Raw genomic sequence first — 144,179 nt, 5'->3', positions numbered from 1 at the left:
GGAGTACCTGCGGGCCATCTTTCACCTTAGTTATAGAAGGTTCCAAGAGGAGTACCGCAAGCAATACCCTCACCCAGAAGAGAAGGCCCAAGTGGAGTACCAAGTGGCCATCTTCACCTAGAAGGGTAGAAGGTTCCAAGTGAGCACGCAAGTGGTCATCTTCACCTTAGTTATAGAAGGTTCCAAGTGGAGTACCGCAAGTACATTCACCTTAGTTATAGAAGGTTCCAAGTGGAGTACCGCAAGGCCATCTTCACCTTAGTTATAGAAGGTTCCAAGAGGAAAACGGCGGTCATCTTCACCTAGTTATAGAAGGTTCCAAGAGGAGTACCGCAAGGGCCATCTTCACCTTAGTTATAGAAGGTTCCAAGAGGAGTACCGCAAGGGCCATTCTCACCTGAAGAGAAGGTTCCAAGAGGAGTACCAGTGGCCATCTTCACCAGAAGTTATAGAAGGCTGCTCCAAGAGGAGTACCAGGCCATTCACCTTAGTTATAGTTGCCCAGCAGGAGTACCGCGCGGCCATTCAATTTTAGTTATAGAATGTTCCAAGAGGAGCAATTCTAAGGGCCATCTTCACCTTAGTTATAGAAGGTTCCAAGAGGAGTACCGCAAGTGGCCATCTTCACCTTAGTTATAGAAGGTCCCAAGTGAGTACCGCAAGTGGGCCATCTTCTTTACCCAGTTATAGAAGGTTCCATGAGTACCGCAAGTGGCCATCTTCACCTTATTATAGAAGGCTGTTCCAAGAGGAGGCAGGCCATCTTCACCTTAGTTATAGAAGGTTCCAAGAGGAGGCCGCAAGTGGCCATCTTCACCTTAGTTATAGAAGGTTCCAAGAGGAGTACCGCAGTGGCCATCTTCACCTTAGTTATAAAGGTCTCCAAGAGGAGTACCGCAAGTGGCTATCTTCACCTTGAAGTTATAGAAGGTTCCAAGTGGAGTACTGCAAGAGGCCATCTTCACCTTAGAAGTTATAAAAGGTTCCAAGAGGAGGTACTGCAAGTGGCCATCTTCACCTTAATGGCAGAAGGTTCCATGAGGTGTACTGCAAGTGGCCATCTTTCACCTTAGTTATAGAAGGTTCTAAGTAGAGCACCGCAAGTGGCCATTCACCTTTAGTTATAGAAGGTTCCAAGTGGAGTACTGCAAGTGGCCATCTTCACCTTAGTTATAGAAGGTTCCAAGAGGAGTACCGCAAGCATTATCTTCACCTGAAGGCAGAAGGTTCAAGTGGAGCACTGCAAGTACATTTTCACCTAGTTATAGAAGGTTCAAGTGAGGACTGCAGGCTGGCCTTCACCTTAGTTAGGAAGGCTCTAAGTGGAGTACCAGTGGCCATCTTCACCTTAGTTATAGAAGCACCTAAGTGGAGTACCGCAAAATATCTTCACCTTAGTTATAGAAGGTTCCAAGAGGAGTACCGCAAGTGGCCACTCACCTTAGTTATAGAAGGTTCCAAGTGAGTACCGCAAGGGCTATCTTCACCTTTTAGTTATAGAAGGTTCCAAGTGGAGTACCGCAAGTGCCATCTTCAATTTTAGTTATAGAAGGTTCCAAGAGGAGTACTGTAAGGGCCATCTTCACTCTTAGTTATAGGCTGTCTCCAAGAGGAGTACCAAGTGGCCATCTTCACCTTAGTTATAGAAGGTTCCAAGAGGGCACTGCAAGTGGCCATCTTCAATTTTAGTTATAGAAGGTCCTGGGAGGAGTACCGCAAGTGGCCATCTTCAATTTTAGTTATAGGAAGGCTCAAAGAGGAGTACCGCAAGTGGCCATCTCTACCTTAGTTATAGAAGGTTCCAAGAGGAGTACCTCGCAAGTGGCCATCTTCACCTTAGTTATAGAAGGTTCCAAGAGGAGTACCGCAAGTGGCCATCTTCACCTTTAGTTATAGAAGGTTCCAAGAGGAGTACCGCAAGTGGCCATCTTCACCTTAGTTATAGAAGGTTCCAAGAGGAAAATGCAAGGGCTATCTTCACCTAGTTATAGAAGGCCCAAGAGGAGTACCGCAAGTGGCCATCTTCACCTTAGCAGAAGGTTCCAAGTGAGTACTGCAAGTGGCCACCTTCACCTTAGTTATAGAAGGCTGTTCCAAGTGGAAAATGCAAGTGGCCATCTTCAATTTTGTTATAGAAGGTTCCGGGTGGAGTACTGCAAGTGGCCATCTTCACCCTATAGAAGGTTGTCTCCAAGTGAGTACCGCAAGGCCATCTTCACCTTAGTTATAGAAGGTTCCAAGTGAGTACCGCAAGTGGGCCATCTTCACCTTAGTTATAGATGTTCCAAGTGAGTACCGCAAGTGGCCATCTTCACCTTAGTTATAGAAGGTTCCAAGGAGTACCGCAAGTGGCCATTCACCTTAGTTAGAAGGTTCCAAGGAGTACCGCAAGTGGCCATCTTCACCTTAGTTATAGAAGGTTCCAAGTGGAGTACCGTGCGGCCATCTTCACCTTAGTTATAAAGGTTCCAAGAGGAGTACCGCATCTTTCACCTTAGTTATAGAAGGCTCCATGGAGTACCGCAAGGGCCATTCACCTTTAGTTAGAAGGCTCAAGTGAGCACGCAAGGGCCATCTTCACCTTAGTTATAGAAGGTTCCAAGAGGAGTACCGTGCGGCCATCTTCACCTTAGTTATAGAAGGTTCCAAGAGGAGTACCGCAAGTGGCCATCTTCACCTTAGTTATAGAAGGTCTCCAAGAGGAGTACCGCAAGTGGCCATTCACCTTTAGTTATAGAAGGTTCCAAGAGGAGTACCGCAAGTGGCCATCTTCACCTTAGTTAGGAGGTTCCAAGAGGAGTACCGCAAGTGGCCATCTTCACCTTAGTTATAGAAGGTTCCAAGAGGAGTACCGCAAGTGGCCATCTTCACCTTAGTTATAGAAGGTTCCAAGAGGAGTACCGCAAGGGCCATCTTCACCTTAGTTATGGGCGGTTCCAAGAGGAGTACCGCAAGTGGCCATCTTCACCTTAGTTATAGAAGGTTCCAAGAGGAGTACCCGCAAGTGGCCATCTTCACCTTAGTTATAGAAGGTTCAAGAGGAGTACCGCAAGGGCTATTCCTACCTTAGTTATAGAAGGTTCCAAGTGAGTACCGCAAGTGGCCACCTTCACCTTAGTTATAGAAGGTTCCAAGTGAGTACCGTAAGGCTATCTTCACCTTAGTTATAGAAGGCTCCAAGTGAGTACCGCAAGTGGCCATCTTCAATTTTAGTTAGAAGGTTCCAAGTGAGGCACGCAAGTGGCCATCTTCACCTTAGTTATAGAAGGCTGTCCCAAGTGGAGTACTGCAAGTGGCCACCTTCACCTTAGTTATAGAAGGTTCCAAGTGGAGGCACTGCAAGTGGCCATCTTCACCTTAGTTTATAGAAGGTCTCAAGTGAGGCCTGCAAGCGGCCATCTTCACCTTAGTTATAGAAGGTTCCAAGTGGAGTACCGCAAGTGGCCATTCACCTTAGTTATAGAAGGTTCCAAGGAGTACCGCAAGTGGCCATCTTCACCTTAGTTATAGAAGGTTCCAAGTGGAGTACCGCAAGTGGCCATAATAAAGCTCATCTTGTTTGTCGTCCTCTTAATTAAAATGTCTTGAGGTGCGATACATGAACAGGAGTGAAGACAAACAAAGGTTTTGGGAAGGTGTTAGGAGAGACTAGATTATATTCGCTCTCAAAATGGTGTGTGTGTGTGTGTGTGTGTGTGTGTGTGTGTGTGTGTGTGTGTGTGTGTGTGTGTGTGTGTGTGTGTGTGTGTGTGTGTGTGTGTGTGTGTGTATTCGAATCTACCTCCACAACAGCTAGCCACACACCACTTTCATCCCCTCCAACCCCCCCTCCCTCTGCAATATTACCTGATAACTTAACGTGTTGTCTTGTTATCTCTGGCGATAAGAAGGGCACAAGGAAGGCAGGTAGGTGGAGTATAGTCTAGCGGGTGAGGCGCCTCTCTCAGTATACACAATTTGGCTGGTGTGAGAATGTGTGTTGCGCAGCGCTCCTTTGTACACCTTCCTGTGTCTCGCCGGTTGTGTGTTTAAGACGTCCACACCTCCTCCTGTGACTCTCGCGTCTGTCTGCTTCATATTTCTGTAGCCGACCTGAGATTGACATTCGTATTGTAATGTTTAACTTTCTGTGAAACTTACGTTGAAGATCGTGAGAGTGAGTGTTGAGTGAGACAGTTGTGCTGCGCTGAGACCGTCACGTGACGTCTTGTTGTGTGTAAACTTTGTTAAGGGATTCTTCACATATTGCTACTTACTTTAGTGATTGATTCAATGTCTGAGTTTTATCATTAAGCCTCACTTGTGGTTAAGGAAGTGAGCAGCAACACAGACATGACAGTGAAGGTGGTCTTGACTGTAGTGGTGGTGACCCTGGTGTTGACAACAGCCTCAGGTGTTGGGGCCAAGGACTTCGTTGAGTACGAGTACACACCACTACTTTATAACTACTCAACAAAAAGAACCAATAAACACATCGCTTCAGCAGACAGTGTGGTGTATAACTCTCTGTTATATAATGCAACGCTGCAAAAATGTTGGTGTTTGGGGGACCAAGTGTGGGATGGGTCACAGTGTACAGACACTACAACCAGTGTGGTGGTGCAGGACCTTGAGGCAGGGGGCGTTGTTGTCGTCAAAACCAATGAATTTGGTAGTGTGAAGGTCGGGGAGCCCCAGTGTCCCCCGGGTCACTCATTTGTTGTGCTCGACTCTACTCGTGAGTCACTGGACCAGTTCTCCCTCCTAGACTCTGGGAACTTGTACTGGCAACAACATCAATATCATCAGTATTGTATCGAGCACACGCTGCATGAAGGAGGGGAACCAAACTCCTGGGAGGCTCACGTGTGCCTCTCACCCCCAAAGGTACCTCGGTGCTGTGCCCGAGGCCTCTCCCTCGGGGCCGACAACTTTTGCACCGCCACAACCAACCATGTCTTCACACCACCCGTCATGGTGGACGGAGTGCTTATTAAGTGGTTGGTCGAGGGAGATGGAGATATTAATAATGTGACGTGTGAGGATTTTGAGGAGCTGATGATTCTACAACTGAACACTGATGGGTCGTATCTCACATACTCGTCAGGTGAAGCGTCTTTAGTGTGGTCGCCACCCAACTCACAAGGTTCAGAGCAGCGGCAAGATTACTGCGTGGGTGTGGAAGCAGGGAAAGATGACTACTTTGTCAGACTCTGTTATGAGGACCTCGTCGCCAGCCACCACCAACAGTGTAGGGACGCCACCTGCGTGCGCAAGTGTTGTCCAGAAAATGAGTTAATTGATGGAGTTAATTGTGTTCCTGCCACAAGTGACAATGAGTTGTGGAAACCTTCATTTTATAACCCTGATAACTTGACCCTTAATGTACCTCCTGCTGCTGATTTAAGAGTTGTTCATGGATTTCCACTTTGTGGGAACTTCTTTCAAACTGGAGTTGATGACCCAGAAGAAGAAATATTCTTGTTGAGTAACGGATTTTTAAAATTTTCTGGCTTCCCCAAACCATATCCCCCTGACCGCTACTGTGTGGAAAAGTTTCTTGGTGTAGATGGGTCAGCCTCCACTTATGGGCTGATCTGCTTCGAAGACAACGTCGAAGAGCTGATGACGTGTAGAACAATAGCCAGGAAATATGTGTACCCGAGTTTCACGCTGGTGTCATGTGTGTTCCTCCTCGTGACCCTTGTGTCATATGCCAGTGTGCCAGAACTACGGAAAAAGTTACACAGCAAGTGCCTCATGTCCCTGGTGTCGGCGCTGTTCCTTGCCTACATCCTGATGCCCATCGTATACTTGGCGGACGGCAACATGCATCCGTCGGTCTGCACAACTATAGGTCTGAACAACACAACAATTTCTTTTCGTTGCTCATAGCTTGGATTTTCCGAGCATCGTATGTCAACCATTACCTGTAACTGTTGCAACAATGTTACTGTTTACTCCTATCCTCAGTTGCGGGACAAGATTAATTTACGAGATTCTAGGAGTCCAAAGTTAAAAATTTTAATATAAAAGGTGATTTTTTTTTATTTGAGAATACTGACTAATTCCTACACACTAAAAACTATATCATTTAAGACGTGACCTGTTGGTGGCGTTTACTGGTTTTCACTCGGTCACGCCATGGTGCTCACTGTGCTAGTGGGTTGTGTTTGTGGGTTGTGTTTGTGGGTTGTGTTTGTGGGTTGTATTTGTGGGTTGTGTTTGTGGGTTGTATTTGTGGGTTGTGTTTGTGTGATTTGTGAATGCTATGGCCCATATCTTGGGTATGTAGGACCTGATTTTTTTTTAATTGTGCTTAAATATACACATTTTGTCTCATGTATGTATGTAGCTATGTATGTATGTATGTATGTGTATATGAACTCCCACAGAGTCGCTACCTCCTCGACTCACTCTAACATTCCATCATATATACAAAGGATTTCCTGTGTACATGTTGCATCCTCCTCCAAGAACCTCCGTTATCAGAAACTCTAGAAGAAGACTTACGCTATTACCACCTGTGTTGACTACATCTGCAATAATAATAATAATAATAATAATAATAATAATAATAATAATAATAATAATAATAATAATAATAATAATAATGATAATAATAATAATAATAATAATAATAATAATAATAATAATAATAATAACAGTAATAATAGTAATAACACCGGTCAACACAATTTTTCTGGCACAAGGTTTTTAAACGGATTTTAAGTAAATTTGGGGTGCAGAATCCAAATATGACTTTGGTTTTTGTCTATCACATCAGGTTTTTGAGATATACCATATTGCACTTTTGCTGGGAAACGTAAACTTTTGGATCAAAATTGACGGTTTAAACATGTATACATAAATTTTTTCAGCATTATAATTTGTATTTTTCTATAACCAAAAATTGTTAATATCAAATTGGAAAGTTAATGCACATATAATATTTAAATGTAACATTGAAGGGTGAAAAAAAGCAATTAATGTACGGTAGAAATAGTGCAAGTATTAAGATCAAGTTACAGTTACATAAACTTCCTCTTTTTGGCCGATCTCTTATGTACAGCTTCTGGAATGTCTCTCATCAAACTCCAGCAGTAGTCCGCCATCATGTTCGAGTCCCATCGACCTTGGTAACGTTCTTCCACTACTTTAATGTCTTGATGAAAGCGCTCCCCTTGCTCCTCGCTCACTTCTCCCAGATTTTCTGGAAACTCGTCCAAGTGACTGTGTAAGTAGTGAACCTTGATACTCATTCTGCATCCAAGTGCTTGTAAACTCAAGAGCAGCTCTTCCACAATTTCTTGATAGTTGTCCGCTTTCTTGTTCCCTAAGAAGTTCCGCACCACATTAGAGAAAGCATTCCAAGTTCTTGCCTGTGCCTCAGTCATTGTTGCAAGGAAGTGTGGATCTCTGAGTAGTGTTCTTATTTGAGGTCCATCAAAAATCCCTGCCTTTTTCTTCTCGTCGCTAAGACTTGGAAAGGTTGAGCATATATATCTGAAACACTCTCCACTATGATCAAGAGCCTTGACGAATTGCTTCATGATACCAAGTTTTATGTGCAGAGGAGGAAGGACAATGTTTTTCCTGTCAACCAGAGGATCGTTAATGATATTCTTGTCACCAGGCGTCAAACTATGTCTTGGTGGCCAATTCTTTTTCACCCAATGGTCTGCTGTAGCCCTGCTGTCCCAGTAGCACAGAAAACAGGGGTATTTTGTGTACCCTCCTTGCTGGCCCAATAGAAAGTTTACCATTTTCAAGTCCACACAAATTAACCATTCATGAGCATGGTATTGCAACCTCTCTAGAACAGTCTTAATGTTTTCATACTCTTCTTTAATTTGTACAGAATGTCCGATTGGAATTGAACCATACTTGTTTCCGTTATGAAGAAGAACACATTTCAAGCTCCTTTTAGAACTGTCAATAAAAAGTCTCCAATCCTTACTATCATATGCTGGTAGTCCCATGGAGAGAAGAAGTCCTTCTACATCATTACAAAAAACAAGCTGGTCATATGAATGAAAGTACTGCCGCAGTTGCTCTTCTCTGTTGCGATAAAAGGAGACACTCGTGCCAGGTTTTAAGAGTCGTTTCTCTTGAAGCCTGGAAGCTAACAATTCAGCAGACGGTTTTGGCAAATTTAGATCTCTGACCAGATCATTCAATTCTGACTGAGTAAACAACGTTGGCTTTTCACAATCTTCACCAGATGGCTTGAAAATATCAGTCTCTTCATCTTCATCAGTAGAAACAGGTGAATTCCGGTCTATATCCTCAATCTCTGGTAGCTCAGTAAATTCTGGCACGTTACGTGACGGAGCAAATCTGAGATCAGATTTGGATTCAGCACCTTAAAGTTAGTAAAAAAAACAGTTAAAAGGTTTCATGCCAGAAAAAAAAATATTTTTTTGTAGACCAGTGTAATAGTATCCATACAAAGATCTGCGAAGGAGAGTTTGTTTACATCGCTTAAGGTCATCATGGCCGCTATAATACGTTCGGGAGTGTAACCGACCCCAACACAGCTCCAGAGAACACAATGAAAACGAATAATTATGTCAATGTCTTCTATTGTTTATCTATTATACTGTATAACCCAACCCAACCCAACCATTAGGAGTCTATAAGAATTAGGTTCTGGATATGATGGCTAAAATGACCTGGTAGAATGGGGCCTATTAGAACTGGGGCCTATTAGAACTGGGACCTATTGGAACTGGGGCCTATTGGGACTGAGACTCAGTTGACCAATTACTTTCAATGTTTTTGTTTGTCTTAAAACCTCCCAGGTGTTGCCGACGCTTCACTTGTGACACTTGTGCTTCACTTTTGACGCACGTGCTTCATCTGTGTTTCACTTATGACACGTTATTTTTACCCCTATCTCACGTCTGTGCTTCACATTTACTTCACTGGTGCTTCATCTCTCGTCTCTCTACAGCTACGGTGCTTCTCTGGTCCTTCCTGGCTGCCTTCTTCTGGCTCAACGTCATGTGCTTCGACATCTGGAGGACCTTGAAGTAAGTTAGAGACGTTATGTGATAAAGTTCCTCAGACAACTTAGTAAAATGTACACACACACACACACACACACACACACAGGAGTTCTTGAGATTATGTAAACAAACTCACAGGATACTCCCTCTAGCGGCAACTGTTTACTGTCATCATTGTGTGTGTGTATGAGTGCATGTGTGTTTTTACAGTGTGTGTGTGTGTTTACATTATGAGGGATCGTTTACAACTTTATGGGTTCCAGTAAGTGAAGACAGCTTGTGGGAACCTCTCTTACTCGTTGTCTTGTTGGTAAATATCCGTGAGAAAATATTCACATTAGTTCAGTTTCATTCAGTTAAATCCTAATACAAGTTAATATTAATTCAGCATGTATATAGACAATGCAGGTATACAATTCAGCATGTATGTACATAGATAATGCATGTATACAATTCACCATGTATATACTGTAGACAATATATGTATTCTACTCAGCATGTATATAAACAATGCAGGTATTCAATTGACCTGATATTTCGTAATCAGATCACATTTTCCCATATATTGGGGACGCGACTTATTTTACGGGAGTGATACAAGATGTGAGTGTCACGGGGTGGTGATGCAAGGTGTGAGTGACGCAGGAGGTGGTGATGCAAGGTGTGAGTGACGCAGGAGGTGGTGATAGTGGGTGATAATGAAGTAGGAAGTGATATTACGTGGTGTGAGTGACGAAGGAAGTAATTAACAGAGGAAATGTGATACGGTGATAAGCAAAAAAAAAAAATAATGACTCCTTTTAATTCTGAACCGAAAATACAATATAATATAAAACATCGGAGCAGACTGCTTAATATATTTATACACAGTCGTTTGGAGAGTGAATTAAGGCTATCAGGTGGTACTTCCAGGGTATATGATGTCATGGAAGATTAGATATGAGTAGCAATGAGTGTCGGGCGTCAGGCACAACGAATTTAATCGGGAGTTCGTTGAATGTTATTGCTTCTTGTGATATCAAGTAAATAATAATAATGGTGATGATGTAATAAACATTAATGAAAAACAAACAAACATTATTCGTTGACTTAATAAACCCTAAACACTTCCATTACTCCCACATACATTTCACCAAAGACTGTACAGTAAGCTTCACATTACTCCACCTTCCTACCTGTTGCCTCAGTCTTGGGAGCTACTCATGATAACTGTGTGTGGTGTTGTGATAGAGGCGGGTAACGTGTTGCAAGCATCCTGTGTGTGTGTTCGTGTGTGAGTCTTCAAAGTTGTCTCGTGGGGTTAACAATAAGATTTTCATCACCAAATCCACATTAAACGACAAACAAAAATGGGTTTGAGTCCTAAAGTAGTTGTTGATGTTATTACGAGATGGGTCTTGGCAATAACCTAATAAAGGCTTTCTTGAGTTATCCTTGGTATAACGACTCATTGTTTGTATACCTGCACTGTTTATTTACATTGTATGCATATTTAGGCAATCTATGTATACGTGTTGGGCCAATGTGACAAATAATTTTACTAAATATTTAAATAAATTAATAAATATCTAAAAAAAAAGTCTAAATGAACCGTCTACCCCACGGTGTCTTGTAGGGCCATGCGGACGGTGACTGAGGGAGGGGAGTGGGCGAGACGACGCTTCAGGATGTACTCCCTGTACGCATGGGGCAGCTCCTTCCTCCTTGCCCTCCTGGCCCTCATCATGGAGACACTCCCTGACACCCACAGCGTCATCAGACCCAACTTTAGTGGCACCTGCTGGTTTAAAAATTATCGTACGTGTCTACAGCAGAGAATAGGAGAGTATTGTAATCAGTTTGTATGTGTGCGTGTGTGAGATCTTCAGTCAGGAGTCACTTGACACAAATGCCAACACAGGACTTTTATTCTTTGTTAGTGTTCATCCACACAGCTCAGTGAGTGACCTTGTTATATCAGGTCAAAGATCAAAGAGATGAGAAGGCTCTTGATCTGACCTTATGATTATATAACATCATAGTCTATTATTTATATTATATTATGATGTGGGATTTTGACTACTCCTCAAAGATAAGGTCTGTGTGTGTACGGCATGGTTTGTGTGTACGGCATGGTTTGTGTGTACGGCATGGTTTGTGTGTACGGCATGGTTTGTGTGTGCATTAAGGTTTGTGTGCTCATTAAAATTCAGTAACAATATAACATGACCAGTTTTGTCCATGTAACATTTTGTGTATGTACTGTGTGTGTACTACAGTATATTACAGCTTATTTCGTGTCCGTGTAACCTCTTCAGACAACGCGTCAATGTGGCTGTACTTCTACGGGTGGGTGTTGGCGCTGACGGTGGCCAACGCCCTCTTCTTCATCGGGGTGGCCTTTATCCTCATCCGGTCCCAGAACGACCCCATCCTTCAGCGAACCCGCGAACAGAACCGTGAGAGGTGAGTGTGTGTTCTGTCTTCCTCCCTTCACCCTTATCTCTTACCCTCTCTTCCTTTCCTTCTTGGGATCACCTAATCTAACCTAACCTAATCTAACCTAACCTAACCTAATCTAACCTAACTTTAGATATATGATCCCTTATTTGTGTAGTATTTGATAGTTTGTGTTTACCATCCTAGGATTTCACCGCTGTCGTCCCCATGAAGCACCTCTGGACTGCGCTACACGCTTCTCATGTCCATTAATTACTTCTAGACTTCATAATGTCATCTGTTTATGTATGACTGTATAAGTTGTTTCAGTGTAAATGTATGAATGTTTATGTATATTATGTTATATTGTGACATCTTTTGGTGTTGACAGGATGTGGCTCTACGTCAAGTTGTTCCTGGTGATGGGGGTGGCCTGGCTCGCTGAGGTTATCTCCTGGCAAGAGGGATCCTGTTGGGCATGGTATGTTACTCACTACTCACTCATACGTTACTCACCACTCACTCATACGTCACTCACCACTCATTCATACGTCACTCACCACTCACTCATACGTCACTCACCACTCACTCATACGTTACTCATCGCTCACTCATACGTCACTCACCACTCACTCATACGTCACTCACCACTCACTCATACGTTACTCATCGCTCACTCATACGTCACTCACCACTCACTCATAAATCATATGTCCACAAGTTATAGTGTCCTTTTATAACATAATTGATGTCGGTAAGTTCTGCAACTCTTAAGTGGCAGGTCCTTGAGGTAAACACTTGTTAGTCTGTTCTGTGGTTTATTTCTTTCACACTGTGTGCAGTGACAAGATCTGAGAGGATATTTTCTAAATCTTATCCAGGGGAGAGTCTGGGTACCACTTGGAGGCTACAGTACCTTTAGTTAAGTGGTACGCTTCCCTGTTCAGTGGTTGCAAGCTATCTGTCTCACGAAGTGTCACTTCCTCTTAAGCATGTGTCACCCAGGAAGTGTCACCTCAGAAGAGAGCTGTTAGCAACCCGGTAGCCACACTGTCTAGATACACTGACCTCATGAAAGTTAGACCCTTGGCGAAATTTGATAGCTCAGGCCTGATTTGTTGTAGCTAACTGGCTCGCTCCGGTGTTGTGCTTCCTAAGCACTTCCTGAGAAGGAGGTGCTGAGGTAAACAGTTCATGAAAATTTTTATGTGTACGCATACTGTGTGTATATATATATATATATATATATATATATATATATATATATATATATATATATATATATATATATATATATATATATATATATATATATATATATATATATATATATATATATGTATATATATAAATATATATATATATAAATATATATATATATACATATACATATATACATACAGTATGTGTGTGTGTGTGTATGTGTGAATATTGGGGTGCTGTTTATATAACGCTAAGGTGTTATTACACACAGTGAATTTTGTTTTATAAACACTTTATACTGTACAGTCAGTGTCAATCCATCCTCTCCATGAGGTGCGAACCCCGGGAGTACTGACTCGTGAATCCGAAGCCTTCACCTGATCTAGGGATGACCTGGAGTCTCTAAATATTGTGTCCTTTTACTACTATCATGACCCAATACAGAAGGGATGCATCTGATTATGCTGAACATAAGCATCAAATTTTTAATCTTATATAATAATACCCAAATGTATGTTTCTGTCTGTAACACACTAGGGAAGCTCCTCGTGAAATATATTACCAGACTACTGAATAAAAGTCGGGTCAGGGGAGGGGTGGCGGGTCGGGCATGAAAATCGTTGATGTTAAGTCTACAAATATAACATTATTACACGAATGGGACTTGTGAATTTGGCCTCTTTGTACCCTGCAAAACATCCCTGAAAGGAGGCTGGATTTGCCGATACCCGATCTGAAAAAAGTGGCTACAAACACTTTGGAGATCTCACAGGGTGTTGCCACCAGATGTATGTTAAGTGGATGTATGTTAAGTGGATGTATGTTAAGTGGATGTATGTTAAGTGGATGTATGTTAAGTGGATGTATGTTAAGTGGATGAATGTTAAGTGGATGTATGTTAAGTGGATGTATGTTAAGTGGATGTATGTTAAGTGGATGTATGTTAAGTGGATGTATGTTAAGTGGACGTATGTTAAGTGGATGTATGTTAAGTGGATGTATGTTAAGTGGATGTATGTTAAGTGGATGTATGTTAAGTGGATGTATGTTAAGTGGATGTATGTTAAGTGGATGTATGTTAAGTGGATGTATGTTAAGCAGACACTGCCTGTATATATTATAATACTCACTCACTCTTCATATTGACAGGATCCTGACAGACATCATCAATGCACTGCAAGGCGTCACCATCTTCCTGGTGTTTGTGTGCAAGAAGAACACTCTTAAGAAGGTCAGATTCTAACCTAACCTAACCTAACCTAACCTAACCTAACCTAACCTAACCTAACCTAACACAGGCTGAACAACACGAATTATGTGTAGAAAAAAGTGGTAGTGTGGTGGAGATGGTTGTGGTAGTGTAGATAGAATGATGGATAGATGGATAGATAGATAGATAGATAGATGGATGGATAGATGGATAGACAAATTGATAGATAGATAGATAGATAGATATTCAGTAAAATCTCCACACAAGTTTACATTGATTCAAGATGTATGTAAACAATACAGGTATACAATGCAGGTATACAAACAATGTAAACAGACAGAGCAAAATGGAATGAAAATATAAGGACATAAGGGACGATGATAAAAAAAAATGAGAAAGAAAATAGAAAAAAATAAGAGAGTGTATCACAGGAGAGGGTGACACATGATACCGATATATTCACACATATTAAGTGACATAAGGTCTACATCTTCACTACACTATTACCACGATAACTAATGCTAATAGTGTTGATGGGTGACTTGCAGATCAAGGAACAATGGTGTAGGATGGTGAGGAGAGAACAACATTCACCAGGTTCTGTTATGTCTACGAGTCGCCCTACCATGAGTACCACGTCGGGGAAGAGGACGAGTGATGTGAGCTCCCTCAGACCTAGTGAACAGTGAGTTGTTTAATGTGTGTGTGTGTTGTAGAAGGCTGCCATTTTTCATCCTAAATTAGTACCAGTGTGTTCCTTAATAAGCCATGTTTCTCCCTGTTGTCTATTATTGGATTAGTTGCCCTTAAAGAGATCATTTCCAAGATGCATTAAACATTGTGCAACTTGTTATACGACTATAGATGGTCACTGTGGGGGGAGACGGTGGCTGACACAGTACTCTAAGGCGCCCTATGTCATTCTTCTATGGTTAGTTGTACACCATGGCGACCTGTGGTGTAATGGTCAGCAGGCGAGTGGACCCGGGTTCGATTCCCGGGCAGGGTGAAACTATGGGCAAGTTTCTTTACGCCATTGGCCTCTGTCTACCCAGCAGTAATTGGAAACCTGGATGTTAATCGATTTGTGGATTGTGTTCCGGGGTAATAGTTAGCCAGTGGAGTTGGCGAGTAGTCCGGTCTTCTGGGACTATTCCTTGACACTTGGTCATGCAACTCGTTAACTCAGGGTGACCCTATAGGGCCGGCCATCCTCGTACACGAGGGGCAACCATTATGATTATTATTATATTTGTACAGCACATGACAGTTTGGTGGACCAGTTTATGTATTGGGAGTTGTTACTGATGGGCAAAGTGAAAGTAAAGTATATCATGTTTTGGAAATTAATTCTTGAAGTATTTTTATTGTATTGTTCAGATTCAAAAGTCAAGCAGTTTTATTCCCACTTTAGTTTGTGACTTTGGCTCATATATGAACTTACTATCATAAGATAATAAAATGTGGCCACCTCAGTCTGAAGAGCATGAGTCATATAGTGTTTCACCTTCCCCTGCAGGTTGTGTGCAGTGAAGGTAGACGCCAAAAACTACACTGAGGACATCATAGCCATGGACACCGTGGTGAGGACCAACGGCTCCCAATCAGTACCACCAAGCCCCCAGGAGAACCATTCAACACCATCTAGCCCCCAGGAGCATCTCCCAACACCACCTAACCCCAAGGAGCACCACCCAGCACCACCCAGCCCCCAGGAGCACACTGATTCACTAGCTGAGAGGGAGAGAGATAGATCATCAATCGACACCTATGATGAAACTGATCCCATGATTCCCCCCGCCTTTGTGGGTGACGGCCAGGCTAGTGAAGAGAGAGACCAACCCGAGGATCTGACACCCACTGAAGCTACACCACTGAGGTCCACTGTGCCTCCTTCAGAAACTCCGGAAACACACTTTTGAACTGTACAGGAGATAAGGTACTTGAAACTTAATAGGTCTGCTGAGATGTATGTTTAAGGTTGAGTCTCCTGTAAAGACCTGGACGAGTCGATGATATTCGCCCACTCAGTCATTGTCAGATATACTGACTGTTGGGCAAAAATCAAAATAATCTCTTCTGACTTGTGTTCCATATGTAATATAGTTGACACGCTTTGGCATAGTGTGTTGACTTTTAATGTTTTTAGTGTGTTGAACCCCATAGTTGCATTTTACCACAATTTTGTGTTTAGTGATTGTTGTGTGTTGCTGTACTTGCCAATATTGCTGATATAGAATTTTTTTATGTAAGCTGTAGCACTGTACATGACTTGTCTGAGGAGTACATTATGACATACACTGCTGTAGATGGACTGTGTACACCTTGTATCCTGACCTGACGCAGCATCAGTCTATGAATAATACTTTTATATTTTATGATTTTAATATGAAAGCAACTCTGTGAGAAGTGTGAAGGACACATTGATGTCTTTTGGTTGATATTGACTGATAACCGTTTTTTATGTAGTTGTTTGTTTGTTGATGATTGTGGTGTTATATGACCTTCCCTGTGAGTGGTCATTATAAACATGGATGACACACAGTCAGTGGCCACCACGATCAAAAGCTTGTGTATCTGTCCACCTGATGACTTTGTTCTTACTTACTGTAGATAAAACTCAGCTTGTGTGCTTGAATCTCTGCCCACGTGTGTGTGTGTGTGTGTGTGTGTGTGTGTGTGTGTGTGTGTGTGTGTGTGTGTGTGTGTGTCCCCGCTTATTTTCCCATTACGATTAAACACCTTAATCTAACCTAACCTCTCTTGATCTAACACTAACCTAACCTTCTAGATAACGTTAGAGTGTTTAATATAAGGTGAAATAAGCTGGAGACTAATCTTCACGTGATTCAGATACGGATAAGAAAATGGTGAAGACCCGCATCTACCCCACGTATGACCATGTGTACTCTATATGACTTATGTGGGGCCAGAGCTTATCCTAGTTGTTTGTATATTGACAACATTGTAAAAGGACCAGTACATTCTTAGTACTTGCCGACAGTGTGTAACAGAGAGCCAGTACATGCTCAGTACTTACCAACAGTGTATACCATAGACGTGACCGAGCGACCCGTGACGATGAGGATAAAGTACAGTAGAGTAGTGACCATCACCCTTATTTAATATAAGACTCATTAATGATAATTTCCAGCCACTGAGGATCTTCTGTTCATCCAGCATCTGTACAGTAAAATCTTAGAAGGTTCTGAGAGCTCATTCCACTAAATAGTTAAAGGAATTTACCATAAAGGTTAAAGGTTATGGTTAATTTTATTAACATTTTTACTTGATAATTTTTGAATTTGTAAAAATGTAACCAGAGAAAACGATAAGAGTTGGAGTATTTACTATCCGAATGTACTGCCCCTCCCATATTACACGTTTACACGCATATGTTGGTGGAGATAAGGCGATGTTAATGTTTTTCTTGGTTTATCCTTGTTTGTTAAACTTACTGTTTACCATTGTTTGTGTACCTAAACTGTCTAGGTATGTTGTTTGACTAACACTGTTTGTATACCTACACTGTGTATGTACGAGTGTACAAGTATCTGATGGCTTTGTCGTCTAACCTTATTCGGATTGTCTCACTGTTTACTATTGTTGTATACCTACACAGTACTGCCTCACTTGTAGTACAGTACTTCTGTTTAGTGATTAATTTCCTGCTAGGGAGTCTTATCTTCACAAAACAAACATCTAGGTTAAGATGCTGAAGAAAATAAACTTGGTAGTGAACTTCCCATAAAACAATTACTGTATATAAAAGTTTTATCATCACTGCTTCGTCTATTGTCATACAACAAACAAACATAACAACCAATCGATAGTCCAAACACCTCGTTAAATAACCCCCGCTCATTGATGCCGCCCCTACTGCATCAGGCCTCGAGCAGTGGACAATTTACTCGACGGTCTTAAGTAATTAATGTTTATTGTTTTACTTTTTGTTACTGAAGGTTATTATTTTGTGGTTGGTGGTCCAGTAATAATGTTGTCAGTAAAGTGAGGTTGTGATGGATGATGGTTCAGTATGGGGGAGTAGAGGCTTCAGTTTGGTTCAGTGTGGGGGAGTAGAGGCTTCAGTTTGGTTCAGTATGGGGGAGTAGAGGCTTCAGTTTGGTTCAGTGTGGGGGAGTAGAGGCTTCAGTTTGGTTCAGTATGGGGGAGTCAAGGCTTCAGTTTGGTTCAGTATGGGGGAGTAGAAGCCTTAGTTTGGTTCAGTATGGGGGAGTAGAAGCCTTAGTTTGGTTCAGTATGGGGGAGTAGAGGCCTTAGTTTGGTTCAGTATGGGGGAGTAGAAGCCTTAGTTTGGTTCAGTATGGGGGAGTAGAAGCCTTAGTTTGGTTCAGTATGGGGGAGTAGAAGCCTTAGTTTGGTTCAGTATGGGGGAGTAGAGGCTTTAGTTTGGTTCAGTATAGAGGAGTCGAGGCCTTTAGTCTCACGTCTCCAAGACTCGCACAGAGATTAAGTTTGAGTTGACACACGTGACACGCCACCCTGACGCCTGAACCTGTCTGAGTTAGTATCTGACGCCTCTGCCGGCTGACTGGTACTGTCTAATGCTGGGTGTTGTTGGTTGATCGATACTGCTGCTGGTGACTACTACGTGCTGACGGATAATGGATATTGTTGCTGACGGCTGACCAAGAGATATCTATTTCACGCTGACGGGTGCTAAGGTATATTGCCAGCTGACACAAAACTCCTTTTGTGTACAGGTATGGGCTTATATGTCTAGTGTACTTGGTTTACTTTAGTTTACCTCAGCAAGTTATCGCAAAGTTAGGTGCCGTGTAGTGTACCCCCGTGTACTAGGTGCCGTGTAGTGTGCCCCCGTGTACTAGGTGCCGTGTAGTGTACCCCCGTGTACTAGGTGCCGTGTAGTGTGCCCCCGTGTACTAGGTGCCGTGTAGTGTACCCCCGTGTACTAGGTGCCGTGTAGTGTGCCCCCGTGTACTAGGTGCCGTGTAGTGTGCCCCCGTGTAATAGGTACCGTGTAGTGTACCCCCGTGTACTAGGTGCCGTGTAGTGCACCACTGTTAAATGATTTATTAACACAGGTAAAGTTCCCCCAAAAGTATTGTTAGAATTTCCGTCGCTCCAATATGAAACACTTGACAAAATACTTTAATATGATCCTTAGTGCATCATAAGTTGAACGGTACACCTGCTCGCCATATCAACACCAGCTAGAGATGGTGGTATGATTCAGAGAGGGTTGTCGCCCTTGTATGGCCAACTAAATACTTCTATGTAACAAAAAATCCATTAAGCTATATTAATGTATGTATCGTGCTGGGTAGAAGCAAGGGATGTGTAAACAAGCCACTGACTGATGTTTACAATAACACGCAAGTACTTTAAATGGAAATGGTTCGGATCATCATGACGTCAACGCGGACATTTCACCATTACTTCGCTGTACCAACGGAGTTTCATTCATACCGAGTTTCACAATAAACCAATTCATGTTGTTCACGATATGTCTGATTTATGAAGTGACTGAGCAAATAGTACTTGATGTTTGAGTGAACAGCTCCAGCAATATATACAGGTAATGTATCGGTCGACATAAGATCAGGTTTCAAATAGAGGGAATTGCTGCCAACATAACCCCTCGTCCACCTATATTATGAAGACAGGCATAGGCATAGCGTTTGTATCTATTTACGACATCCACTCTGAATTATGTAATATATGATCTGAAGCCTCGGATGATTCACATCTTCGAGAGCGTATATACTCATTCATGCTCTATGGTCGCGGATGTACAACTACCAACCATTCAGAAACAGGTCGAGTTAACATTGTCGGGAAAGCCTCGAAACACCATCGATCCCATGGCTAATAATATTCTTTTTGGGGACTGTCTATTAGCCACAACATTTCCAGTTAAATATTTTCACGCCGGTAATTTTTAATACTTGATGGATCTTAACAAAAAGTGTTCGGTAAAACCTGAATATACACAAACATTATCCTGTTTCCTTCGTTCATTCAACTTAACCACAAGTCTTCCACAAGGTTCATTTCCTTCAGAGAAAACTTATATAGAATTAAACAAAAACGAGGAATTTATAAACTCACAGTACAGGTGGATTATATAAAATTTGGTAGATAACTGGTGAATTTTCTTTAATGCAAGATGTCAGGACTCCAGTTACGACTCGCATAGCTAAGTTTGATATCGCAGGAGTGACGTGACGAGGTTTAAAGAGTCACAGTACAGTATAGAGGAGGATGGATGACAGCGGCCAAGGTGGATACGAATTATCAATAGCCTCCAGAGTCCTTGGCATGAACGGCAGTGTCCTGCACAACGGCACCCAGTCTGAGTTCTTCCCCATCCAAACGGGGGTAAAATAAGGGTGTGTACTGGCACCAACTGTCTTCCATTTACTTTGCTGCCTTCCTAACTCATTCCAGTGCCAATTTAGCCGGCGGGGTTGATATTCAGTACCGGATGAAGGGTCTTTTCAACATAAGGCGACTCCAGACAGGAACAAAGGTGTCGGCAGCTTCCATTACTGAACTTCAGTATGCAGACGACCTCACCCTTGTTGCTCACACTGAACGCGACCTACAGGAGATCCTGAACACCTACTCTCACCAAAGTAGTCTACGTTCCATCCTCCGAGTTCACTGGGAAGACAAGAGAACAAATGCTTGTACAGTATTCTTCCTGACACCAACTGTAGGAGCATCGGGGCTACCATTATCCAGGAACACCTACGCTGGACTGGCCATGTTACCCGCATGGACGACAGTAGATTGTCAAAGCAGCTACTTTACAGTCACCTAACGATTGGTAAACGTAACGCTGGCGGGCAGCAGAAAAGTATATGGATAGTCTTAAGACAAACCTGAAAAAGTGCCAAATCGACCCCTTCACCTGGGAGATGATCACGCCACAAAGTAATGCTTGGAGGAGTACCAAATGAAAAGGTGTCAATACTTTTGATTTAGCCCGACTGAAAACAGGCGGACAAGCGCCAGCGCCGGAAAGCCGCTGCCGCCGCCCCTCCCGCACTAGATGTAGCCCTTCACACGTGCAACATCTGTGGAAGGCCTTGCCAGTCTTGTATCAGCCTCTCGAGTCACCTCAGAGCTCACCAACGAAGACATCTTTAATAACTTCTATCATTGTATCATATCTGGATGATCGTCATAATCGATTCCGGGTGACAGCAAAGTAGTAGTAGTAGTAGTGAGTGTGTGTGCGAGCACGAATGTTTTTTTATTTGTGTTTATTTGTGTTCATGCTTGTGTATGTCTGTGTTTAGGTTTGTGTACGAGTTTCTCTATACGAACACAACAATACTTCAACTGATTACTAAGTGCATAACTGCAACACGCAGCAATTCATTTTGAAAACACAGATTTCAATAGATATGAAAATAGATATTTAATCTTTCAAAAACCCCAATAAAACTATACGCCTCTATTTTCCTGAAATAATCAATAAATTAGAACGAAAAACGACATACAGGTATTAGTATTTGTTAAAGTCACACCTTCTCTGTTTTCTTTAAAGACATAAGACTAACAATGGTAGATGAACTTAGCCATTTCTTTACTTCACTTATCATTTTCGTCAGTTCGTCTTGTTAGCCTCTTGGGTGGGTGGTTTTGTCTACGTACTGTTACTAGGAGGTAGATATATGCTGTACTGTTTCTCCTCAGGGTTGTTTGACCTTCACAAAACAACAACAACACTAAACTGAGAAGACGTTCGCCGGGTGTTGACATCTTCTTACTTATACTATTAATTTTACTTTTATCCTTTTTGCCACTAATCGGCTCGTTAGCCGCTTGGGCGGTAGGTCACGTCTCTGTTACACACTATTGGCAAGTACTGGGCATGCACTGGCTCCTAGATATATTGGAACCTGGTCCAGTGTTGGTCAAGTCTGGTCTTGAAAGAGCTCACACTCGGTGCCGTCACAACACTCTCTGGCCACAGTTTTCTGGACTTGTGATTTCTTCAATCTTGTGCTGTGACCGCTTGTGGGGCTGGCGTTCGCCAGCTTCAGGTATGGACACTCGACTGATTAATGCTCTTTGAGATGTTTATACACCTCAGTTAGGTCACCCCTTGTCCGTCTGTAGCATAAGCCTGGCAGCTGCAGGCGTTCTAATCTCTCTGGATAACTGTTACTGAGGTGTCGAGGTGCAGGCACCAATCTGGTGGCCCTCCTTTGGACATTTTCAGTCAACTGACAGTCCCATATGTCGGAGACCAGACGGGGTAACAGTATTCCAGGCAGGGAAGCACCCCACTCTTGAAGATCGTTACGAGGGACGAGCCGTCTAGATATCTTAGCAGCCATTTCTTCGACCACTCTTGAAGCTCCCAGAGATCTTTCTGCAGCTCTTCGCAGTCTATTTGGTTTTTAATTTCCCTGAATAATTCATCGTCCCCAAACATTTGTATGGAGGACTGTATAACTTCTGGCATGTCCTTTAGGAAACAACCAAACAACAACGGGCCCAATCGACTGCACTGTGGTACCCCACTTGTCACGGGTACACATAACGATTTCGTACCATTAATCACTGCACACTGCTTGCGATCATGCAGAAAATCTCCGACCCACGCTAGGACACTTTCCCGAATCCTGTACCCTTCCAGTTAAATTATCAGCCTTTCATGGAGTACGCTGTCGAAAGCCTTGACATTTTTTTTATATGTGCCCTGTTCCAAAATTTGGGTCCAGACCGTGTTGGCAGTCCTTTACAAGGTTGTTGTGTAGTAGATGTTCCATAATGGCATCTCCTTTAATGCTCTCAGGTATTTTACACACTATGTTGGTCAGGCTCACCGGTCTATAGTTGTTCGTGGAGTAACGATCGCCTTTCTTGAATATAGGACTCGCATAAGCCGTTTTCCATTCACTGGGGACCTTCTGCTCCTCCAGGCATTTACAAAACAGGATTTTCAGGGGCTCCACAAGCTCGCTGTACAACTCTCTTCGCACTCTGGGGTGCACCATGTCAGGGCAGGGACTCTTATGAACCTTTAGCTTTGACAATTTATTTCTTATACCCTCTTCTGAGAACATAATGTGAGTCAGCACTGTGTTAAACCGTCTGTCCTCAAATGCAGGAAGATTGTTCGCATCCTCTCTGGTCAGAATCTGCATAACTACCACCTTCAAGCCTCAGGTCCGATATGCCTTCTCACGTTTTTAATTTCGACTTTGCGTAGCGGTAAAACGCCTTGGGTTTGACTTGACCTCGCTCGCAGTCCGCCCCTGGAACTCATTTTCAGCCCTTCTAGTCTCTGACTTTGCCTGGTACCTGGATCTGACATACATCCTCGTGTCCTGCTCGAATTTGAGTTTTCTTCTTAACTTTGTCTACCGCCGCATAGTTCATGTGTAGCGGTCTCCTTGTATTCCTGGAGGCACTGGGTTTGGTCTTTGGTATATATTTATCGATCAAATGGTTCACTTTACTGGCTATGATATTCAGCGTAGTGTCTGCGTTCTTATATCTCTCAGTGAGTCAGGCCAGTGAAGACGCCTTTATTCTCCCTCATCACCTCGTAATTACCCTTGTAATATTTGAACCATGGCCTGGTTTTGTCATTAGCCAAGTAACAGTTAAATCTGAAGGACATCGTTACGTGGTGACTGGTGGCAACGGGAGCTAGATGTTCCAGCTTGGCCACCATACCCTCCTCGTTAGTTATGATGAGGTCCAGTGGCTTGGGTCTTAAACATGTTGGAATAGAAAATTGTCTCAGAGTTTCTACGAAAAGAGTAACGGAACTATTAAGGTCATTTGGCGTGGTTTCATTTCTCCAGTCATATCACCCTTGATAAAAGTTCCCCATACAAGGAGGTGGCTAGGGTTGAGCGCCGTTGCGTTGTCAATTAATATTCTTAAGTTCCTTTGGTTCAATAAGCTACAGTTTGGGGATCTGTAGATACACCTGTCAATAAGTGTCTCGCCTTTAGTTTGATTTTATACCACTTTAATTCTTCAAAACCATCGTCCCCCTGCCCTCACCTGGCTGGCTCTAAGATCTTGTCTAGCATAAATAACCACACATTTTTTGCAAGTTGCTTGAGAAAGGTTCGCAAAGGAGTCATATCCGTCTATACTGAACTCTCATTCCTCTGGGTCAATTCTCTTGTTCTTGTACAACAGTTCTACAACTACTACAATATCGGGTTGGAGTACCTTCAGTAGTGTTTCAAACTCCTCTCTCTTATCAAGGAACGTGTCAGTATTAGTGTACATGACTTTCAAGACAGAATTTTGTAGGTAACATCTCTGATCTTGGTAGTGACTCCGGCCCCTCTCTATTCTCAGCAGCTGCAGCGTTTGCCTTATACATTGCATTTTCTGGGGTGTGGTCAGAGATGACATTGTTTACATGGCGCTCGCCTCCCAGAGCGGGTGGGGGAGGGGGGGTGTCCGGCAGTCCCCTGGCTCTGTATTGTTGCACTTGCCTCCACTACCTTCCCCTTGTATATATCCCAAGCACGTCCGTCCCCGATCCTCATCAATCAATCATTACCTTTCTGTGCACCCTTTATGAAATTTCTTATCAACAATAATTGGTATAAGTTAGTTTTAGAGTATCACTTAGTAACTTCATTCCTAACCCCATATACAAGTCATGATCTCAGGCGGGCACTAATTACTGTACGTGATGCCTCAATACTTAAGAACATTGTCACAAATAAGATTAACACAAACAACTAGGTTAAGCTCTGGCCCCACACCAGTCATATAGAGTACACATGGCCATACGTGGGGTAGATGCGGCTCTTCACCATTTTCTTATCCGTATCTGAATCACGTGAAGATTAGTCTCCAGCTTATTTCACCGTATAATTAAACACATTAACGTTACCTAGAAGGTTAGGTTAGTGTTAGGAAAGGTTAGGTTAGCGGTAGGTTAGATTAAGTTGTTTAATCGTATAAACGGGGGACTAATCTTAACGTGATCCGTATATCCTCTTGAGCTTCAAACATGTCTAGAATCACACTCCTGGGTCATTAAGGGTCATATCAGGGGTTAGGTTAGGTCATATCAGGGGTTTAAGGGGTTATATCAGGGGTTTAAGGGGTTATATCAGGGGTTTAAGGAGTTATATCAGGGGTTTTTGGGGTTATATCGGGTTTTATGGGGTTATATCAGGGGTTTATGGGTTATATCAGGGGTTTAAGGGGTAACTAATACATGCTTCTGATGGTAAAAACACACACACACACACACACACACACATAAACACAAACACACAAGCATAAACAGAGAAACATAAACACCCAAACATAAACACAAACACAAACACTCACAAACACGCCCTCTTCTCTGCTCTGCCACTATCAATTCTGCATAAACACAGCCCTCTTCTCTGCTCTGCCACTATCAATTCTGGCAGCTGCAGGAACAGGTTAAGAATAAATGAGAAAAAAAAACCCACAAAGTTTATTTCCTCGTCACTAGGAATAAACTAGAACAAGACAGTGAATGAAATATATAATACAAAGTTGTTGTTTTTTTGTTGACAGTGAGTTAAAAATAAAATACATGGGAGAAGTGAAAAATTATGTACACTGTATAATTTGTATAGATATATTAATGGGTAAATCTGAAAGTATGAGGAACAGGGAAAGACAGAAACTGAAAATGGATGAATGAAATTAAAAAAAAAAAGGTTGTGGTACCTAGAGAGATACAACATAGGGAGGATTGGTAAACACGTTCTTGACAACATATGGAGTGTCGGGCCGTGGTCGCCATCCCTCAGACGAGAAGATGTTGTTTTGATTCCTTTTTTATCAGAGGTTAATTGTTAATGACCCACGTCTATGACTTTTGTTGTTAATTACGTCATATTTACCTTCTCCGTCCGAGTGTCATAGTCATTCACCTGTCCACGTTTCCTGTATAACATAATGCAACACCTGATAACTCTGCCTGCCATAAACTATAGTCCTATGTACATTTTATTCTCTATTATAAATATATATCCACTGAACAAACACCTCATTAAAGCATGTTCTTTCCCTCTGGTCAAAACTGATGCGTATTCAGTTTCTTGGTATGGAGGGAAACGTTGTATTAGTTTTCTCTCGTAAACAAAGAGGCCATGACACTACGAGGCAGATTCACAGCACCAGATATCTGTTAATTAATGGATAGTTTTGTTCACATGTATCAGGGACCTGGTGAATCTTTATCGGGACTTGAACATTTTTCTGTTGTTCACGTGTACAAGAGGATCACCGAGTCTTGGTTTGGATACAGTGGTGAGCCTCCTGATCCTCACATGTAACATTGCTTCTCGTAAACACAGAGGTAATTTTCACGTGTATATGGTGACCGTAAAGTACTGGGAACTGATGCTTTGTTTATTCCAGCGTCTGTCACACTCGAGGGTTAAGATGCATTAGTTTCTCTACTAGTTTGTACTAAGCTTATTTCCTCTCACTGTAGACGACAACATTACCGTCACTTTGATCTTTAACCTCAGTCCTGACCACACTCGGACACCAATACCACAGACTATGAAGTACGCTTAAAATACCTATTATATTTGACCAGACTAAAACACTTATTGAAGCCTCGATAAGGCTGAAGACTCTGTTCTCGGGAGACTGACCAGTGTCGAGTGTGGTATGAGTCAGGACGAGGCCACCAGGTTAATGCCACTTGTAGAAGACCTACCGTACCCGCCCGCTAAACTTTTCACCACTCATTTGAGAACTCGAGAACCTGTTGATCCAGGACTCGTTGATGATCTCCCACCCTCTGACACAGTCCGTGATGGATGACTTGTGACCATTGGTGAGACGAACCACAAGACGGACTGACGCCAGCGTAATTGGTCCTTATTGTCTCACAGCTACACACCTCACTGGTTCACGACCGTGTAGAGACCTGCAAGTAGAGTCTCGGTGAGGGCCTTTGGGACTGATAGTATGGAGTACTTTTTGCTTTCGTCTTTTGCAGGTTTTCGGATATTAGCAAGTGAAGGCTGTTAGGGCTTGTCCACACGGGAGGCTTAGTGGGGGTTGGCTGTGTGAAGGACTAGGGTGCTTGTTTGTATGACGTTCCATGGGGGTCAAATCGTTTGATGATCCTTCAGGATCCACGAGAGTCCTTCAGGGTCCACTGGAGTCCTTCAGTTTCCACGAGAGTCCTTCAGGATCCACGAGAGTCCTTCAGGATCCACGAGAGTCCTTCAGGATCCACGGGAGTCCTCCAGGGTGAATCTACGGGGAGAGATGACGTCAGTTAGATAAAATTCATATCCTAGAATATTCTAAATAATAAACTGTAGAGAAGAAACAGACATACACTACACTTCACCAACGGACATACACTACACTACACCAACGGACATACAGTACACTTCACCAACGGATATACACTACACTTCACCAACGGATATACACTACACTTCACCAACGGACATACACTACACTACACCAACGGACATACAGTACACTTCACCAACGGATATACACTACACTTCACCAACGGACATACACTACACTTCACCAACGGACATACACTACACTTCGCCAACGGACAAACACTACACTTCACCACCAACGGACAAACACTACACTTCACCACCAACGGACATACACTACACTTCACCACCAACGGACATACACTACACTTCACTAATGGGGTGTGGTGGGGGGTGGGGTGGGTTGGGGCGGGGCGTCTCCGTAGAGTTATGTGCATCTTATCAACGCTGAACTCCCTCAGCTGGTGGTCTGTGAACTCTCGGCTAGTGATCTGTGAACTCTCGGCTAGTGATCTGTGAACTCTCGGCTAGTGATCTGTGAACTCTCGGCTAGTGATCTGTAAACTCTCAGCTGGTGATCATCTGTGGGACTAACATCCCTTCAGCTGGCGTGATTCTGTTTGTTTGTGTTCTCTGTAAATAAGACCAGAATTCTTGGTTCACATCAGCTGTAAGTAGTGAAAGAGCCAGTCTATTATTCTAACCCGCAAACGAACCCAAATCTTGCTACTATAACCGTGGATGAGGTTAAGTTAGGTTTGGTTAAGTTAGAACAAGTTAATTTTGAGGTAAGTTAGGATAGGTTAGGTTAGGTTCCCAATCAATCGTTTCTTAATTTAAAATACTATATCTCTTGCTGCGCAATTGGAAAACTAATGTCTCGCAATCTTCCCGCGTCATATATCCAAGAATTTTTTTATCACATCTATTCCTAAACACAGATTTAAAGAATATAGGATGTAGATATGATAGGATATAGGCACTATAGGATGAGAGAGAGAGAGAGAGAGAGACGTCACGTCACCTGGGAGGGTGGTGGTGTAGGCCGCAAGACAGGAGGTGGTGACACTCGTCCCTCTGGTCCACTACCCCAGCAGGAGAGCCTCCCCGTCAGGCGCCAGGATGAGAGAGAAGGGGTCGGCGGCCTCGGGCAATGCTGGGATGTCGTCAAAGGCGTGAAGGTTGTCCTCAAACACACAGCACGAGTCGTCGGAGAGGAGGTCGCTTAGGTCGCTACTTGTGCTGAGGGAGCAACTGATGGGGGAGAAGGAGGTAGAGGGTAGAGGTGAGATAGTGAGGCATTTCTCCACCAAGTGGGTCTGAGGTTGACTGCCGTTCATACCAGATATCGAGGTCAGCTGAGAACCGCTTATGGGGACGTCCTCGAAGTGGAGGTCATCGAAGAAGGAGATATCGCCTGGGTGTCCGTCCTGCAGGATGTGTGAGAGCGCCCTGATGTAGCTGACGGCGAGCCTCAGTGTGGTGATCTTGGTCATGGCCGCCGCTGCTCGACGACTACAGAAGTCTGGTAGGATACGACGGAGAGTCTCAAAGGCATCGTTGATCTCTTTCATGCGGTGTCTCTCTCGGGCGTTGGCGGTCTTCCTGCGGTATTTGGACAGCGGCGGCGGCCTCGACTTCGAGGATTTTGTATCTCTCTGTGACAGCCCTTCTCGTCCTCGGTCTAGCTGTAGTCTCCTCACCACAGACCGAGGACGGAGACCGTACTTCTCTACGGTAAACGACGACGTTCTCCGCTGTCGAGTGTTGTTGTTTGCGTCAGTACACTGTGGCGCCCTACTGCCTTGTCCTGTCAGAGGGTTGAACTCCTCCATTACTCTCTCTTTGTTATCTATCATATTTGTTGCACACTCGCACTAATGCAGCTCTGTTGACGCTACAAACTCTGCATATTGGAAACGTTTTATCGTTATATCAAGAAGGAGAAAGGTTTTCGTGGTCACAATAACCAGACAGTTAGTAGTCCGAAGTAAAGGAATAATACAAAATGATGTGTTCGCTTGTTATCAACGACTTCTCACTTGTCTCTTCACTCAAAGCGACGTCACACGGGTGGTGGCCGGGCTCAGGCACCTGACATGTGAGTCAGCTGACGAGGATGAACAGGGACACACTCCTGTGCGAGTCACTTGACAAAAGTAACCAGAAGGTCCCTCTCACAAGTAACCAGGTCCTCACAAGTAACTGGCCACATATATAACTAACACAGTTTTCCTCTACGCTCAGTTACAGTAATATGTCACCCAAATAATTCTTGGTACATGTGTCTGGTGACAAGGGGAGACAGGAGCACCTCTTGGCCCCCTTGGTGACTCACCAGGTCCTCGTTACACACACACGCAGGACTCTCTTAGTATATCCATCACTGTTATTCATTACCACGGCACATCACTGAGTCCTGTGAAGTCTTACTGTGGCTTGATGGTCAGTAGCCAGAGTTACGTATTCACAACACAGAGTAATAATTTTTCTACATTGTTTACTGGTTCGTTGTCTCTACCAGTCCTCACAACTTTTCCATAACATATCTGTTTGCTATAATTTCTAGCAGGTCTCTTGTTTCACACTCACGAACATTGCTGTCAAATGTTTTAGTTATCCATTAGAATTGTTTTGAATGAGTGAGCAGCCTCCCTTTCTTTTTAACGGTTTAAAGTTTAAGAATCACGAGTAAGGTTTTTCAATACCGAGTCAAGAGACACACATACATACACTCCCCAAGAACGGAGCTGGGTGATACTGTGGCCACCAGGAGTTCTTACATCGTCAGGAGCAGCAATTTCATAATAAAAGTTCATAGATTCTCACCTCCTATTAATTTTTTCCTCCTCGTCGTGCACTGATGATCACGGCTAGGCAAAACACACACACACACACACACAGACCTGAGCTAACTAATACCGTGGCCACAGAAGGAGTCGCTCATACATCGTCAGACGTAGCACTTGGTCATCATCTCTCGTAGCTCCTCTTCTCTCTCTCACTATCAGTTATCATTCTTGTGTTCCTCTTACTTGTTTATTTCCTCCTCCTCCTCATCATCATCATCCCATACGTGTCTTCCATCTCTTAGTTTATTTGTTTATCTTGATCTAAAAATCTTTCACTGGTCTAGGTTAGGTTACACTATTATGGCCTGAGTACAATTTTCTAGTCTTATGGGTTTAGTTAGAGAATTTGAGTACAGTCTGAGTACGGTCTGTTACTTCCTCTGCCTCTACGGGCTGGAGTAGCCAATCACACATACACACTCACACACATACACACACATACAGTCACCGCTGAGGACCATCACCACCGCAGCCTCACAAACACCAGATATTCTTAATTCATTATTGACGCCATTTTGAACATCGTCGTCGTGTCTGACAGTCCTCGTGAAGACTGTCAACAAATGTCTCGATGGAACGCAGTTGTTTTTCCAAGGGAGCTCGTGTGTAAAGGTTCCTCACAGCGGTAGACAGGTCAGTTGGTGGCCTTCTGGAGGATGACGGAGGAAATGTTTGTATCAGGAGACGGAAAATTTGGCGAAATCTTTATTAAATGAAAATAAGTATGATTCAGTTAAGGATAATAATAATAATAATAATAATAATAATAATAATAATAATAATAATATCACAAGACAAACAAAAGCGCCAGAAAAAAATATTAAACATTTAAAAGACGATAAGTATTCAGTCTAGTTCACCTGATTTCAAGACGACGCAGGTAGTGATCCAAGACTTGTGTCGGGGGGGGTTACTGGAGGTCGGAAGGTAGATGTTGACTCTCCAGCGGCTGCGGTAACACTGGCTGGTGCTGGTCTTCTTGCCACTCCCTATCTTCCTTCCTATCCCCTCCCGCACCCTCTGACGTCACACCTATGACATCACACGCATTTCTGACGTCACTGGATCACTACACTTTCATAGACATCACCCCAAGGTGTATCGAGTCCTCATGCACGTTACTACACCTACACAAACGCCACCCCATTCCTCACTACACCCGGAGCAGTAGTGTAGATATTTAATAGACCTACATATTCTACACCCAACCCTGGAAACCCTAGGGTGTAAGAGCTCTATACCTACACAGACACTATCAATATACTTTAAACCATCTCCCGATAGACCTAAGCCCTGGGGGAGGGGAGGAAGGGTGTGGGTGGGACTCGAGGGTGTAGGTGTTCCTCCAGAAGGTCATCAGTACACTTTCACAGACGACACCTTCATCTGGTGATCAGAGACAGACCAACAATGAAGATGTTACACTCTGGTAGGACTCACACAGCGGGGTGTAGCGGTGACTCCTCCTCCATCATCATCACTACTACCATCACCACCACCGCTACTACTACTACTACCACCATCATCACTACTACTACTACCATCATTACTACTACCATCATCATCACCACCACCGCTACTACCATCACCACCACCACTACTACTACTACTACCATCATCACTACTACTACTACTACCATCACCACCACCACCACTACTACCATCATCGCCACCACCACCACTACTACCATCACCACCACCACCACCACCACAGATGACACAATACTGGCCCTCGTCATCTCGCGCCCTCGGGTACGGAAGCTTCCACTGAGCACTGGTTGGTGTTGTCGCCTGTCTAGTGGGAGGTGAGCTATGCCCTTACACTACCGAGTATCAGGGCATGGGGCATGTCTCACACGGCTGGATATCAGGGCATGGGGCATGTCTCGCTGCTTGTTGCTCTCCTTATCACCTACGTTATTACACAGGCCTTGTACAGTGTCTCGGGCAGTCCTCCTCAGCCCTGCTAAGTGTGGTTCCTCTGGCTTAACTTTCTTGCATCTGGCTTTGTATGGCTTTGTATATAATTTGGACTCGTTATATGGAAGTTTAGATAATTTTGTCTCGTTTTAGGGAAGTTTATATAATTTTGCCTCGTTTTAGGGAAGAATATAAATAGTTTTGCATCGTTTTAGGGAAGTTTATATAATTTTATCTCTTTTTAGGGAAATGTTATCAAATTTTGTCTCGTTTTCGGGAAGTTTATATAATTTTCTCTTGGTTCCAAACTTTCTATATAAAGTTCATCATATATTTCTTCCTTCATTTTATATCTTGTTTATTTTTTTTTTATAATTATGTCGTATTTAGCCAAGGTTAGTCTCTAAGCTCTTATTCTCTTTTCTCTCTTTCTCTCATCTTTATTGGTCCTGTCTCTTATCTAGGACTTTCTTGGTTACTTTTTGTCTCTCTCTCTCCTGTGTTTGTTAGTCCTTTCTCTTTTCTTTTCTTTCTCACATACCTTTGCTCCCATCTCGCTTGGTTTACGTCTCTCTCTCTCTCTCTCTCTCTCTCTCTCTCTCTTTCTGTGTATATCTTCCTGCTTATCTGTTTGTCTGTCTCGCTGTGTCCTTCTCTGTCTCTCTCTGTCTTTATCTCTGTCTCTCTGTCTGTCTCTCTCTCACCTCTGATATTTGATAACAAGTGTACACGTCTCCATGGCCTCATTATTTATTTATTTACAAGCAGTGACACCTATTAATTTGTTGTTGTTGTTGTTGTTGTTTTGCTTCTCCTCCTTCTTTTCCTTCTATCTTTTCTTCTTTCTTTTCATTCTTAGTTTTATTGTTGTTCTCTCTTATTCCCATTTTTATCCCTCTTCCTCCTTATCCATAATCCCCCCTCTTCCTTAGGCTGGCAGCACAATCCACCTCTGACACACACATACACACACACCTGAATCACTCATCATACGCTTTCATACGCAAACAAACACAGCATTTATCATCCTTTAACTAGGTCTGAGTGAGGTAGTTAAGTGTGTGTGTGTGTGTGTGGAGAGGAGGAGGATAATGAGGAGTATGAGGAGGGGGAGAAGGAAGATTAGGAGGAGGAGGACGAGGATAAGAGGAAAGGGAGAAGGAAGGATGACTATGATAAACTAACTTTTTGGAACTTCAGATGGCAGCACCAGCGGGGGTAACTATGGCCGGGGAAGGAACAGAAGTGGGTGCTGAAACTTACTCCCCAGTTCTTGGCAGTTTTACTGGTGTTTTACTGGTGTTTTATTGGCGTTTTATGGCGTTTTAATGAACTTTGCTGTGTTTTAACCGACCGCTGATAACACAAGAATACCCAGTGAATATTTGTGTCAAGTCTAGTGTTATTATTTATCGTTAGTGATAAGATACAAGTTGGTTTTTATAACCCTTGTGAATAGACTCGGAAATGGTACACGTGTTAATCTTATTCGGGCAGCCCAAAGGTCTTACGTACGCTGGATTTAAGGGTGAAAATAACTTATTCTACTCAAGGTACGTCTAGGAAACAGCCTTTGTTGACATGTATTGACTAGCTAGCATCTAATCGACCCCCCTAAATTAACACACACACACACACACACACACACACACAGGTCACGAAAGGAAGGAAAAGACTAGGTGATGGTATAGTGGTAGTGGCTAACCCAGCCTAACTTAACCTAACCTAACCTAACCCAGCCTAACTTAACCTAACCAAATTTAATCCGACCAACCTAATCAAAGTTACCCTAGACTAACCTAACACTACCTAACTTACCTTATCGAATTCTAACCGAACCTAACCTAACCTAACCTTGTGTGAAGGAGACCTGGTTCTCACGGGGCCTCAGGTGAATTCATCAGCCGCGACAGGTGTACTCATTAATTAAGCTGGAGCACAGGAAAGAAATCGAGGAGTGGTTGAAACTTGAGGTGTTTTATGACCTAGGGAATACGTTGGTTATCTGTCCGTGCGTAAGTTATGTTCTTATCTGGGTAGTCTTGAAGCTTCGTGTGTGTGTGTGTAGTGAGAGAGAGAGAGAGAGACGTGTAAGAAGGGCGTTAAGTGATGAATGTCCCTGGAGGAAGGGCAGGTGAGGTCGGGTTGGTAGTTCGGCCACACACCCCTAGATGGTGCTGCTCCGGTGGCTGCCAGTTCATTATTCCTCGCCACGAGTTATGAGTGCGAGAAAGACAGACAAAGCACAATAAAAATGACAAACTGACAAACAAACAAACGGGCTAATTAGAGTGATTTATATCTTGCCTTCTTACCCCTGCCCGTACCCACACACACACACATGAAAAACAAACACGCGAACTATCAATCTCTGGCATTATATTGGTCCGCAAGAGGGTGCGCGCGCAGTCAGCTGATTTATTTACCACAACAAAAACACAATAGTGACAACAAGAGCGAGAACTTCCTCACCAGCGTAACAATGAAAAGATCACCTGAAGATTAGCCCCCTTAGCTTATTTCACCTAAAGATTAACCTAACCTAATCTAACCTAACCAGGGGCAGATTGAGGGTCACATCTCGTCCCAGTAATGAGTTTCGTGAGACTAAAACTTTAAAAATTAAAAAAGAAAAACTATGTGCTAAAATCAAATGGAATTTAGGGAAGATCAAAGGCGACAATAGAGGGAAATGTACAGAAATATTAAACAAATGAACCAGAAAAAGGTAATAAATGGGGTGGAACTACTTAAAGCAATAAGATGCTGTTTGAGGTAGAAGGAGTAAAAGCGAGATGGGTAAAGTAGAGGAAAGAAACGAAAAGGAAATAAAGATTGAAATGCCAAGAAGTTGAGGCAGCTGTGAACAAAACAATAAAGCTTATGGGGTTGGTCTTCTTCCATCACAATTTAAAAACAAAAACAACAAATGGGCAAGAATGGGGTAAAATGTTCGACCAAAATATATAATTCTATAAACATCAATGGTGACCTTCCCAGTGACTTCAAAAACTCAATATTTGTATCATTACCTAAGAAGACAGGCGCCTTAGAGTGCACATATAGCTTAGAACAATAAGCTTGAAAAGTCCTGCCTATAAAGTTTTATTAAATACAATTTTAAGTTGAATAAATTTTAGAAAAGCCAGTGAGGTATCTGATTAAAATGGATTTAAAAAAGACATTACTGAAGGAGGTATTAGAATTAAAAGAATATATTTACTGTCAACAAGAGGCGGAGTAAGACAAGGCTGTGTTCTGTCTCCACCATTGGGAAGTAACATTAACTGTGATGGCAGATGTAACGAGAATAGGTCAAACAAAAACAGTATTTAATTATCTAAAAGACCTAATGAAAAGGGTTATCTTAGCTGCGTCAACTGTCTCTATGAATGCGTATCTGAAGTGACTAACTGACTTGGGATCTGACACTTTTTTTTTATTGCTCTGAGTTGTTCTTGCTACCCCCCCCTCCTCTCTTCTGACTCCTCCAACCTCTCAAAACAACAACAACAACAACAAAAACATCCGAAATTCATCCGAGCAGTCAACTTTAGATCCGAAACTCAACCGAAAATTTCACATCCACATCTGAAACACAACTGAACACTGCATCACACAACCGAAACACATCCGAATATTCAACTTCAGACCCCGAAACTCATCCGAACACCGCACCCTACCTCCGAAACTCATCCGAACACCGCACCCTACCTCCGAAACTCATCCGAACACCGCACCCTACCTCCGAAACTCACCCGAACGCTTAATCACACACCCGACACAAAAATCCGAACAGGCTGGCAACCCACGATAACTCATGACTCGGTAATTGATAATTTCTTTAAAAAAACAACAACGATAGAGCGATAAAGGTACACGGGAGAGAGAGAGAGAGAGAGAGAGAGAGAGAGAGACCACTACTGGCAGAAGGTATAACTTTTTCGTCAGGCGTGAATTTTCCTACGCGTGTCATTAACAAAGGTGAAAGTGTTCGACAGGCGATTGTGATGGCTCGTACTGGCAGTGTTATGAGTGTTTACCGTTGGTCTATTATCTATCTGTTCATCTATTAATTATCATCCATATTTTATCCAATTATCGGATTATGTAGCTTATTTCACCAGGTAGCCGAGGAAGGTAATGTGGAGTAGCCAGGTAATGTGGAGTAGCCAGGTAATGTGGAGTAGCCAGGTAATGTGGAGAAGCCAGGTGGAGTAGCCAGGTAAAATATCCCCCACGAACAAGACTGGAGTAGAGCCGCCCAGGTATAACACTTCCTCGTGTGGTAATTACAGGTATCATGTCTCACCTGTGTGGTCATTACCTTCTTACCTCCACTACCTCAGGGCGCCTCATACGTCTTCTTACTCCAACATGGCCTCAAAATTCCACAGTGACTCGACCCTGATTTAGTAATACCCGAATGACGTATATTTAATTGTCGGTGACGAACCAATCAAACACAAGCCCGAAGCAGACGTCACAGTGGGTTGAGGACCAATCGGCGAAATTTAATATATGACGTCATGGTAGTTAAGGACCAATCAACGATGATTAGGTCCAAAAGAGCTCGAATATTTGTTTCTTCCTATCGTGACCTGGTGGGCGATGTTCGCCAGGGCCGTCGATGCTGAGACAGGCGCGGCCACAGGACATGTAATTACTGGGCAGGAGATACAGTCGGCAGTCATGTTCACAGCGGTTACGGCAATAATTTAGAGCTGCTTATTTTCACGGGTATTCATCACCCCTGGACCCGAGACCTGTGTGACCTGTGAGCTGAACCTGTGAGCTTTACCTGTGTGACCTTTGAGCAGGACCTGTATGACCTGTGAGCAGTACCTGTGTGACCTGTACCTGTGTAACCTGCGAACGCTCCCCGTGTGACCTGCGAACTCTACCTGTGACCTGTGAACTGGACCTGTGTGACTAGTGAACTGGATCTATGTGCCCTATGAACTGGACGTGTAACTTGTGGGTTGGACCTGGTGGTTGGAGCTAACTAAATTGAGCAATAAATTTATCGTTACATAAATATTCACAAGGTAACAAACCTCTCCTCGTCTAGTTTTTCTTCTTCCTCTTTCTATCTCTTCTCTTTATTCTCTATCCTTCTCTCACCACCTTCAAGAGTCCCTCCCTCCTGTCACTACATGCAAGACAGCAGTATAAACACCTTAACATTGTGGAGGTCATTTGAATCCTCCTAATTGACCTCCTCTACTGGATCGACAGGAACTGGATCCTACATCAGCGGGTCTATAGAGGATCTGAACTCGTGGTCACCGTCTGGTAATTGGAGGATGAGCTGGAGTTATGCTCTCGTCAAGTCTACGAAAAAAAATATAAACGAATGGGAAAAACAAAAGTATAAACGTCTGAGGAAAAACAAAAAGTATAAACGTATGGAAAAACAAAATATAAACGTATGGAAAACAAAATATAAACGTATAGAAAAACAAAATATAAACGTATGGGAAAAACAAAATATAAACGTATGGAAAAACAAAATATAAACGTATAGAAAAACAAAATATAAACGTATAGAAAAACAAAATATAAACGTATGGGAAAAACAAAATATAAACGTATGGGAAAAACAAAATATAAACGGATCGTAGAACAAAAAGTATAAATTCTTGAAGAGACGTAAAGGGACAAGTGAACATCATGGCGGAATGTTTTTATTATTGATTATGTGTTTATCTTCTGTTTTATACGTAATATTATAAATATATTCAGAAAATTTTAGTATATACACAAACAGGCAAGTAGGAGTAAGTGTCAGTAGTCAGGGTGGGCGTCAGCAGGTAAGATAAGTGTCAGCAGGTAGGGGTGTGATGTCAGCAGAAAGGGGTGTGGCGTCAGCAGGTCGAGGTGTGGCGTCAGCAGGTCGGGGTGTGGTGTCAGCAGGCAGGGTGTGATGTTAGCAGGCAAGGGTATGTTGTGAGCAGACAGGGGTGTGGTGTGAGCAGACAGGAGGTGGTGTCTCAGCAGGCAGGGTGTGGGTGTCTGATACCTGGTGGCGGTGTCATTACAACAGGTAATGACCAGGGCCCACCACCCCCCCACGCTACCATATACGACCTCCTCAATTAGTGATGCTTATCTCGGTACAACATGCAGTGAGGCCGACCTCCTACCCTCCTTCCTCTTTCCTTGCCTCCCCCTTGTCCTTCTGTGTTGTGTGGCCTCACTGAAGAAGTCTCTGCCTCCTTCTCTTCCTAATTCCTTCCTTGCCTCTTCCCTTCCTTTCTTTGTCCTTCCCTCCCTCCTATCTAACCGTTGACGAGTCAAATAGACTCAACATAACCAAATATAAGTCAACCTAACCTAACCTAACCTAACCTAAGTCTTAATGATTGGATCAGATTGGATTTGGGGCCTATTAGGACTGAGGTCTATCTGACGTGTAGCCCCCCCCTCCTACAGTCCCCCGTCACCACCTCTTCCAAGCCTCCTCCACTCACACCTCTCCTCCACAATCCTCCTTCTACACCTCTCCTCCACAACACTCCTCCACCACTCACGCCTTCCACACTCCTCCACCAACACCTCCCTCCCACACCTCTCCTCCATAGTCTCCTCCACAACCCACTCCATCCCCTCACCAGGGATAGACTCGTATATCAATGTAATTTATCGTAGAAGATGAGAGAGAGAGATTACCCGAGTCTCCCTGTGATCTTATCATTGTCCTTATCAGTGTTTCATATATATTATTATCTGTTATCTGTTCTTGTCCGGGTCGTTCCATCATCCGTTTCTCTGGGGTCTGTTTGAATAATATTCCTTTGTGACAACACGAACGAATCTACAAGACCCTAACATGATTTTAACTGATGAAACCTAACCTAACCTAACCTAACCTAACCTAATCTAACCTAACCTAATCTAACCTAACCTAACCTATCCTAACCTAATCTAACCTAACGTACTCTCGTTTAATGACTTGAAGGATTGATTTGTTAGGTTATCTTTGGCTTGTGTTAGAGTACTTAATCAACCAGGTGAAATAAACTGTGGGTTAGGTTAGCTTAGGTTTCCACTTTATAAGGAAAAGTTTTCTCTCTTGCCAAATTAAATTGAGATCTGGACTCAGGTGTGTTACCTTATTAGTCAGGTGGTGGCCGCTATATCATGGGGGTTGATGAGGATGTCACCTGTACAGTGGTGTGTATGTGCTCACAACCTCACCTGCCCTGACTTTACACACGCGCGGGGTCACCTGATGAATCGACATACACACACATACATACATACATACATACATACATACATACATATATACATACATACATTAAAAACTAAGTGCACACATACGCATATACTTTATGGTCAGTCTTTCATGCACAAGTAAACACATACACAGTGTTACTACTGACTTACTGTGCTGTCACTCGGAATCGAGTATTACAATCATCCAGCTATGATACAATAATATGAGTTATTAAAGATATCACCTTCGTTGGTGAGCTCTAAGGTGACTCGAGAGGCTGATACGGGACCGGCTGGGCCGTCTACAGATGCTGCATAGACATCTGTGTACAGTAGGTGTTCAGGATCTCCTGTAGGTCGCGTTCAGTGTGAGCGACGAGGGGGAGGTCGTTTGTATTCTGAAGTTCAGTAATGGAAGCGGCCGGCACCTGTGTTCTTGCTTGAAGTCGTCTTATGTCGAAAAGTCCCTTCATCCGGTACTGGATGTCCACCCCGTCACCTAAATGTCACTGGCACGAGTAAGGAAGGCAGCCAAGGAAAGGGAAAAGAGAGTTGGTGCCAGTACACATCCATGTTTTACCCCCGTTGTGCCATTGTGCAGGACACTGCCGTTCATGCCATCGTGGAGTTGCCCTACATTGGCGATGAATTTTAGTGGGCAGCCAAAACGGCTGAGGGTCCGCCAGAGGGCTTCCCTCTCGACAGAGTCGAAGGCCTTAGTTAGGTCGATGAAGTACATGTACAGGTCACTTTAAGAGTTTTGGGGATTTCCTCCTCCTCCTCTCATATATTCTCCAGGAGAGAGTGGAGACGGCTAGTAAGCAGAGGTCCTCCTGCTTTATACACCTCGGCTGGGATTCCATCAGGCCCAGCGGCTTTGTTAATTTTCATCTGTTTGATAGCAGTAGCTACCTCATCCAGGGATGGAGGATAGCTGAGGTGGGTCAGCTCTGTGTGCTGATGGACTTGCAGGGTAGTCAGGACATCCACATCGGTGTTTCGGTTGAGTAGCGAATGGCAGTGCTCTTTCCAATGCTGATGGATGCCTTCTTCGTCTTTATTGAGGGAGTTGCCATCGGACGAGCGGAGGGAGGCTGTGCCATGAGCAATTGGGCCAAGAAATGCTTTAGCTGAACTGAAAATATCGCGCATCTTGTGTTTATCTGCAAATTTTTGCATTTCACACGTTTTATTTTTCAATCATTCGTTCCTTAGATTGCGAAGTTCGCGCCTCGCCGCCACTTCTTCTTTTGGAAGGAATCAGCTTTGGTCCGAGACTGAGGGTTGTTCTGCCAGTCGGTTAAAGCAGCGCACAGACAGGACCGGATTGCACTGCCTTCTTGATCCCAGTGCATACAAGAACACCTTTTCTAAGCCGACTAGGTGCAGAGTTGTGACTAGAAGCTCCCGACAGTCAACTCTGCCTGTTCCCGTCGCCATTCGTCTGTCGACATAGGGATTTTGGGGGTTTAGGGGTTTTGATGTCGATGAGAAGTATGATGAGCTGGATGATGGCTCCCATTTCCTGTTGGGTTTCGCCTTAGTAGCCTGTCCTTCTTGCATTGCCTTCACATGTCGGTTTAGTTGATGGGTTGCCACGTTGGTCACCACCTCCGCCTATACCGCCGTTGGGGTCTTCTTGGAGCTCTGTAAATATGTGTGCCTGATGCGGGGCTCCACCGTAGAATTTTCGTTCGGGGTTTACTCCAATAGCCTTATACCTACCAAGGTTAGGTTAATCCGCAAGGCAGCAGGGCAGTGGTTGGTAGGCACCAGGTCGTGTCCACATGCAGGTAGGGCTATGCACTGTCCTTCTGGGGCCCACTGCTGTTCCTAGATCCCCTGTTGGTCTAGCCTGAGCCCACGAGGCACCCAGGTACCGCGAGTTGCCACGAGGAGGCACAGCAGGAGTCTCAATGGTGAAGGCTGTGTACTGGCAGGGGAAGACTTAAGCAAGGTTGCTTCCCTGTTCACCACGAGGGCTAGCCAGTGGCGGTAGCTGAAAGTGAGAGGAAGCAAACAGTGCTTGCACCTTAATATTTAACACGAACATAATGCTGCCACTCTAGGTGCATTGCCCCCCCCCCCCTACACACGGGCCTCTGTACCTGCCATTAATCTCTCGTAAACAAAGGTATATCAGTCCTCAGGAAGCTGCTAGGATCACCTGAACATTAAACACCCTAACCTAACCTTGCCTTAGGGTGATTAATCTTCAGGTAAAATAAACTGGGGCTAATCTACAGGTGTTCTGACTACTGTATTGACAACACGACCTTGGTTACCTGTCACCTAACTCCCGGTTTAGGTACCTTCCAATCGCTAATTACCTGCACTACATGTAGACGCACCTTTCTTACCTGGCTGATATCACATGGTAAAGAGGTGAGGTTATTTGGTTTGTGGTACGTGAGCGATTGACCTCTTGGGTGAGCATTTAGGTACCCATACAGTGTTAGAGATACCCAGCTTCTGAAACCTAACCTAACATAACTTAACTTAACCTAACCTAACCATAATGATTGGGTCTCAAGCCAACTAATTAGGTTAAGTAAAGTTAAATTAGGTCAGGTTTCAAGCCAAGACGACGAACATTAACCTTCCTGGTGGTCCAGCCAGACAAAAGAGGGGACAAGCCACCTCAACAACGTCGACAACCACGTCAACAACAAGACCAACATCCGCCAACCCCCTCCCCCCCAACCCCCCCCCAAAAAAAAAATACACCATTGATGAAGATATCGAGACACCTGACCCATTTCGGGCTTCTGGTATGTCAATTAGATGAGAGAGCGGGTTATTGATGCCTAATTTAACCAACAGTTGCTGGAATTTGGCCATAAAAGGAGGAACAAGAACAAGACTAAGCACCATCGCCTCTTAGGGGTATTAGTAGCCTCAGCTGCCTAAACTAACCTCACCTTAAACATCTCCAGGTAAATTCCAGGCAGGTGCTAATCAGATCAACTATGATAGGAGATGTTGGCTGATAAATCGCTGGAAGAAGAAGGGGGAGGAGGAGGAGGAGAAGAAGAATGACGAGGAGGAGAATAATAATAATGAAGAAGAGGAGGACGGAGAATAGGAAGAAGAAGAAGAAGAAACATATTAATGACGTAAAGCAAAAATAAAGAATTTGACTGAAAAATATCTTCGGCTCGCCCACTACCTCCACCAATTTGCGTCTAGTTGTCCCGCTGAGGAGTTAACTGTACTCGTCCTGATGGTGCCCTGGTGTCTATTAGTCCTTCATCTAATGGGTTTCGATCCCAATGAGCTCCAGTGATCTAATGGGTCCTTCATCTAATGGGTTTCGATCCTAATAAACTCCAGTGATCTAATGGGGTCGGATCCCAGTTTGCCTTCAATACCGAGAGATTCTTAATAGTTCCGAGTTTTAATGGACCCTTAAATCTAATGGACACCCAGAAATTAATGATTTGGTGTATCTAGGTTAGGTTAAGTTGGGGATTATTAGAACTGGGACCTAAGTTTGGGGCCAATTTGAACTTTAACATATTAGAATTGGGATGTATTAGAACTCGTGCCTTTTGGAACTGGGACCTATTAAGACTGAAACCTATTAAGATGGGGACCTATTAAAACTGGGACCTATTAAAACTGATGCCTATTAGAACTGGGGCCTATTATAACTGGGACCTATTAAGACTGGAACCTATTAAGACTGGTACCTATTAAGACGGGGATCTATTAACACGAGAACCTTTTAGGACTAGGGCCCTCTAAGACTGGGGCCTACTAGGACTGGGGCCCATCTGAACTACGCCCCAGCTGGACATGACCAGGTTGAGGGCCGTAGACGGTATACGGTTGAAGGTGACAGGTGGTGATCGCGCCATCTGACACGACACGAGGCCGGTCAGGTAATAAGTGTGTCAGGACCCTCGTAGACACCGTAGTGGAGTCGTCGTGTCAAGGGGTCATGGTGGTGATGGTGTTGTGGTGGTGTAGTGGTGGTGATGGTGTTGTGGTGCTGTAGTAGTGGTAGTTGTGGTGATGGTGTTATAGCATTGATCGCGTTGTGGTGTTGTAGTCATGGTAGTGGTGGTGGTCTTGCAGTAATGGCGGTGATGATGATGATGTTGCAGTAATAGTGGTGTTGAAGTTTCATAAGACGCCAGCTGACGTAGTTAATCTTTGACCCTCATCTGTGACCTTGACCCTTTTCATTGTCACCCAGGAGGTCACAGGGTCAATAAGGTCACACGTATGGCTCAATGAAGGTCTTTTTCCCAGATCTTCAGGTGTGTCAATGTTGATGTTTGTGTCTCATTACCTGGATCACGTCACACACGCACGCACGCACGCACGCACACTCTCTATCTCAGCCATCAGGAGTACTTCATCCAGCACACTCACTGTCCACCTTTACGACGGACTGTCATCTTGGGTTGAGTCGGGTGATGGTGTTGATTGGCGGTCGTGGGTGGTGGTGATGGTGTGGTTGTGGAGTAAGGTGATGGTGGTGTAGTGGTGGGTGGTGATAATGTAGTTAAGGTGTAGTGGTGGTGATAATGGTGTGGTTGTGGTGGTGATGCTGGGAGCTACCATCACCACCACCATCAGTTTGTGGTGTCCTCGTTGAAGGATACATATATTTGCCTACGTCTCAACCACTGACGATCAACACTGAATGTTACTTTGTGGCTACTCTGTGTGTGTGTGTGTGTGTGTGTGTGTGTGTGTGTGTGTGTGTTAAGGTGTTCTCGTGGTCTACGTAATATATGAACATGTGCTCAGTAAACACAAGAGTCTGTTGGTCTCGCAGGTGTATACATATGCATGTCAAAGTCGACTATCAGATGTGAGTGCCCCCGCACACGCGCGCCAGCACCCATCAGGAGGTTGACAGCAACCAGTTTGTGGGTGAGGCAGATAAACAGTGATGGAACATAACAGATGCTTTTGCCAGGCCTTGATGATACTTATACTGGGATAAAACAATCCAGGGACTGACAGACTAATGGTTTCGTTGATATATTAACCTGTGACGGGTGGAGGCTACTTTGACTAACAATGATCTGCTAGGGAAGAACCTGCCGCCAGGAATTAGTACAGACGACAGGTGGGGCGGCGAGGAGGCAACAGGATTCCTCGGACAGGATGATTGGTAAGAGTTGTCTGGTGGCTGATGTCTTCACCAGCCGGCCTCCAGGTGGACCCCAGCGCTGGTACACTTCAGACCCTCGTGCTGTTTTCTCCTCGTTTTTGGCTCGTGTTGAGGACGGGGACATAAGAAAACTTCCAACAGAGACGTTCTGAAGGAGAGTGGGGTGTTGGAGGGGTGCAGGGGGACTGTAGATAGTGTATCTCTCCCTCAAGGTGACTCCAGGTGTTTCAGACGTTGTAGATCGAAAAGGAACCTCTACACACGGACTCTTTCTTCTTCAAGTCCAAGTTTGTAAACACTTAACAGAGCCTAACCTAACAAACACACCTCTAACCTAACCTAACTCATCCTAAGTAGTCCGGTCAAATTAGGAGTTTTGGTGGAAAAAATTGTCAAAAGATGAAAGTTTGCTTTCATACCCCCGAAGAGTTCCCCTCCGTCCGAGTGCAGCATCCCCCTCTTTTGACACCACAACCCCTTAAATGGGGCGGGAGGGGGGGGGGATGGATTGCGACTATCTTTTCTCAGTTTTGTGCTAAACGATGCATCGGACGATAAAACTGCATTTAGATAAAAATGTGTTGGAAACAACATTTTGAACAAGAGTATATATATGCAATTCTCCCCCGTAGAAGTTACGGTTTTTGTGGAATCCACTTCTGAAGTCGGGGGAGACTTTTAGCGTGCAGCGAGAAATTGGTTTCTGGCTCTCAGTTTTTGGCAAATAACTCGCCCAATTGTTCATTAAAAATGCAAATAATTGAAAATGTAGAGCAGAGAATTCACTACTGCGAAAAATGTAAACCTAACCTAACAACCATTAGAACTGGAGCCCATTACATATAGCGAGGGGTTAATGGCATTTAAGTTATATATAAGGATAATTTCATGATGAAATGTGATGAGTTGTAAGTTACGACTGCATTATCAATTCTAGCCATAGATGATATTTGACCTTTGACCCGTGGAGGAGGAGGAGGAGGAGGAGGCAGCAGCAGCAGCAGCAGCAGCAGCATAGTAGGCGAGGAGATGACTGTTAAGAGGGTTGAAAGAACCAAGGTCAGTAAGCCACTCCAACAGGTACACGGTAGTATGGTTATAATAGTCCACAGGTAAGAGACTGGAGAGACTGTGCATGAATGCCAGCCAGCCATGTCGGAAAAGTTTAATACCTCACAGGGCGTATATTACCTTACCTATGCGTATATTACCTTACCTGTACGTATATTATCTTATCTGTGCGTATATTACCTTGCCTGTGCGTATATAACCTTACCTGTGCGTTTAGTACCTTGCCTGTGCGTATAATATCTTACCGGTGCGTATATTACCTTCCCTGTGCGTATATTACCTTATCTGTGCGTACATTACCTTGCCTGTGCGTATATAACCTTACCTGTGCGTTTAGTACCTTGCCTGTGCGTATAATATCTTACCCGGTGCATATATTACCTTACCTGTGCGTATAATATCTTACCTGTGCGTATATTACCTTATCTGTGCGTATAATATTTTACCTGTGCGTATATTACCTTATCTGTGCGTATAATATCTTACCTGTGCGTATATTACCTTATCTGTGCGTATATTACCTTACGAATGCATATATCATCACACCTGTCTGCTCTATGGAGGGTAGGAGAGCATCGTTCCTTTTTTTTTTTGTCAGTCGAAATCGTACTCGAACTGATCGCCGTTATTACCTCCCGTCTAAAGTCATTACCTCCCGTCTAAAGTCATTACCTCCTCCTCCTCCTCCCCCGGTACACGTCTACCACGACCTCCCGACCGCCTCTCCAGTTGTACCTCAAGACCAGATGCAACGAGAAGAAGAGTTTTTTTTTTCCCAGTGACTAACGCTTTATGCATCTGATGGCGTACAATAACCCCGAAAGGGAGTCAGCACATGAGGTTTATATTGAGAGAGAGAGAGAACGAACTCGGGGCCACAGGTCAACACAGCCACCCTCACCAGCTCCTGTAGGGGTGACTCTCTTGTCGTCTCAGAACCAGAAGTTGGTTCTTTGTGGACACAGGCACGGGGAGGGAGGAGGGGAAGGAGAAGGAGGAGGAGGTCTTTATAGACACAGGCAGGGGAGGGAGGAGGGGATGAGGATGAGGAGGACGAGGAGGAGGAAGAGGTCTTTCACGGCCCCCTCACCATCACAGGACTGGTCAACGAGGTGTCGTTAGTAGACTCGTTAGCGTGTATTAGTGTGGCTGAGGAGGTGATAATACCTGCCTGTGACGACGATGACTCGTACCCCGGCGGTGAAGAGGAGGAGGAATAGGAGAGGAGGAAGAGTAGACGAGGAGTAGAAGAGTAGAGGGAGAGTAAATGAGCAGAGGAGGAGGAAGAGTAGAGGAAGAAGGAACTGTAGGGGAAGAGTAGAGGAACAAGTAAAAGAGGAGTAGGAGGAGGAGTAGAAAGACGAAGAATAAGAAGAAAAAGGAGAAGAAAAGTAAAGAAAGAGAGACAGACGAGAGACAGACAGAAACGCCAGCTCCTGTCAGACAGCCGCTAACTCACCTGTACAGTATCACATTTATAATTAACTGTGTATGCAAATGGAATCCCCGTAACTCAAGATGAAAATTTAAATCCACTGCAACATTTCATTTTTGAGTCGTGGTGCAGTGACCGATGGAGGATGGTGGTGCGGGCGATGACCACTCTTAAGGCAGGTGTGCTGAGGGCCAACTTTACCTGTGAAGTAATTAAGAATGTTGTGTGTTTATCTTTTTCTTCAGCTCCCAGGTGCAATTTAACCTAACCTAACCTAACCTAACCTAACCTCACCTCACCTCACCTCGATCAAGTCACGTGAGGGGGTTAGAGTGACTTGACCCACACTAAGTATTGACCTGTTCTAGACCACATAATGGGGGGTAACATTTTAACCTCTAGGACTGCTTGTTTACTACTACCGCCACTACCACTACGAATTACTACTAACATTGCAACTACTACTTTTTATATATTATGGCCACCAACCTCCCCTTATAGCCATACCTTCACCACACATTTTATCTAACTATCCTAATACCATAGTATCTATCCTAGCTGAGTTAGTTAAGCCACGGATCAATGCGGCATTCGGTGACTGTTGCTCTTAGGCCATGTCTATGACCGTTGTTAGTTTAGGTCTGCTGCTTTTGTTCAAATAACACTTCGGCCAGTCTGGTGTAGAAGCATCTTGTACTTGGTCCCATCCTGCCTGACGTTGAGAATACCAGAGGAGTGAAGCTACCTTGGTCCACGCTCTGAATTCTTTTGGATTATTAAATTGATTTGAAACAGTTTATTTAGCCCTGTTCTTTGTCGTTCTCGTTCCTCCTGTGTGCAGCCTCGACAGGTTATGGTGACATGCGGCCATGGGGTCGAATATCCTGATCTCAAATAAGGCTCGCTGCCCCCGTGTCCAAAATCCTCGAGCATTGACGTCCTCCTGGGTTTCGTTCGATGCGTTGGAAGTCCTGAGATGGAGATTCTCACCGTCCAGTGACGTTGTGGCATATTTCCTTCAACATATGTACTGTGAGATCCTTTACTTCGTGATGCATCATGCATACGAAGTCACCTTTCTTGCACACCATGGCGTGGCCGATGTTGTAAAATGAGCATCTGTAAATTTTTGTTTGTTAAGGCTGAAGCCTTTTGGTCTTATCGGTAACACTGTTAGCCAGTTCGGGCGCCATCTCCTGCGCTACAGCTACTTTTTCCCTAAGGTTCACTAACAGTTGTTGAAGTTTATCCTTTTCGTTGTGCTGCCGTTCTGTCGTAATGGTACGTCGAGTCTTGTGTAATTCGTCGGTGTCCACCTCACTTGCTGCATTCTGAGCTACTGTGAGCTTAGTGAGGGCAGTTCTGATGTTCAGTGGCAGCAAGTTCCCCTGGATTATTAATTCCCATGTCTCGGTGGTAGTGCAAGGAGTGACCTTTCTGTTGGGGTTAAGTGAAGGCTTTTCACTAGTGTTGGGATAAAAACGACCCTGACGGCTTCTTCCAGAGGGTGCAGGAGGGTCTGATATAAGGGATAGTGCGCAACAGATCGTTCCAGCGATGCTAGACTCCGTGGGTGAATGCCGCAAACGTCGGATGTGACTCAGTTTTAGCAATATCAGACGCAGCTTGGATTTCCTTCACCCACTCATTTACCTTTCCCGTTACGTACTCGGTCTTGAAATGTTTTCTTGCCGATTAACTATTCTTCTTACTAATAACTACTTCCACAAACGACTCATTCTAATAATTACTTCTTCCTCTTTTGGTTAAGAAGACAAAATATACCCACTTAGAAACCTTTCTACCTTCCCATATCCCTCCCTCCACTCTCCTCTCCCTTCCCTCCACTCTCCTCTCCCTTCCCTCCACTCTCCTCTCCCTTCCCTCCACTCTCCTCTCCCTTCCCTCCTTCCCTCCCTCCCTCCCTCTCTCCCTCTCTCCCTCCTTCCCCCTCTCTCCCTCCTTCTCTGCCTTCCTTCCCTCCCTTCCCTCCCTCCCTTCCCTCCTAGCATCCCTCCCTCCTTCCATCCCTCCTCCGCTACCTGCCTTCCTTCCCTCTATAAGGTATATCTATGGACCTTATTGCTCCTTATCTCTCCTTTTCTTTATTAATGGGGCCACCTTCCACACACCTACCAGGTATCCCGCCAGCACCTACAGTACCTCAAACGATACTCTGCTTCTCTCTCTCTCTCTCTCTCTCTCTCTCTCTCTGCTTTTTTCAGTCTGCTTCTCTCACTCTTTCTACGTATAGAGATTCATTTTGTCCTCGAATCATTTACGAATTTGGGGTGAGGTGGTAATGGTAGTGATGGTGGTAATGTTGGTATTGGTGGTAGTGGTGTTAGAAGTGGTAGTAGTGATGGTAGTGGTGGTAGCAATGGTGTTGGTAGTGGTGGCGCAGTAGTACCAGGACACACCCCCGGTCACTAACATTCACACATTCTCAAATCAATTTAAGATTTAGTGACACCTTCAGTCAGCGTTTGTTTACATGTGTCGTATGCTAGATAAGTGACTTAATGTCGCTCCTTGGACGTGTAAGAGTATATCAATATGTGCGTGTGCGTGTGCGTGTGTGTGTGTGTGTGTGTGTGCGCGTGTGTGCGTGCGTGTGTATAATAATAATAACAATAATAATAATAATAATAATAATAATAATAATAATAATAAACGGTTTATTAATAGAGTTGCAGCCGGTGGAGTGTGTGTGTGTGTGTGTGTGTGTGTGTGTGTGTGTGTGTGTGTGTGTGTGTGTGTGTGTGTGTGTGTGTGTGTGTGTGTGTGTGTATTCATTACATATTACGATGAAATAAAAAAAGGATCACCTACATACAAGACACCCCAGCATATTTAACCTGATGATTAGGTTAGACTAGGTTAAATTAGGTTAGGTTTGATTAAGTTATATTAGCGTTTGAGTTAAGTTAGGTTAGGTTAGGTTAGGTTAGGTTAGGTTAGGTTAGGTTAGGTTAGGTTAGGTGGTTAATCTTCAGGTGGCAAAACAATGTCTGTTTTCGCCAGCTGCCGCCACTGCAACCAGACCTAACAACCCAGACACCTCCGGGCATTAAGAACACTGGCCAAAACTCCTATCGACTCTACAGTAAATAAGGAGATAAAACTAACAAACAGCCAACAGGTTCCAGCCTTGTTAACCCTGAATGATCCTTTTAGAGACGGGAGAGGGGTGGGGGGTAGTGGAAGGGAAGGGAAGGGAGGGAGAGAGAGGATGGCGGGGGAAAGGGAAAGGGAGTGGTTGAGGAGGGATAGGGATAGAGAGAAGGATGGGGGAAGAGGGAGAGGAGAGACAGGAAGGAAGAAAAGGAGAAGGAGAGAGGGAGAATACCACCACTAGTACTCTGTGTGTCAAGACAGTGGCAAGAAGACACAGAGGGAGATGGACCTTGTGTGGACACCTTCGCACCAGCCCTCCCTCCTTTTCTCCATCCTTCCTTCCTCTCCTCCCTACCCTCCACCCTTCCTCTCCTCCCTACCCTCCATCCTTCCTCTCCTCCCTCCCCTCCATCCTTCCTCTCCTCCCTACCCTCCATCCTTCCTCTCCTCCCTACCCCTCCATCCTTCCTCTCCTCTCTACCCTCCATCCTTCCTCTCCTCCCTCCCCTCCATCCTTCCTCTCCTCCACCCCTCCTTCCTTCCTCTCCTCCACCTCCATCCTTCCTCTCTCCTCCCTACCCTCCATCCTTCCTCTCCTCCACCCCTCCATCCTTCCTCTCCTCCCTACCTCCATCCTTCCTCTCCTCCACCTCCATCCTTCCCTCTCCTCTCATCACCTCCATCCTTCCTCTCCCTCCCTACCCTCCATCCTTCCTCTCTCCTCTCTACCCTCCATCCTTCCTCTCTCCCTACCCTCCATCTCTTTCCTTCTCCCTCCCCCTCCATCCTCTCTCCTCCCTACCTCCATCCTTCCCTCTCCACCCCCTCCATCCTTCCTCCCTACCCTCCATCCTCTCTCCTCCACCCTCCATCCTCTCTACCCTCCATCCTTCCTCTCCTCCCCACTCCTCCATCCTTCCTCTCCTCCACCCTCCATCCTTCCCTCTCCTCCCCACCCCTCCATCCTTCCTCTCCCTCCCTACCCTCCATCCTTCCTCTCCCTACCCTCCATCCTTCCTCTCCTCCCTCCCTCCATCCTTCCTCTCCCTCCCCTACCCCTCCATCCTTCCTCTCTCCTCCCCTACTCCTCCATCCTTCCTCTCCTCCACCTCCATCCTTCCCTCTCCTCCACCCTCCATCCTTCCTCTCTCTCCTTCAATTCTCCATCCTTCCTCCTCCACCTCCTTCATAGCCAGTAACACCAAACAGCAACATTGGAGAGGAAGGAGATGCTGAGGAGGGGTAGATGAGATGGAGAGAAGAAGAGAGGGGGGCGTCACATCCCTGAGTAAGTCGTAGACCACAGCATCATAAACAAAACAGATAGGAGGAACCCAGGAACTCAGCGGTCGCATCAATTAGTATTTAGTTTGGCCAAAGGTTAGGAGGCTGAGATAACTCCTCTTGATAAACTCTCTCGTAACACCGACCTCCCGCTGTTACCTGAACGTTTGGCAATTGTTTTGTTTTTAGTCTTCCTTTTACTGCTATGAGGGGATAATTTACCCTTTAAGAAGACCGAAGGCGTCGTTAGCAGCACATGTGGAAGCTCTATATATGGCTGGGTTACTGCTAGTTGGTTCTCGAGGTGGTTAAATTGAGGGCAGGTGAGGCACTTTTTCTCTCTGGTATGAGGTTAACCCCTTGAGTATGAGGTTAATCCCTTGAGTATGAGGTTAATCCCTTGAGTATGAGGTTAATCCCTTAAGTATGAGGTTAACCCCTTGAGTATGAGGTTAACCCCTTGAGTATGAGGTTAACCCCTTAAGTATGAGGTTAACCCCTTGAGTATGAGGATAACCCCTTGAGTATGAAGTTAATCCCTCCCTGTACCATCTTAACCCCTCGAAGATTTTGATTCGCTTATTAAGAAATGTTGATAGGCTCTGTCTGTCTGTCTGTCTGTCTGTCTGTCTGTCTGTCTCTGTCTGTCTATTTGTCTGTGTCTGTCTGTCTGTCTGTCTGTCTGTCTGTCTCTGCCTGTCTATTTGTCTGTGTCTGTCTGTCTCTGTCTGTCTGTCTGTCTCAACGTCAATGCTAGCTTGAAAGATCACAGTTGACGATAATACACACTCACACACACACACACACACACACACACATTATACAATCATTTATTCATAATAAACTCTCGTGTGTTCGCTAATAGAGGCACGAATATCGGCCCACCCTGACCACCCTTAGGAGAGAGAGAGAGAGAGAGAGAGAGAGAGAGCATCAGATAAACCAGATCATAATTTTATTGTCTTTAGGTTAAGTTAGGTTTTACACAGCCGATATACCTGTACTTATATACACAGCCGATATACCTGTACTTAAATACACAGCCGATATACCTGTACTTAAATACACAGCCGATATACCTGTACTTAAATACACAGCCGATATACCTGTCCGTAGATTCCTTAATTAGGCTAAGATACACAACTCAGGTAGAAGCGTAATGAAGAAGAGAGGTGTTCGGTGTTGGCTCCTGTGATGACGTCTGATACCATCGGTGGTGGTGATGGTGACGTTGATAGTGGCCGCCCATCTAGCTCCTCGCCGCCCATCTAGCTCCTCGCCGCCCATCCTGATCCTTGTCACCCATTCTGCTCCTAGCCGCCCATCATCCTCACCAACGCACAATACACATCTCCCTGCTCAACACTACCACCCACTACCACCACCCTCTTCTTCCCCCACCCACTACCACCACCCTCTTCTTCCCCCACCGACCACTACTTCACCCCACCCACTACCACCACCCTCTTCTTCCCCCACCCACTACCACTACCCTCTTCTTCCCCCACCGACTGCCAGCACCGCCCACTTCTTCCCCCACCCGCTACTACTACTACTACTACTACCCTTCGTCTCCTCCTGTTCCTCGACGCCCATCCCGCCCACACCAACCCCCACTTTCCCCGCCCACTACCACTCACTATAACTACGAGTATTTCATGTGAGTAGAGATGTTACTGATAATGATGAATCTTTAGGGTAAACAAAAAATATTTCTGTTGGTTTTCCTTTTTATGTCTGTCTGTCTGTCTGTCTGTCTGTCTGTCTCTCTTCTCCCTCCCTTTAACCTCTATTTTGTCCCTCCCTCTCTACCTCACTCACCCCCTTCCCTCCTTCCCTCCCTCCCTTTTCCTATCCAGCCCTCTCCACTTCTTCCCTTTCTCTCTCCAACCTACCCTCCTTCCTCCCCTTCCTCCCTCCCAACCCTTCCTCCCACACTCCCTTCAACCCTCCACCCCACCTTTCCCTCCCACCTAACCCCTCCTCCTTGCCTCCGCTATCTCCCAGGTAATTCTGCCCCTGGGGGTGATATCCGGTTATGGTGTCATCGAAAAGTAAGATAAGCATGATTAGGATCACCTAGCATCGTTCTAATTCGTCGCTGCTGCTCACGTCAACCTGTGGGGACTATTGAGGCCGTGGGGACTGGGGGCTGTGAGGGAGGGTTGGGGGGGGGCCATTGAGTGGCTGTGTATTGGAGGAATGTGTGTGGCTATGTGGGATTTGATTTGATTTTGATTTTGCCGCTTGCAGCGGCTACTTTATTGTGCACCCCACACTCATCCTGTGAGCGGTAGCGCAAAAGGATTACAGAGTAGGGTTTACAAAGGGTCATAATAATTAACCCCGGTTGTCAGGATATTATGGCACCGAAAGTTACACAGTATTTCATTTACATTATTTGTTTAGTTCTATACATAAGGGTAACTTATTCACAAATGCGTGAGAACAGGCGTGTGAGGCAGTATGTCTGGCCTCACACTTTGTTATTCACATTTACGTGGGAGGTATTCAAGCACATTGCGTATTTGGTTCTGTACATGAGAACTGATATAGTTACTGAGTGCAAAAAAGTGGATACAATCTTAATATGTCGGCTATCTTGCCATTAGAGATGAAGTGTTGTGCCATTTCACACACAGTGTGCTTGGACCTGTCCCTAAAAGGTTCTATCTTCACACAGTCGAGGACGTAGTGTTCAAGTGTGTGGCCATATGTATGGCCACACACTTACATTTAGTTTTGTTTACATCTGCTTGAGGAACATACTGCCAGAGTACTTATATCCTAACCTTTAATCTAGTTGGTTACAACATCTTGTAATCTAGTGATCTTGTTACTTGCTCCATATACATGTTTCACTTGATACATCTCATCATGGTAAACTATGGATCGACTAGTGCCTGTTTGCACTTGTCTACTTGCGTCAAACTCATCAATAAGTTCTTTCCTAATTACAGTTTTAAGGGTTCTTTTGACAGACCCAAATTGTATTCAACGGTGTCTTTGTTAGACGCGAGTTTGGCGAGGGCATCAACTCTGTCATGTTTTATGAGGCCTATGTGAGAGGGGATCCACAACAGTTTGACCCTGACACCCTGGTCAACAAGGCACGCATATTTGTGTCTGGCTTCAGAGACAAGATCGTGACAACCTGAGTCGAGGGTACCAAGGGCAAGTAGTGAGGATAGAGAGTCAGTGATGATGAGACTGTCAGTAACAGTGGTTTCAATGAATTTAATAGCTGTGAGTATGGAAACTAATTCAGTTTGTAGAGTGGATGCCCAGTTGTTAATTCTAACTCCTTTCTCAATTATATTACCGTCAGGTTGAGTCACAACAATAGCACTTCCAGCCCTCCCACAGGCGGTGTTTAGAGATCCATCAGTGTAGATGGTCTGTGTGATATTATCATCAGTCTGTAGAGTGTGTATGTGTTCAAGGGCTCTCAATTTGGCAGTGTGTGTGTGGGAGTGAGGGGTGTGTGGGGATGTGAGAGTGAGGATTGAGTGAGGGCTGTGTGTGTGTGTGGGAGCAAAGTTTTGTGGGACCAGCAGCTAGTAAATAAACTACAACCAAGCCAAGAGAAAACCCTACACAACCACAACAATTAACTACAACCACTCATTACTTTACACCACCACCTCCCACACACCACCCCACCACTCCACTCCACCCACCACCACCAACACCATCACCACTATCATCATCACCTTCACCACCATCACCCACAACAACCACCACCCACACACCACCATCAGGACGCCCTCACATGTTGCTTACTAATTACAACTATAAATTTATAATCTCAAACGACATAATTAAAAAGAAAGATTAATAATTAAGAAGCATAAGTTGTGGGTTAGTTTAGTATGCAGGTGGTGGTTGGCCGACGAGTGGGCTCTGACTAATTGAACAAAGACAATGAAGATGAATGGAGTGTGTTTGTGTGTGTGTGCGCGCGCTCGCACAGGGTGGTGAAATGCGTCTAGTGTGGCAGCACTATGTAAAGGTGCAAGCACTGCTTGCTCCCTATTGCTTTCAGCTGCCGCCGTCAATATTTATAAGACCAAGGGAGACCGGTCAAACTGTGGCAACGACCGTGGGATCTCGCTGGTCTCCGTAGCTGGCAAGATTTTTGCCCGAGTCCTCCTAAACAGACTCCTTCCTGAGGCGGAAAACTTCTTCCCAGAATCTCAATGTGGTTCTAGAACATCACGTAGCACCACTGACATGATATTTGCTGCCTGCCAGATACAGGAAAAGTGCAGTGGACCCTCAGCCGTTTTGGCTGCCCACCAAAATTCATCGCCATTGTGAGGCAACTCTACGATGGCATGAACGGCAGTGTCCTGCACAACAGCACCCAGTCTGAGTTTTTCCCCATCAAAACAGGGGTTAAACAAGGGTGTGTATCGGCCTCTTCAGCCACCTTAAAACTCACCAACCTAGGTGACATCCTTATTAACTCATATCATTGTATCATGACTGGATGATCGTCATACTCGATTCCTAGTGACAGCAAAGTCGTAGTAGTAGTAGTAGTAGTAGTAGTGTGTGTGTGTGTGTGTGTGTGTGTGTGTGTGTGTGTGTGTGTTAAAGAAACTTACTCTCTTGGTACTGCCACCACTACTACCACTATCATGACTATCCTCATTATTACCACTACCACCACTATTATCACCATCTCGGCCACTTTAACCTTCCTTCCAGCACTCCACCACCACCTCCCTCAGCACCTCCACCACCACCCCCAGCACCTCCACCACCACCCCCAGCACCTCCCTCAGCACCTCCCTCAGCACCCTCCATGACATACTTCAGGTTTTTGCGGCAGCCCGGACAGAGCATATCATTGTTGGTGGTGACGCGAGGCCAGACGACTTGATGGATCGATGTTTATTGATGCGTGTTGTGGTGAGAGAGAGAGAGAGAGAGAGAGAGAGAGAGAGAGAGAGAGAGAGAGAGAGAAAATCTAACCTAGCCTAACCACATTTACGGTACTTTATGGCCGTGCTAGTGAGCTTGTTTTCTTGTTAATCTTAATCTTGAGAAACTTACTGAGTATTATTTCCCTGAGGTTTTCCTTCTGAGTGAACATATTTTCCCTGATTTTTCCCGTCTCCTTTACCTTGTTTTGGAACTTCTCTCAAGCAACACCAATTTTCCCCAGACCTGTAGGGGAAAAATGGTCCTCTGTGACAAAATTGTGATCGTAATGCACCGTCTGGGGATATTGAATGCTCTCTCTCTCTCTCTCTCTCTCTCTCTCTCTCTCTCTCTCTCACACATACATATCTGCTCCCATCTCAATTATTTACATCTCTCTATCTTACTCTTTGTCTGTCTGTCTGTCTGTCAGTCTGTCTTCTCTGTTTCTTTTCCTCTCTCTCTCTCTCGTAGCTACACATTTCCTTTATGATTTTTCCTCCTCACTGCAAGTTACACACTATTCTTCCAGCAAGATTAGACCATTTCTTGTGCCTTAAATTTTGACAGTAATGGCTTGGCTGGGTGTGTGCTGAGGAAGGTAAAGATTAGGACGATAAGCCGTCAACACAGGCGCGTATAATATAGGTGGGATGGTAAGGAAGGAACCACACCAAGACCTTCCATTGTTCTCCACACCTCATTATCACCTCACACATCTCATTATCACCTCACACATCTCATTATCACCTCACACATCTCATTATCACCTCACACATCTCATTATCACCTCACACATCTCATTATTACCTCACACATCTCATTATTACCTCACACATCTCATTATCCTCACACATCTCATTATCACACATCCCACACCACACACATCTCACATTACCTCCCACACATCTCATTATCACCTCACACATCTCATTATCACCTCACACATCTCATTATCACCTCACACATCTCATTATTACCTCACACATCTCATTATTACCTCACACATCTCATTATCACCTCACACATCTCATTATCACCTCACACATCTCATTATCACCTCACACATCTCATTATCACCTCACACATCTCATTATCACCTCACACATCTCATTATTACCTCACACACCTCATTATCACCTCGCACACCTTCCCTATCAAGATAGATTAAAGAAACTAAACTTGCATTCCCTAGAAAGACGAAGAGTGCGGGGAGATATGATAGACGTATTTAAGTGGGTGAAAGGAATCAATAAAGGCGATATAGATAAAGTTCTTATAATATCCGAGCAGGATAGGACTCGTAGCAACGGATTTAAGTTGGATAACTTTAGGTTTAGGAGGGAGATAGGAAGAAACTGGTTCACAAATAGGGTGGTAGATGAGTGGAACAAGCTTAGCAACTTTGTAGTAAGTGCTGGGACGCTGGAAGTTTTAAAAGAAGGTTAGATAGTCATGGATGATAGAGAGTGGTAGTAACTCTCGACAGGAGCTGCCATGCACAGGCCAACCGGCCTATTGCAGACTCCTTATGTTCTTATTATCACCTCACACCCCTGCCAGTCGCCTGTCACTCCCACATCAAACATTTCTCCAACATGAACAGTGACGAACAGTACATCACAGTCTTCACAAAGTTAATGCGTTTATCTACTTCCAGTCTGGTGTAATGGGATTGCCCCGGAATCGAACCAGCGACCTACAGATCAAGGGGTGAGTGTTGTATCTGCTTGGCCCCTGTTATTCTATTCTCTGTGTTGGTTAAGAGTTAATTACCTACATAATTGATAAACGGTTACCTGAAGATTAGCCACCCCTGTTGTGCAGGACACTGCCGTTCATGCCATTGTGGAATTGCCTCACAATGGCAGAGAGCTTCCCTGTTGACTGAGTCGAAGGCCTCAGTAAAGTCAATGAAGGCCATAAACAAGTCAAGATGCTGTTCTCTGCACGTTTCCTGTTTCTGGCGGGCAGCTAAGATCATGATAGTGGTGGTACGTGGTGGTTCCAAATCAACATTGCGTTTCTGGGAGGAAGTTTCCGCCTTAGGAAGAAATCTGTTCAGGAGAACTCAAGCGATAATCCTGCCAGCTACGGAAAGCAGTGAGATCCAGCGGTACTTGACCACAGTCTGACCGGTCTCTCCTGTTCTTATAAATATTGATGATCGAGGCGTCTAAGATCTTTGAGGGATTTCCTCCTTCTCACATATAGTCTCTAGAGTGTGTCGAGACCGTTGGTAAGTAGAGGTCCTCCTGCTTTATACACCTCGGTTGGGATTCCACCAGCCCCTGTGGCTTTGATATTTTTTTCATCTGGTTGATGGCAGTAGCTATCTCATCCAGGGATGGAGGATAACTGAGGTGGTTCAGCTCTGGGTGCTGAGGAACCTGTTGGGTAGTCAGGACATCCACATTGGTTTTTTGGTTGAGTAGCGAATGGTAGTGCTCTTACAGTACATGCACTGACATGTATTTTTCGCATTTAATTAGGGAGTTACCATCGGATAAGTGGAGGGGAATTGAAAAATTCACACATCTTATGGTGATCTGCAAATTTTTGCATTTCATGAGGTATATTTTTCCATCATTCATTCATTAGTTTGTGAATTTCACGCTGGACCGCCGCTTTCTTCTTGTGGAAGGTATCAGCTTTGGTCTAAGACTGAGGGTTGTTCTGCCAGTCATTGAAAGCAGCACGTTTATTATTGACGAGTTCTTTGATTTCCAGGTCGTTTTCAACAAATCAATCCTGGGTTTTTTCTTTGGATCTGACCGAGGGTCTCGTTGTAGGTTTTTGTGATGACAGCTTTGATAGGACCCCATTCGGTAGTCGGATTTTGGTTGTTTGATGTTGGATTTTTTATCAGCCCATCGTTGAGCAGCTCTTTGAAAACATGCACTACAGCTGAGTCCTCTCGTCGCTTAGTGTTAAAACCTCTTCTGGAGGCTAGTTGTCTTCGCCCTTTTGGGGCAACGTGAAGGGAGAGTTTGGCTCTGACCAGCCGAGGATCTGTGTCACAGTGGTCTGAGCCACGCATGGCTCAGGTGATGAGGACATCTCGGTAATCTCTTTCTCTGACAATGATGTAGTCTATGAGATGCCAATGTTTGGATCGTGTGGTGTTGCCAAGAACCATTGAGGCCTGCCAAAACAAGGTGTTGGTGATAGTCAGGTTCTGAGGAGGAGTAGGCCGTTGGGATTACACTTGCCTAGTCCATTTCTCCCTATGGTTCCCTGCCATATGTCTGCCAACTCTGGTATTGAAGTCACTAAGGAGCACAACCTTATCTTCTCTAGTGATAGAGGTCTGCGTAGAAGGCCTCCTTGATGTCATTCTCTGCATCCAGTATTAGGGAGTATGCACCAATGTAGGAGGCATGAAGCGAGTGACTCAATGGAACTCGAGGCGCTCGTTGATTCCAACAGGCATTTCAGTTAGCCTATGCAGGATGGATTGGCGAATGGCAAAGACAACTCCATAAATGCGATTCCTCTCTGCAGGAGGTTTACCCTTCCAGAAGAAGCTATAGCCTGATCCCCGTTCTGTGAGTCGACCCTCGTCTGGGAGCCGGGACTCACTAGTGGCTGCTATATTGATGTTATACCTATACAGTTCGTTTACCACAAGGGCGGTTCTTCTTTCAGGACTCTCATTTGTGCCAGTATCCAGAATGGTCTTGACATTCTATGCAGTGACCATAGGAGGTTGTATAGTTTGTTTTTTGCTTTGACATGTGATCATGATTATGTTTTCGACCGCATTAGGATGACCTTCCTGGTGCGGTTACCCTGTTAGGTTTATTATTTTTTTTAAGGCAGGCTATGTTTAGTGCACCTTTTCTACCCCACCCCACGTTGGGTAAGGAGAGCGGCTCATCGAAAGGGCTGCTCAGTCGTACGAACAGAACCGGATTTCAGTACACTGCTGCCTAGATCCCAGTGCATAAACTACCATCTTATCTGTGCCGCCCATGTGCAGAGTTGTGACTAGAGACTCCCGGCAGTCATCTCTACCTGTCTCCGTCGCCATTTGTCTATCGCCATAGGACTTTTGGGGTTTAGGGGTTTTGATGATGATGAGCTGGATGATGGATGTGCGTGTGTTGATTTATGTGGCAAGGCAGCAGCGCAGGCTGCACCCACACATCTTGGCTCTCCTTTTTCCTGATCCAGTGGTGCAAGTAGCTGCAAGGACTGGGGAGAACGAGTTGCAATGGTCTGCTGATAGCCCAGATTGTTGGGTTTCGCCTTAGTAGTCTGTCCATCTTGCATTGCCTTCATCCGCCGGTATAGTTATTGGGTTCCTATGTTGGTCACCTCTTCCGCCTATACCACCGTTGGGGTTTTGTAAGCATGTCTGCATGATGTGGGGCTCCACTGTAGATTTTTGGTTTGGGGAATACTCCCGTAGCCTTATACCTACCAAGGTTAATCCACAAGTAGCAGGGCAATTGGTGATAGGCGCCAGGACGTGTATACATGCCAATGGGCCTATGCGCCGTCCTTCTGGGGCGCACTGCTGTTCGGACTTACACTATTGATCTCGCCTGGGGCCGCGAGGCACGCAAGTACTGTGTAATGCTACGAGGAGGCACAGCAGGAGTCTTTATGGTGAAGAGGCTGTACTGGCAGGGGAAGGTTGCTTCCCTGCTCACCACGAGGGCTAGCCGTTGGCGGTAGCTCAAGCGAGAGGAAGCAAGCAGTGCCTGCATTTTAACACAAACATAATTCTGCCACATTAGACGCATTACACCACATACTGTGCATAATAATAATGGGTGCCGCTCGTGTAACGAGGATGGCCGGCCCTAGGGCCACCTAGGAGTTAATTTGTTTAAGGTGTAGAAGCTGTCGCCAACGCAACAACCAACAACTACACCCTAAGTTAACGATCTGCATGACCCAATGTCAACGAATAGTCCGAGAATACCGGACAACTCGCCAACTGCACTGGCTAACCATTACATCAGAACACGATCCGCAAATCGATTAACGTCCAAGTTCCCAATTACTGCTGGGTTGAGACACACACACACACACACACACACACACACACTTGACGCATTACACCACCCTCTGTGCGCGCGCACACACACGCTCACACAAACATAACCTAACCTATCCACGGGCACAAGGTTCTGTACACACACGGCAAACTTTCAACCTCCGACACCTCACCTGGCCTGGCGATACTACCTGTTAATTAGTGATTGTTTATACCTTGTAAGGGACGACAAAGACCCCGCCCACCATTATTACCATAAACATCCCCCCCCCCAACACCATTACCATACTCCGCCCACCACCATTATCATACCCACAATGGTGACAAATTACCATCAATTGTTTCTGCTGCATTATGACCTGACATGATGACACGGTGCCCACCTACTGACAGAGAGAGAGAGAGAGAGAGAGAGAGAGAGAGAGAGAGATCATAGTATGGATTAATTTCAATAAGCGAGAATAATGAACCTTGTTTGTATGTAAAGAAGTCAACAAGATACCTTCTTCATTATGTCTGTCTGTCTGGGTCTTTATTCTTCTTATTTTTATTTATTCTTTTTGTTCTTGTTTCTCTCATTTTTATTCTTCTTGTTCCTTATGTATTCCTGTTCTTCTCTTCTTCTTCATCTTTATTTTTGTCTTCATTCCTCTCACCTGGTCATTTCGTGGGCCCTTTTATCCCCTGTGTTTACCTCCGTCATCCATCTCGCGGCTTCAGTCAAAACAAAATCTCTGTATATGCTGGACGCTCGCTTGACTTGCCTCACAGAAACGATGCCTATTTTATTTTTACTCCTACTGTTGGCTGGGATAAAACAACTTGAATATTTCTTTCTTGTTTTATAATTGTGAGGATTTACTGTGTGTGTGTGTGTGTGTGTAGATGGATACACATGTAAAATTTGTGTCTATTAATAGTATGTCAACAGGAGGTAGCCTTACACACACACCTCTATAATACTCCACTGTAATAATGTTTCTGAACCAACGTAGATTCTAAAAGCAGACATCTTAATAATGCCTCAGAGGACACAAAAAAGTCTTATAATATAATAACAACATCTATAAAACTTTTAAGTATGTTTATGGATCAATATTGTACCAAAACTTGCCAGGAGGATCTCTATAAGGCTCTTTGGAGTTATCTGGATGCTAATAATGTACCCAAATTTGAGAATAATGTTTTGTATAATGCTATGTACACACACACACACACACACACACACACACACTCCATTACTATACTCTATTAGACGCTGAAGTATAATTTCAGACTAAAATTATGCCGAACGTTCATAGTGGCGTTTTATAAGTCTCCAGATCCCACTATGAGACTACCAGAGGATTATTTATTTAACACTAATACCCCAGCATCAATATAATGCTTTAGAATTTAATCACAAAGACCTTATAATGCTCCAGACTACTTAACAAGACTAATTACTTCCTCAAAACGTCATTTATAAAGCTCAGGAGCATAATTGAATACTGCAAAAATAATCTTTATTATACTGTAATATGAGTATAAGGCTCAGAAAGCTCTTATTAGAAGCTATTAAAAGATCTGACGTTTCTATTGAATAAGTTGGCACACCTCAATCTGAATTCCTTGACAGTGACCTTTGACCTACAGGTGTGTCTCTCTACAGGTTTGGAAGTCGCACACGCACACAGACACACACACACAGACACACACACACAGACACACACACATGCATATTAGAGTCCATATTACTTGTGTTTTATTATTATTATTATTATTATTATTATTATTATTATTATTATTATTACCACATACAATAAAGTGTACTCAAACAGCCCAGTTAAATATAAATACTCCCTCTTGCACCCTTATGATATATTAATAACTAACACCTAAATCTCTCGCCACTTAACATTCAATTTGTTCTACCTGATGAGCTGTTGAGATAACAATTTGCTAATTAAAATATTTCGGAGTGAAGAATTAGTTGAGTCTCCCCCTCACCTCATTAATTGCGTTTTCTATCTCCACATCAACAGTTACTGAGGTAGCGTAAGTTAAGAGGATGAGGTATTTAATGTATGTATGTGTATCGTGGGTGTATCAGGGGGTGTAGTGGCAGGGGGAGGAGGAAGGGGGTGTGTTGTGTCAGGGGGAGAGGAGAGGGAGTGTAGTGTCAGGGGGAGGGTAGGGGTGGGTGTCGTATCAGTGGGAAGAGGGGGAGAAAATGGTGGGTGTGTATAATAGTGTAGTATACTCGTAGTGGACGACGGGTGAACTAATTCTATTTCCTCTACCCGGACACCGAATATCTGGAAGAATAAGAGGATTTGGTTAGGTTAGGTTAGGTTAGGTTAAGTTAGGGTTGGTTAGGTTAGGGTTGAAAGTAAAAGTGGGTCCCATAAGCACGCCAGCCCGTTAGGGAGAGTGTGGATACAACATACAAGGAGGCAGCATGGCCGGTACTGCACACGACCGTATCCACTTCCCCATTTACATCTGGGTGAACTGGGGGTGCTCAGGGATCGAACCACCGACCCATGAAACAGCAGACGAGCGCTGTATCCACTCCTACACCAGTTAATTCAGGTTAAGTGAAGCGTAAGTTAAGTACCGTTCAACAGATCTAATTCCAAAACAGAAAATTTAAACCAAATGAAGGGAAAAGTTATATTTTATAATTATTATTGTTTAGATAGATATATATTGTAGATGGATGGGTAGTTGGAAAAATAGTTAAATAGATGTATAACCAATTTGATAGATACATTGATAAATAATAATGCAGTGGACGTAGACAGTTCAGGTATAAAACCAATGGTTAATAATAAAGCGACTCAACCAAAGTTGCCCAAGAAAATATGAATTGTTTAATACATTTTTATTCTTTTCGTATTATTTATTGAGTACATGGGTCTGTTATCATTGTTATACTTCCTGGTGCGTCATTGGTCAGTCCTAAGAAAGGCAGAAGATGCAGAATCTCCCACTGTTGGACCACGAACTGAAACACATGGCGGTCGGTACAACAATAATATGTGTGTGTGTGTGTGTGTGAAACTTGAGACCCTCGCCATTCGCCACCACCACTGCCGCCAGACGTCTCAACTCTCCTTCAACAGAGAGATGTAAACGCCTGTATTACCAAGGCTCATGTTTTTATTTTATACATATAAGTTCCTCCTCGTGTGCGATAACGTCCTCCGCAGCGCAGTCACGACGCTACGATACTGTCCCATTAAGAGCACTCCTTTGGGTACGATAACGTCCTACTCTGCTCGGTACGACGTCCCCCCGCCGCTCAGCCTGGCAGCTACGCGATGATATCATAATATTATTAACTGCAGGGCGGGCGTACGATAGTGTTGTGCTGGAGGTCGTCATATTCATGGTGGCAGATGAGGCGATACTAATGGTCTACGGTGCAGGGAGCGAGGACTTGGGTGGACACGGAGACGACCTTAATTTTTGGTTGGGTCACATAAGAGGGGTTACTGGTTCAAATGGGCCTCTAGTCCCCCATACTGGTTCAAAAGTGGTCCCAGTCTTGATAGATCCCAGTGTTAACCATTTGGATTAAGGGATCTAGAAGGCCCTAATCCAATTGGGCCTTCAACATGAACCTGTCAGAATTGGGGCCTATTAGAACCGGAGTCCATTCAAGCTGTGACCAATTTGAGGCCAAGAATGCAGCACCAGCGAGGGAGTTTGGTGCCTGGCCAGCCTATCGTGGCCTTGGTCCAAGTGTGATGGTCTCTCTCTCTCTCTCTCTCTCTCTCTCTCTCTCTCTCTCTCTCACAACCTCCTGCTGCTAACACTGACAGCAGGAACAAACGAGCATCGATCATTATACGATTTACCTTTTAATAACACAGGTCGGATTCTCAAAGGTTCCTATGTTAAATTTTTCTCGTAAGTTGAGATGAAAGAATGTATATATCTAATAGACCCCAGTGCTAATAGACCCCAGTGCTAATAGACCCCAGTGCTAATAGATCCCAGTGCTAATAGGCCCCAGTGCTAATAGATCCCAGTCCTAATAGGTTCCAGTCCTAATTGATCCCAGTCCTAATAGACCTCAGTCCTAATAGACACCAGTTCTAATAGACCCCAGTCCTTATTGATTCCAGTGCTAATAGACCCCAGTCCTCATAGACCCCAGTGCTAATAGACCCCAGTCCCTCACAGACCCCAGTTCTAATAGGACCTCAGTCCTTATTGATTCTGAAAAGAACAGACCCCAGTCCTCAGCAGACCCAGTGCCAATAGGACCCAGTGCTAATAGATCCCAGTGCTAACAGACCCCAGTGCCACAGATCCCAGTCCCAATAGGTTCCAGTCCCACTGGGATCCCAGTCCTAATAGGACCCCAGTCCCACAGAGACCCCAGCCCAGACCCCAGTCCTATTGGATTCCAGTGCCACAGGACCCCAGTCCCACAGAGACCCCAGTTCTACAGACCAGTCCTTATTGGATTCCAGTCCCACAGACCCCAGTCCTAATAGACCCCAGTTCTAATAGACCCCAGTCCTTATTGGATTCCAGTGCTAATAGACCCCAGTGCTAATAGACCCCAGTGCTAATAGACCCCAGTGCTAATAGACCCCAGTGCTAATAGACCCCAGTGCTAATAGACCCCAGTGCTAATAGACCCCAGTGCTAATAGACCCCAGTGCTACTGTATCAAAAATTGAAGGACTCGAGAGACACTGGGCAGGGTCAAGACACCGCAGGGTCAAGACACACTGCAGGGCCAAGACACACTGGCAGGGCTGGACACACTGGCAGGGTCAAGACACACTGGCAGGGTCATGACACACTGGCAGGGTCAAGACACACTGCAGGGTCAGCATTGGCACCTGGCAGGGTCAAGACACACTGGCAGGGTCAAGACACACTGGCAGGGTCAAGACACACTGGCAGGGCTCACACACACGGGCAGGACCCCGGCTGCCTCTGTCTCTCACGTGATGGATATCGCTCACTGACCAAATAGTTCCTGGTTTGTGGAAATACCCGCCACAGGATGCTCGCCTCTCCCCGCCCACACACGCCCACATACGACCAGACACGCCCACATACTCCCACATATGCCCACACACGCCCACATACTCCCACAGTCACGATTCTATCATGTATTCACCACCACGCCCACAATCACGATAGTCTTGGTATACTGTACAGGTATAAAGAATGTATATAAACAGCGCAAGGATGCAAACAAAATAGTTTATCAGGAGTAATATATATATATATATATATATATATATATATATATATATATATATATATATATATATATATATATATTTTTTATATATAATTTTTTTTTTTGCGGGCTTAGCTTGGGTGTGTGTGCGTGCACGCGATTTGTGACACGCATCTGTAAATTTGCTCGGAAAACGGAAAAGACACCGCGTGATAGCTAAAAGTAATTACCGTTGTGTCTCCGCCAGTCACTGCCACCCTGAGTGATATAATAAATACCAAAAGTTGCCTGAAATTACCTCCATATATGGCCGGCCTGGCGTCGCATCAGTCAGGGCTGCCAACCTTGGGGGACAACAGCGCGTGATGGTCAAAGCACACAATGTGGGTGGGTTGGCTCGCTGACGTGTCCTGACTTAGGGCCCCCAGCTGACATCGCCGCTGACGCTAAGGTAAACTCCGGTATTCTGCTGGAATGTATTTATCTTGGAACTAACTCACTGTTTAAATGTATTTAGTATGTATGTATATAAAGATTCCCACGAGCACACTGCCGCTCGCCAGGTAGAACGGACCTCTTTGTCAATTGGGGGTCTAGTTCTAATGGGCCCTAGTCTTTATATTCCATAATTCCACGCGGCCCCAGTTCTAACTTGGTCAAGTAGTGAAAAAAAATGAAAATAGTAGAGTTAAATAATGGAAGAAACTTGTATTGACAAAAAATACATGAGTGAGTTTGCGGTAAAGGTGCGACGACTGCTGGTGTTGAAAGAACCATAGTGACCCTCTAGTGCCAATAATGGGAAACTCAACGCCGCCAATTTGGGTTGAAACATGACAGTCAACAATGGGATGTAAACAAACACACTGATACACTTCTTGGTCTTGGTTTATCGCCGATGGTAACTTTCACCCCGGCCGCTACACCGATTGCAACTGTTGACGCGTCTCTGACAAACATACAGACGGATTTGTCAAATAAACTTTTCTTGCAAGTTAACTTTTGAGTTAAATGTTCTCAATAGTGAATTAACCACACTAGAGAGCAGTAACCATTTCCTGTATTTGGTTCGGGCGCACACTCACAGATGGCGTTGTTACTACATAAACAAAGTTATTCTCTCTAACACAATAGGACAGGAGCTTTAATTAACCCGGCGTACAATCAGTCTTTGTTCTCGATTGTGTATATAAGTCAGTTTACGACAGTCATTACCTCTCCGTTTTGAATATTGTGATGAACTGGATGAGAAGCTATAGAGTCCAGCTGTTCCCCTGAAGCGTCTTTGTTTATGTTCATATATTAGTAGATTATAAGGATCACCTAAAGATTAACCCCTCATCTTAATGCACCTTCAGATCAACCTACCTAACATTTCCCAGTAGAGGGCCAGGAGGGTGTAGAGAGGGGCAGGAGGGTGTAGAGAGGGCCAGGAGGGTGTAGAGAGGGCCAGGAGGGTGTAGAGGGGGCCAGGAGGGTGTAGAGGGGGCCAGGAGGTGTAGGAAGGGTCAGGAAAGTGAAGGGTGGGCCAGGAGGGCGTAGAGAGGGGGCACGGGATGTAGAGGGGGGACGGAGGTGTAGAGAGGGACAGGGGGTGTAGAGTGGGGCACGGGGTGTAGAGAGGGGACTACCTGTGTCTGGCGTTATAATCAAATAACTGCTCAGGTTTGTTATGTGAGAAAACACGGCGGCGCACATTGTCTTGTCTGCTGTGTTGACTCTGCCACACTCTGTGATGTGCTGCACCTGCCACATGCTGTGATGTGCTGCACCTGCTACACGCTGTGATGTGCTGCACCTGCCACACGCTGTGATGTGCTGCACCTGCCACATGCTGTGATGTGCTGCACCTGCAACACGCTATGACGTGCTGCACCTGCCACACACTGTGATGTGCAGCACCTGCCACACGCTGTGATGTGCTGCACCTTTTCACACGCTGTGATGTGCTGCACCTGCCACACACTGTGATCTGCTGCACCTGCCACATGCTGTGATGTGCTGCACCTGCTGCACCTGCCACACGCTGCGATGTGCTGCACCTGCCACACGCTGCAGAAAGTGCTGCCTGCCACGCTGCGAAGTGCTGCACCTGCCACACGCTGCGATGTGCTGCACCTGCCACACGCTGCGATGTGCTGCACCTGCCACACGCTGCGATGTGCTGCACCTGCCACACGCTGCGATGTGCTGCACCTGCCACACGCTGCGATGTGCTGCACCTGCCACACGCTGCGATGTGCTGCACCTGCCACACGCTGCGATGTGCTGCACCTGCCACACGCTGCGATGTGCTGCACCTGCCACACGCTGCGATGTGCTGCACCTGCCACACGCTGCGATGTGCTGCACCTGCCACACGCTGCGATGTGCTGCACCTGCCACACGCTGCGATGTGCTGCACCTGCCACGCTGCGATGTGCTGCCTGCCACGCTGCGATGTGCACCTGCCACACGCTGCGATGTGCTGCACCTGCCACACGCTGCGATGTGCTGCACCTGCCACACGCTGCGATGTGCGCACCTGCCACACGCTGCGATGTGCTGCACCTGCCACACGCTGCGATGTGCTGCACCTGCCACACTCTGCGATGTGCTGCACCTGCCACACGCTGCGATGTGCTGCACCTGCCACCCGCTGCGATGTGCTGCACCTGCCACCCGCTGTGATGTGCTACACCTGCCACACGCGATGTGCTGCACCTGCCACACGCCAGATATAATGCACCTGCCACACGCAGTAATGTGATGCACCTGCCACACGCTGTGATCTGCTGCACCTGCCACACGCAGTGATGTGATGCACCTGCCACACGCTGTGATCTGCTGCACCTGCCACACGCTGTGATTTGCTGCACCTGCTACAAGCTGTGATGTTCTGCACCTTTCACGCTGTGTTCTGCACCTTTTCACACGCTGTGATGTGCTGCACCTGCCACACGCTGTGATGTGCTGCACCCCTGTCACACGCTGTGATGTGCTGCACCTGCCACGCTGTGATGTGCTGCACCTGCCACACGCTGTGATCTGCTGCACCTGCCACACGCTGTGATGTGCTACACCTGCAACACACTGTGATGTGCTGCATTTGCCACAAGCTGTGATGTGGTGCACTTGCTACAAGTTGTGATGTGCTGCACCTGCCACACGATGTGATGTGCTACACCTGCCACACGCTGTGATGTGCTACACCTGCCACACGCTGTGATGTGCTACACCTGCCACACGCTGTGGTGTGCTGCACCTGCCACACGCTGTGATGTGCTGCACCTGCCATACAGTATCACCGTCCATGACACACACGTTATTAAAAAAATAGAATTACAATTACAGATAAATACATTCTGATATGAATACACATACATAACTAAATATTAAGTACACAGAAAGTATCATCAGTACATAACTTAGTATTGATTCCATAGAAAATATCTCAACAACGAACTAGGAGTTAGTTACAGGTAGAGTAATTTTCCAAAGTCTCCTGTATTATCTGTAGAGATAAATGCATAATAATTTTCGTCAGTTTATTCAGTAAATATATTTATAGATGCAGGCATAAAGTTCATTTTGGTGACTGAAGGGGAGGGGATGACTTGCGAGACTCGTAGTAATGTGCTTCTGAACGAGTCATAATAATATTCATTTTACTTGTTCTTACTTGTCTGTACATGACTTCCACAGATTGACAACACAATAAATCATAGATAAAACCCCACAACGACATAAGAAATATTTGTTCTAAACAGCATCCCTCAGTGGCCAGTACTTTCTCGCCGAAGGTGTTTGGTGAAAATATTTCGTCTGCTACTGTGATTTATTTTTTCTCTTGCATTATTTTTCACGTTATGGGATGGTGACCCTAGCGTCTACCCGACAATACTGTGCCAAATTCTTGATCACTCAGAGTTCGATTTCAAAATATCCATACTATATACAGTACGCAGAGGAGAATCCAGGAATATTAAAAGCGGGGTCCAAGAAGTTGTGGGTGGGGGAACATGGTGAGCGCATTTTGAAGCCATGCGCAGTATTGTTCACTTGGTATTAGTAGATATTCTGAAGTCAATAGTAAATACTTTTTACTGTGCAAAAATGCCTAAGCACAATACTGCATTAAGGGAAAAGTTTTGGAATTTTCTGGTGAAAAGGGGGGGTCCAGACCCCTAGGACCCCACCTGGATCTGCCCTTGATACATGTTAAAGAATCTCTGCGCCCCCAATTCGACTCGCCAGAAGAAATCCTTAAGTTTATCCTAACCCATGACGTCAATGTAAAAAGAAAATGGTCCTCAACACTAATATGATTTAGGGTAAACTACGAATAATACTTTTGACTGTGCAGACTTGTAATTTTTCCTCCTCTTTCCGCCTTTTTCATAATTTGAAGAATTTGAAAACCCAACCTAATTTATACAATGAAGTAATAGGAATTGTTCTATGTTCTATGCATGTAGTGTATGAGACGAGGATGGGATTGGCTCATGGGAGTAAATCTTTGATCAGTGAAACCCCAACTTTTTCACATCCCTCCTGCCCCACCTGTTGTTTATTACAAAACCCTCAACCTTTTTCTTTTTTAAATAAATTTAATAATTTTTTTGTAAAGTTTACGCCTTTTACTCGTACTTAAATAACTTTTATGATCAAGTAATTCGTAATTATTTTATCCAGGTCTCACACACACAGGGGAAGATTGAAACTTACCAAGAAAAAAGGTTATTACACAATTTTATTGAAAATATCCTAATAAAGATTTTTTTAATATATATGTTTTTCACATGACCACACACCACCCCACTCCCCCTCCCCCCTCCCTACCAACCTCGCCCCCCACCAACCTCTCTGTTCAGGAACCACTGATCTAGAAAGATAGATAGACATTTAAAAAGAAAATCGTCACACAAGTTCACATTGATTCATTCTATACATAGACACAGGAAAGGTTGCTATGTACAGTAAAGTCAAATGTCACCTTTACTGGGTGGTGTTGTCGTACAGGGTAAATATTACGTCTGGCTCACGCAGTCAGTGGCCCGCAGAAAAGTAGGTTGCTTCTTTGTCTGCTATCATTGCCACGGCGGCCGTCGACCAGGTAGAAGCGAGAGGACGTGTTAGTCGAGCCTGCCGCCTTTTTGACACATTTATATTGTTAAAGATTCTCAAGCTGCCAGGAATACCAACGTAGGATTTTAAACATGAGGTAAGCATTCGTCGTCCTAAGTCATGTTTGGCTAGGTGTAGGTTAGGTTATGCTTCGTAAGTAGGTATATTGGTTGGATTAAGTTAGAACGATAAAGGTTAATTGATCTCACAGTAAATATTTTACGTTCGTATCCTTCATTGTTTACTATTGAGAATATTTAGAGAGAGAACCAATCCTGAGGTGACAAGAGTTTGATAGATCACTCACCTGTTGGACTAGTCGTCAGCTGATGGTAAACAAGTCAACAGTTTTTATAATGTTTACTTCTATGTTCTAATTGTGTCTTGAGATGTGTGAATGAAAATTGTGTTGGTGAACTAACTGTTTATAATACAAGACGAACTGAGTCAACAGGCCTTTGAGAATTCGTAAGTGAAATGAATCTGTACAACCCCAGCTTATATCGCCATACGTTAAGCACCAAACCCAACCCAACCAAGGTTAGAGCTCTTACACCTTTTATAAGTCGATTACAGTTACAAATACTTGCCTGAATTTTAAATTACACTTACATTTAAATATTTCAATTAAATTATAACTAGAATTTGAAAATCAAAAGTTTAATTATAATTACAAGTTTCTACATGCTAGCTCACCCTTCGAAAAGAAAATCGTCATGCTGTCTAGTTTTAAGGGCTAAATCCGTGTTGATGAATATGTTTCACTCAAAACTATTGCGAAAAAAGCAGACATAGGCTATCAAGATTCCAGTGCTCTCCATGTATACTGCAAGTTACACATAATATTTACAAAGCTGTGAGTTTTTCAAATATTTCGCCATTACACTTTATCATTAACAATGACAGGAAGAAGCGACACCAAGTTGGGCCCTGTTGGTTGTGAAATAATTTCCAGCAATGCTGAAAACTCGCTCGGATGGAACAGACGTTGCAGTACACACCATCAGCTCCCATGCCAGGTTCTTCAGTGGGTACAAAGTTGGGGCACTTCTTTCAAGTAGAACATTGGATTACTTGAAAATGGGATAGTTCCTTCTTCAACATATTGTTTCAACAGAAGACTCGCTGTACTTCCCTCTGATGCTCTGTTGATTTTATGGCCTAGTTGGTGGCATGAAGGTGAAAAGTCTGGGTCTTTTTCATTCAGGTAATCCTTCTGCTAGATTATCTTTGTCATTTTCTTCCTCTGTTGACCCCTCCTGAACTGCCTCCGATTCTTCCAACATTTCCTTGATATCAATCAGTACCTGGTCCTTCTGTTCCTGTGACGACAGCCAGTCCAGTTTGAACCTAGGATCCAGAAAAGCCGCTGCTCGAACATTCCTCATTTCTATGTATGGGTCCAACCTTTTCTTCACAGAGTCCAGCAGGAGTCTAGCCAATGGTTCACAGTACTGCAATTGGCTGTTGAGTGGGTGGCCGTCAGTGGAATGACCATGGTCATGATGGCGGTTGATTGGAAAATTTAATCGGGAGACCGAGTTCACAATTACAATTAAATTACAATTAACTGATAGATTTTCAATTACAATTACAATTCATATTTTCTTGTAATTAATTACATTTCAATTAAATTACAAATGCAATTACTCCAACCCTGAACCCAACCAAATCTAACCTAAGTATCACCTGATGATTAAATACCCTGACTAACATAACTTAATCTCCCCAGGTAACGTTAGGGTGTCTAATCTTCAGGTTATATAATGAGTACGATATTTAAGTGTGAATAAACCCACAATTAAAAATATTTCGTGAATTAGTGTATAGTCGACTGTGAATAACAGGAAGACGTAGGTAGTATGGTGTTAATAGGAGTGAGTAATAGTGAATAAAAACCATCTTTTAAGAACATAAGAATGGAGGAAACTGCAGCGGGCCTATTGGCCCATACTGGGCAGTCCCGTTTACACCCAACCCCTATTGCTCATATAGGCATCCAACCTATGTTTGAAGCTATCCAGCGTATTCGAGTTAGTGATATTATTTGGTAACTTGTTCCACTCATCCACTACTCTATTTCCAAACCAATGTTTACCTATTTCACGCCTAAATCTAAATTTGTCTAATTTAAAATCATTGTTACGAGTTCGCTCCTGGTTGGATAGTTTGAGTACCTTTGTAATGTCCCCTTTGTTCAGCCCTGACTTCCATTTATACACCTTTATCATATTGCCCCTCTCTCTACGTCTCTCGAGGGAGTGCAAATTAAGACGCTTTAACTTGTCTCTGTACTCAAGGTTACTAATCCCCGGGATTAGTCTTGTCATTCTCCACTGAATTCTTTCCAAGGATTCTACATCCATTCTGTAATACGGTGACCAGAATTGAACTGCGTAATCCAAGTGAGGTCTCACAAATGCAAGATATAGTTTTAAGATGACCTCGCTAGTCTTGTAACTAACACTCCTTTGTATGAACCCAAGTACTTTATTAGCCTTGTTTCGAGCAAATACACATTGTTTACTTGGCCTAAGATTCCTACTTATCATTACTCCTAAATCTCTCTCGCAGTCGGATTTCTCAATAACATCGTTGTTCATCTGGTATCTGGTTTCCCTGTTTACATCTCCTATACTGAGTACTTTACATTTGTCCACGTTGAATTTCATCTGCCATTTTTCAGACCACTTCGAAAAATTTGTTTAGATCTTCCTGTAGTTTTGCGGAGTCCTCTCTCTCTCTCTCTCTCTCTCTCTCTCTCTCTCTCTCTCCTTCCTACTTAGTGATATTCAGAGCCCAGAGGCCAATAATCCCACAGCTCCTCCTCTCTCGGGGAAAAATCATTCGTCACAAACTGCTTTAGTGAGAGGATGTGTAGTCCGGGGGTGTAGTGTGGAGCTCGTGGTGTGGACAGGCTGGGGGTGTAGTGTGGAGCTCGTGGTGTGGACGGGCTTGGGGTGTAGTGTGGAGCTCGTGGTGTGGACGGGCTTGGGGTGTAGTGTGGAGCTCGTGGTGTGGACGGGCCAGGGTGTGTGGAGCTCGTGGTGTGGAGGGGCCAGGGGTGTTTGGAGTTCATGGTGTGGACGGGCCAGGGTGAGTGGAGTTATGGTGTGGACGGGCCGGGGTGTAGTGTGGAGTTCATGGTGTGGTCGGGCCGGGGTGTAGTGTGGAGTTCATGGTGTGGACGGGCCTGGGGTGTAGTGTGGAGACTCGTGGTGTGGACGGGACTGCGGGTGTAATGTTTCAATAAGACACACTCACGTCATCAGTCAGAAGTCGTATGTGCTCAACCAGTTCTGGGAAGTAAGTTTTGCGTCGTGGTGTAAGTGAGAGTCAGATACGATTATTGGACGTGACAGGCGGCCAGCAGGGATGTATGTAGAGTACATACTGGCCTCCTTCTGACTTAAACGATGAATGGTCGAGAGTGGCTGAGTGTTAGGTTTGAGAGCCCAAGAGGCCATTGATTGTGTTAGTTTAGTGTCTTGGGGCCATTGGTTGTGTTAGTTTAGTGTCTTGGGGCCATTGGTTGTGTTAGGTTAGTGTCAATGGGCCATTAGTTATGTTAGTTTAGTGTCTTGGGGCCATTGATTGTATTAGGTTAGTGTCTTGGGGCCATTGGTTGTGTTAGTTTAGTGTCTTGGGGCCATTGGTTGTGTTAGGTTAGTGTCAAGGGGCCATTGGTTGTGTTAGGTTAGTGTCAATGGGCCATTAGTTGTGTTAGTTTAGTGTCTTGGGGCCATTGATTGTATTAGGTTAGTGTCTTGGGGCCATTGGTTGTGTTTGGTTAGTGTCTTGGGGCCATTGGTTGTGTTAGGTTAGTGTCAAGGGGCCATTGGTTGTGTTAGGTTAGTGTCAAGGGGCCATTGGTTGTGTTAGGTTAGTGTCAAGGGGCCATTGGTTGTGTTAGGTTAGTGTCAAGGGGCCATTGGTTGTGTTAGGTTAGTGTCGACACTCGTCTTGCTCAAGGTACCACACTCGTCTTGCTCACGGTACGGCACAATTACAGTCTTACAACATCATATGTTCAGTTCTGCTCGTAATTCACTGAGCTAGAACTTCTCTAGTTACAATAGTCACAATGGAGTCACAATAGATCGTACGTTAAAATTTCCCTCGTAACAAAAAATTCAATTATCACAGAAGTTTCAATAAAAAATGAATTCTTAAAGTATCGTAAGTTGACAAATTCTCGTAAATCAATGTGTGTGGGAACGTGACCGTTTCAGTATAGTTGCGACAAGAAATGGATTCATAAAGGTTCGTACGTTTAAGTTCTTATCAGGATATGTGAGTACTCCTATCAACACACACTCATCACAATAATCAACCAGCATGTCATGAGTATTGAGTTGAGATTGTACCTCAAGTGCGTACAGTCGGTTCATTTATCAGGCAAGGTTATTATAAGGATCCTCGTTCGGAATATTTACACTGTTATCGTACATTGACTGATAGACCGTGAACGTGGCTTGATAGAACGTGAACGTGACTGGTTCAGGTAGTTACGGTCTAATATTGGTGCCATATTGGTCGGGTGTAGAATTGGTCGGCTGTGGTATTGGTCGGGTGTGGTATTTGGTTGGGTTTAGTATTAGTTGGGTGTATAAGTGAGGTATTGGTCGGGTGTACAAGTGAGGCATTGGTCGGGTGTAGGTGAGGTATTGGTCGGGGTTATAAGTGAGGTATTGGTCGGGTGTACAGTAGGTGAGGTATTGGTCGGGGTTATAAGTGAGGTATTGGTCGGGTGTACAAGGTTAGTGAGGTATTGAGGGGTTATAAGGAGGTATTGGTCGGGATAAGGAGGTATTGGTCGGGGTATAAGGAGGTATTGGTCGGTAAGTGAGTATTGGTCGAAGGTTATAAGTAAGGTATTGGTCCGGTGTAGGTGAGGTATTGGTCGGGGTTATAAGTAAGGTATTGGTCCGGTATAGGTGAGGTATTGGTCGGGGTTATAAGTGAGGTATTGGTCGGGGGTATAAGTGAGGTATTGGTCGGGGGTATAAGTGAGGTATTGGTCGGGTGTTGGTTGTGTTGGTATTAGTGGCGAAAATAATGAAGTCATTGGTAGTGGTGTCACTGTTGGCGGAGGAGTTGTCATTAGTGTTAATAAATGTTCGTAGTGGTGGTGGTGACAATTGGTAGTTTTGTCACTGGTAACCTAATATAGGTATAGGCGACAATACTGCCACCACCTACCTCCTGCCACCACCACCTACCACCCCCTCTAACCACCCCCCTATTTTCAGGATTCGAGGGTTGGTCTTGGGAATCGTATTGTCACTGAAGGCAGCAGGTAGCAGTGACGCCCCAGCAGTACTGACGGAGGATGGCTGGGTCACAGGTGTTCGCCAGAGGTCGGCCAGCAGCAGGGCCCTGTATGCTTACCAAGGCATTCCCTTCGCTAAGCCTCCTGTTGGTGACCTCAGATTTAAGGTAAATATATATGCGTAACTGAAGATGATGATAATAATAATAATAATAATAATAATAATAATAATAATAATATGATCCTCCAGGACCCGGTACCCTCCGAGCCGTGGGAGGGCGTGAGGGATGGCACAAAGCTGCCTGAGCCATGTCTTCAGGTGTCCTTCTTTATGTTCACCTCTGGAGTCCGAGTCCCACCTGAGAAACTTCTTGGTGTCGAGGACTGTCTCTACCTCAACGTCTACACGCCCGTGGTGAGTATTAGAGGTGTTGCGGTTAGGTTATATTAAGTTAGGTTAAGTCATTAAGGGGTCATATCGGGGGATTAATGGGACATATTGAGGTTTAAACCCTTACATGACCCCTTAAACCCCTGATGATCCCCTTAACCGAAAACAGAATTACCAACCTTGATCTTAACCCTCATTTAGGGGTAACTGCACCTTTACTTTAAATGCCCTTCACTCCTATGATGTCTTTTTTTGTTTTGCTCCTGCAGGATAATGGGCCAAAGGCGGACCTTCCAGTGATGGTGTGGATCCATGGTGGGGCCTACTTCTCTGGCAGCACCAAAGAGTACCTGCCGCTGGTGATTCTTGACCATGACGTCGTGTTAGTGGTGATTCAGTACAGGTTGGGGGTCTTGGGTGAGTCTTGGGCTGTTTTGAAGGTCATTTCTATTCCCGTGAATTCCTTTAATGACTGCTTGTGGCACTCTTGATCCTCTCGATTTCGCACCACCAGGTATCTCAGTGAGGGAGGAGGGGTGTCAGGCCGGTCATGGTAATATATGTCAGGGAGGAAATTAAGCGGAGGTGGGTGTTCAGTGAGGGGTAAATTCTCAGGGTAGATGCAATGTCTACTACCATTATAGAATCCTGAAGGAAATTATAATATTTCAGCTGAGAGAGAGAGAGAGAGAGAGAGAGAGAGAGAGAGAGATTGATTTTGACTGTGTTTTCTGTAATTTCACACCTTTACTCTTCTCTACGGAGACTCGAGTGATTTATATAGGTAAGTTAACTATTTCCTAAGAGAATATATTTTCAAGTCATCATAATGTAGGTCTTGTTGACTCAGTTATGCAACTATCTTATCTTCACAACCTCAGGTTTCCTGTCGACGGAGGACTCGGTGATCCCTGGCAACTTCGGGTTGAAGGACCAGACGCTGGCCCTCAAGTGGGTGCAGCGGAACATAAACAACTTTGGTGGAGACAAGACCAAGGTCACCATCTTCGGCGAGAGCGCTGGTGGAGCCTCTGTGCACTTTCACATGCTGTCACCCAAGTCTAAAGGTGAGAGGAAGGTGGAGGTGAGAGGGAGGTGGCGGAGAGAGGGAGGTGGCGGAGAGAGAGGGAGGGGGCGGAGAGAGGGGAGGGGCGGAGAGAGAGGGAGGGGGGAGAGAGGGGAGGGGGCGGAGAGAGGGGAGGGGGCGGAGAGAGAGGGAGGTGGTGGTAGAGAGTGGTAGTAAAGACGGAGGTGCCGGAGAGAGGGGTGGTGAAGACGGAAGTAGAGGAGAGAGGGGTGGTAGAGGACATAGGGGTGGGAGAGAGGGAGGTGGTGTAGACCATGAGACCAGGCAGCCTTACGACAAGTGGGAGGTGTAGTCGAGGCTGGTATCACCTCTTGTCTCCTCTACACTATCTTGACCTGTGGTATATGGCAGGACCGTATCAACCACGGCGCCAGTCACGAGACGCCACAACTACATTGTCAAAGTTCTCCTTAATAATTGTGACCTTGATAATGGTTGGGTTAGATTAGTTAGTTTTACTTGAAGCCGATGGAACTTTCATGTTCATCCCACACTACTTCACACTACTGTACGAGTCGAGTATACTAAACACTGGTGATTCTTGTAGAAAAAACTTAGCGGACGACAGAAACCAACCTTTAATTAACTAAAGCTTAAGATAGATTGCGATATACTACACCTTGATAGTGTCGATATGGCAGCATAAATGACCTTAAAATAACAATTAATGCAGAAGATCAAACAGACAAGTACTTTGAGATGAAGAGGCGTGGTTGAGTACCTAATACCAACGATATAATGTTAAAGATAATGACGTGTCGCTCGTTATCAGAGAAAAAGTTGTAAGGCTGCTCTTAGTTAATTTATCTTATTGATATGGACATCGTCCCTGAATGAGCAATTATCTGATCATTGGATCCGACGTGGGAGGGGGGGGGGGGATATTAAGGTTGGCGGCAGCAGGACCCGGGAGAGGATGGTTACTACTGCCTCTCCCTTATTCTCAGAGGATGAAGTATTTTTTAAAGTTAATCGAGGGGGTTAACTTTCTCCCGGATTTACTGCATAATATAGTTTTTATAATATCTTAAGTGCTGTTATAAATATATGCATGTATTGTATATATAATTTTTATTATTTATTTTTTCTAGAAAATCCATCTTGAAGTGTACCCAGTGTCACATGGCTTAACTGTTAGGACGCCAGATGCACTGTATACCAATTAGTCAGTGACTTGGTTTCACTGTCATTCAGGTACCCAGAAAAATGCTCTTATGACCCATGTTGCTCCAAGATTAGGTCATAATTGACCTCTATTGCCCTGAAGACTGTCATGTGACCTCTTGCCCTTGTAATTATTTTAAATAAACTATTGCCCACAGGACTTTTCTCTCGGGTCATCATGCAGTCGGGTACAGCTATCTCGAATTGGGCAATATATGAAAAATTCCGGGAGTTGGCGGAGGAGGTGGGTGTGACCATGAAATGCCCCGCCCATCAGGGTAGCCAAGCCCTTCTTTCCTGTCTGCAGAAGGTGGACGCCCGTCAGCTGGCTTCATTGTTCCCGGATTTTATGGTAAAGCTAGTTTTATTGTCTTAACTTAATAATTATTCTCGAATTGGTGGTAAGTGAACGTATCTAGTTAACGGAGAGTTTCGGTGTAACGTTGTCAGCAATACATTTCACCTCCTCCACTACCCCTTCTTCCCCACATCACCACCACTACCCCTTCTTCCCCACATCACCACCACTACCCCTTCTCCCCCACATCACCACCCACTACCCCTTCTTCCCCACATCACCTAACTACCCCTTCTTCCTCACATCACCACCACTACCCTTTCTCCCTACATCATCCCCACTACCTCTTTCTCCCCACATCACCACCACTCCCTTCTTCCTCACATCACCACCACACCCCTTCTCCCCCACATCACCACCACTACCCCTTCTCCCCATCACCACCAGTGCCCTTCTTCCTCACATCACCACCACACTACCCCTTCTTCCCCACATCACCACCACTACCCCCACATCACCACCACTACCCCTTCTCCCCACATCACCACCACTACCTCTCTCCCACATCACCACCACTACCCCTTCTTCCTCACATCACCACTACCCTTCTCCCCACATCACCACCACCACCCCTTCTCCCCCCACATCACCACCACTACCTCTTCTTCCCCACATCACCACCACTACCCCTTCTCCCTCACCACCACTACCCCTTCTCCCCACATCACCACCACTGCCCTTTCTCCCCACATCACCACTACTACCCCTTCTCCCCACATCACCACCACTACCCCTTCTCCCCACCACCACCACTACCTCTCTCATCATCCCCACTATCTCTTCTTCATCACCACCACTACCCCTTCTCCCCCATCATCCCCACTCACCTCCTCCCCCACATCACCACCACTACCCCTTCTCCCCACATCATCCCCACTACCCCTCTCCTCCCCCACATCACCACCACACCCCTTCTTCCCCACATCATCCCCACTCACCCCTCCTCCCCACATCACCACCACTACCTCTTCTCTCCCCCACATCATCCCCACTACCTCTTCTCCCCCACATCACTACTACTACCTCATCTCCCCACATCATCCCACTACCTCTCCTCCCCATCACCACCACTCACCTCTTCTCCCCCCACATCATCCCCACCACCTTCTCCCCCACATCACCACCACTACCCCTTCTCCCCACATCATCCCCACTACCCCCTCCTCCCCACATCACCACCACCACTCTTCTCCCCACATCATCCCCACTACCTCTTCTCCCCATATCACCACTACTACCCCTCTCCCCCACATCACCACCACTACCTCTTCTCCCCACATCATCCCCACCTCTTCTCCCCACATCATCCCCACCACATCATCCCCACTACTTCCCCACAACCTCTTCTCCCCACATCATCCCACTACCTCTCCCCCACATCATCCCCACTACCTCTTCTCCCCCATCACCACCACTACCTCTCTCCCCACATCACCACCACCACCTCTTTCCCCACATCACCACACACTTCTCCCCACATCACCACTACTACCTCTTCTCCCCCACATCACCACCACTACCTCTTCTCCCCACATCATCCCCACTACTCTCTCCCCCATATCACCACTACTTACCCCTTCTTCCCCACATCATCCCCACTTCCTCTCTCCCCACATCATCCCCACTACCTCTCCCCACATCACCACTCTTCTCCCCCACATCACCACTACCTCTTCCCCACATCACCACCATCCTCTTCTCCCCCACATCATCCCCACTACCTCTTCTCCCCCACATCACCACCACTACCCCTTCTCCCCCACATCATCCCCACTACCTCTTCTCCCCCACATCACCACCACTACCTATTGTACCCCACAGATTTGGTGGATCTTGCCAGTTGTTTTCACACCTCGAGTCGATGGGGATTACCTTCCTGATGAGCCGGCCAAGTTGATACTTGAGGGGCGCTACAACAAGGTCGACCTCCTGGCTGGGCACACCTCTGAGGACGGAGCCTTGTGTAGCATGGGTGAGTTCCGATTTTTGTATGTGGGGATAGTTGTATTTATTTGTGCTTTGGGGGATAACAATTAGAACTGCTGAATTATCTAGTTACTTTATGGTAAAAATAGATAATGAAATGCGTCTTTCTGCAGGAGAAATGCAATTCACTTTCTTAAACCTCACCAATATTTACCAATCCTTTCCCAGCCTCATCAATCCCTCCCTAACATCACCAATCTTCACCAATCCCTTCCTAACCTCACCAATCTTAACCAATCCCTCCCTAACATCACCAATCTTCACCAATCCCTTCCCAGCCTCATCAGTCTTCCCAAGCCTCACCAAGACATGTTTCCCCACAGCATTATGGTCCTTTAGTCACCTGCGTATCGCCTTGGAGGAGAACTTTACATTGTATGGACCAGAAATCATATCAATGACGGTGCAGGACAAAGAAGACAAGGTGGAGGTCAGCAGGCAGCTCTACCAACACTACCTGGGTGACGACATGCCACTGGACGAGGATCATGCCGAAGATCTCACACAGGTACAGTAAACATATGGTGAGGTCTTATTTTGCCTCTAATCCTGTAAATAAGCCAAGGGATGCCTGTACTCCCGAATATTCACGTGGTAGGTTGGATGTCTGATGGACGCAGCGGAGCCGTCTTGACCCTACGGTGTACCTGATGACTGGGGCGGGTTTGGGCCCATCCCCTGGTGAATTGAATTGAATTGAATTGAAACAGTTTATTTAGCCAGAAAAACACAGATACAAGAGTGGATAATAACAAAATTAGCATGGCTGAGCCAGTTGAGAACCTGAGCTCTCTTTTAGGCACCTGATATATACTATACATTTATCTCAATAAAGTATTATGTAACATTTACTATCATCTGGAATAGTACAATAGCATGGTGGTAATAAGAACATCTCATAATGTTACCACGGTTATCACTTCAATATTTATTTATTTTATTTATTTATTTTTTATTTTTTAGTTTATTTTTATTTATTTATTTATATATACATAAATTACAGTGGATTTGAAAAACATAAGTATAATGGGGGAGCAGTACAACATGGGTTGTACAGTAATAAGGTTGAACAAGAGGACAGAGCTGTCAGGATTTTGTCAAGTTGGCAGTTATATTTATTGCAATGGTAATTTCTTATCTATTTGCATGATAATTTCCGATAAAACGGTTTTGATGGTATAATAAAAGCAGGTACTGTAAATATAGTAGGTGTTACAAGAAATATTAATATTTAGACAATAGATATTTTTTAAGAGATGATTTAAAGGAAGGGAGCATAGTCTTTGCTCGGATGGGTGGGGGTAAGTTGTTCCACACCTTCACACCGTGATATTTTATGGAGGTCTGGAACTGGGAGGAGTGCATGAGGGGTGGTCTTAGTAGCTCTGGGTGCCTTAAGTTGTATCTCTGATTATTGCCGAACTGGAAATAATTATTGTCAAGCAACTGATTGATAGATTTGTAAACAAAGAAGGCACAGCAGTAGGTGTTAATATCTTCGAATTTTAACATTTTCAATTAAGCAAATTTTTCGTTTTTGTGATCTGTTTTTTCAAGTTGGTCATTGCCCATACAACTCTCTTTTGTGCAGTAACCAGAGATTATGTTTTTGAAGAGCCAGAGGCCTCCCATAGTGTATGACAGTGTATCAGGTGTTGGTAAACAAGATCATGATAGATTTTTTCATTGCTGTGCGAGTGAGTGACTGTCGAGTGTGATACATGATACCGCACTGTTTATTGACTTTCCTGTGAATGGCTTGTATGTGGTTTCTCCAGTTCAATTTCTCATCAACAATATCTCCGAGGAATTTAGTATTTTGTTCACGTTTGAGGATTGTATTACCAAGGTACAGGGGGTCCAAGTCTAGGGGTAAGTTTTTCCTTCTGTGAAAGATCGTGTAGTGGGTTTTCTCAAGGTTTAAGGTCAGTTTATTACGTATTACCCAGGTCCTGACTTTAGTCAATTCAGTGTTCATAGTTCTCCTCAAGGAATGGAGGTCTGGGTTGCTGGCATAGAGATTACTATCGTCTGCAAATAAGTTGTATTTTATGAGTGTGCTGGCGTGGACTACGTCGTTTATGTACAACAAAAACAGCACTGGACCGAGAATAGAACCTTGGGGGACGCCATACAGGATTGGCGAGGAGTCAGATTGGTGAATATTATAGCAGACATACTGCATCCTGTTGGACAGATATGAGGTAAACCAATTGTGGGACAGGCCCCTAATGCCGTAATGTTCAAGCTTTGAAAGGAGGGTGGTATGGTCGACAGTATCGAAGGCTTTAGAGAGGTCCAAGAATAAACCGACTGTGAACTGACTGTCATCAAAGGAATTTAAGATGTCATTAGCAAAGGATAGCAGAGCACTCTCAGTCGACATTGTAGCTCTAAATCCGAGCTGGGAGTCTGTAAAGATGTTATCGGCATTGCAGAAGGAATTTAGTCTACTACATGCTAGCTTTTCTAGTATCTTACTTAAGGCTGGGAGGACTGATATGGGGCGGTAATTCTTGAAGAGACCTTTGTCCCCAGATTTTTATATGCTGGGAGGACTTTAGCAGTTTTCAGTTTATCCGGAAAGACGCCACAAGTGAAGGAGGAGTTAAAAATGTGTAGGAGAACAGGTAGTAATAAGTGGGCTACTTTCTTAATGATGCTCATTGGTATATTGTCTTCGCCTGCTGCTGCATCTTTGGACATTTTTATGATGGCCAACAATTCATCTGCTGTGACAGGGGATAAGAGCAGCTCATTTTGCTGTCGGTTTTGCATGTAGGCTCTAAATTCCTCATGGTGATCAGGGATGCTCTCTGCAAAATTTTTGCCAACATTAATAAAATATTCATTGAAGTGGTTGGCAATGAGGGAGGGTTCCGTTACAACTGAATCATTTATCATAAGTGAGTTGCTGTAGTATGTGTGGCTGGAGACTAAAAAAAAAGTGTGGCAGCAGGGGCAGCTCGTCCTCCTCCGGGGGTTCACCGCACCATGGTAGCATCTTGGTCGGTGTCTCCGGCTGGTGGAGGGGCGTCGTTCCCTTGACTGGCCTCCACCACCTGCTGTGCGTCAAGAGCCTGACGTGTCTCCCGGGCCGCTGTTTCTCTGTGTCATGTTTGTTTGAAGGTATAGAATGTAAAGGCCGAGCGGATACAGCATTGGTACTTATGGCTGCACTCCCAATCCACCCAGCTGCCTCCTTGCATTCTGAAGGCTTAAATGAATAGCTTTTATGTGAAATGATGGTTTAAGGGGTCCAGTCAGGGGTTTAAAGGGTCAAGTCAGGGGAGTAAGGGGTCCAGTCAGGGGTTTAAGGGGTCCAGCCAGGGGTTTAAGGGGTCCAGTCAGGGGTTTAAAGGGTCAAGTCAGGGGAGTAAGGGGTCCAGTCAGGGGTTTAAGGGGTCCAGCCAGGGGTTTAAGGGGTCCAGTCAGGGGTATAAGGGGTCCAGTCAGGGGTATAAGGGGTCCAGCCAGGGGTTTAAGGGGTCCAGCCAGGGGTTTAAGGGGTCCAGCCAGGGGTTTAAGGGGTCCAGCCAGGGGTTTAAGGGGTCCAGTCAGGGGTATAAGGGGTCCAGTCAGGGGTATAAGGGGTCCAGCCAGGGGTATAAGGGGTCCAGCCAGGGGTTTATGGGGTCCAGTCAGGGGTATAAGGGGTCCTACCAGGGGTTGAAGGGGTATATTTATTTGCGGAAACAAACGAGAACTCCAATATACCCAGATACACTGATCTCCTTTACAGCTCTTCACGGACATATTCTTCGCGGTGCCTCATGACCTGGTAACGCAGCAACACGCCAGGCACGGGCTCACCACCTACCGCTATGTGTTTGGTTACCGAGGGGAGGTGTCCTTCAGTGACAACTTTGACAGCGAAGTCGGAAAACATTGTAAGTGGTTATCACGAGTTGTTAAGGGATTGTAAGGTGTTATAGATAGCTGCCTGTCAAAGAGTTATTAAAGGGTTGTTAAGGGTTTTAACTTGTTGTCATGAGTTATAAGCGATTGTTAAGGATTATAAGTGGTTGTCAAGAAGTATAAGTGACTCTTGGGGGTTGTAAGTATTTTCTAATGTTTCAAGTGGTATTTCTAGGAGTGTAAGTGGATGCGAAAGGTTATAAGTGGCTGTTAAGGGATATACGGGATAGTTAAGGGTTATAAAGCATTGTAAAGAATCTTAAATGGCTGTTATGAGTTGTAGGTTGTACTGTAGAGTATTAAGTGGTTGTTAAGTATTGTAGATTAGAGTAGAGTAAAGTCACAGACAAGTATCTTTAAGTGTCAGTTATGTAATGGGAGTCAAACTTGCACTTTGCTGTAGCTTTCTTCCCTCACCTGTACCCTACCTCCCCTGCCGCACATGTACCCTACCTCCCCTGCCGCACCTGTACCCTACTCCCCTGCCACACCTGTACCCTACTCCCCTGCCACACCTGTACCCTACCTTCCCTGCCACACCTATACCCTACCTTCCCTGCCACACCTGTACCCTACCTTCCCTGCCACACCTGTACCCTACCTTCTCTGCCAAACATGTACTCTACCTCCCCTGCCACACCTATACCCTACCTTCCATGCCACACCTATACCCTACCTCCTCTGCCACACCTGTATCCTACCACCCTTCGCACAACAAACCTGAACTTAACAGATATCATTACACACCTACACACCTCACTAAACTAATAAGTATTGCCATTACACACCTGCAGGGGTTCCTCACGTGGATGACTTGTATTACATCTTCTCTGGAGGCCCTTTACTTAAACCACACAATCGGGCACGACAGCTGACTTCAACCCAAGACTTGAAGATGAGGAGCATTATGTCAAAAATGTGGACCAACTTCGCCGCCACAGGGTAAATTGGAGAGGTTTTAGTGTGGGGGTAGTGATGGGAGAGGTTCTGTAGTGATGGGAGAAGATCTGGTAGGAGGGGTAGTGATGGGAGAGGTTCTGGTAGGAGGGGTAGTGATGGGAGAGGTTCTGGTAGGAGGGGTAGTGATGGGAGAGGTTCTGGTAGGAGGGGTAGTGATGGGAGAGGTTCTGGTAGAAGGGTAGTGATGGGAGAGGTTCTGGTAGGAGGGGTAGTGATGGGAGAGGTTCTGGTAGGAGGGGTAGTGATGGAGAGGTTCTGGTAGGAGGGGTAGTGATGGGAGAGGTTCTGGTAGGAGGGGTAGATGGGAGAGGTTCTGTAGGTGGGGTAGTGATGGGAGAGGTTCTGTAGAGGGTAGTGGGATGGGAGAGGTTCTCAGGAGGGGTAGTGGATGGGAGAGGTTCTGGAGAGGAGGGGTAGTGATGGGAGAGGTTCTGGTAGGAGGGGTAGTGATGGGAGAGGTTCTGGTAGGAGGGGTAGTGATGGGAGAGGTTCTGGTAGGAGGGGTAGTGATGGGAGAGGTTCTGGTAGGAGGGGTAGTGATGGGAGAGGTTCTGGTAGGAGGGGTAGTGATGGGAGAGGTTCTGGTAGGAGGGGTAGTGATGGGAGAGGTTCTGGTAGGAGGGGTAGTGATGGGAGAGGTTCTGGTAGGAGGGGTAGTGATGGGAGAGGTTCTGGTAGGAGGGGTAGTGATGGGAGAGGTTCTGGTAGGAGGGGTAGTGATGGGAGAGGTTCTGGTAGGAGGGGTAGTGATGCGAGAGGTTTTGGTAGGAGGGGTAGTGATGGGAGAGGTTCTGGTAGGAGGGGTAGTGATGGGAGAGGTTCTGGTAGGAATGGTAGAGGTATCGATTGTTTAAGTCTCCAATGTACTGTATCCGAACTTCCCTTAACTGAACGGAAGATTACAACAGCATTGTTCTCTGTCTCTTCTGCAGGAACCCAACTCCTGACGGGTCCCTTGGGTTCACCTGGGAACCTGCCACCGAGGACAACCTCCATTATGCCTCCCTGGTACTGCCACCTGTTATGAAGCCCGACCGTCGTCAGAAGGTGTGTGATTTACTGTTGGTTGTGTATAACACACATACCTCTCCCCGTCCTCCACCTCCTTCTCTTTCTCTTCTTCCTGCTCTTCCTCTTCCACTTCCTCCTCTTTCTTTTCCTCCTCCATCCTTCTCATCCTCCACTCATTTTCCTCCTCCTTCCCTTCCTCCTCCTCCCTCCCTTCCTCCTCCTTCTTCTCTTCCTCGACTCCTTCTCTTCCTCTTCCTTTTTCTTTTCCTGGACTGCTCTTCCTCCCCTTCACCCCCTCCTCTTCCTCGACTCCTCTTCCTTCACCCCCTTTTCTTCCTCCTCCTCCTCCTCCTCTTCATCAGTTACACTTCACAATACCAGTCCATCTCTTGTAGTGTTTTACCTGTGTGACTTGTGTCCCCAGGTGAGGGAGTTCCACGCCTCTCTGCCCACTAAGCTCAACGCCCTCCTCAACGCTGAGGTGGTGGATGGTGACGAGGCGAGACAAACGCCACAAAGGGAAGAGAAGAGTCACTCGGCGCAGGATGAACTCTGAATGCTTTAAGAATATTTGTTTACCTTTAGTGTGGATGTGAGGACTCAAAACAACACACACACACACACACACACACACACACACACACACACAAGTATTTGAATGGGCTGCACAAATTTTGTTCTGGTTAAGAGTTCATGTAAAGCCAATATTATATTTCTAATAGTTATAAACACTATTGAAATTTGTACTGTATAAAATATTGGGTTTCTTAGGTCTAAATTAGTTTTTTTTATATTACCTGTATGTGTTGGGAAATGAGAGCCAGGTGTAAGAGGGCCAGGTGTAAGAGGGCCAGGTGTAAGAGGGCCAGGTATAAGAGGGCCAGGTGTAAGAGGGCCAGGTGTAAGAGGGCCAGGTGTAAGAGGGCCAGGTGTAAGAGGGCCAGGTATATGAGGAGGCCGGGTATAGGGGAGGCGGATATATAGAGAAGGTGAATATGAGAAGGCCGGATATAGAAGGCCGGAAGGCCGGATATATGAGGCCGGGTATAGAGCCGGGTATATGAGAAGGCCGGGTATATGAGAAGGCCGGGTATATGAAAGGCCGGGTATATGAGAAGGCCGGGTATATGAGAAGGCCGGGTATATGAGGCCGGGTAATGAGAAGGCCGGGTATGAAGGCCAGGTATATGAGAAGGCCGGGTATAGAGAAGGCCGGGTATATGAGAAGGCCGGGTATATGAGAAGGCCGGGTATATGAGAAGGCCGGGTATATGAGAAGGCCGGGTATATGAGAAGGCCGGGTATATGAGAAGGCCGGGTATATGAGAAGGCCGGGTAGACGTAAGATGAAATAAAGACAAGAAATAATTATTACTTCCCTGACGTTTGACTTTACCTCATAAATTAGATTTACTTTAACTTGGCTGAAATAGGGAGATTGATAAACTGTTCACTGTCACGTCTACCGTTCACTGTCACGTCTACCGCTCACTGTCACGTCTATCGTTCAGTGTCATGTCTACCGTCCCTTGCCATGTCTACCGGTCACTGTCATGTCTACCATTCACTGTCATGTCTACCATTCACTGTCATGTCATCCGTGCATTGTCATCCGTTCACTCTTATGTTCTGTTTACTGTCATGTCTACCGTTCACTGTAATATGTTCTGTTCACTGTCATGTCTTCCGTTCACTGTCATGTCTACCATTCACTATCATCTCTACTGTTCACTGTCATATGTTCTGTTCACTGTCATGTCTACCGTTCACTGTAATATGTTCTGTTCACTGTCATGTCTTCCGTTCACTGTCATGTCTACCATTCACTATCATCTCTACTGTTCACTGTCATATCTACCATTCATTGTCATGATCTACCGTTCACTGTCATATGTTCTGTTCACTGTCATGTCTACCGTTCACTGTCAAGACGTTGGCGAAAAAATAACTAAGTAATTTGGTAATGGTTGAGGTGCCCAAATGGGTACTTGTCCTAATTGGCCCCTGTCCTAATGGTCTCCTGTTCTAATGGTCTCCTGTTCTAGTGGTCTCCTGTCCTAATGGGCACCTGTCCTATTGGTCTGCTGCCCTAATGGGTCCCAGTCCTAATGGGTCCCTGGATAATGGTCCCCTGTCCTATTGAGTACCTGTCCTAATGGGTCTTTATGTAACGGTCCCCTGTCCCAATGGTCGCCTGTTCTAATGGTCCCCTGTCCTAATGGTCCCCTGACCTAATGGTCCCATGCCCTAATGGGTCCTTGTTCTAAAGGGTCACTGTCCTAATGGGTCAGTCCTAATGAGTCTCTATGTAATGGTCACCTGTCCTAATGGTCCCTTTTCTAATGGTCTCATGTCCTAATGGTCTCCTGTCTAATGATCTACTGTCCTAACGCCCTGTCTAATGGTCTCCTGTCCTAATGGCCCCTGTCCTCATGGGTCCTCTATCGTAATGGATTCTCTGTCCTAATGAGTTCCTGTCGTAATGGTGTCCCATCTTAATGGTCCTTGTTTAATGATCTCTATCCTAATGACCCCTCTCCTAATGGTCCACTGTTAATGGGCCCCTTGTCCTAATGGTCCCCTGTCTAATGGTCTCCTGTCCTAATGGTTTACTGTCCTAATGGTCCACTGCCAATGGTCTCCTTCTCCGAATGGTCTACTGTCAATGGTCCCCCTATCCTAATGGTCCACTGTCAATGGTTCCCCTATCCTAATGGTCACCTGTCTAATGGTCTTCTGTCTAATGGCCCCCGTATAATGGTCCCCGTATAATGGTCCCCTGTCTAATTATTCCTAGTCAATGGTCCCCAGTTCTAATGGGCCTTTCCTAATGGGCCCCAATCTAAGCTTAAACAGCACTGGGGTCCCATGGAACTGCGGCGCTTAAACTCTGGGCCCATGTGAATCACCAGTCTCTAATATAGGTTAGCGTGATGCAACAAAGGGTCCCTAAAACACACACACACACACACACACACACACACACGTAGACATTACTACTACTACAGTACTAATTTGCTCTAACTCGGAATCAAGTATGACGATCACCCGTCTGTTACAATGACGTGAGTTATTAAGGATGTCATCTTCGTTGGTGAGCTCTGAAGTGACTCGAGAAGCCAATAAGACACCGGCAGGGCCGTCCACAGATATTGCATGAGTGGAGGGCTACATCTAGTGCTGGAGGGGCAGCGGCAGCGTCATTCCAGTGCTGGCGCTTGTCTGTCTCGGTATGTAGTCTGGCTAACTTGTATTGACACCTTCTCGTGTGGTGCTCCTCCAAGGCTTATAGTGTTGAGTGATCGTCTCCCAGGTGAGTGGGTCGATTTGGCACTTTTTCAAATTGTCTCAAGATTATCATTATAACTTTTCCATTGTCCGCCAGCGTCACATTTACTATTCACTAGGTCACTGAAGTAGCTGCTTTGGCAGTCTACTGTCGTCAATGCAGGTAAGATGGCCAATCCAACGCAGTTGTTCATGGATAATGGTAGCCCCAATGCTGCTGCAGTTGGTGTCAGCGAAAATACTAGCATTTGTTCTATTGTCTTCGCAGTGAAATTTTTCAAGTGCCTTGAGGTCCCTCCTGTATGCGACCCATGTCTCACTGCCATACAGCAGGGTGGGAAGGAACACTGCTCGATACACGTGCAACTTTGTAGATAATTTCATGTCCCTACAACTGAAGACATGGTTACGGAGTCTGTCAAAAGCTTGAGATGCACATCTGATCCGATGTTGTATCTTCATCAATATCCCCTGTGGTGGACAGGTGGGAGCCAAGGTACTGGAAGTGGATAACATTGGAGAAGGTAGTAACGTTAAGCTGGATGGATGGTGGAGGTGCAGTTTAACCAGGGGCAAGCTGAAAAAGAATCTGAATCTTACATGCGTTCACCTCAAGGACGAAGTGTGCATATGAATTGGCGTAGGTGTTCAAGATCTCTGGTAGGTCGCATTCAGTGTGAGTGACGAGGGTGAGGTCATCTGCATACTGACATTTTTTATTGCCATATTTGAAATCAGCCCAAAATTAATAAAGTGCAGCGTATTTGATCTATGTTACTGAACCCTTGTCAACTAGTGTTATCAACAATTCTTATATAATCAACCAGTGTATTCTCTCCCAGTTAATCTTATCTTTTTGCACTGTCACTATGTTGAAATGCCCTGAAGTCAAACCTTCTCCCCACCTAGTTATCACATAGCATATTTGTATCACTTATGTTACTTGTATATTATTTGTCAATCAAGAGACCCATTCCCCAATTATGTAACAGTATATTTTCAGTCTTCCGGCTGCCATGCTCTTTCAATAAACTGTTTATTATTATTATTATTATTTATTATTATTATTATTATTATTATTATTATTATTATTATTATTATACACACACAAGGTCACACACACACACACACGTACACGCACACACATACGCGTACACACACACGTACACACATACACATATATACACTCACATGCACACACACACACTTACCCCCTCCCTTTCCTGATGGCAAATATGGGACGAACTCTACAGTACATGGTGGGACGTACCCAAGGCTAGCTCTCTCTTTCGGACTCCAGGGCCTCATTACCTGTACCGTACTCCCATCCAGATAACCGAGGAATGCGTACGGTAAACATCTCCTCATTGAGTGGTGTGAGAACGTGTATAATATTTGAGTTTATAGAAGCGTAGGAATTGTATTTAGGGGACTGGTGGAGGGTAGTTTGGGCGCCCCGAAAATGTAGCATTCTGAGATGGTATTTACTATCGTTGGATGTGCACTTTCTCTCACCCTCAAAAGGTAAATTTTACGTAAGGGTGTTTGGGAATTCAGGGGGGGTGGCAACTGTGTGTGGGTCGCTAGGTTACCTGGTCAGTCGTGCCCTGGTCTGGACTTCACTCCTCTTGCTTCACTCCTCCCCTACACTACGACAGCCGTGGTCCTCTTGCGTGCCCACCACCCATCACCCTTCAACTTCACGTCCTCCAAATCTCTTGAGCTTTTGGCGTCTACATATTTTCTGTTTAACTTTTCGATACCTACGATTCTGCCTCGAGCTGTCGATATCTTCGTCACTATTTCTAGATATCGGTATCTAGAGCTCTTGACATCTAACGCTATATCCGGCTTCTAGTAACCGCCATCGCTATTCCAGCACCACTACTTCTTGCTGCCTCAGAGTGTGTCGACCTAACAGCTCAGGGGACGCAGTGTCCTGCGATATAACTTGTTCTTGTGAAGTTACTCCTTGAAAGAAAATCGGCAGAACCACGCTACATTCAGGTAAACTAAACTAAACGACAACTTCATCCTGGACGACGACCATGTGATGAGGAATCTTACAAGACGAGTTACATAATATCGATCTTCTTCACCCGACGAGGACACACCGTCTTCTGAATACAAAAAGGTAAGTCACAGGTGCTCTGGATATCCCGAGTCAGGGACCGAATTCGATTTTGGTGAAATAAATTGGTCTGACTTTACATATTATCAGTAATAGTCCGAGGGATTTGGTTTAGGGGTCCTGTCAGGGGTTCGAATTTGTTACGATGATGTGTGTGTGCGTGTGTGCGCGCTTGTGTGTGCCAGCGCGTGTGTGCGTGCGCGCGGCGCACTTTAATAGTTTGTCTATAGGGCACAAAAATCAGTACAGTATTGTCACATTTTGTGTAGGTTAGGTTAGATTACGACCTATTAGAACTGGGGTCTATTTGCTCTTTGAGGACCACCTTCAAACTATAATCTCCAGGGAGTTAAATCATCGTCCTTGAGAGGGTTAAGCCATCGTCCTTGAGAGGGTTAAACCATCGTCATTGGAGGGGTGTTAAACCATCATCCTTGAGAGGGTTAAACCATCGTCCTTGAGAGGGTTAAACCATCGTCATTGAAGGGGTGTTAAACCATCATCCTTGAGAGGGTTAAATCATCGTCCTTGAGGGGGTTAAACCATCGTCCTTGAGAGGGTTAAACCAACGTCCTTAGGGGGTTAAACCATCGTCCTTGAGAGGGTTAAATCATCGTCTTTGAGAGGGTTAAACCATCATCCTTAGGGGGTTAAACCATCGTCTTTAGGGTGTTAAATCATCGTCCTTGAGAGGGTTAAACCATCATCCTTGAGAGGGTTAAACCATCGTCCTTGAGAGGGTTAAACCATCGTCCTTGAGAGGGTTAAACCATCGTCCTACAAATATAAATTCTTACTTTACTTGTAATTCCTTTATCCTAATTTACCCTCATTACATTATTATTATCATTAAGGTCTTATTATTAACCCATTTTTCAATAAGTGTACTAGCCATTACCATTATCATCATTATGACAATCAATTTCATTTTTAGCATCATTATAAGCATCATCACCATCATCACTATTATCATCCTCAACCCCTTCATCGCTACACCTTATCACCTTCAACACACATTATCACCACCACTCACCACCATAACCACCACTCCCCACCATAACCACCACTCCCCACCATCAATACCACCATCACCACATCTTATCACCACCACCACCACCAGTACCCTCACTACCATCCACCACCAACACCACCCCTACCACCACCATCACTACCCTCGCCACCACCATCACTACCCTCGCCACCACCATCACTACCTCACCAGCCCCACCACCACCATCACTACCCCACCACCCTCACCACCACCATCACACCCCACCATCACTACCCACACCACCACCACCATCACTACCCTCACCACCACCATCACTACCCTCACCACCACCATCCCCACCCCCACCACCACATCACCACCCCTCACCACACCACCATCACTACCCCACCACCACCATCACTGCCCCCACCACCACCATACCACCCCCACCACCACCATCACTACCCACCAACCACCATCACTACCCACACCACCACCATCACTACCCTCACACCACCACCATCACTACCCTCACCACCACCATCCACCACCATCACTACCTCACCACCCACCATCACCACCACCACCATCACCACCCCCACCACCACCATCACCACCCCCACCACCATCATCACCTACCCTCCACCACCATCACTACCCACACCACCACCATCACACACCACCACCACCATCACTACCCACACCACCACCATCACTACCACCATCACCACCCTCACCACCACCATCACTACCCCCACCACCACCATCACTACCCCTCACCACCACCATCACCACCACCCTCACCACCCCACCAACACCATCCATCACTACCCCTCACCACCACCATCACACCCCACCACCACCACCACTCACCCCTCACCACCACCATCACCACCACCATCCACCACCATCACCACCCCCACCACCACCACCCCACCACCACCATCACCACACCCCACCACCACCATCCACCACCACCCTCACCCACCACCATCACCACCCCCCCACCACCACCATCACCACCCTCACCATCACCACCCTCACCACCACCATCACCACCCCCACCACCACCATCACCACCCTCACCACCACCATCACTACCCTCACCACCGCCATCACTACCCTCACCACCGCCATCACTACCCTCACCACCACCACCACCACCACATACTTACCCACACCAACACTGAACACGCCCCTTAAGGAACCGAGGCAGCGGGAGGCATTTTTACACCATCCAAGCGTCGGAAAAAAATATTAATGGCGCGAGGATGAACCAGCAGTTTGGTTGGTATGAGAGAGCCGGCTCTTGTCCTTAGTTCAAGGACGATGGTTTAACCCCCTCAAGGACGATGGTTTAACCCTCTAGACCAGGGGTTCTGAACCAGGGGGGAATTTCCCCCCTCAGGTTTTCAGGGGAGTGGGGGAAACTGATACTAATATGGAAAAAATAAAGGATTTTCAGTATTATATGCATATTATTTGGAATGCACTTTTTGAGGCAGACAATCTTTGAAAGGAGGGGGAAATGACATTCCGACATATGGTGAAAGGGGTGCATGGGGCAAACAAGGTTGAGAACCACTGCTCTAGACACCAATTCTAAGTACAGTTATTTATTAGTTAACTTAATGACACAGACGCATTAATAGATCATTATATTGACGTTACTAGACAATGACTCTCGGGCACAAACATGAGATGGATACACTTCCCACCGTAAGTAACTCACCCCACGGATCGCCTTGACAATGAGTCACGTGTGACCTGAGGGCGGCCCAGCAGCTGGGGGATGTCTGCAGGTGCTACTGAAGAGAGTGCTGGAATATGTCTCCTGTGGGAGAGACTGCTAGCTGAGGCTTGGTGCTGGGAAGTGAAAATCTCCCTCCCGACCTCGATTAGTGACGAGCGTGACTTTTGTCTTCTGAGTTCTGTCTCTGGGAAGGAGCTGTCGGCCCCTTCCCTGTTATAATAGTAATCCTTCATGGAAGGAGGTGCAGGCCCCTTATATTGGAGGTTACAAGCCAGCAGATGACATCTCTTAATTAACACTCGACTGGGTAGGTCTGGACAGCTGACTGGAGGTTAGTTTCGGAGTTAACACAGTCATGATGCCGGGTTAAATAATGACAAGGCGGTGAGAACTTTGGTTCATTGTGACCGTGACCTCTACTGGGTCAGGTCTTAATCTCACTTTAATTACTGGAGGGTGTGTCAACTCACGTGGGTGTATTTACTTACTGTTATATGTGTTGTTATTCTCTGGACTGTAAGCTCTGTACTGATGAAAAATCTTTACAATAATAATAATAATAATAATAATGGTAGTATTGTGAGATATTATTCAGACAGTACCTCATATTGTCATTCTCTGTTGCTTAATAAAAAAAAAAAAAATATATATATATATATATATATATATATATATATATATATATATATATATATATATATATATATATATATATATATATATATATATATATATATATATATATATATATATATATATATATATATATATATATATATATATATATATATATATATTGATAAAATCACACGGGAAAATGGAAACAACGGAGTACCTTAGCTTTCGTCTTTATTCAAGACATCTTCAGAGGCAACTGGATTACATGGACAGAGAGAGGCTTAAATATACAGGGTGACCTAAAAACATGAGGTCAGGTCATAATGATGACATCCACTAATCCCCACACCAACACAACCGTAGAGGAGCTTAAGAGAAGGGTGGTGACGTGACTAGACAAGTCAGGTCAGAAAAAAGGGACCCACAAAATAACTGTCATACATCAAGATCAAAGGTTTTCAAAGCATTTTTAACCTTGGGCCACTGACAAATAAATTTATGTAACATATTATCAGTTTTGAACTGACCATCACTAAGGTTTATTGATTTTAATTCCTTAATCAAACTAGCTTCAACCAGAAGTCTTTCTGTGACACAAGATGATTTGAATACTTCCAAGCTTTTTTCCCAAGCAATGGGGTGATTATTATTCCTAACATGAACGAACAAGGCACTGCTTTCAGATGCAGTTCTGATATTATACTTATGTTGTTTGATTCTGAGCTGCAGTGTTTTTCCTGTCTGACCTACATAATTAAAATTACATTTGCTACATGGAATACAATAAACACTTCCATTTACATTCAAACTTGGGCTATTCCGTATTAACATATTGGTAATGGTTGAGTCATACTTGAAAACAACATTAATATTTAGAAGCTTGAGGGACCGAACTAACGGGACAAATTCATCACGTGATGAGCAGTTAGAGCAGTTTAATATTATGATCATTATAATGACATTTACGATGTTTATTTTTTTATATATTGATAATTGAATGAATAAATGTATATACTATTTTCTTACTTACTTTTTTTTACTGATTTTGTTTTTCAAGGCTGTTAATGATTATCAACTGTACAGTAGAAGGATTTTATGACACCAGTCGATGTTTTTCAGAACTCAGAGTTTGGTCACACAGTGTTTCACTTCTCGAAGGCCGTCACCATGCACAGCTTAGAATATTTCTCTCATAACAGTTAACTGTGTAATGCTCTGCCTTCTCCTGTGTTTCCATACTTATACAATCAGTCTCACTTTAAAAAGCTGGTTTTCCGGCATCTTCGTGGTGTAGATCAACACAGTATAACCTTTTTCTTCTTTATTTTCAATTTCTCTCTGTTCTTTTTTTTCGCCCCCCCAGGCCCCGTTGTGGGTCGTTTGACCTGTGGGGTGGACTAATTCCCGTAAAAAAAAGTCATAAGGGTTAAATAGGTCACCTCTATTAACCATCTCTGTTCACCATTTGGTATGAGGAACATTGTTACTGGTCCCTTATCCCTTTCTGTCACTGTACAAGTTGTTTTTGTTCCACTTTTTGCTTTATGATATTGCCCTCATCTTCATCTGCCTCCTCAGTCATATCATATTGTCTTTCTCCAAATCAAACTCCATATTTTTTATATAAAAGACAAGTTATACATACTATCAGTGCCAGTTCTTGTTTATTTTTTTTTCATTTTTATTTGAAGTTTCAAGGTGCACCAATTCACAAGACAAACATCTGTTCTCTACCTAACAAGAACTGTTTTAGCCACAGTTTTCTGATGTGTGCTTCTCTTCGGGAATCTAAAGTAGTGAACGCCTGAACCTGTTGATTTTAATCTCGAATTAAAACAATCAAAAGGTGAAGAGTTAATGTAAGAACATAAGAAAATAAGGAGTCTGCAATAGGCTGGCCGGCCTGTGCATGGCAGCTCCTGTCGAGAGTTACTACCACTCTCTATCATCCATGAATCTATCTAGCCTCCTTTTAAAACTTTCCAGCGTTCCAGCACTAACTACAAAGTTGCTAAGTTATTTGGAATCAGTTACACAAAATCACTGCACTGTTTAAAAACAGGAGACACCACAACCACCTTCTAGGCTGTTGTCTCCAGTTTGTTTTGTGTAAGACTGGCGCCTGACCCTCGGGTAAGTTGTGAGAGTTGCTGTGTAAAAGTGAAGTATAGGATTTCAGATTTAAACTGCCAGTGTTTGTACAAAGATCACGGACCTCTGACTCAGGAGTGGCATGCGTGCGCGTGACCACACAAAATAGTCAGGCAAGAAGGTAAGCCAGTGTACAAGCAAGAGTGAGGTATTTTCTCAACCAGCCAGCCAGCCCGTGCGAAGTGTTCATAATTGTTCTTTTATATACAAGTATTAGAAAATACAGAAAAGTATGTTTAATGTCCCATGTGGCACCACTAGTGAGGAAACTGTATGAGGTATTTACCTATGATGTTAATTGTATTTATATCTTGGTGATCACTAATGTAGCTAGTGACTACGGAGGTGGTAGTAGTGATTAATACCCCCGAGAGACAGCGTAACTCATGACGTCATGGGTGGGAGGGACCTGCTCGGTGGCCGACCTCTGGTATGTTAGACTGCGGATTGTCAGGTTAGGTTTAGGCGCTAACATTTGAGGTGTGTTTACAATTCAAATTAATATTTTTGAGTGTCATCGCCTCAACACAGCCTAGCAGGACCGTGGTGATAAGCTTTTAACAAGTTTCCTGGCCTGTCCTTGGTTAAATCGACTCATTGCTTGTATACCTGTACTATCTATGTATATATTGGACCCATGTGAACTTGTGTGGCCCTTTAACAACAAACGTCTATCCATCAGCGTCTGGTACATTTGTTCCATAATTATAAGATCACTTGATTAACCAACGTGTAGACTCTCGAACACTTTCACTCCCAAGCCATTCAGAGGTGCACATCCATGTGAAATTACAGTACCTAATAATCACATGCTTAAACAAAAACAGGTGTTTACTAGACCAGCGAACATGTAAATAAAGTCAAGGTCAACCGGATGACAAGACAGTGCTATCACTCTTTCACTATCTCTAATTTACACGACAGCCGCCTCTTGTTATTGTCATATTTCAGTTCTTGGATTGGAAATGAACTTGTCATCTAGTACACACGTCAGAACAACGAACGAGCAAACATGACACAGGGCATAACGATGGTGAATTTTAGCGGTAGAGAAGTAAACACCTCGCGAACATTAGAGCCGAGTGTGTGTGTATGACGGGAGGGAAGGAGGGACCGTGCTTGTGGGTCGAGTTGCCTGCTTGCCTCCATTCGTACTCTACCCAGCTCTAGGTGTGGCCGGGTACACATGGACACGCTTTTCGTACCCTGCCATAATTAAGGTGAGACAGCACAGGTGGAAAGAGGCTCCTGGGTGTGTTATTTTTAGGTCAAGGAAGGTGACAAATAGCTTGTGTATACGTAAGTGTGTATGTATATTTTCTGTTCTGGCGTGTAGGTTTATGCACAGATCTATACATACATACATGTATTCGTGTCATGCAAAATAGGTTACGTATGTCATTTAAGATGTATAAAGAACAACGGAAAAGTTATCGAGTAAGGGAAGTTATTTAGCTTTTCCGACGTGACACTTATGAATCGATCTGGTCGGTGTTGACGAGCTCCTCCAGGACTGAGTGAACGAGTCTGCCTTATTCTACGTAGTGAAGCACGGCCAAATACTGAAGAGAAACCCACTTATTGTGTTTATTAATCTAATGGTATACAGTACAGTGCTTAAGCTACCAGGGAGTGTAAACATTGACATTGGTGGATTGCTATTTTCTACACAAATTTGTATTCAATGTATTATATTATTTCAAACCCATTTTATAATTTCTATACATTAACTCGTGTTTATATTGGGGGTTAATATTCACGTGATCCAATTAATATTCCTGGTTAATACGTAATGTTGTAATTCTGAGATTGTAGATTAATTTAATTATTCTTAGTTTATTAAGTTGTCATATATAGAGAATGTAAGAACTAATAGATTGTAAACGAACAAAAGGAAAAGGAGATCACTTGATGATTAGCCCCATCCCCGCTTATTTCACCTGATGATAAAACAACCGAACATACCTGGGGGGGGTTAGGATGGGTTAGTGTGATTTAGGTTAGGTGAGGCGTGGTGAAGTTAGGTTAGTTAAGGTTAGGTTACGTAAGACTAGGTTAGGTTAAATAAGAGTAGGCTAGGTTAGGTTATTGATAAGGTGGTTGATCGTAAGGTGAAATAAACTGGGGGGCTAAACTTCAGGTGATCCAGAAAACTAACTCGTATGCCACTTATAGGAATTGACCAGTTATAGAAGTTAAAGTAGTGTTTACATTAACCTCGTGGTGTTAGTGAACGTATCCCCCTAAAATAGTCTCTGGGTGTAATTTTTGTGCCATATTTTGTGTTTTGTCTGACGTCGGCCACTTAAACTTAATAGTTACGAAGTTTATCACTCTGAAGCTTTGAGAATTCGGATCTTGCCTGTTTGAATACTCAGTCAATATATCAGCGACTAAGTCAGTCAGTCAGCTTGCATTCATAGAGTTGAAAGACACACCTAATGATAAACTATAGTAATAATAACAATAAAAATAACAACAATAATAAAAACTGACAATAATAATAATACGAATAATAAGAACAATTATGATAATACTACTAGTAACAATAGCCAGAGCAGCCATCACACCACCTGGCCTCGGTGATCTCAGGTACACGTGAGTAAATAAGATATAAAAATCCATAGGTAGACGCCAAGTGATAAGACACTCTTCTCTACGTCATCGACTCTCAGGTCCACCACTGTTGCTAAGCTAAGCTCCTCTTAATACTGTCACAATCTTTCTTTACATTTTAATCCGAGTGTTTTCTTCGTCTGGCACTTGGTTGCTTAGGTCATACTGCCCTTTTGAGACAGTTTGGATATAGCACAATATATATTTAACCTTTCGGTACACAATGAGACAGTGTAGTGGGGCACTGTACTCGACCGCCTTTATTCTCCTATCTGAAATGTTAGGTGCTGCTTCCAGCTAGGTCGACTGGGTTTGGGTGGGGTGATCCTATAGCCTCTGGGACGCCACACCTGGGCTCCTAACTGGTTTCTTACACAAAAATTAATAGTTTAGTTATTGATCAGCTAGGTTAAGTTAGGTTAATTGTAGGCTGGTAAGGTTAGATTAGGTTTAAGTAGGGTGTGGTGAGGTTAGGTTAGGTTATGATAAGCTGGGTAAGTTAGGTTAGATTAGAGTAAGTTATTAGATTACGTTACATTAGGTTAGCACTAGGTTAGGTTAGTTTAGTATTAGGCTAATTTAGGTTAGCGTAAGGGGGATTAATGATCAGGTGAAATACGTTAAGGGCTAATCTTCAGGTGAAATAAGCTAGGGGGGCTAATCTTCAGGTGATCCCATTAGACGTTACGTGGGCAGGCTGTGTGTGGACGCCAGCCCAAGGATCAATCTTATCTCTCCTTAACGTGCTTGAGTCTGCTAACCTTCAGGTAAACAATGTGCTTAGTTAGGATTACATGTCACAGGGGTCCCAATCCTAATAGGTTCACGGTCTTAATGGCACTCCTGGATCTTAATGGGGTCCCATGGGTCTTAATGGGGTCCCCTGGGTCTTAATGGGTCCCCTGGGTCTTAATGGGGTCCCTTGGTTCTTAATGGGGCCCGAGAGTTAATGGAGCTCCCTGAGTCTTAATGGTGCCCCCGGATCTTAATGGAGCCCCCGAGGTCATAATGGGACCCCTTTATTCTTAAAATAGCTCCCTGGGTGTTAATAGGGCCACCTGGAGTTAATTGGCGCCCCCTGGTCTTAATGGCGCCTCCGGGGCATAATGGCCCCACCTGGGTCTTAATGGGGCTCCTTGAGTCTTATGGTGCCTTCTATGTCTTAGGCCCTAATGAAACACCTTGGGTTTTAATGGAGCCCTCTGAGTCTTAAAGGGACGCCCTGGGTTTTAACGGAGCCCCTGATGTCTTAATAGGCCCTAATCATATTGGATACTGGTTCTAATGTGAAAAGGTGAGGGGGAAGGAAGGGTAAGAGAGGGAGAGGGTAAGGGGTTAAGTGGGATGGAAGTAGTTAGCTATTAGTCGAGGGGAGGGACACGAAGGGGAGTGACGAGGTATTGTTTGCAAGCACTGTGGGGAGGGGGTAGAGGGAAGGGGGAAGGATGGCTATCATAAGTCAGAGAGAAGAGAGAGATGTAAACCTTTGGTGGGTTTAATTTCTGTCTCAGGTTTCAGTTCTCTCTCTCTGCCTTCCACAACAACCCTCCTCTCCACCATCTCCCTGCCTAGCAAACCAACACCACCCCACCTACATCCACTCAACCACCAATCTCTCCCTCTGTCTTTCCTTTCCTGCACCACCACCTTCATGCATCTCTCTCTCTCTCTCTCTCTCTCTCACTCTCCTTCCCACCACCATCATATCTGCTCCTCTTCTCTCTCACTCTCCTTCCCACCACCATCATCTGCTCCCTTCTCACTCTCCTTCCCACCACCATCATCTGCTCCTCTTCTCACTCTCCTTCCCACCTCACCATCATCTGCTCCCCTTCTCTCTCACCTCCTTCCCACCACACCATCATCTGCTCCCTCTCTCACTCTCCTTCCCACCACCATCATCTGGCTCCCCTCTCTCTCACCTCCTTCCCACCACCACCATCATCTGCTTCCCCTTCTCTCTCACTCCTCCTTCCCCACCACCATCATCTGCTCCCCCCCCTCTCTTCTCTCTCACTCTCCTTCTACCCACCATCATCTGCTCCCCCCTTCTCTCTCACTCTCCTTCCACCACCATCATCTGCTTCCCCTTCTCTCTCACTCTCCTTCCCACCACACCATCATCTGCTCCTTCTCTCTAATTTCTTTCCACCACCATCTGCTCCCTTCTCTCTCACACTCCTTCCCACCACCATCAACTGCTCCCCCTTTCTCTCTCACTCCTTCCCACCACACTATCATCTGCTCCCCCTTCTCTCTCACTCTCCTTCCCACCACCATCATCTGCTCCCCCTTCTCTCTCACTCTCCTTCCCACCACCATCATCTGCTCCCCCTTCTCTCTCACTCTCCTTCCCACCACCATCATCTGCTCCCCCTTCTCTCTCACTCTCCTTCCCACCACCATCATCTGCTCCCCTCTCTCTCACCTCCTTCCCACCACCATCATCTGCTCCCCTTCTCTCTCACTCTCCTTCCCACCACCATCATCTGCTCCCCCTTCTCTCTCACTCTCCTTCCCACCACCATCATCTGCTCCCCCTTCTCTCTCACTCTCCTTCCCACCACCATCATCTGCTCCCCCTTCTCTCTCACTCTCCTTCCCACCACCATCATCACAACCTCCCTCCCACACCACCACAACCACTCTCCCGTTTCCACTTCTGCATGGTAACACAAATCATCATCTATCACATGCTGAAAATATAGTTACATTATTGGAGAATGTATCACTAGATGGCAAATAATGTCAACATAAGTTATACAAATATGATATATAATAACATGGTTGGAAGAAGGCATTTCAACATAGTAACGGTGCAGAAGTAAGACTGGCTGGGAGTGAACACACTAGTTGACTATGGGCTGTTGATAATTTTTACAATGGTTAGGACTTGGGCTGTTCTTATAGCGATCAGTGCATGGTAGTACGGGCTGGATGCTGTTGTGGTGTCGTATAGCAGTGTGTGTGTTAGTCATCCTCACCTTCGTGTCTCTCTGTTTGTGTATGTGTGTTTATTTTATTATATATATTTACCCACACATTTATATATGTATTCTTGTATATATATATATATATATATATATATATATAAACAATTGTAAACTTGTATAACTAGTTTACGGAATATCTCTCTCTCTCTCTCTCTCTCTCTCTATACTACTTTTCTGTCACTCGGAATCGAGCATGACGATCATCCAGCTCTGATACAATGATATGAGTTATTAAAGATGTCACCTTCGTTGGTGAGCTCCGAGGTGACTCGAGAGGCCGATAAGGGACCAGCAGGGCCGTTCACAGATGTTGCACATATAGAGGGCTACATCTGAAGCGGGAAGGGTAACAGCAGCGTTTTTCCGGCGTTGGCGCATGTCTGCCTAGGTATGCAGTCGGGTTAACTCAAACGTATTAACATCTTCTCATGTGGTGCCCCGCCAAGCGTTACGGTGTGGAGTGCTCGTCTTATCAGGTGAGGGAGTCGATGTCGCACATTTTCTTGGTTTGTCTTGAGACTATGCTTATACCTTTTCCATCGTCCGCCAGCATACATTTACCATTCGTTGGGTGACCGTAAAGTAACTACTTTGGCAGTCTGCTGTCGTCAATGCGGATAACATGACTAGTCCAATACAGTTGTTCATGGATAAAGGTAGCCTCGGTGCTCCTACAGTTGGTTTCAGCTAGAATACTGGCATTTATTATCTTGTCTTCCCAGCGAACTCGGAGGATTGAATGTAAACTACGTTGGTGAAAGTTTTGAAGTACCTTGATGTGCCTCCTGTGTGTGACCCATGTCTTGGTGCCATACAGCAGGGTGGAGAGGACCACTGATCAATTTATGTGCGTCTTTGTAGATAATATCAGCTCCCTAAAGCTGAAGATACGGGTACGGAGTCTGCCAAAGGCTTGAGATACACATCTGATCCAATGATGAATCTCTTCATCAGTTTCTGCGATGGTGGACAGGTGGGAGTCAAGATACCGGAAGTGGGTAACATTAAAGAAGGTAGTATCATTAACTTGGATCGATGTTGGAGGTGTGGTTGAATCAGAGGCAAGCTGGAAGAGAATCTGAGTCTTCCATACATTCATCGCAAAGCCGAAGGGTGCATACACATCTGCGTAAGTGTTCAGGATCTCTTGTAGGTCACATTCAATGTGAGCGACGAGGTTGAAGTCGACTGCATACAGGTAGTTCAGTGATGGAAGTGATCGACACCTTTCTTCATGCCTAGAGTCGTCTTATGTTGAAAAGTCCCTTCATCTGGTACTGGATGTCCACCTTCGATGGCTAAATTATTGGCACTGGCACGAGTAAGGAAGGCAGCCAGGAAAATGGAAAAGAGAGTTGGTGCCAGTACACATCCTTGTTTTACCCCCGTTTGGATGAAGAACTCAGACTAGGTGCCATTGCGCAGGACACAGCCGTTCATGTCACGACGCTGTTCTCTGCAATTTTCCTGTATTTGGCGGACAGCCAAGACCATGTCAGTGATGCCATGGGATGGTCAAAAGCCACATTTAGATTCTGGGAGGAGTTTTCCAACTCGGGAACAAGTCTATTTAGAAGGACTCGGGCGATAATCTTGCCAAATCGGACAGCAACGAGATCCCGCGGTAGTTGATACAGTTTGGCTGGTCGATCTTTTTCTTATAAATATTGATGATTGAGGTGTCTTAGATCTTAGGGGATTTCCTCCTTCTCCCGTATATTCTCCAGGAGGTGAGTGTATACATCTAATAAGCAGAGGTCCTCCTGCTTTATACACCTCGGCTGAAACTCCATCAGGCCCTGTAGCTTTGCTATTTTTCATCTGCTTGATGGCAGTAACCACCTCATCAAGGGATGGAGGATAGCTGAGGTGGGTCAGCTAAGGGACCTGCTGGGTAGTCAGGATTCCCTAATTCAGTGGTGCAGTTACCTGCAATAACTGGGGAGAGGGAGAGTTGCAATGGCCTTTCGATAGTCCAGTTTGCTGGGTTTCGCCTTAGTATCCTGTCCATTTTGTATTGCCTTCTTCTGTCTGTGTAGTCGTTGGGTTCCCGTGTTGGTCACATCTTCTGCCTATTCCGTCATTAGGGTCTTACTGCAGCTTTTTAAGCATGTCTGCATGATGCGGGTCTCCACTACAGATTTTTGGTTCGGGGTTTACTCCCGTTGCTTTTTACCTATCAAGGTTAATCTGCAAGGCAGCGGGACAGTGGGTAGTAAGTGCCAGTGTGTGTCCACATGCCGGTGGGCCTATGCGCCGTACCTCTAGGGCCCACTGTTGCTCCAAGGTCCCCTGCTGAATTGGCCTGGGGCCGTGATGCAGGGAAGACTTTCGCAAGGCTATTTCCTTGTTCACCACGAGGGTTACCCAGGATCAGTTACTGAAAACGAGAAGAAGCAAGCAGTGCCTCCCACTGGAGAAATCCAACAAACTATCTACTTTTTTCTATACATATACACGCATTCATCAATATCTTATCCTCATTCATTTTATTCTCAATTTCATTTCGTACACAAGACCAGAACGACGCAGAAATGAGGACACTAGCAGCGGCGGCGTTGGTATTGGCAGCGGCGGCGGCATCGGCGAAGGCAGAGGAAGATTCGCCTGTGGTAGCGACTGAGGAGGGGCTTGTCTCTGGCCTGAGGGAGGAGTCGACGAAGGGACGAACTTTCTACTCCTACTATGGGATACCTTTTGCAAAACCTCCTTTAGGAAACTTGAGGTTACAGGTTAGTGGGGGAGAGTGAAGGGGTGAGGTGACTGAGGGCGTGAGAGTGAGAAAGTGTGATGGGGTGAGGTTGTGGGGAGAGAATGTGAGGAGAGTGTGAAAGTGTGGAGGGGAGTACGAGAGTGTGAGGGGGTGGAAAGAAGAGTGTGAGAGAGTGAGGGGGATAATGAGGGAATGAAGAAGAGTGAGGGAGATTAAGGGCGTGGGGGGATTGGGTGAGAGTGAGGAGTGGGGGGTGGAGGAAGAGGAGGTGGGTGATAATTCGGAATAGTGAGGGAGTGGGGGAGAATGAATAAGTGAGTGAGGGAGCGCGGGAGTGGGAGGAGGAGAATGTGGGAGAATGAGAGACAGTGAGTGAGCAAAACGTCAAATGTTGAGGAAAGGGACACTGGGTAGATAATCAGTAGACGTAATAGGTGGGTAGATCGTTGGCATTGACCACCACATCCTTAGCCGGCACTAACCACCACATCCTTAGCTGGCATTAACCACCACACCCCTACCTGGCATTAACCACCACACACTTAGCTGGGATTAACCACCACACCCTTAGCTGGCATTTACCACCCCACCCTTAGCTGGCATTAACCACCACATCCATAGCTGGGATTAACCACCACATCTTTAGCTGGCATTAACCACCACATCCATAGCTGGGATTAACCACCACATCTTTAGCTGGCATTAACCACCACATCCATAGCTGGGATTAACCACCACATCTTTAGTTGGCATTAACCACCACATCCATAGCTGGGATTAACCACCACATCTTTAGCTGGCATTAACCACCACATCCTACTGTTTCTTCTTGCAGGATCCTGAGGCGACGAAGAGTTGGGAGGGCGTGTTGGATGGGTCGAAGATGCCAGAGATTTGTTTGCAGGTGCCCTCCGACGCCGCCCTGGGTGGTATCAAAGTGCCCCCCGAGGTTATCGTGGGTGACGAGGACTGTCTCTACCTCAACGTTTTCACGCCCACGGTAAGGATGGCGAAGTGTGTGTGTGTGTGTGTGTGGCGAGGAGTTTGTAGGGTGTGGGTGGCGAGGGCTTTGTGTTTACAGGGAGGGTGGGGTGAAAGGGTTACCAGAGTCATTTGTTTTTACACTTTGATTGATGACGGCGGCCAAGTGTTGAATTTTAACGTCATTATCTGTTACTAATATATTTGGTAGTGGAAATGATGTCAATAGGATTTGATTTTCGTATCGGTCGAAGTTTGTGAGAGTTAAGGAAGTGGTTTGTGGTTTACAGGCTGGGGTAGACGGGGGGAGGAGCGACCTGCCGGTGATGGTGTGGCTGCATGGTGGTGGTTTCGTCTTCGGCAGCGCCCAGGAGTACCTTCCTCACGTCCTCATGACCCACGACGTGGTGCTAGTGGTGGTGCAGTACAGGCTGGGCATTCTGGGTGAGGCCTCCATGTGTTTATGTCACTATGATGTTCTCAGCCCTTAGTTGCTGCAAGTCCCTTTACAAAATTATATAATAATAATATAGTACTCAGCCAAATGTGTTTTATAGAATCAACTGAAGATTATACACCCCCTAGTTTATTTCACCTGATGATTAAACACACTATCACTATTCTAACCTAACCTTGCCCTCCCCTCCTAAGAACCATTAGGGTGTTTAATCATCAGGTGAAATAAGCTGGAGAGCTCATCTTCAAGTGATCCGTTTTATGTTCTTCATATAGTGTGTTCTTAGTGGCTTACTGTCCGTTACAAGCTGGCATCTGTATAATGAGAGATGCACAAAAACGTCCTGTGGCATATAAGCATGTCTTCACAACCTCAGGTTTCCTGTCGACGGAGGACTCGGCAATTCCTGGCAACTTCGGGTTGAAGGACCAGACGCTGGCCCTCAAGTGGGTGCAACGGAACATAAACAACTTTGGTGGAGACAAGACCAAGGTCACCATCTTCGGCGAGAGCGCTGGTGGAGCCTCTGTGCACTTTCACATGCTGTCACCCAAGTCTAAAGGTGAGAGGAAGGCGGGAGGTGGTGAAAATAGGGGTGGTAGAGAAGGTGGTGGTGGAAAGAGGGGTGATAGAGAGGGAGAGAGGATCTCTTGCCAGGGAGAGAGAAGACATGCAATAAGCACTTATATCAGAGGCAGGACCCACAGCCACCTTCTCCGCCTCAGCTCAGTACTTAAGAATCTCGCTTTTTTAAAAAACAAATTCGTGTGGTTGTTTTGACAATTCATAAAGAAAAACTGGATCACTCTTCTTCTCACAATCAAAACCCTGACGTTTTGACTGCGAATACAACAGGTGGTTCATGAACATATGTGAAATCTCCTCAAACAGGTCTTTTCTCTCGCGCCATCTTGATGTCCGGGACGGCCCTGTGTCCCTGGGCGGTGAGCCGAGTCCATGACCAGACGTCCAAAAAGGTGGGCAAGAAGCTACACTGTCCCATTCACTCCGGCAGCCTTGTCCTCCTCCGGTGTCTTCAAAACCTCGACGCTCGGGAGCTGTCGGCTGTCTCACAAGATTTGCCGGTAAGGAGGAGGAAAAAGTCGCTTGCAAGACCTTGTATGTTAGTAATTGTTATTTTACCTCTACATAAAATGACGTGAGCCACAGGCAATGAAAAACCCATTTTTTTTATTAAATGTGCGAGATGTCTGATATTACATAAGAAACACTATGCCCTCTTTTGCCACTTGCAGAACTTTCACTTACTGCCCTTGCATCTGGCGGCTTACATCGATGGTGACTACTTGCCAGATGAACCAAGTCGGCTGGTGAAGGAGGGACGTGCCCACCCAGTTGATGTGATGGCTGGAGTCGTTTCCCACGAAGGCATCTTGTTGGCTATGCGTTAGTTACCCTCTGTTCACGGTGGTCGATCTGGTCTTTGTTCCGACCTCCATTATCCAGACTTCAGCAATTTTTTTTTTATCTTTCATTTTATTTTTCACATCTGTTTTATTTTCTTCATTATTTCTTGGCATTCGTATATTCTTATTCCTGTTTCAGTATTAACAACTATTCTAAGGAATCTCCGATTTTATTTTTAAGATTGTTATTTTTTCTCAGTGCTTCTTCGTTACCAAGACTTAGATTATAATCCTTTCCCATCAGCCGCATACAACCAAGCTCACCTTCTCGAGGGTCTGGAGACAAACTTTGAGGAGCTTGGACCATCGAGTCTACAGTTCGCTGACGAGGTGCATGAGGCTGACCCCGTCACCGTGGCCAACGTCATCTACAAACATTACTTCGGAGATGTTCGTTTTGACGCCCGTAAACAGGAACAATTTATTCAGGTGACTATTGCTTATACCTCTTGTCCGGTCATGTTCCCGTTTCATCACCCTCCTCCACTACCAGCCAGTGTCCTTCTGTCTCTCTCTCAACCGCCTCTCTCCCTCAGTGTCTCTGTCTCAACCACATCTCTCTACCAGTCCCTCTTTCTCTCAACCACGTTCCTCCATTAGTGTCTCTCTCAACCATGTCCCCCCCACCAGTATCTCTCTCTCAACCATGTCCCCCCCACCAGTGTCACTCTCTCAACCATGTCCCCTCCACCAGTGTCACTCTCTCAACCATGTCCCCTCCACCAGTGTCACTCTCTCAACCATGTCCCTCCACCAGTGTGTCTCCCAACCACATTTTTCAATCAATCAATCTCAAGTGCGTGGCTCTCATCGACTAATTCGTCAACTTATAACACGTGTCAAGAGCTCCCAACTACCCTTACACACCCTGTATATAAAAAAAGAAAAAAATATCACTCATTGCCTCATTGTTTCATTGTTAATTGTTATTATAGTTGATGAGTGATCGACATTTTATGGTGAGCCACGACTGGATGACACAGTACCAGGCCATGACTCAGGCCTAAGAAGACCACAGGTATGAGTTGACGTACCATGCTCAGCTCTCGCTCGGGGACTTATTCGGCGTCGATGCTGCCACGAAATGTAAGTTTAATGGCATGAGAACGGGAGGAGGAAGGGGGGTAAGAATGCGTGGGAATGGGGTTTGAGAATGCAATAGAGAGAGAGAGAGAGGAAGGAGGGACGGTAATATAATTGACAAAATGAAAGAGAAAGATAAGGAAGGGAGAGAGGCAGGGAAGGAAGGAGAGAAGGAAGGAAGAAAAAGAAGAAAAGAGAGAGGCAGGGAAGGAAGGGGAGAAGAAGGAAGGGAGAAAAACGAGAGAGTGAAAAGAAGGGAAGGGGAGAGAGAAGAGGGAGGGACAGTGAGGAGAAGGTTGAGAGAGTGAGAAGAAGTGAGAGATAAGAAGGGAGAGAAGGGGAGGAGAGTTAACCATTGCTCCTCCACTCTTACAGGACTGAAGACAAAAGCGATAGATAGTTGGACAAATAGTGATAGATAGTTGGACAAATAGTGATAGATGGTTGGACAAATAGTGATAGATGGTTGGACAAATAGTGATAACAAATAGTGATGATGGACAAATAGTGATAGATGGTTGGACAAATAGTGATAGATGGTTGGACAAATAGTGATAGATGGTTGGACAAATAGTGATAATTGGACAAATAGTGATAAATAGTTGGACAAATAGTGATAGATGGTTGGACAGATAGTGATAGATAGTTGGACAAATAGTGATAGATAGTTGGACAATAGTGATAGATGGTTGGACAATGGTGATGATGGTTGGACAAATAGTGATAATTGGACAAATAGTGATAGAAGGTTGGACAAATAGTGATAGATGGTTGGAAAATAGTGATAGATAGTTCGACAAATAGTGATAGATAGTTGGACAAATAGTGATAGATGGTTGGACAAATAGTGATAGATGGTTGGACAAATGTGATAATTGGACAAATAGTGATAGATAGTTGGACAAATAGTGATAGATGGTTGGACAAGAATAGTGATAGATGGTTGGATAGATAGTGATAGATGGTTGGACAGATAGTGATAGATGGTTGGACAGATAGTGATAGATGGTTGGAGATAGTGATAGATAGTTGGATAGATAGTGATAGATGGTTGGACAGATAGTGATAGATGGTTGGACAGATAGTGATAGATGGTTGGGCAAATAGTGATAGTTGGACAAATAGTGATAGATGGTTGGATAGATAGTGATAGATAGTTGGATAGATAGTGATAGATGGTTGGACAGATAGTGATAGATGGTTGGGCAGATAGTGATAGATGGTTGGACAGATAGTGATAGATGGTTGGACAGATAGTGATAGATAGTTGGATAGATAGTGATAGATGGTTGGACAGATAGTGATAGATGGTTGGACAGATAGTGATAGATGGTTGGGCAAATGGTGATAGTTGGACAAATAGTGATAGATGGTTGGATAGATAGTGATAGATAGTTGGACAAATAGTGATAGATAGTTGGACAAATAGTGATAGATGGTTGGACAAATAGTGATAGATGGTTGGACAAATAGTGATAGATGGTTGGACAAATAGTGATAGATAGTTGGACAAATAGTGATAGATGGTTGGACAAATAGTGATAATTGGACAAATAGTGATAGATAGTTGGACAAATAGTGATAGATGGTTGGACAAATAGTGATAGATGGTTGGACAAATAGTGATAGATGGTTGGACAAATAGTGTTAGATGGTTGGACAAATAGTGATAGATGGTTGGACAGATAGTGATAGATGGTTGGACAGATAGTGATAGATGGTTGGACAGATAGTGATAGATGGTTGGACAAATAGTGATAGATGGTTGGACAAATAGTGATAATTGGACAAATAGTGATAGATAGTTGGACAAATAGTGATAGATAGTTGGACAAATAGTGATAGATGGTTGGACAGATAGTGATAGATGGTTGGACAGATAGTGATAGATGGTTGGACAAATAATGATAGATGGTTGGACAGATAGTGATAGATAGTTGGATAGATAGTGATAGATGGTTGGACAGATAGTGATAGATGGTTGGACAGATAGTGATAGATGGTTGGACAGATAGTGATAGATGGTTGGACAGATAGTGATAGATGGTTGGACAGATAGTGATAGATGGTTGGACAGATAGTGATAGATGGTTGGACAGATAGTGATAGATGGTTGGGCAGATAGTGATAGATGGTTGGACAGATAGTGATAGATGGCTGGACAGATAGTGATAGATGGTTGGACAGATAGTGATAGATGGTTGACAGATAGTGATAGATGGTTGGACAGATAGTGATAGATGGTTGGACAGATAGTGATAGATAGTTGATAGATAGTGTGAGATGGCTGACAGATAGTGATAGATGGTTGGACAGATAGTGATAGATGGTTGGACAGTAGATAGTGATAGATGGTGGACAGATAGTGATAGATAGTTGGATAGATAGTGATAGATGGTTGGACAGATAGTGATAGATGGTTGGACAGATAGTGATAGATGGTTGGACAGATAGTGATAGATGGTTGGACAAATAGTGATAGATGGTTGGACAGATAGTGATAGATGGTTGGACAAATAGTGATAGATGGTTGGACAGATAGTGATAGATGGTTGGGCAAATAGTGATAGTTGGACAAATAGTGATAGATGGTTGGATAGATAGTGATAGATAGTTGGATAGATAGTGATAGATGGTTGGACAGATAGTGATAGATAGTTGGACAAATAGTGATAGATGGTTGGACAGATAGGTAAAGATGGTTGGATAGATAAAGATAGATGGTTGGATAGATAAAGATAGATGGTTGGATAGACATATAGATAGGTAGATAAATAAACAGATACAAATACTATTGTTATTCTTCCTCCTCTTCACAGGGGTTAGTCACGGCGACGACCTGTACTACTTGTTCCGGGGCGGCCCCCTCCTGCAGTCATCCCAGCAGCCCCCTGAGCGACTCCACGACCTACAGAGCAAGGATGACCTCGCTCTGAGGGACATCTACACTACATTGTGGACTAACTTCGCCGCCACAGGGTAAATATATGTATGTGTGTGTGTGTGTGTGTGTGTGTGTGTGTGTGTGTGTGTGTGTGTGTGTGTGTGTGTGTGTGTGTGTGTGTGTGTGTGTGTGTGTGTGCGTGCGTGCGTGCGTGCGTGCGTGCGTGCGTGCGTGCGTGCGTGGTCATCATACTCACCTCGCGAGTGAATAGTTCCGGGTTCGATCCTCAGGTAGAGTGAAACTAGGGGTGAGTTTCTTTGTCATTTTGCCTTTATGCCATAGACCGTGCACACTATAGACCGACTACTACATTATAAATTAGACAAGTTACAACAACAACAACAACAACAACAACATCTTTCAGTAGTTTTCTCCCTTCTGCAGGAACCCGACTCCTAATGATTCACTTGGGTTCATCTGGGAGCCTTCCACCGCAGACAACCTCCACTACCTCGACCTCAAGCCCAGGCCCACCATGGAGGAGGACCAGCGTCAAGAGGTGAGTGTTCCTCGATGTTGAAATCTTGACTGTTCTTAATTTTCTTTAAGGGTTAAGGCACTGTGGGGCAAGTTACACAGGAACAAGATATTCAGGGGTATCTCTCAAAACACATACTCAGTGCACGTGCGCACATGCATGCACATACATACACACATGTCTTCAGTTATCATGGGGTGAGAACGTAGTAGGCGCTGCTCCGCTGAGGCGACCGTGGTTAGACACACCACGAGCTGCCTCAGCTGCAAGGGCCGGTTTGTCAGCCCCCACTTCCTCCATCTCCTCCCCACCAGAATATATCTACATCCTCCCACCGGCAATAGAGCGCAAAGATTGACGATCAACCCATAACTGATATACAAAAGCAAAAGTTATAACTTAAAATAAATGGAAAAACGTGATAGACTGTGACAAGTCGATGCCCTGCGGTCAGTGGTCACGCACCAACCAGACCTAACCACTTACCACCCACCACTACACTAACACAAAATGTGATACCAAGACTCGCAGCTACACCAGGTGAGATATATGGAACGGCATCGGGTGAGAAACAAGGGTTCCCAACTCCACCAGATGAGAAACAAGAACCCTGTCCAACACCCTGTGAGCTACCAGCACCATGTGATGGGAGTGTAAACAAATGTAGATTGTGACCTGTCTGAGACCAGGACTGCACCTACAGTACAGAAGGTGTGTACCGCAGGAAGGCACCACTATCACCTCCCCACACAGTTGACTAGACCGGCTGGCCTGCTACCACCGAGACCACGTCCATAGGTGTAGTTAATCTGTATGTTCACTCCAAGTTACTTCACTTTTTGTACTGAAAACTTTTACCTGCTCCCTAATATGTAACTTTTATTATCTCTGTTTAATGTGTAGTTTCAGCCTTATAGCTGCCATGTTCTCTCAATAAACCGTTAATTATATTAATAATAATATTATTATTATTATTATTATTAATATTGTTATTGTTATTGTGCACACGCACGTATTCACACATTCAGGCACACATGCACGCACTCTCATTCACACATGCATGCACACATGCACGCACTCGCTTGCACACATACATGCACACACACATTCACACATGCACGCACTCGCATGCACTTGCATGCACAAATGCACGCACTTGCATGCACACTACTACTACTTTGCTGTCACTTGGAATCGAGTAAGACAATCATTCAGCTATGAGATAATGATATGAGTTATTAAGGATGTCACCTTCGTTGGTGAGTTTTAAGGAGACTTGAGGGGCTGATAAAGGATCGGCAAGGCCGTCCACAGATGTTGCACGTGTGGAGGGCTACATCCAATGATGGAGGGGTAGCTTCTTTCCGTCGTCTTATGTTGGAAAGACCTTTATCTGGTACTGGGCGTCCACCTCGCTGGCTAAATTGGCACTGACACGAGTAAGGAAAGCTCTGACGAGCTGATGATCAGTGTTGCAGTGGTTGATGAGGACATCTCGGCGATCTCTTTCTCTGACAATGGCGTAGTCAATGAGGTGCCAGTGTTTGAATCGTGGGAGGTTGCCACTGACCCATGAACTTGTCGGCTTGCCTAAACAAGGTATTGGTGATAGTGAGGTTATGTGCAGCACACTTGCTGAGGAAGAAGGAAGAGGAGGCTGTTGGGATTACACTTGCCTAATCCTTGATGTTTTCCTCTGCATCCAGTGTTGGGGCGTATGCACATATGAAGAAGACAGGACGCGAGGGAATCAATGAGAGTCTGAGCGTCATTAGGCGCTGGTTGATCCCAACAAGCATTTTAGTTAGCCTATGTAGAATGCATTGGCGGATGGCAAAGCCAACTCCATAAATGTTGTTTCTCTCTGCAGCAGGCTTTCCATTCCAGAAGAAGGTATAGCCAGACCCCCGTTCTGAGAGTCAACCCTCGTCTGGGAACCGGGACTCATTAATGGCTGCTATGTCAATGTTATACCTAGCCAGTTCTTTTGCCACAAGGGCGGTTCTTCTTTCAGGATGCTCATTTAAACCAGTATCCACAAGGGTTCTGACATTCCATGCAACGACCATAAGAGTTGAAGAGTTTGTTTTTGTTTTGATCTGTGATGACCTTACTGGGTGTGGTTGCCCAGTCAGGTTGGTTCTTTAGGCAGGCTATGTTTAGGGCACCATTTCTAGCCACCTTCCCATGTGGAGTTAGCAGAGTGGCTCCTCGAAAGGGCTGCTGAGTCGCACGGACGGACCGGATTTCACTGCTGCCTAGATCCCAGTGTATAAACGACCATCTTATCTATGCCGCCCATGTGTGGAGTTGTGACTAGTCACTAGAGACTCCCGGCAGTCATCTCTGCCTGTCCTCGTCGCCACTTGTCTGTCGCCATAGAACTTTTGGGGGTATTGAGGTTTTAATGAAGATGAGAATTATGATGAGCTGGATGATTGCTGCGTATGAGTTGATTTACGAGTATGTGGTGAGGCGGGAGCGCAGTCTGCAACCACACATCTTGGCTCTCCCTTTTCGTGATCCAGTGGGGCTAATGTTGCAACGATTGGGGAGAGGGAGAGTTGCAATGGACTGCCGATAGCCCAGTTTGTTCGGTTTCGCCTTAGTAGCCTGTCCATTATTCATTGGCTTCGTCCGCCGGTGTAGTCATTGGGTTCCCATGGTGGACACCTCTTCCGACTATACCGCCGTTGGGGTCTCGTTGGAGCTCTGTAAGCATGTCTGCCTGATGCGGGGCTCCACAGCAGATTTTTCGTTCGGGGTTTAATCCCGTAGCCTTATACCTAACAATGTTAATCAGCAAGGCAGTGGTTGGTTGGCGCCAGGGTGTGTCCACATGCCAGTGGGCCTATGCGCCGTCCCTCTGGGCCTACTGCTGCTCCTAGATCCCCTGCTGGTCTAGCCTGGTCCCACGAGACACCCAGTTACCGTGTGTTGCCACGAGGAGGCACAGCAGGAGTTTTAATGGTGAAGAGGCTATGTACTGGCAGGGGAGGACTTATGCAAGTTGCTTCCCTGTTCGCCACCAGGGCTAGCCAACGGCGGTAGCTGAAAACGAGAGGAAGCAAACAGTGCTTGTACCTTAACACTAACCTAATGCTGCCACACTAGACGCATTACACCACCCTGTGTGACACACACACACACACACACACACACATACATACACATTATCTATCTAACATAAAATAAATTACATATTGGGTCTTCAGGTGAGGAGCTTCTACGCCTCGTTGCCCTCCAAGGTGAACGTCGCCCTCCACCCTCACCTCATGAAGGACCTGCTGGAGGAGGAAGAAGCCGAAACGACAACTGGTTACAGACGAGACACCGTGGATGAACTGTAGGTGTGTGCGTGTGTGCGCGCGTGTGTGTGTGTCTCTTTACTTTAAACAGCTGGAACTATACCGTGGAATGAACCGGCTGTCAAGAAGGAACCACCAGCTTCAGGGTTGGATACCGAGCCATAAGGGTGAAACAACAGGTGTTGACAGCCAGTGTAAGAACAGAAGAACATAAGGGCGGAGGAAACTGCTGCGGGCCTATTGTTCTATGTTTGAAGCTGTCCAGCATATTCGAGTTAATGATGATATTTGGTAACTTGTTCCATTCGTCCACTACTCTATTTCAAAACCAGTGTTCACCTACAGTATATCGCGCCTAAATCTAAATTTGTCTTATTTAAAACCATTGCTATGAGTTCGCTCCTGGATGGATAGTTTGAGTACCTGTGTTATATCACCTTTGTTTAAACCGGACTTCCATTTGTACACCTTTATCATATGGCCTCTCACTCTACGCCTATCTCCTTTCTTTAAAATGGGTTTCACATTCACTATCCTTCAGGATTCTGGTACTACAGCTCTTAACTGGTGACTTTAAACTGGTGATACAACAGTCGCCTGCACTGACAAAGGAACTGGTGACTGGTTAATTACATAGGTTTCCATGGCTAATAGACCCCACTCTCAAGAGGTCTAGTTATACAGGGGTCTAGTAAGACACGGGCCCATTAGATCACCTGAACCACTAAATATGACGAAGACATTCTAGATAAAATAATATTCACTGTGTTTGTTATTAATTACTCTGGTGATTTTAGGTGATTATTTTAAGAGATTTTCACTGGATTTTATTTGTTTTCATAAAGTTTTATTATTGACTGGAAATTAATACAGTAATGGGAGGAAGGGTGAGGAGGGGGTTGTGACCTCTCCTCCCTGCCCCCTCAATAATAATACAGTACAAACAATTTTTTTTTAAATTGTGATCGAAATGCTTTCAAAATTAAATCTATGTTAGCTCGTAAATTAAACAAAAATCAATAAAAATATTTATGTATTTTCTCTTTAATAAATTTAATAAAACTATTCAAAAGCTTTAGAGGTGACTATATTTCCACAATGGATCCCTTATGATAGTTTAAGCTATGTTTTATTATTTGATATGTACAAGGCTAAGTTACATTGATTCAGATTGTACAGAATACTGTACAGTATAAACAGTGCCAGTATACAGTGTGTCTAGACAGTGAAAGTACAGTATATTGTACAAACTGTACCTAGATAGTGTAGGTACAGTATACAAAGAATGGTAAACAGTTGAAGTAATATTGTAACCTGATATTACAGTGCTGTGTATAATTTTGCTTTAGGTTCTGTTGAAACTCTTAAACAATACTCTGACCTGACAGAAGCTACCCATGAAAATATTGGAGATTCTCCATCGTCAGGTGATTCTGACCATACCTGAGTGCCCCTTAAGGATCACCTGGCTGGCTTCATTGAAGTTGATGAATATAATTTGGTCCACAATGGCGTCAAAACAGCACAAAGACTATAAGGTAACTGTATATTATAACCTAATGCATCAGCCAGGTTAAGGGTGGATATTATTTATTGAGAATCCCGAATTACTGGCGGCTTACAATTCGTCCTGGGCGTTGCGTGTGTGGCCAGCTGTCTCGGTTACCTTATCGGCAGGTACTGGGTCTTCATCCTGCACCAGGTGAGGGTGGAGGGCCAGGTTCACCTTGGTGGGTAGTGACGCGTGGAATCTACGTACCTGAGAAGGCAACAGCACAGCATGAGTGACCAGGACACGTGAAGAGAGAGAAATGTATCTCATTAATTACTTATACGTCAGAGGCTGCTTAACTTTAAACTACTTAGTTATATTAGTGAGGTAATACAGTTATGAATGGTTAATTAAAAGGGCAGAAAAAGAACTGTTAGCTATTAGCTGGACTCAATGTTGTTTAAGTTAAAAAGTATATCAATTTAGCTTTACTTATGACAATGCAGCAAAGACATCTGGGAGGACTCACCTCTTGACGTCGGTCAGCCTCCATGGTGGGTTTGGGCTTGAGGTCAAGGTAATGAAGGTTGTCCTCAGTGGAGGGCTCCCAGATGAATCCGAGAGAGGCGTCAGGTGTCGGGTTCCTGCAGGAGTGAGACATTACCCACCGTACATGTACCAAAAACATTGTGAAGGTTCAACAGTGGTTCTTATCCCCTCTTCTCTCCTGATGGACGTTCTCCTCATCTCACTATTTCTGGTTCTTCTATAATGGGGTCTTAGACTAATGTAATTTAGTTACCAACACTTCTCTATCGTCATCATAGGTATGTGCTGGTTCTTTGTGCCACAAAAGAGGACAATAAATAATTTTGCAAACTTAATAAAAACTAAGAGATAACTGATTAATGTAAGAAGTAACACTAATAACATACTACAGTAAAACTATTTCATTATGATTACCCTGTGGCGGCGAAGTTAGTCCACAATGCGGTGATGATGTCCCTCACGGCGAGGTCATCCTTGCTCTGTAGGTCGTGGAGTCGCTTTGGAGACTGCTGGGGTGGCTGCAGGAAGGGGCCGCCTCGGAACAAGTAGTACAGGTCGTCGCCGTGAGACACCCCTGTGAGGAAGAGGAACAATGAAGCTTAGAAGAATGAATTCAGGGAATTCATGGTTCAAATTTGACAGTCTTTATCTATCAATAGAAAATGCTTTTTCCAAGAATCAAAGGGGAATGATATTCTTCAAAACTCTTATCCAATCTGTGTAAAATGTGGATTTTGAAAGCCAGGTAGACTGGATATGGTATTTAAATATTTGAGGTTTCTCACTTGTTTGAATCCTGCTAAAAATATTTTTTACTATATATTAAGGCTGACAGAGGTGATTGCTCCTCTTGTAGGACTCACAGTGGCTGCCGACGTCTGTAGGGAAGAAATCAGCCATGGACAGCTGACTGCGGTGGGTCATCATGTACCTGAAGGTGTTGGTGCTGCTGGAGTGCCTCGCGTGATGCAATACTGTCTCTTCAATATCCATCAAATTCATACGGTCACTGAACATCTGTAGGAGAAGAAAAGTAAGTAGGATTCTGTTATCGTTGAGATGTTTGCTATTATTGGGTCATTTTCACTGTTTGAGTCAGTGTCCAATATCACTCATTTGTTGCTGCCACTCACACTTTGTCAATATCAACCCTTCTCTCACATCCAGGCTCATAACACTCCAACATAAACTAACTAAAACTTGGTTTAACGTACAATGGAAAATGCTAATTAACATCGTATCACAACTACAATAATACACATTCCTGTTTTTTTTCAGGCAAACCGAAAATAATCTGTGCAGATCAGTTTGGTGGTTGAAACACTTTGCATAAAGTGTAGTATTTGTATCTCAAATGACGCATGGTATATTATTTACTACTATTTATATGTTGTTTCCTGGGTGAGAAACCTTCATGGATGTTTCTAGTTTTCAACAGGAGGGAACAATAGGGTTCTTCTGTCCCCACTTCAAACACTTATGCATCTGCAGTGATATGTTCAATTGCAAACAAAAGTCCTGTTACCTCTCCCCCTGCTGCTCGAACCCTATAGATTCAGACTCGCGAACCCGAAGCAGTCGACGCTGATGTATTATTCTGTCCGTAAATTCTTCGAATTCACGGGTCTGATTCTGGGAGTTCTTGAAGCGGCATACAAGGCGACAGGGCTTTTGTTCGTGACTGTAAATGCTTAACTAATATGAACATGTTTGATGGTTTTACTGAAGGAATATCTATGTTTATTTCCCCACCTTGACCAGGTTTTCACTATGGACTATAGGGTCAACTTGCTGGTGCTGGCCGAGATAATGCTGGTACAACCTCCGGGCCAGGCTGACGGGGTCACCATTGTCAGCCGTGCACTGGAGGGTGTGAGGAGCCGTGACGTTGAAGTTGTCTCGCAGGTCTTCGTACAATCCGTCCTGGGTCAACATAGCTGGAAAAATGAAGGACTTTAGGTAAGACTTGCAGGGAGGAAACGATTCTGTCTCCCACAATGGTTACAGGTCGAAAGCAAGAAACCTCCAGTCCCATTACAAGGCTTACTTATTAAGAAGGTACGTACAGTATTACACGGTACTGACATAATTCTAAACAATTGAATTTATGAAATATACTTCCAGGAAGGGAAAGGTAAAGCTTGAGCTGCTGTGTTAGTTTTAATATATTCAGATCTACTGTAAGGGAATTTGATATCTTTAATCCATTTCGACTATCAGCGGGTTATAAATAATCTTTAAGTTATTTTTGGTTATAGTTATCATACATGTTTTGGGTTTTCTTATTAAGTTTAATTTTAATTTTACAATCTTCGATCCAATTTAGGCCTTTTTAAAAAAATCTGAGATGTTTCTACTCCATCTTAATTTTTATCAGGCAGCAGATGCATTCCAGCAAATAGTGTGGACAATGTGTGGCAACTAACCATGTACGAACCCTGCCCCTTCCTGGGGCACGGCGCCGGCCATCACATCCTTTTTACTGAAGCGTCCCTCCCTCAGCAAATGGCCTGGTTCCTCCGGCACGATGTCCCCGTCCACTCTTGGCCCATAAGTCATGGGCAATACGAACCATTTCTGTGGCACAGAATTGGGGTTTGTTCGATATTGTTTATAATCCTTGGGTCGTGTTGATGAGTTCTGTTACCTGGGTGACATGATCAGTGCTGGAGGTGGTACTGGGGCGATTTAATTCCAAGAGTCAGCAGTGGCTGGATAAATCTAGGCTAGTTGTTGGCATTATTTACGGTGAGGGGATCTTCTCTTGGCTTAAATGGAGATATTTTGTAGCTGGCATTAAAAGCGTAACTTTGTATGCCAGTAGTTAAAGAAGATGACATAAGATGGCTTGTGCGAACTCGAATGAGAGTGATGAGATGAGTGTAAAATGTGGCGTCAAGAAAAAGGAAGCTCCCGTTCATAGGTAAGAGGCCGGCTGTGTATTGAGAGTAATGGTGAAGTTTTGAACAGAGGTAAGCTGAGATGGCCTGTGCATTAATATAGTACATAATAGAGCTAGGGGCAGGCCAAGAATGACACGGAGAAAGGTTTTAAGAAATGACTTCAAAGACAAGAACCTGATGAGAGAGTCTGCAAGAGACCATACAGCCTTGAGAGTTGTCATCAAGTGATCACGGTTAAGTCATCACAAGCTTGGAAAATGGCTGTAGTATGATGACGACGATGCGTTAACATTTAATGGGAATCCTTGTCACATAATACCTTTTTTATAATTATAATCTCTAACGGTTTAAAACATCCTGATATATTCAGCATATGACAAAAATCGTCTTTGGTGAAATATTTTAGGAGACAAAAAGGAATTGGCCTAACAAAAGCAAGAATATGTAACTTACTAAGAAATCTTGGGAAAGAGCTGATAGACTTTGAGCATCAGCGTCTTGTAGACACACGAGGAGAGCTTCACTGCCTTGGTGTGTGGAACAACCCAGTTTGGAGGCGATGTACTGTGTCTGCTCTCCATGGGTCCTGGTCATAGCCAAAGGAGACAGAGACGTCCCAGACATCATGATTGCACGGGTGAACAGCTCTGGAAATATTATACTGCAATTGTTTGGTCCTATGAACAGATACCTATGTGAAGTTCTCCGTCCTAAGTGACATATAACTGATGAGTCACATTCCTCGTTCGGTCTCACTGAAGCTTGTCAGGTTACCTGTACTCTCTGAGAGACACCGTCCACGTATACACCATAACTTATTTGTTCCTCAGACACTTAGTTATTAAATGTTCAGCGTCTACACGAAGCTGGTGATGAGTTAAGTTGGCCTGCCCTGATGAACCCTAAGCCTACAGGGTCTTTATCCTCATGGGACCACCAGATCCAATGGTTAGGTAAGTCTGAAGTTTGTCATGACTGAGGCACAATTGTAGTCCACATGACTCCACCATCATGGATGGTAACGAACTTATCTACGAAGGAAGTTTGTAACAGACATTTGAAAATTTAAATTAATATGGTAATTTAGACTGGTGTTTTCCGTCTTTCTGGAACAAGGTTCTAGGGTTAGGATAGGCAAAAATACGAGTCCCATAGTTTGTGTGTCCTGTTTCTTCTTGTCTCGTAATGACCTACAAATGTTACAATCACCCGCCTCCTTCCATTCACTCACCTTCTGATTTCGGGGACAGTAAATGGTAGTGCACAGAGGCTCCACCAGCGCTCTGGCCGAAGATGGTGACCTTGGTCTTGTCTCCACCAAAGTTGTTTATGTTCCGCTGCACCCACTTGAGGGCCAGCGTCTGGTCCTTCAACCCGAAGTTGCCAGGGATCACCGAGTCCTCCGTCGACAGGAAACCTGTGGTTGTGAAGTCCAAATGATCACATCACTTGTCGAGTCAACAAGACCTACAGTACTTCATGGTGACATAGAGAGATAAATACATTGTAACAGACCTGAAACTAATGAAAGCTGGTAGTGCCCCTAAAGGTCTCAGAGAAGGTTATATTATGAAAGTACAGAGATTACTGCCTTCCCAAACCAGTTATTTGTTTGATAAAATACAAAAATAAACAGTATATGGATCAACATGATACACAAGTACACATAAACAACACCTACCCAATACACTGAGTCTGAGACATGAGACATCTTCGACCTGGAACTGATGAAAGCTGGCAAAGCTTTAAAGGTCCCAGAGAAGGTTATATTATAAAAGTAAAGAGATTACTGCCTTCTCAAACCATGATACATAAGTACACATAAACAACACCTACCCAATACATTGAGTCTGTACTGAAGGACGACCACCACAACATTATGGTTAAGGAGAGCAAAGGGCAGGTACTCCTCGGCGCCCCCTCCGAGGAACCCACCGCCGTGGATGAACACCATCACGGGAAGTCCTGAACCTTCGTCACTGGGCTGTAATGCAAGTGAACATATTTACACAGAGATGTATATTTACAGAGAAGTACACTCGCTACATAATGTTTGATAACGTGAGTTATCAGTTTTATGTAATTATTTAAGGTTTTATCGCCTACAATAACAGTAAACCATTGTTGTGAGAGGTATAAGAGTACATATAGTATTATCTGTGTGTGTGTGTGGGTGGGGAGGGGGGGGTGTACACTGCATGTTGCATTTGGTAATATGATTTCTGGATACTTTTTACTCTTTTCAGTACATTATAAGTGTAAGCATCGCACTACAATCTTTCCACAACCACTTGTTACATGAGGTATGCTGCGTCGACCAATCACAGGACAAGTACACCACCAAAGCTGGTACTAACCAATCACAAGTATTTACGTGAGTTCGGGGCAACCCTGGCCATCAATATGAGGATGGTTCACTGACAGGAGGTCAAGAGGAAGTCAGGTCACCACCACGAGGTCATGTCAAACTTCCAAGTTAGTGTCCATCAGAAGGATTTACATTCGCTGAAGGAAATTGTTAAGAGGTTCACCCATATACGAGGTGTATAAAGAGTTGACAGACACAGACCACGTGATCCTCCCAACACTTGGCCACGTGATCCTCCCAACACTTGACCACGTGATCCTCCCAAATTCACGTGATCCTGCCAACACTTGACACGTGTTCACGTGATCCTTTGTGCCAACACTTGTGATCCTGCCAACACTTGACCACGTGATCCTCCCCAAACACTCTGCCAACACTTGACCACGTGATCCTGCCAACACTTGACCACGTGATCCTGACAACACTTGACCACGTGATCCTGCCAACACTTGGCCACGTGATCCTGCCAACACTTGACCACGTGATCCTCCCAACACCTGGCCACGTGATGCTGTCAACACTTGGCCACGTAATCCTGCCAACACTTGACCACGTGATCCTGCCAACACTTGATCACGAGATCCTGCCAACACTTGACCACATGATCCTCCTGACACTTGACCACGTGATCCTCCCGACACTTGACCACGTGATCCTCCCGACAGTTGACCACGTGATCCTCCCGACACTTGACCACGTGATCCTCCCAACACTTGAGCACGTGATCCTCCCAACACTGTCGACTAGAGAACATATTTGTTGATAGCTAGTGTAATTACTAATCTTGGATTACGAAAAATTTAAGCATCCTTAAACTATATCTCGTGTAGGTGACACTTCACTTGAATTGTGCAGTTCAGTTTTGGTCACCGTACTATAAAATTGATATCGATTCACTGGAAAACATTTAGAGAAGGATGACATATTGAATCCCAGGCATTAGGAACCTTGACTGGAGAGACAGGTTAAGAAAACTGAAGCTGAGTGGCGATATGACCCAAATGTATAAATGGAAGACGAGGTTAAATGAGGATTATATAACTAAGACACTTAAACTATATAACCCGGAGCAAACAGTAGAAGTATGAGAAACAAAATGAATGAAATCAGGGCGTTGGCATGTACCGAAAAAATCGATATAATAGCAAATTGCAGATTACAATTTATTCCATACCCATAGGCAGATTAGGAAAGGAGGTGGAGTAGCAATCTATGTCAGGGATAATCTGAAGTGTGAAATGAATAAGGAAATAAAAACTGAGCCGAATGCAGAAACAATTTGGATAGAATTAATCAATGGTAGGGAAAAATTAATCACAGGAGTAATATATAGACCTCCTAATCTTGATAAGAGTTAATGAGCAACTAATTTGGGATGAAATGCGCAAAGTCTGTATAATACACGACTTTAACTTTAGTCAAATAGATTGGATTGACCTTACAGGTAACTCAGAATCAGAGGATTTTCTTAAAACCCACCCGGGGTAATAATATACTCGATTTAGTTCTGGCAAACAGAGAAAACTTCATTAGTAATGTTGAGGTAGGTAACGAGCTTGCAAACAGCGATCCCAAAGAAATAAGATTCAAATTAGAATTTCAGGGCAGCCGCAAGGAAAATTCCACTAAGGTCCCAGGTTTCAGAAAGGCAAACTTTGATAGTTTGAAGAGGCAGCTGATAGAAGGGGTATCACGTTGGGGGTGATTTACATGACCTCACATGAGGTGACCTCACACAATGTACCCACAGAGGGCGACCTCACCTTACCTGGAGACCTGACAGTTGAGGATGACCTGATAACGAGATCTGAGGTTGACGAGTTCCACAACAACTTAAATAATGAGTTACTTAAAGTACAAAGGCAGGACATATCATACAGAAAACTCAGATCAAACAACAATGACCCTAAATGGATAAATAATTATTTAAAGAATATTATTGGATAAAGGAAGGCTATAGGTAGGAGAATAAATCGTGGTGAAGTTAACTCCGAGATTATTATAAGGTATTGGCCGGTAGGGTTAAGACCGAGATAAGAAAAACAAAGAGGAATAATGAACTGAAGGTAACAAGGGAGGCGAAGTCAAACCCCAAGGGATTCTATCTAATGTATCAAACTAAAACACGAGAAAAGATTGGACCAATACAGTCAGATACCGACGACCTAATTGATAACGACGTAGAAATGAGCAATAATCTGAATAAATATTTTTCAACAGTTTTCACCACCGAAAATTTAAACATGATACCCGAGGCACCGACTATATACAGAGATAGTGAAGAAAATAAATTAAGCGAGATATTAGTGACTAGTAACGATGTTTGTAAGCAAATAGACAAACTAAAGCCTAATAAGTCACCAGGTCTCGATGAGATATTTACCGGAGTATTAAAGGAATGTAAGGAAGAGCTTAGTATGCCCTTAGCAAAGTTGTTTAACATGTCCCTAAAAACGGGTGTAGCACCAGAATCCTGGAGGATAGCGAATGTAATACCGATTTTCAAGAAAGGGGATAGATCACTATCCTCTAACTACCGTCCTATCAGTCTAACATCAATTGTAAGCAAATTACTGGAAGCAATCATTTCAAACTCTATTCGAAATCACCTGGAGAAACTCAAGTTGATCAATGATTCCCAACATGGCTTCACAAGCGGGCGTTCATGTCCAACTAATCTATTAACATTCTTTTCATCTGTTTTCGAATCAGTGGACGAGGGACACAATTATGATGTGGTATATCTCGACTTTAGCAAAGCCTTCGATAGAGTCCACCACGAAAGACTAATAAGAAAAGTGGAGACTCATGGCATTAAAGGAGATATTCTAAAATGGATTAGGGCGTGGTTACAGGACAAGAAGCGAGTGAGCATTAACGGCACTAAATCCCATTGGAGCAACGTCACTAGTGGAGTTCCCTGAGGCTCAGTACTTGGACCATTATTATTTATTACATACATAAACGACATAGATATCGGCGTAGACAGCGACATAAGTATATTTGTTGATGACACTAAAATAGGGCGTGTAATTAAATCTGAAGAGGATTCCGCAAAACTACAGGAAGATCTAAACAAATTTTTCGAATGGTCTGAAAAATGGCAGATGAAATTCAATGTGGCAAATGCAAAGTACTCAGTATAGGAGATGTAAACAGGGAAACCAGATACCACATGAACAACGATGTTATTGAGAAATCAGACTGCGAGAAAGATTTAGGAGTAATGATAAGTAGGAATCTTAAGCCAAGTAAACAATGTATATTTGCCCGAAACAAGGCTGATAAAGTACTTGGGTTCATACAAAGGAGTGTTAGTTACAAGACTAGCGAGGTCATACTAAAACTATATCTTGCGCTTGTGAGACCTCACTTGGATTATGCAGTTCAATTCTGGTCACCGTATTACAGAATGGATATAGAATCCTTGGAAAGAATTCAGAGGAGAATGACAAGACTAATCCCGGGCATTAGGAACCTTGAGTCCAGAGACAGGTTAAAGCATCTTAATTTGCACTCCCTCGAGAGACGTAGAGAGAGGGGCGACATGATAGAGGTGTATATATGGAAGTCAAGGCTGAACAAAGGAGACATTACAAAGGTACTCGAACTATCCAACCAGGAGCGAACTCGTAACATTGGTTTTAAATTAGAGAAATTTAGATTTAGGCGCGAAATAGGTAAACATTGGTTTGGAAATAGAGTAGTGGACAAGTGGAACAAGTCACCAAATATTATCATTAACTCGAATACGCTGGATTGCTTCAAACATAGGTTGGATGCCTATATGAGCAATAGGGGTTGGGTGTAAATGGGAATGCAAAGTATGGGCCAATAGGCTCGCTGCAGTTTCCTCCATTCTTATGTTCTTACGTTCTTATGTAACAATGGTGAAATAGAGTTGTGGATGAGTGGAAGAAGTTACCGAGCAACACCATTAACTCGAACACGCTGGGTACCTTCAATTTTAGGTTAGACAGGTATATGAATTACAGGGGTTGGGTGTAAACGGGGCTACCTAATTCGTGCAAATAGACCCACTGCTCTTTCCTTCAGTAGTATGATTAAAGATCCAGGAGGTTAATCTTCAGGTGATCCCTAATCCAGAATACTGTACACTCAAGAAACTTGAGATGTTCAAGCGAATTAACTTTAACACTGGACGTCTGATAAAGTCCCCACCACCGAGAACAGGTTTTGTTACTGTATGATATATATGGACACAAAGTAGTGCCTTCAGCTGTATATTGTTATATTACTCTTATTAATTATGTATAGTAAAGTATTACAGAACATGTATTAATTCTATGTAATATTCCATTTATTGTGCACCATATTATGTATATAAATTATCACATTTATACTTTATGTATTCAGCTTGTGAATGCTGGCATCTGTATAGGCCAGCGCGTAGTAATACATGGATAGATGTAGACGTAGTTAAGACTGAGTTCTGGTGGTGTGCCCACAGGCTTCCCGTGTCCGACTGTATCATCTCCCGTACGAGAATAGAACCTACTTTTAAAGACAACAAGTGTTTGTATATACCCTCAGTAATATAGAACATTCTTTGGGTATCTGGCAATACGCTAGAGTTACCAAGGCGTGATGTACTGATAAACCAGATTTTTATCAGACCTCTACGATAATCGCGTTTTTATGAATTCCTAACTTAACCAACTCTGTCACACGCTCTTCAACACACTGGCAATAATATTTCCTCCCTGGTTATCATGCTAGCAGTACTGTACTCTAGTATTGCAGCCTGTATCGTTTAGTGCGTGTGTGTGCATGATTACGTGTTTCTGTGTATTTAATGTGCCTATTTGGACACGATTATCTGTCACAGTGTACACATGTTAACTTATTCGAAGATCACTATTAAACAGACCTTGTACAGTAGCTGCTGAGCAAATGCAACTCTTAAACGTGGGATGGCGCGGTGTGGACTGAACTCGCAGCTCACGCAGAATAACTCAGTGGACACCAGGTGATTGGTGGACGTGTGAGTGTGGGGCAGAGAGCTGAATTAAGACGCAGCCAAAGAGCAGACTCCGCATACCATCCACATGATGTTACCGCAGTCCTTATCAAATAAATCCAGAAACATTATATTAAAACCTAGCTAAGCCTTTACCTCTATCATGGTGATTAGTTTACACAAATATAAAGCTTGTGGAGTCTACCTATTTCTGGGTGGAGCTGCAGTTGTCGCGAAACTTGGGAACAGTAAAATAATAATAGGTTATGTCAGGAACCTCATTCAGGCATCTCTTTTTATATTTTTTTTTCATTTCTTCTCCATGTTTCGTTTCCTCTCATTTCTTCTACTGTTGTTCTCCTTTCCTACTCAGTTTTCCGTAATATTCTTTATATTAAGAACATGTTGTCGTCTTATGTTGTGATGGTCGCTTGTCTCCTGGTGAGTCTAGCTCTTTTGGGCTTAATTATATAACGTAGGAATAAGACAGACCTTACAGTGCCTTTCAAGGTTGCCAGGGTTCGATTCAGTTGGGAGAGAGAGATTGATTGGTAGATAAAGAGCGAGAGAAACACATAAACACACACACATGAATGTATGGATTGATGAATAAGAAGATAAAGAGAAAGGGAATGACTCAGACAGACAACCAATACATAGTTAGAGAGAGAGAAAGAGAGAGAGAGCATTGTTCTGAATCGGCAAAAATCGTTTTTTTTTCAGTATAGTGGCGAAAATTACTTACCAATAAGAAAATATAATTAATGGTGGTAATATTGACGACGATAATAATAACATTGTAATTCTTATCATAACTATGAACACACACACACATACACCGATCACTTCTCCATCACAACATAGCCATGACTGAGTTGTCCGGACTCCGAAACACTTTACTGACCTCCGACCAAACGTTCAGTCGAGTTACCATATCGCTAATATTACCACAAATTACTATCAATCATAATTCTCTTCATTCTAAGTAATCCGTTATTTATATTTTAAGCTCATCTCGTTTTGTTTACCTCTAATTTATCTTCTATCCGTAGAGAATCGATGAATATGATGATTACAGGTCGTCAATTAGGTACTGTATTATGGTTCGTGTTTTGTCGTCTTGGTAATCTGGCAACTATTGTGTGGGAGATGGGTAGGTGAGCACAGGTGATCTGGGCACCAGTCGTGTTTGTGGCCTCGTCCTGCTCGGTCACCTGTTAAGTCTCGTCTTCACACACAGGCGAGAGGCAACTTCGTCTCTCATGGTGTACACATCATTATCCATTTGGTGTACACAGGAATCACTCACACACACACGACCTCCCAGAACAACACTTGTGTGACCCAGAGGGCGGACTGCGAGAAGTTAAGACCGAAGGAATGACGATGATGATTTTGATGATCTAGTTGACATTATCACGTATTGTGCTGAAGTGCTGGAGTAGAGGATCAACACAGCTGGAGTGGTTTAAGAACATCATTTATTATGTTGTGTAATTAAGGACAAAGGTGTAGGGGACGTGTTTATAGAATGATGTTGTCGGCAGCAATTCATGTGTAAACAAACCAGGTACATGAATCCTCCTCTGTTATCCCGACGACTCGAAGAATAATAACCTAGTGAGGTGTTTGGATGTGTCTGTCTGGGACCATGATAGACACCACCACACATCGCATGATGGATACCCCGGAGAGCCAGCTCCATCAGCAGCGTCATGATCACCCCATCAGTGTCCCCATGAAGGGGGAGAAGTACGCCCTACGCCCCAGAACCATTATCAAGCGACTCCAACAAGAGAGAACCCGCCATGAGGTTCCCAGACGACCCTCGAGGTGCAAGCAGAGACCGCCGCCATTATCCAAATACCGCAGGAAGACCGCCAACGCCCGCGAGCGTCACCGCATGAAGCAGATAAATAATGCGTTCGAGTCACTGCGGAAGATCCTACCAGATGCCATGGAGGTGCAGCCATCGTCCTCCTCCTCCATGACCAAGATCACCACACTCCGCCTCGCTGTCAACTATATCAGGGCGCTGTCTGACGTGCTGGAAGACGGTGACGTGGCGGACCTTTGCACTCTGGAAACCTCCCTCCAACACTCACTACAGAACTCCCTCCAACACTCCATGCAGATGCCCCTGAGGGAGACTCTATTACCAGAGGGCAGCTTGGTGACCTTCCAGTACCATGAACAGATGACCCACTTCACCCAGCAGTGCGTGACACAAATGCCTCGCCTCCTGGACTGTTGTTCCTCCACGTCCTCCTTCACCTCCTTGACCTCACCCATGCCCTCAAAGAGTCGAGAGTCACTCGGCATTGCTAGCGATCTCGAGGAACTCCTCTCCGAAGACTCGAGGTTGTTGGAGGAGAGTCTTCACGTCTTCCACGACTTCCCCGCGTTGGCTGACCCTTTTGAGGGTTTCCTGTAGTCAGGCGACACGTTATACGACGCTTAAACTGAAACTCTGAAAAACTCCCAGATTTCCAAGTTTTTATAATTTCTCTAACATAAAGAAACGAACACTGTGTTGATGCTACGAAACTTTTGTTGATAATCAAGTATAAGTTGTGTAGCTCTTAAGCCTCGTAAGTCTGTAGCTCTGCTCACTTCGGATCACCTGAAAATTATAGCTACCGCAGCTTATTTCATGTGATGGTTAAACACCCTAACAATACCTGGAGGGGTTAGGTTAGGTTAGGATGCTAAATCATCACATGAAATAACCTGCGGTACCTACAACCTTCAGGTGATCCTCATTTGTTACAGCGACGCGACACTCAAGAGAGAGACGACCTCATCCATCCCCCCAGTAGTAGTGGATGTGTTCACTGTCATGTTCTACAGTGAGTCAAGGTTCAGCGACACGTACACGAGTGACTGAATATGTGTGTATGAGTGAAGAATAGTGACTGAACATGTGTGTATGAGTGACTGAACATGTGCGTATGAGTGACGAGGAGAGACTATTATGTGTGAGTGACGCTAGTCTTGTGTTGTTATGTTGAGGCCCTTGTGATGGTGCCCATTATCACCGCCTTGCGTGTTGGTGTACATTGTAGCTTGTGCCCTATTGTGTGTACATCCTCTTGTGACTTACTGTGTGTACATTGTAGCTTGTGCCATATTGTGTGTACATCCTCTTGTGACTTACTGTGTGTACATTGTAGCTTGTGCCATATTGTGTGTACATCCTCTTGTGACTTACTGTGTGTACATTGTTTCTTGTGTCATATTGTGTGTACTTTCTGTTGCTGCTTACTGTGTGTACATTATTTCTACTACCATATTGTGTGTACTTTTTTTCTTCTAAACCTTGTGTACATTGTCTATAGCGCCATATTATGTGTACACAACGATAAGCGTTTACTCATTCACATAAACTTTTCTCATTGTACAATAAATAATTTTTGATTATATTTATTTTGTTTTCATTAACCACCATCAGTAAAACAAGAACTGGCAACTGATGGATGTTTGGGAGTGTAGGGAGTCGATATATACCAGTCAGGTGAGCCCAGTGTCATTCAGTATGTGTCGAGACGTTGAGGGGGATAGTTGGCGATTGGTTAATGATTTTAATTTGCCGATATAAATTAGAATGTTTGGTTTCAGGAAAAAATATGTCTAAAGGAAAGCCATATGTGTTATTATTTGTTGTAGTTATTATTATTATCTTTATCATTATTATTATTATTATTTTCATTATTATTGAGTTGTGATTCAATAATAATAAGAATAATAATAAAACATCAACAATAATAATATCCCTTATTTACACTCAATTTGTAGAGTGAATACAACACTTGCTTTCTATCCTAAGAGTCGTTGGTTCGACCCCGGGGCACTCTCTGTAAACCCTGCAGCTGAAAATGGGTAGCTTACGTTACTGTTGGGGAAGTGAAGGCGGTCGAGTGCAGTATTGGGAGTTGAAGTTAAGGCGAATTCTATTACCTGAAGATTGTTACCAGCTTGGGGTGATTACTTGTGCTAATTACCCACCACATTTAACATTAACCCAAGACTTAGTGTTATAGATAATGTACCTTAACAAGATGCAGCAGTGTTACCAAGTGGTGTTTGACAATGTACCCTATCAATGGTACGAGTGATACCAGATAAGACAAAGGAACCCTCCCACGAGTCAGTGTTACCAGGTAATGTTGACCTTGTAACCTGTCAGTGAGACAAGCAGTGTTACCAAGTGGTGCTGTCAGTAGGACCAATCAGTGTTACCAAGTGACACTGACAACGTATCCTACCACAGAGAAGATCAGTAGAGACAACCAGTGTTACCAGAACAGCTCATGTACCCCTTCACTGATAAAACAACAGGCCATTCGTCCATGTTAGAGAGGCAGTGTTACCAACGTTGCGACACAAGCCAAACTACCAGTGTCTCTCTCTTGTCTTGGGTAACTCTGGGTCCACATAACCTGTCTGTCTGTCTGTCTGTCCGTCTGGGGGAGAGAGAGACGGAGGGAGAGAGTTTGTCTGTCTGTCTGCCTCTCTTTAATCTCTCTCTCTCTCTCCCCAGACAAACACTATCTCCCCCAGGCAGAAAGGCAGACAGACACCTTCTCCCCAAACCAACACAGACACACAGAAAGACACATACACACAGACAGACATACAGACATGCACATACAGAATAGACAGACACATATGTACACACATACACATATACTGTATACACACACATACAGACACCCTCTCCCCAGTGGTGGCGTCGTGACCAGTACATTACCTGTAAATAAATCAAGCGAGAATAGATAAATATTTAGACACAAGGGGGGAGGGGGAGGATGATGGATGTTACGAGTATTGACCTCACGTAGGGGTCATGACCTCTCGGGGGGTTAAGGGAGGGTATTGTGACCTGTTTTTGGGGAGTAAGGGACAGACAGACAGAGTTTGTCAGCTAATTTTGTGCCCAGGTGAGATGACGTCATAAGCCCATGTTAGGTGACGTCATAAGCCCAGGTGAGATGACGTCATCTTGACCAAAGAAAAACTAACCCAGGTGTGGTGACGTCATAAGCCCAGGTGTGGTGACGTCATCTTGACCAAAGAAAAACTAACCAATTAAATTTATCTTCTTGTGGATATTTTTTCCCAATTCTTTATTTATCTATTAATCCTTCACTTCCATCTTTATTCTCCTTGGTTATTTTACGCCATGTTTTTATTATGCATTTATTATTTTGTTCTCTCTACGTTATTATTTTTTTTCGTTTTCATTTATTTTTTCAATCTTTATTTTTCGTCTTATTTATATTCTTGGAGAGATAGATAGATCGACTTGAGAGTTGCCAGAGCACCGATAATTATAAAATATATTACCGCTCCCTCGGTAACTCTCGCTACACTCAGGTAAACACAAACCTTCGCGTGACCTGACCAATCAGAACCCACGAAACGCCTCTCAGCCTGACACGGTGATTTCTCATTGGCTAAATTAATGACGCACTTAAACTCCCATTACATGAATGAGTAGTTGTGGTGAGTTTGTAAACAGTAGTAGAATAAAGGGATGAATGGGCCGTGTCAGTCGTCAATTGGGATACGGATTGTTGTTGTGAGTGGTTAATAGTGACGTTGAATGGTGGTTGCTGGTAGGAGACACAGGGGGTAGTAATGGTTGTTGTGAGTGGTAGTGATTTTGGTTAATGTCTGTGATTTGTAGTGTGTGTGTGTATTTGCTAACGCCGGCGGGCAATTGAAAAGGTATAAGGATAGTCTTAAGACAAACCTGATCAGGTGCCAAATCGACCCCCTCACCTGGGAGTCGATTACTCCACACTGTAACTCTTGGAGGAGCACCACACGAGAAGGTGTCAATACTTTCGACTTAGCCTGACTTCAAACCGAGGCAGACAAGCGCCAAAGTTGGAAAGACGCTGCCACCGCCCCTCCCACAGTAGATGTAGCCCTCCACATGTGCAACAAATGTGGACGCCGCTGCAGGTCCCGTATCGGCCTCTTTTGTCACCTCAAAACTCACCAATGAAGGTGACATCCCTAATAACTCATATCATTGTATCATAGCTGGATGATCGTCATACTCGATTCTGACTGATAAAACCCGGAGTAACACCTCAACATGAGTGGCTGTGAGTTACCTTTACTAACCTGTAACTCTTTTAGGGATAATGAGTTACGGTTCTATTTAGCTAAGACACCACCTGTATGATGCTGTATCCACCTGGGCCATTACTGTACCTGTAGCTTGTGTGTAATTATGTATTTTGTAACTAAATCTGTAATTATAACATCGTCCTCAAAGGGTTAAGCCAACATCCTCAGAGGGTTAAACCTACCCTAACCTAACCTAACCTAACCATACCATCTTAAACCATCTTCCCACTAAGGTTTAAATACAGGTTCCTACTTCAGGTGTTGCCACAGGTAAAGGTTCACTAATGGCGACTCTTAACCAAACTGGCGGTGGATGTTTTGTGTTAAAAAAACCAAAAAACATTCGACAGATTTATTGAGAGAGAGAGAGAGAGAGAGAGAGTTAACCTTACCGAGTAGTAGTAGTAGTAGTAATTGCGGTAGTAATAATAGTAACAATAGTGGTGATAATAGTACTAGCATTAGCACTAATAGTAGTAGAAGTAGTAGCAAAAATAGTATTAATAGGAGTAGTAATAGTCAATGATAGTCGCGTTATTGAACATGTGGACGAGGCCCCCCTTCACTTCACCTCTCAGCTAATGGAGCCACAAAATAAAGTGCCCCTTTAAACAGCTGGTGACGTGGGGATCAAACTTAGAGGTCAAGGGAAAGTGGCTGATGACCCCTTCCCCCCCCTCCCCCCATCATCCTCCCATCCTTACCTCCCTTCACTCTCTTCCACTTTCCTCCTCTTCCTCATTCCCTTCCATCCTCTTCTTCCTCTACCCTTCCTTCCACTCCCTGCCTCCTCATCTCCCTCCCCTTTTCTCCCCTTCCCCAACCTTCCTTCCTCCTCCCTCCCTCCCTTCCTTCCTTTCTTCCTCCCTCCCTCCCTCCCTTCTCCCTTACCCCTCTTCCTTCCTCCCTTCCCTCTCCCCTCTCCCCTCCTCACCTCCCTTCCTCGGCTCCTTACCCCCCCCTCTCCTTCCTTCCTACCCCACCTACCAACCTACCCCCCACCTACCAACCTCCCCCTCTCCCCCTATCTACCACCCTTCCCCCCTCTACCGTAAATTATGGGGAGTTGGGAGGATGGTAGGGGGGGTGGAACTGTCGTCACAGTGATTACCTGGGGATGTTATCTTCCCCATTGTGGGAATTGGGGCGTAGAGAGGGGATGAGGGAGATAGAAAGGGGGTGAGGAAGATAGGGAAGGAATGGGCATTGATGGGGAAGGGTGTGAGGAAAACGGATAACTGGCGAGGAAGGGAGAAAGAATGAAATGGGAGAAGGAGAGGGAAGTGATGATGAATAGTCAAGGGAGGGAGGAAGAGTATTGGGAGGTGGTAGAAGGAGGAAGAGATGATAGTCGAAGGAGGAGGAAGAGGAGCTAGAGGAGGAGGAAGAGGAGCTAGAGGAGGAGAAAGAGGAGCTAGAGGAGGAGAAAGAGGAGCTAGAGGAGGAGAAAGGAGGAGGTAAAACAACAAGATGCGAAAGTTAACACCTGCTCCTTCATGTTTATTCAGCGTGGTGGTGCAGGACCTTACCTGTATGTTACCTGTTACCTGCCCAGTAGGTGCCAGGTGACCCAGTGAGGCCAAGTGACCCTCACTAGGCCAGGTGAACCCACGAGGCCAGGTGATCCGACGAGGCCAGGTGATCCGACGAGGCCAGGTGATCCGACGAGGCCAGGTGATCCCGCGAGGCTAGGTGACCTCCACGAGGCTAGGTGACCTCCACGAGGCTAGGTTACCCCCACGAGGCTAGGCTACCCCCACGAGGTCAGGTGACCCCCCACGATGCCAGGTGACCCATCGAGGCTAGGTGACCCCACACGAGATCAGATGACCCCACGAAGCTAGGTGACCCTAACAAGGATAAGAACAAAAGAACCTAAGAACATAAGAGTGGAGGAAACTGTAGATTATGAACAAGAGTGGGCCCAGTACTGACCCCTGGGGAACCCCACTGGTTACACAGCCCCACTCAGATTTAACACTATCTACGCTGACCCTCTGTGTTTTATCGGTGAGCCATGATTTTATCCAATTTAAATCTTTCCTCTCGATACCATGAGCCTTAACTTTTCTCAGAAGCCTCTGATGCGGTACTCTGTCAAACGCTTTGCTAAAGTCTAAGTAAATAACATTGTAATTTTCGTCAGTATCTACTAACTAGAAGACTTTCCTAAAAAACCTCCACGAGGCCAGGTCACCCCCACGGAGCGAGGTAACCCCCCACGAAGCCAGGTCACCCCCCACAGGGCCAGGTCACCCCCACGGAGCGAGGTAACCCCCCACGAAGCCAGGTGACCCCCCACAGGGCCAGGTGACCCCCACGAGTCCAGGTGCCACCTAGGTAACCCCCCACGGAGAGGTAACCCACGAGGCCAGGTGACCCCTACGAGGCTAGGTGACCCCACGAGGCTAGGTGATCCCAACGAAGCTAGGTAGCCCCCACGGAGCTAGGTAACCCCCAACGAATCCAGGTGACCCCACGAAGCTAGGTAACCCCCACGGGAACGAGGCCAGGTGACCCCCACGAGGCCAGGTTACCCCCACGAGGCTAGGTGACCCCCACGAGACCAGGTTACCCCCACGAGGCCAGGTGACCCCATGAGGACAGGTGACGCCACTATGACCCTCTGTGCCTTATTTTGGCCATCTTTGCTTCACTGTGTGCCCTCTGTGTTTCATTGTGGCCCTCCATGCTTCACTATGGCCCTCTGTGCCTCACTGTGGCTGTTCATGCTTCACTATGGCCCTGTATGCTACACTTTGGCCTTCTGTATTTCACTATGTCACTCTGTGCTTCACTATGGACCTCTCTGCTTCACAATGGCCCTCTGTAGCTCACCATTGGCCATGTGTGATTCACCATGACCACTTGTACCTCACTATGGCCCTTTATTTACTCCTTCCTAAACGCGACCATAGAAGGCGCCACTAATATGGTCTTCCCCAGCGGACCATAAATACTGTCTTGGGTATTTCGGGTGAGCGCCATATTGTTGTTGCCTAAAATGTGTAGTTTGTGTCCTGATGTTTATGGCCGAAGAGACATTAGCTGTGAGTGTCTGTCTGTCTTTGTGTCTGCCTGTCTCTGTCTGTCTGTCTGTCTGTTACGTTGTTTTGTGTGTTGGTGATATTGTCATTATTGCTGTTGTTGTTACTAGCTTGTCTGGTTGTGTTGTTTTTATTATTATTATTGTTGTCGTTGTTGTTATTACTAAAGTTGTCATTATTATCTCTCTCTCTCTCTCTCTCTCTCTCTCTCTCTCTCTCTCTCAGCTACTCCATATTCAGATAATCTTCCCCCCCCTACTATGTGACGTATCACAAGAATGCTCTGAGTGGGATGCGAACAAGCATAACTGAGTACCCGAATCGATTCAATAAACCACTACTCCATCCCCTGAACGTCATAGATAGTGAGGATACAAACTTATCCACTCTGTGTGTTGAGAGAGAGAGAGAAAGAGAGAGAGAGAGAGAGAGAGAGTCAATAATACTCTAAAACTTCATAATATTTTAAGCAGGTGAAGAACTGGAGGTCGCTGGGGTAAACTATTTTCTATACACGAAGAAAAGAAAACGGCAGCATAATTTAGGGTTAACTGTGATATTTACTGCCGTTTGTTATGAGTTGTGTGTGGAGGGTGAGTCAGTCGTGTGTATTGGCGATTGTCCTCTGACTCATTATCTCCTCCTTGATAGTGAGACCTCTGACTGGTTATCGTCTCCTTGGCTGCTGAGTTGTGGCGATTTTAGGATTATTACACCGTCTGAAGCTGCTGGGTGATAATTTAGTCAAAGTTGAATGCTTGTAATGATGATTCGTATTGGGAGAGAATTTATAAACACAGGTGACGATACAAAGAAATTATGGTTTTCTAATCATAGATGGTAGTAATGATAGTGTGTCGTCTGTTGATGGGTGTTGGGGTGGGTGGATTTTTTTGGGGGGACCCTTAAACACACACACACACACACACCATGACTTGATTCTTCTGTTCTGGTTTCCATCGATGTTTATCACTAGTTTATCTGCCTTGGTATTCCCCTTCACATAGTTCATAGTTGTGTACATCTTCCACGTCTGTCTGTATGTTGGAGGGGGGGTATCGGCCTCTCTAGTCGCCTCAAAACTCATCAACGAAGGTGACATCCTAAATAACTCATATCATTGTATCATACTTGATCCCGAGTCACAGCAAAGTGTTGTGTTGTGTTGTGTTGTGTTGTGTTGTGTTGTGTTGTGTTGCGGTGTGTAAATACAAATTAAAAATATCGAGAGAGAGAGAGACAGGTGTCTGCTAATTGAGAGAGAGTGTCAAGACCCACGTGCAGGTGTTGTGGGGAGGTGATCATACCTGGCTTACCTGTGTATTGTCACCTGTTGGGATACTTACTCTCTGTCTCTCGGTCGATTTCTCTTACTCTGTCTGTCTGTCTCTTTCGCTATTTCTTTCTCTCCCACTCTAGTCTATCTCTCATTCACTATCTCTGAGTTAAGGTAGTCTTAGTGTAATTTCCATGTCATATTTGGACATTCTTATATCTATCTATCTATCTATCTATCTATCTATCTATCTATCTATCTATCTATCTATCTATCTATCTATCTATCTATCTATCTATCTATCTATCTATCTATCTATCTATCTGTCTATCTATCTGCAAAATATGCCAACAGGTGAGGCACAGCTGAACGAAGGCATCTGATTGACTGATTTAAAAAGTGTGGAGAGAGAACATGAAGGAATAAAATTGTTTTATTTTGTTTAATGTAACTGAACATAAATTTGCTTATTTTTAGAAATATTAAGAACAATTTCATGTTTTATATCGTGTTAATCACATTGAATGTTTACCATACGTCAGGCAGCGAGATTGATGTATGACGTACTGTTTTTCTTCTGAAGTTTTAATGTAATCAGCCAATCAGAGACATTGTTTCTCGGTGCATGTATGTAGTATTTATGTATTACCATACATAAATACTACATACAGGGGAGCCAGCTTAGCAGTGTATGGCTGGGTAGTGTACAGAGAGGAAGGAGAGGTTGACCCACAGTGTTTGGTAGTGTCTGGTATCTCAACACAGCGTGAAAGTTCGGGAGGCGGCCGCCAGGGTGAGGCGTCATCTACATAAACACAGGTGAGCTAATGGTCTTCTCCTGTCGTCGAGGCCACATTTATCTCCTCATGTCTCTCTGAAGGAACTGTCTCTCTGTAACCAACAACGCTTGTCACTGCCTACATCTTGTTCAAAGGTCAAAGTTAGACATGACATTTTTTTTTCTAAAATAAATTTTATGTTCCATCTCGTCCTTGCATGCCATGAGCTGGTTCCCTGTTATCAAGATCATAGACAATATGTATGCACTGGTGGAGAGGCAGTATCTGATTGGCAGGTTCACTGACCAATGAAAGATGAGTTGCAATCATAATAAAGTGGCGCACGAAAGCGAAATAATATAACTAAAAAGAGTAACTAATCTGTTGTCCATGTACTGTACTGTAGGCTTACACTATAACAGAGTACCAGCATTATGTCTGCCAGTAGTTTATACATATCTCTTGAGTATTATCCATACACTCTATTTCACCTGCTGATTAAACACCCTAACGCCACCTGGAGGTTAGGTTACGATATATTAGGTTAGGGTGATTAATCTTAAGGTGAAAAAGCTGGGGTGGCCTATTCTTCACCCGACCAATTTAAACGATAGTTGGGTGTGTTAAGAGACGATCTTCTCACAGAAACCAAAACAACCCTTGTGTAGATTCTTGCAGGTCTAAGTTGAATATTGCTCGTAACTAAAGACTTAAGAATTCATCTCGCTGGTTTACGAAACACACAAAAATAATGACGCCAAATACCATAAAAATTACACTGATATACATTCACTTAGCACCAATTAGGAGACAAAATTACACTGAAACTTTACCTTGACTAGTGGTCTCTGTATGGGGAGGGGTGGGAAGGATAAGGGAGGTGGGGAGGGAAAGGTAGGAGAAGGGAGGGTAAAGGAAGAGAGAGAGGAAGGGAGGGGTTAAGGCACTCGTCCAGGTGAGGGGGGGGTGCAAGAGGTCAAGGGTGACTGGTGGGGTCAACATGGTGAGGGGGGAAGAGGGAGGAGGTCTCAACACCTGCATGTAGGTGTGTGAAGGGAGGAGAGAGACTATCTTGTACACAAAAGCCCATGGACATGTTCAGTTCCTACAAAGTAAACACTCATACACACACAGAAACACCCCCCAACACGCACACAACACCCCCCTCCCAACACGCACACAAACACCCCCCCATTCAGACGCACACTCACACATCCTCCACACACAACCCCCCCCCCACACACTAAAATTAGCAAAACTTTCTAAAAGTCTTTAAGTGGATTTTAAATACGTATTTATCCGGACGTGTGTGTTAATTACTTACCTGTTGCAGGTAATTACAGGTGAACAACACAGGTGAGGTGGACGTCCTGGTAACTGATGATGAAAGAGAAGTAGGAGGTGGAGGAAGTGTTGTGGGAGGAGCGGAGGAGGCGGAGGAGGAGGCGTTGAGGGAGGAGGAGGAGGTGTTGTGGGAGGAGGAGGAGGAGGTGGTGTTGGGAGGAGGAGGAGGAGGAGGTGTTGTGGGAGGAGGAGGAGGTGTTGTGAGGAGGATGAGGTGGTGTTGTGGGAGGCGGTGATGTGGGAAGAAGAGGAGGATGAGGTAGTGTGGTGGGAGGAGGAGGGCGAGAAGGTGTAGCGGGAGGAGGAGGGGGAGAAGGTGGTGTTGTGGGAGGAAGTGGAAGAGTTGTGGGAGAAAGAGGGACAGGTGTGGGAGGAAGAAGGACAGGTGTGGGAGGAAGAGGGACAGGTGTGGGAGAAAGAGGTACAGGTGTAGGAGGAGGAACAAGTGTGGGAGGCCGTAGGTTTCTCTTGCATAATCTTGGTCGGGGTGACACACAGGAGAGATTTAACAACGTGTTACAGTGTTGATGTTGTGTATAGTAATAATAACTGCCTGCATTTACTTCTTTGACGTGTGTATGTGTGTGTTTGTGTGTGTGTGTGTGTGTGTGTGTGTGTGTGATAATAATAATATAATAATAATGATAATAAAAAAAAATAAAAAATAAAAATAAATAATAATAATAATAATAATAATTAACGGTTTATTGAAAGAGCGTAGCAGCCCGAAGGATGAAAATATACAGTTGCATAATTGGGGAATGGGTCACTTGATTGACAAATTATGTACTAGTGACATAAGTGATAGAAATATGATACATAAAACAAGGTGGGGAGAAGGTTATACTACAGGGCATTTCAACATATTAACAGTGCAAAAGGATAAGATTGACTGGGAGTGAATACATTGGTTGATCACAAGTTATTGATAATTTTTGCAATGGTTGGGACTTGGGCTGTTCTTATTGCGATCACTAACAAGGAGAAAGTTTTCCTTTATTTTTCTCATTTCTGCCTTGAGGGACACAAGTCGTTAGCAAGAAACTGTTCACTCAAACGTCTGACTCCTCATGTTTTTACCTGGCCACTCACGGTCTCAGTCACGTGGGCCTGACGTCACAAAGTCACACAGGTAGAGGTAGTCTTCCCAGGATGTCAGACACGTGAGCCTGACGTAACAAAGTCACATACTGTTGATGGAGGTAGTCAGCCCATGATGTCAGTGACGTGGGCCTGACGTCACATATCACATGTAAGTGAAAAAAGTTATACAACTTTCTCTCTCACCTGTCCGGCTACACGTGAACCAGGTAAGTTACTGTAATAAGACAAGCGGGTAGCAGTGAAACTTAAAACATTTACTACAGTACCAACTCACACTGGCTGCACCAACAGCCGGCAGTGATAAATATTACCTCACACCGGATACAATACCCCATACTATCACATCAAGGAAGATTCGAACCCCCATACTCACTACTTTACTACTACTACTTTGCTGTCACTCGGAAACGAGCATGACGATCATCCAGCTATGATACAATGATATGAGTTATCAAGGATGTCACCTTCATTGTGAGCTGTGAGGTGACTACAGAGGCCGATACTGAACCTGCAGGGTCGTCCACAGATGTTGCGGGAGGGGCAACGGCAGCGTCTTTCCGACCTTGGCGCTTGTCTGCCTCGGTTTGCAGTCGGGCTCACTTTCGAGGTGAGCATGCTGACCACACACTCACACACACACACTTTCAGCATCAAAATCTTTAACGTAATAGCCCAACCTGCAGTTAATTGCATTCATAACAGTTTACAGGTACAAATTTTCATAAATGAGTTTAAGTATTA

At 44.7% G+C, this 144,179-nt stretch overlaps 6 protein-coding genes across 9 annotated transcripts; 4 read left to right on the top strand and 2 right to left on the bottom strand.

Moving 5' to 3' along the window:
* Positions 1-3,940: 3,940 nt before the first annotated feature.
* Positions 3,941-57,781, top strand: LOC121856939. 2 transcript variants are annotated; one of them, XM_042352726.1, is made up of 9 exons: positions 3,941-5,836; positions 8,936-9,014; positions 10,606-10,787; positions 11,288-11,435; positions 11,800-11,889; positions 13,761-13,842; positions 14,370-14,506; positions 15,341-15,760; positions 57,728-57,781. In XM_042352726.1, the coding sequence occupies exons 1-8, from the start codon at positions 4,333-4,335 to the stop codon at positions 15,741-15,743; spliced, it is 2,625 nt and encodes an 874-aa protein (XP_042208660.1). In that variant the 5' UTR covers positions 3,941-4,332; the 3' UTR covers positions 15,744-15,760; positions 57,728-57,781. The 2 variants fall into 2 exon arrangements, with proteins under 2 accessions (XP_042208660.1, XP_042208659.1); XM_042352725.1 differs by lacking the exon at positions 57,728-57,781 and having other exon boundaries at positions 15,341-16,129.
* LOC121856940 (neurogenin-2-like) lies at positions 25,341-30,869 on the bottom strand. The gene is made up of 3 exons (XM_042352727.1): positions 30,820-30,869; positions 28,132-30,608; positions 25,341-27,063 (listed from the first exon to the last, which is right to left on the bottom strand). Exon 2 carries the CDS (start codon positions 28,964-28,966, stop codon positions 28,193-28,195), a length of 774 nt encoding a protein of 257 aa, XP_042208661.1. The 5' UTR covers positions 28,967-30,608; positions 30,820-30,869; the 3' UTR covers positions 25,341-27,063; positions 28,132-28,192.
* Positions 57,782-71,328: 13,547 nt separating the features above from the next.
* LOC121857017 (cholinesterase 1-like) lies at positions 71,329-88,896 on the top strand. The gene is made up of 13 exons (XM_042352827.1): positions 71,329-71,472; positions 76,628-76,814; positions 76,898-77,062; positions 77,308-77,455; positions 77,920-78,105; positions 79,448-79,641; positions 81,469-81,619; positions 81,957-82,141; positions 85,376-85,523; positions 86,346-86,493; positions 87,444-87,558; positions 87,947-88,483; positions 88,706-88,896. The coding sequence occupies exons 1-12, from the start codon at positions 71,468-71,470 to the stop codon at positions 88,076-88,078; spliced, it is 1,764 nt and encodes a 587-aa protein (XP_042208761.1). The 5' UTR covers positions 71,329-71,467; the 3' UTR covers positions 88,079-88,483; positions 88,706-88,896.
* A 3,566-nt stretch (positions 88,897-92,462) lies between these two features.
* Positions 92,463-118,532, top strand: LOC121857015 (venom carboxylesterase-6-like). 3 transcript variants are annotated; one of them, XM_042352825.1, is made up of 12 exons: positions 92,463-92,944; positions 106,581-106,795; positions 107,612-107,776; positions 108,048-108,201; positions 108,591-108,776; positions 109,106-109,299; positions 109,471-109,621; positions 109,886-110,070; positions 110,577-110,727; positions 113,544-113,703; positions 114,053-114,167; positions 117,362-118,532. In XM_042352825.1, the coding sequence occupies exons 2-9, from the start codon at positions 106,598-106,600 to the stop codon at positions 110,646-110,648; spliced, it is 1,305 nt and encodes a 434-aa protein (XP_042208759.1). In that variant the 5' UTR covers positions 92,463-92,944; positions 106,581-106,597; the 3' UTR covers positions 110,649-110,727; positions 113,544-113,703; positions 114,053-114,167; positions 117,362-118,532. The 3 variants fall into 3 exon arrangements, with proteins under 3 accessions (XP_042208759.1, XP_042208757.1, XP_042208758.1); XM_042352823.1 differs by lacking the exon at positions 92,463-92,944 and adding an exon at positions 99,533-99,674; XM_042352824.1 differs by lacking the exon at positions 92,463-92,944 and adding an exon at positions 99,557-99,674 and having other exon boundaries at positions 106,586-106,795.
* On the bottom strand, positions 118,525-129,795 carry LOC121856955 (juvenile hormone esterase-like; the record flags this gene model as incomplete). Its single annotated transcript, XM_042352746.1, has 10 exons — positions 118,525-119,213; positions 119,476-119,590; positions 119,910-120,069; positions 120,359-120,512; positions 121,248-121,432; positions 121,922-122,072; positions 122,852-123,045; positions 123,630-123,815; positions 124,235-124,382; positions 129,658-129,795. Coding segments are annotated over 10 exons (1,572 nt in total), but the record flags the coding sequence as incomplete, so codon positions are not given.
* A 472-nt stretch (positions 129,796-130,267) lies between these two features.
* LOC121857016 (neurogenic differentiation factor 6-like) lies at positions 130,268-133,169 on the top strand. The gene has a single exon (XM_042352826.1). It carries the CDS (start codon positions 131,381-131,383, stop codon positions 132,179-132,181), a length of 801 nt encoding a protein of 266 aa, XP_042208760.1. The 5' UTR covers positions 130,268-131,380; the 3' UTR covers positions 132,182-133,169.
* The last annotated feature ends 11,010 nt before the right edge of the window (positions 133,170-144,179 follow it).

The sequence above is a fragment of the Homarus americanus genome, unplaced genomic scaffold, assembly GCF_018991925.1.
Source record: "Homarus americanus isolate GMGI-L3 unplaced genomic scaffold, GMGI_Hamer_2.0 scaffold44060, whole genome shotgun sequence".
Classification (NCBI taxonomy): domain Eukaryota; kingdom Metazoa; phylum Arthropoda; class Malacostraca; order Decapoda; family Nephropidae; genus Homarus; species Homarus americanus.
Note: the sequence above shows the minus strand (reverse complement) of the source record. Positions and strands in the feature narration are given on the sequence as shown.

What these genes read in the sequence shown, in the direction of transcription:
- LOC121857016 (XM_042352826.1), top strand. Translation starts at nt 131,381, where the DNA reads ATGTGTCTGTCTGGGACCATGATAGACACCACCACACATCGCATGATG.
- LOC121856939 (XM_042352726.1), top strand. Translation starts at nt 4,333, where the DNA reads ATGACAGTGAAGGTGGTCTTGACTGTAGTGGTGGTGACCCTGGTGTTG. An exon ending in CGCGAACAGAACCGTGAGAG is followed by an intron (nt 11,436 to 11,799) that starts GTGAGTGTGTGT and finishes TGGTGTTGACAG; the next exon opens with GATGTGGCTCTACGTCAAGT. An exon ending in AGAAGAACACTCTTAAGAAG is followed by an intron (nt 13,843 to 14,369) that starts GTCAGATTCTAA and finishes GGTGACTTGCAG; the next exon opens with ATCAAGGAACAATGGTGTAG.
- LOC121857017 (XM_042352827.1), top strand. An exon ending in ATGCCGAAGATCTCACACAG is followed by an intron (nt 82,142 to 85,375) that starts GTACAGTAAACA and finishes TCTCCTTTACAG; the next exon opens with CTCTTCACGGACATATTCTT. An exon ending in CAGCGAAGTCGGAAAACATT is followed by an intron (nt 85,524 to 86,345) that starts GTAAGTGGTTAT and finishes ACACACCTGCAG; the next exon opens with GGGTTCCTCACGTGGATGAC.
- LOC121857015 (XM_042352825.1), top strand. Translation starts at nt 106,598, where the DNA reads ATGAGGACACTAGCAGCGGCGGCGTTGGTATTGGCAGCGGCGGCGGCA. An exon ending in TCAACGTTTTCACGCCCACG is followed by an intron (nt 107,777 to 108,047) that starts GTAAGGATGGCG and finishes TGTGGTTTACAG; the next exon opens with GCTGGGGTAGACGGGGGGAG. An exon ending in AACAGGAACAATTTATTCAG is followed by an intron (nt 110,071 to 110,576) that starts GTGACTATTGCT and finishes TTGTTATTATAG; the next exon opens with TTGATGAGTGATCGACATTT.
- LOC121856940 (XM_042352727.1), bottom strand. Translation starts at nt 28,966, where the DNA reads ATGATAGATAACAAAGAGAGAGTAATGGAGGAGTTCAACCCTCTGACA.